The 144,179-nt window shown below is 38.3% G+C and overlaps 1 protein-coding gene across 1 annotated transcript; it reads left to right on the top strand.

The window, feature by feature from the left end:
* Positions 1-90,992: 90,992 nt before the first annotated feature.
* On the top strand, positions 90,993-125,209 carry WDR75 (WD repeat domain 75). Its single transcript, XM_020871076.2, has 21 exons — positions 90,993-91,115; positions 96,255-96,384; positions 97,156-97,221; positions 98,070-98,160; positions 100,295-100,419; positions 104,266-104,336; positions 107,734-107,853; positions 108,294-108,382; positions 112,364-112,522; positions 113,407-113,466; positions 113,557-113,672; positions 114,735-114,910; positions 116,062-116,219; positions 116,692-116,872; positions 117,743-117,837; positions 118,993-119,088; positions 119,679-119,848; positions 120,336-120,395; positions 123,078-123,227; positions 123,576-123,667; positions 123,953-125,209. The coding sequence occupies exons 1-21, from the start codon at positions 91,030-91,032 to the stop codon at positions 124,155-124,157; spliced, it is 2,496 nt and encodes an 831-aa protein (XP_020726735.2). The 5' UTR covers positions 90,993-91,029; the 3' UTR covers positions 124,158-125,209.
* The last annotated feature ends 18,970 nt before the right edge of the window (positions 125,210-144,179 follow it).

Raw genomic sequence — 144,179 nt, 5'->3', positions numbered from 1 at the left:
CTCTATATAGTAGCTTACATCTGCTGACCCCAACCTCCCACTCCATCCCCCCCAACCCCCTCCCTCTTGGCAACCACAAGGCTGTTCTCTATGCCTTGAGTCTGATTCTGTTTCATATATAGGTTCCTTTGTGTCATATTTTAGATTCCACATAAGTGATATCATATTGTATTTGTCTTTCCTTTTCTAATTTACTTCAGTTAGTATGATAATCTCTAGTTGCATCAATGTTGTTACAAATGACATTACTTTGTTCTTTTTTATGGCTGAGTAGTATTCCATTGTATATATGTACTACATCTTTTTTATCCATTCATCTGTTAATAGACATGGAAACATTGTTTCCTTGTCTTGACTAGCACTGGTGTGAACGCAGCAGTGCTATATCTTTCTGAATTACAGTTTTGTCTGGATATATGCCCAGGAGTAGATTACTGGATCATATGGTAATTCTATTTTTAGTTTTCTGAGGAACCTCCATACTGCTTCCCACACTAGTTGCACCAACTTACATTCCCACCAATAGTATAGGAGGGTTCCTTTTTCTTCACACCCTCTCCAGCATTCGTTATTTGTAGACTTTTTCATCATGGCCATTCTGATTGGAGTGAATCGATACCTCATTGTAGTCCTGATTTTCATTTTTCTGATAATTAGCAGTGGTGAGCATTTTTTTCACGTACCTGTTGGCCATCTGTATGTCTTCTTTGGAGAAATGTCTATTTAGGTCTTCTGCCCATTTTTCTGTTGGGCTGTTTGGTTTTTGTTGTTGAGTTGTATGAGCTGTTTGTGTATACTGGACATTAAGCTCTGTTGATCATATTGTTTGCAGATATTTTCTCCCATTCTGTAGGTTGTCTTTTTGTCTTGTCATGATTTCCTTTGCTGGCAAAAGCTCATGAATTTGATTAGGTCCTCTTACCCTGATTCTCGACATGGTCATTGGTCACTCCTCTCTGCTCTCAGGCGGCTCTTCATCCCCCTCCACCCTGAAATCTCCCTTCAAAGCTTTGGTTCTGGGCATTTCCCAGAGCTTAGTGACTAGACCTCCCTTGATGGCATTTTATTTGTAGATGATTCATAAAACTGTATCTCCAACATTTGCCTACCTTTCATCATTTGCCTCTTGTCTTCCCTTTCCCTTTTCATTCTCAACACGTTCCAACCACATTTTCTGACTGTCTACAGAAAACTCCCAACAGTTGCTATTTAAACACTGAACTTGATCTTTCCCAGTCTCTCTTCCTCTCATGTTTTATGTATGTGCATGCATTGTCTTCAAGATGAAATGCCAAATTCCTCAAAGTTAGGAAGATTTTTACAATTATCTTAGTACATACCCCCTACTTCTGTCCTTCCTCCAGCCAAGAACAGTGTTCTAACCAGGTTGTTAGTCAATAAATTCTTATGTAATATTATATTTTTGTGAATAAACTACTACTCATACAACCACCAGATTTAATTCATAATTATACATATAGTATGTATAATAGGATACATGAATTATATCTATTAATTATTAATATATTTTTTAATCTATTCCACAGTGGATTATTATTATACAGTGGATCTGAAACAGCCTGTTAGAATCATTGTTTACATTTTCCTCCTCATTTAGCTTTTTGAGGCTAGTACCTGTGTGCTATTTGTTTCCATATTGCTAGAGACTGATTCCCACTAGGAACTTATTTGTCAAAAGAATAAATATTTTTTTAAAAAGAAAATACATGAAATATTTTCCAAAAAGGATTTTAACATTTAGTGGATTAATCCTTTTCTAACAAACTCATGACTTGCTATTCACAAGGAATAAAGTGAATCAGAGCAGGGAATAAATAGAGGCCACAAATTCAGATATGCAATTAATGCAAATGTATTTCCCATTACTCCAATGAATTGTTATTGTGAGTCTGAATGTAAGGCTGAAGCTTCCCCTTGAGTCTTTTTGAAGCCTCCCCCAATTCTGCAGCATTTTGTTGAGGTTTAAAGAAGAGTAAAGGATTTTGTAAGGTAAAGAATTGGGGAAGATGGGAAACTAACACAGCCCTAACGCCACTTCTCATATAAAGGTTACAACAGAGAAGTTCCTCAGGCCATGGAATTATGGTCTTTCTGATGCATCTTCCTTTCCATTCTTAGAGCATAGGAATGTGTCCACAAAGTTTCCCACTCCCCATCTGCTAAAAGCCTCATGTTGCTGTTTCCTTGATAGCATCTTACCAAATCCTATCCTCTCAAGGACATTGCCAGAAAGCAGAATTGAACAGTCAGATCTGTAGGATGCCATGAATCTCCCAGGTTTTCTCTTCCTAGCCTAATCTATTTTCTTCTAGTCTCAAAGCAATTCTCCCTTCAGAAATCCAACCAAGACACTTTCCTTTGTATTCACATTCCCTTTGTACCAATTTCACAAAACCTTCCTCCATTATGAGGTTTAGATTTCCAAAACAAAAGACAAGTTGTGTGGTTCCAACCAGTCATATCCCTTCCCTTAGACAATGATCCCAGAACCAAACACTTACTTGACTAGGAAAAGAAAAAGGGAAAAACACAATGCAAAGTTTAAAACTAGGTTACTATATCAGTATATTATCCCATTCTGTTTTTTCCCAGATTCCCATTATTTATCTTCTCTTTCCCTTTTTCATTCTCATTGCATTCCCACTTCATATCACCCTTTTCTGGGTGCTTACCTCACACTTGGATTATGTTAATATTCTCCTTGCGTCTCCAGTTCATCCCAGCTTCCACCATTTCTGTCCTCTACAAAACTGATTATCATGCCTCTGTATAATCTTCTGCTCTCTGTGACAGAAAGCATAAATTCTCCTGCCAACTTGAAATACTTGCATGTTAAGTTATTAATATTTCAACCTAACTTATTTTCACCTGATTTGGAGCAATCAATCTCTTTTCCGACAAGACCAATCTTTTCATTACTCCCTCCATGCTTACAGTACATGTTCCTGCTTCTGTGCTTTAACTCACATCGTTTGTCTCATCTTAAAGGCCCTAACTGTTTTCTCCTCTCACATATATTTCAGCCAACATTTAGGACCAACTCTAAATTCACTACCACAACCCAGTCTCTCTCATGCACAGTAATTTCACCCATAGGGCATGACTTGCCTAATTTAAAATTTAATTATTTATTATGTATTTTTGCACTGCACTTTAATTATTCCACATTTTTTGTTTTTTGCACACTCCACTAATTACATGCTCCCTGTCAACAGGGAGCATATATTCTCATTTCCTTCATTATACCCAAAGCAGAGTCTGACATGCAATAAATTCTAAATCAATATTTGTGTGCTGGAAATATCATTTTAATTATTTACCAGTGTGGTTCCTCTCAACCTCTGCCTACGCCTCCTTCCTCCAACATGCACACAAACAACACTTCCTTCTAACTGATCTCCTTCCTCAAATTAGGAGGTGGCAAAGGAATTCTATAATTCTTAAAGTAGAGTTGTTCCAGCAGAAATGCAGAAAAAATAATACTAAATGATGGAACCAATTCTCAGCTCTTGACTTTCAAAATAAAGTTTTATAGCCCACATAGAGACAGCAAAAAGTCATAAAGTCTATAATACAGAGCACAAAATGCACGCTTTAAACAACTGAAGGATGATGAAGAAAGAAATTAGCTCTCCAATCTAGGAAGAAACTTTTAAAAAGAATAATAGCATAAGATGCGTATGTGAGTCTCTTAGAAGGGACTCTGCCCTCACTTGTTTCCATTCCAAGAAGGTGTAAATAGAATCTCTAGTAAATTTATGTACTGAAAGCTTATTCTTTGTTTCCCATCTCATGCCTTGAGAAGAAGCAAGCTAACAGGCTCCAAATATTCACTGGCATAAGGTTATAGAAATGACTTCATGCATACTTGGATGACTTAAGGGGTTCAAGAAGTATGGAGAGCCTTGAATTAAATGGGTGAATAACCTTTTTCACTTTTTGAAAGAGGCCAAGCAAAGAGAAAGTAAGTCCACCAAGTGTACTGCAAAATGACTAGATTAAACTTTCTGCCCCTAGATAGAGCAGAAGTTGAAAAATGAAGCTTAGGTTGAGTTACAAAAAAATAAAGAGAGCTACTTTACACATTCAAAGTTTTTACCTAAGAAATATCACACCCAGTACCATATTTATGATTAAGTGATTAACTCATTGATCAATTCATGATGAAATAAAAGTTTGAGCTAGATTTTGTTGAAAACAAAGTTGAAAACACAATTTCTAAAAGGTCTTAGGTCCATTTTAATAAATCTATTAAAATATCCATAAAATTTAAATAATAATATAATCTCATAAATAAGAACAACACCCTCAGAAAAGTACAAATGGCTTCCCTGGTGGTTCAGACAATAAAGAATACACCGGCAATCTGGGAGACTCCGGTTCGATCCCTGGGTTGGGAAGATCCCCTGAAGTAGGGCATGGCAGCCCACTCCAGTATTCTTGCCTGGAGAATCCCCATGAACAGAGGAGCCTGGAAGGCTACAGTCTGTAGGGACGCAAGAGTCAGACACGACTGAGCAACTAAGCACATGTTTATACCAATAAATGTAACATTTGAATGAGAAAATGAAAATACAAGTCATCACATAGTATTATATAAATATTGTGACAGAATAAGAATATACTGGACCATACTTTTAAGGCTTTTGTCTGTTTTCACTTTTACATGGGCTAGGATACATAGAATGAGAAGTCCATGATTTTTAATACTACAGAATAATTTATGCTCAAGTCTTTTACAAATCTATCAACTGCCACCATTCACAAAGCTTGAAAAGCAAGAATTTTATCTATGGAATCTTTAGGTAATTATAGAATGAGTTTATAAAGTCACCAGGCTATTATTAAAGAAGAGTGTAGAGTGTTAGAATGTTTCAAACCAGTAGGAAAAAAAGTATCCAACTTATGTCTTAAATAAATAGACCATTTTTCCCTTTACTCACAGTTTGTCTCCTAATTTTACCAACAGCATTCTGTCAACCCCATACACTAGAACCACGATGATGGAAAATATTGGTCATTTGTCTCCTTCTTACACTTGATGAGTTACTAACCCAGAGCACAGCTGGATGATGATTAACTATTTGTCTTAGTGCAAAATACTCCAGTTGTGTCCTCACTGTCAGAATTTTTTTCATTTTGATTTATAACTTTCTTGGCAAGCATATTATTAACTTTACATCTCTGTAGTTAACTGCCAAATGTGAACAATAAGTTATTCAACATGTTAGCTTCCCTATTCTGAATAAGCCCGGGTTCTACTTGGTAAGAAAACATTCAGCAGAAACTACTAAGTAAGAAAATACTCCATATTTTAAAATTAGGAATCCAAACTCACAGGTCAATAATTAAATATTATTAATGTAAGCCTGGTTTAAGTACATTTTGACTTCAAACATTTTTGAACTTGTGTTCAATCTCACTGAATAATGTTTAGATCACGTTTTTAAGTATCAATTTTAAGTCATTAAGAAGGGAAAACAAAAATCAATTTCTTATACCATGTATCATCTTTGAGGAAATAGGTCTTCAAAAGAATACTCTGAAGCAGATGGAAACAAATTCATTTCTTTTAACACTGATTTCTAAATGGTAGCTGAAAGACCCTGTAGAAGCCTGAACAGAGGCAGATGCCTTGCTAGAAAACACTGACCACCTCTGATGTGCCTTTCTTTACTCTCCTGGCCACTAGATCCATGTTGAGGGCTGTGTTACCATACCTGACTTGGGAACTGTTGTCTCTACTAAGGGGAAGGAAACTTTTCCACCAAAGCTGCTATCAGTCAGTCAGTTCAGTCGCTCAGTCGTGTCTGACTCTTTGTGACCCCATGAATTGCAGCACGCCAGGCCTCCCTGTCCATCACCAACTCCCAGAGTTTACTCAAACCCATGTCCATCAAGTCGGTGGTGCCATCCATCCAACCATCTCATCCTCTGTCATCCCCTTCTCCTGCCCCCAATCCCTCTCAGCATCAGGGTCTTTTCCAATGAGTCAACTCTTCACATGAGGAGGCCAAAGTACTGGAATTTCAGCTTCAGCATCAGTCCATCCAATGAACACTCAGGACTGATCTCCTTTAGGATGGACTGATTGGATCTCCTTGCAGTCCAAGGGACTCTCAAGAGTCTTCTCCAACACCACAGTTCAAAAGCACCAATTTTTTGGCGCTCAGCTTTCTTCACACCCATACATGACCCCTGGAAAAACCATAGCCTTGACTAGATGGACCTTTGTTGGCAAAGGAATGTCTCTGCTTCTTAATATGCTATCTAGGTTGGTCATAACTTTCCTTCCAAGGAGTAAGCATCTTTTAATTCCATGGCTGTACGGCCATGCTAATATGAACTGGTAAGAAGCAGGACAGCATGCCTTGAAAGTCCTGAACCAGAAGAGGATCTGAACTTAAAGCTGGATTTGTTTGTTTTTGGCTGAGCCTGTGAGCCATGCAGGATCTTAGTTTCCCAGCTAGGGATTGAACCCACACTGCCTGCAATGGAAGCACAGAGTCTGAACCACTGGACCACCAGGGAAATCCCAGGAAGAATTTGTTGATATGGGGGCATGCTCTGTGACTCAGGATTTAATGCTCTGGCATGTTCTGATATGATGCTGGGATGAATCTTGGAAGCTTGAAATATATATATATAATGATGGCTTTCCATTAAATCTGAGATGCCAGAACTGATAGGCTGCTGAAGGAAAGAAGAAAATGAACCAGAGAAATGAACACGGCAAAATGAGTCTATTACATAATATGTGAGAACCCACCAGCTGACTTTTCCTAGAAGGGGCCAGAGAAGATATCATTAACTGTGGTGATAAGGAATGCAGTAGAAACAGAAATGCCACCATTAATGAGAAGCTTAGTAGTGGCTGGCTTCTGCAGGCTGAGGCTGATGGCAGGACATGCTGCTATGGAATCTGGCTCCCCAGGATCAGCAAAGAAGATGGGATTCCAGAGTAGTAGAGGCAGCTGGTAGCACTTAATCATCAGAGAAAAGATGCATGTAATAACTGTAACTGACAGCATAGCTGAAATGGTGGCATCCAGGGCATCCTGTCCCACAGTGAACTATCATGATGATGAATAGTCCACAGTTCTAAAGAGCAAGACAAATAGTAAATAGGGAGTTTCTTTACATGATTGATACATGCATATTTACATATACACACAGTATAAATAGATTCAAGGAGATAAAAAATGGATGAACAGAAAGATGATATCAGCTGCCCCAATGGAACTAATCAAATGCTGCAATCTCTCACCAACATTCTATACCTGAGCCAGTTCTTAGACAAGAACTCGTCAATTAAAAGAGAAATCAGATCTCTATAAGGAAAAACTCTCAAATACCATAGCAAGTGAAGGTAGCAGTCCCCTCAGTTTTTCCCCGCAGTGGCCTAGGATCATTCATCATTTAGATATACATTCTTCAGATTATTTTCCACTATAGGTTATTATAAGATACTGAATATAGCTCCCTGTGCTGTATAATAAATCCTTGCTGCTTATCTATTTTATGCACAGTAGTTTGTATCTGTTAGTTCCATACTCCTAATTGATCCCTCCCTCCCTTTCCCTTTTGGTAATCACAAGTTTGTTTTCTCTGTCTGTGAATCTATTTCTGTTTCATACATAGATCCATTTGTATTTTTTATATTCATATTTTTATGTTCCACCTATGTGATATCACATAATATTTGCATTTCTTTGCCTGATTTACTCCACTTAATATGACATTCTCTAGGTCCATTCAAGTTGCTGAAGTGTCAATATTTCATTCTTTTCTATGCTTGAGTAATATTCCATTTTATCAAATATATGTATATAATATACACACATGTATAATACATATTATTAAATAATGTAAATATTTTGCATGAATATATATGTATATATTTATAAAATATATATAGTATAAATATATGTGACAAATAATGTATATTTGGATATAATTATAAATATATATTTTATATATGTATAAAATATATATCACATATATTTATACATTACATATATTTGTGTATAATATAAATATATATTTTATCAAATGAAATGGCAACCCCTCCAGAATTCTTGTCTGGAAAGTCCCATGGACAGAGGAGCCTGGCAGACTACAGTCCATGGGGTCACAAGAGTCTGGACACGACCAGTGCCATGTATAAAACGTCTTCTTAAACCGGTCACCTACTGACAGGCACTTGAGTTCTTTCCAGGTCTTGGTTATTGTAAATAGTGCTGCTATGAGTAGTGCTGCTTTTGAGTTAAAGCGTTCATCTTTTCTGGATACACACCCAGGAGTAGGGTGGCTAGATCCTGTGGTAACTCTATTTTCAGTTTTTTTAAGAAACCTCCATACTGTTTTCCATAGTGTCTGTACCAATTTATATTCCCACCAACAGTGTCTGTGTGTTTGGAGGGGCAGGGAACCAGGATCTTTTGAGGTCTACCAAATTCAGAATCTAAACTGACTCTGATAACAGAACTACAATAGATACTCCACCCAAGAAAAATAGAAAATCAAGAACAATACTGAACAATACTGCATTCTAGATAGAAGGGCAGTTTAATGCCAATCTCAAATACCTGAAAAAATGCATTGAAGGTGTTTGCTATTAATAATCAACTTAATTCACCAATTTGGCCATAAAAAACTAAATGGAGCATGGCAGATGACAGTGGATTCTAAAATTTAATTACACATGAATCCCAACTTTAGCTTTTTTGCTAAATGTAGTGTATATGGCAGATCAACACGACTGGCTGTCCTCTGCAGGTTGAGGCTGAAGGCAGGGCATGCTGCTCTGGAGCCTGGCCCCAGTATCAGCAGGGAAGGTGGGATTCCATCTAGTGTGTGATATGGAGCTGCTGGTCTGGTAAACAACTGGTCAGGAAAGAGGCTGAAAAGCAGTTCTCACTTACCAAAGATAAATAACATGATACATTATGGCATTGCCCAGGGCTATGTTGAATCGCCTCTCTTCTGTCACTGTATAGTCTTAATGTATCTTGATTACCTGGACCTTCCATAGGTCCTTTAATGACTTTCTCATTGGTCTAGTATATTGATAACAACATGGCAAATAGAACTGATAAGCAGAAAATGACAAGTACTCTGATGGCAAAGAAAATGGCAAATAAGATATGTGAGCTCCTAAAAATGGGCATTAAGTCCTACAAAGTCCCAATTTATCAGTCAATTGCTTAGAAGTCCAGCAGTACGCTAAAATATCCTTTTCAAGATAAAGAACAGGTTATTGTGCTTTGCACTTCCTACTGCTTAGAAGCATAGCACCTGGAGGGCTTTATGAATAGTGTTTCAATTCACTTATCATGTGACTCAAAAGAGGGCTTTACAGTAGATCGAGGCTGACATACACATAGTCCTGCCACTTGGGCCACACCGCCCATCAGACCCATACATCTAAAGGAATTTATGTTAATCTACATAATCAACATTATGTAGAGTCTCTGGGAACACGCAATGGGAGAGTTGTAGCAAAGAACTCTAGGGTGGTGGATCAAAGTCATGCCATCTACAGTAGAAAACTGTATTCTATTTAGAAATTGGTTCCTAGCATGCTATAGAGTCATGGTGAAAACTAAGCGTAAGACCACCAGATAGCAAGTGACCATTGACCAGAGCGTCCCATAATGAACTGGATTCTGTTAGACCTAAAGATGCCGTAAGGTTCAACTGGCCTGTGTGTGTGCTTAGTCACTCAGTCATATTCAACTCTTGTGACCCCACGGACTGTAGCCCGCCAGGCTCCCCTGTCCATGGGGATTCTCCAGGCAAAAATACTGGAGTGGGTTGCCATGCCTTTCTCCAGGGGATCTTCCCAACCCAGGGATCAAACCCAGGTCTCCCACATTGCAGGCAGAGTCTTTAACATCTGAGCCACCAGGAAAGCCCTCAACTGGCCTAGCAAGGAAATGTCTTTCAAGATAAGCTTCATACACTAGGACAGAACGAAGAAAATTTAGAAGACACAGTAAGCTTCATGATTAGGTTTATTATGTACCAATAACTCATCCTTTTCTTACACCTATGGGCTCATGGAACAGTATTTTACAGCCAGCTAACAAAGGGAAAAAAACCAGAACTGGTTCACAGATGTCTACTAGGTATGTTGAGGCAAGATTAAAAATAGACTGTGGCTGTACCAACTCAAGGGTGGAACCCAACTCAAGGGTGGCCCTGAAAGACAGTAATGAGAAGAAATTCTCTCAATGAGCAAAACTTGGGTCAGTGTATCTGGTCATCCAGTTCATCTGAAAACAACAACTGGCCAAAGATAAGGACATACATGGACACATGGACAATGAAAAGGTGGTTTTACTGATTGGTCAGAGGCCAGGAAAGAGCAAGACTGGAAGATCAGAGATAAGAAACAAAGTCTTAGAAAAAGTGTTTAGATGAGCCTGTAGCAGTGGATACAAAGGTTGCTGCTGCTGCTGCTGCTAAGTCACTTCAGTTGTGTCTGACTCTGTGTGACCCCATAGACGGCAGCCCACCAGGCTCCCCTGCCCCTGGGATTCTCCAGGCAAGAACACTGGAGTGGGTTGCCATTTCCTTCTCCAATGCATGAAAGTGAAAAGTGAAAGTGAAGTCGCTCAGTCATGTCCAACTCTTTGCGATCCCATGGACTGTAGCTTACCAGGCTCCTCATGGGATTTTCCAGGCAAGGGTACTGGAGTAGGTTGCCATTTCATTCTCCTGGACAAAGGTTGAGCATCCTTGAAACACACTAAATGCCCTTTATAGAGCATCAACTGCAAAAGACATCCTAAATAACAGGTACACAGGATTACTTATCCAGTGGCTGTCTGCCAACCTCTGCACTTTGGCACACAAGTACTTCTTCAATGGGCCCAAGAATGAAGTAGTGGTGGTAGAAGAGATGAACCTATACCATGGAGTCCCGTGTGTATACACACACACACACACACACACACACACACACACACATCACATCACATGCTCTTTATCCATTCATCTATCGATGGACATAATTTAGGTTGTTTCCATGTCTTGGCTATTAACTAGTGCTGCAATGAACATTGGGGTGCAAGTATCTTTTCAAATTATGGGTTTCCAGATATATGCCCAAGAATGGAATGAAGAATCATATGGTAACTCTATTTTTAGTTTTTTAAGGAACCTGCATACAGTTCTCCATAGTGACTAACCAATTTACATTACTACCAACTCTTTAGGAGGGTTCCTTCTTCTTCACACCCTCTCCAGCATTTATTATTTATAGACTTTTTGATAATGGCCATTCTGACAGAGTGAGGTGATACCTCATTGTAGCTTTGGTTTGCATTTCTCTAATAATTAGCAATGGTGAGCACTTTTTCATGTTTTTGTTGGCCATCTGTATTTCTTGGGAGAAATGTCTATTTAAATCTTCTGTCCATTTCTTGATAGGGTTGTTTGTTTTCTGATGTTGAGCCGTATGAGTTGTTTGTATAATTTGGAAATTAATCCCTGTTGGTCACATCATTTGCAAATATTTTCTCCCATTTCGTAGTCTGGCTTCTTTTGTTTATGGTTTCCTTTTCTGTGCAAAAGCTTTTAAGTTTAATTGAGTCCCATTTGTTTGTTCTTGTTTTTATTTCTATCACTCTTGGAAGTAGATCCAAAAAGATAACAGCTGCAATTTATGTCAAGCAGTGTTCTGTCAATACTTTCCTCTAAGAGTTGTATAGTATCCAGTCTTACATTTAGGTGTTCAATTCATTTTATTTTTATGTATGGTGTTAAAAAATGTTCTAATTTCATTTTTTTAACGTAGCTGTCCAGTTTTCCCAGCACCACTTACTGAAGTGACTGTCTTTTCTCCATTGTAAATTCTTGCCTCATTTATCATAGATTGATTGGCCATAAGTGCCTGGGTTTATTTCTGGGCTCTCTCTCCTGTTCCATTGATCTATATGTCTGCTTTTTGTGCCAATACCACATTTTTTTTATTACTATAGGTTTGTAGTATAGTCTGAAGTCAGAAGACCTGATTCCTCCAGTTTTGTTCTTCTTTCTCAAGATTGCTTTGGCTATTGAGGGTCTTTTGTGTCTCCAAACAAATTTTAAAACCCTTTGTTCCAGTTCTGTGAAAAATCCCAATGGTACTATGATAGTGATTACACTGAATCTGTAGGTTGCCTTGGTTAGTATAGTCATTTTGGCAATACTGATTCTTCCTATCAAAGAATATGGTATATTTTTCTATCTGTTTGCAACATCTTTAATTTTTTTCTGTAAGTGTCATATAGTTTCTGGAGTATAGGTCTTTTGCCTCCTTAGGTAGGCTTACTCCTAGCTATTGCGTTCTTTTTGATATGATTGTAAATGGGATTGTTGCCTTAATATCTCTTTCTGATATTTCATTGTTAGTATATAGAAATGCAACAAACTTCTATATATCAATGTTGTTAAAGAACTGATATTTTAAGGTGAATTATTTCATGGTTCTACTTCAAGTTTATGTATGTCCAGTTTTTTAAACTACTTAATATTATTTAAATTTGCATACTTTATATATAAAACATTGAAAATGAATAAAAGTCTTTTTCTTGCTGTTCTGTCGCTATGCTATGTCCGACTCTTGGTGACCCCATGGACTATGGCATGCAAGGCTCCTCTGTCCTCCACTATCTCCTGGAGTTTGCTCAGATTCCGTTGAGTATGAATAAAAGTCTATCTTTCACTATTTGCTAATACATCTGAAAAAGGTCTGTAATTATATATAAGAAATTATAAATGACAATATTTATGTAAGTAAATTAGCAGGAGAATTTTCACTTTTAATTTTAAGTCCTTCTGAAAAGTCTGAGAGTTTACAAAGACCATGAATTACTCATAAAATCATCAAATAAGCACATACAGATTTTCCCAAAAAATGCACTCATTATAAAGTGGAAATTTTCCCTTTTTTCTTCTGATGAAGCATTTTTGCATAAGCTTGTATATTTTAAAATTACATTTCAAAAGATAAGGTTTGTTGACTTGTTTAGCCATTACTTCATCTTTAGTTTGTAGATTTTTATAATATGTATACAAATACATTTTTTAATGCTTCTCATGAAATTACACCTCTCACATTTGATGTTAGGACTGTTTCAGAGGGTGAATTTTGCAAGCCAGTCAGTTAATATCAAAGGCAATGACTTCATATTTTGGGAAAGTTGACATATGTTTTAAAAGTTTTTCACATACTACATTTGGCACTTCAGAAGGCCCTATATTGTTCTGGATCATTTCGTGGCAAAATTAATTTCTGTATTACTTCACTTTTTCCTCCAAAGGATGCCATTTTTTTTTCTATTCCAGTTAAGTAGATATTAATATCTCAACAGGGAGAATATGACTTTTTAAATAATAGCTTTTTTACTCCCAAACATTGCATTATTGGTTACCGTTACTATTTACTAACCAGAAAATGTTCTTTTAGTTCAGTTCAACAAACATTTATTGATCATTTTGTATACCACCAACTGGATAAAGCTCAAGACTAACAAAGAAAGCTATGTTCTCTGCTGTTTGAAATATTCATCAACTAAAAGAGATATCTAAAGAGAATTTCAATACAATCATTGAGGACTAAGGACCCACAACAGACACGAACTTCTCTCATTTCTACTTTTCAAAATAGGTATATACTCTTTAGTCTAAATTTATCAATTTAAATTTAATTCTAATTCAATTATACATTCCTACTTGGTAAAAATCCCTTTAGACCTTTCTTTGTTTTTTTTTTTTTTTCCATTTATTTTTATTAGTTGGAGGCTAATTACTTTACAACATTGCAGTGGTTTTTGTCATACATTGAAATGAATTAGCCATGGATTTACATGTATTCCCCATCCCGGTCCCCCCTCCCACCTCCCTCTCCACCCCATCCCTCTGGGTCTTCCCAGTGCACCAGGCCCGAGCACTTGTCTCATGCACCCAACCTGGGCTGGTGATCTGTTTCACCCTAGATAATAAACATGTTTCAATGCTGTTCTCTTGAAACATCCCACCCTCGCCTTCTCCCAGAGTCCACAAGTCTGTTCTATACATCTGAGTCTCTTTTTCTGTTTTGCATATAGGGTTATCATTACCATCTTTCTAAATTCCATATATATGTGTTAGTATACTGTATTGTTCTCTATCTTTCTGGCTTACTTCAGTCTGTATAATGGGCTCCAGTTTCATCCATCTCATTAGAACTGATTCAAATGAATTCTTTTTAATGGCTGAGTAATATTCCATGGTGTATATGTACCACAGCTTCCTCATCCATTCTAGACCTTTCTTTGTACTAGACTTTCCAAATAGATATGAATAATCTGACTCAAAATAATATTCCTTGTGAATGACAGCAATGAGGAAAGTCTGGGAAGAAATATGGCAGGGACATAAGAGTTTTAGTTTCATGTGAAACAAAATTTGATATGAGAAGCTTAAATTCAGAGAACAAGAAAGGAAATAGCTGCTACAGAAAAAAAGAGGAAAGGAAAGAAGTGAGGTAAAGAATATGAAAACTAAATCAGTTCTGTAACTCCTGTACACTGCACATGGAAGTATCTCCAACTCAGGAAATGCCTTTAATCTCCCACATGACTAAGGTCTTGGCATGGCTTTCAGATCCTATTTTGAACTTTTTTTAAAGCAATGGGACAATATGTCATTGATTTTGGCTGTGAAAACACACAAGTGAAAAGAACTCATCCTTGAAATTGATTTTTTCTTTTTTCAAGAAAATGTCCCATGAAGAAATAGAAAGTAACCTGCACAAACCCTGTCTGAGAAAAAAGCCATAAAAGAAGTATCAGTTCAAAAGACAATAATAAATTAGAGGAGAATACTATAAAGAAAGCATAATATGAAAAGTGAAATGACAATCGCATAGTGCATGAGTGATGAGGTAGGGCTGAACACAAAATTCACTAAATATTGAATTATTCAAATATCATTTTCATATATTTTTTCTTACCTAGGGAAATCTCAAAGTTTGCATATCTTTATTGAGGAGGAAATATTCAGATTCCTATGGTTGTTGAAGTCCAATTTTACTGTTTTTTAGTTTTACAATCGCTCTTAGGAAGAAATTGATCACGACCTCAAAATAATCTTTAATAAATTTTACCTATCATGTTTAAATAAATGACTAATAGAGAATCAATTTTATGGAATAACTCGAGAGCTGTATTTATAGAAAACATTACTGTTAAAAGATGCTTTGCTTCAAAATAATTATCAAAGATCCACTTTTTTCTTAGTATTATATGATACATTCTCCCTTGAAAGTGTGCATTCACAATGAAGGAAACTATAAGCAAGGTGAAAAAACAGCCTTCAGAATGGGAGAAAATAGTAGTAAACAAAGCAACTGACAAAGAATTAATCTCGAAAATATACAAGCAACTCCTGTAGCTCAATTCCAGGAAAATAAACAACCCAATCAAAAAATGGGCAAAAGAACTAAACAGACATTTCACTAAAGAAGATATACAAATAGCTAACAAACACATGAAAAGATGCTCAACATCACTTATTATCAGAGAAATGCAAATCAAAACCACAATGAGGTACCATTTCACACCAGTCAGAATGGCTGCTGTCCAAAAGTCTACAAGCAATAAATGCTGGAGAGGGTGTGGAGAAAAGGGAACCCTCTTTCACTGTTGGTGGGAATGCAAACTAGTACAGCCACTATGGAGGACAGTATGGAGATTCCTTAAAAAACTGGAAATAGAACTGCCATATGACCCAGCAATCCCACTCCTGGGCATACACACCAAGGAAACCAGATCTGAAAGAGACACATGTGCCCCAATGTTCATCGCAGCACCGTTTATAATAGGCAGGACATGGAAGCAACCTAGATGCCCATCAGCAGACGAATGGATGAGAAAGCTGTGGTACATATACACAATGGAATATTACTCAGCTATTAAAAAGAATACATTTGAATCAGTTCTAATGAGGTGGATGAAATTAAGTGAAGTAAGTGAAGTAAGCCAGAAAAGAAAACACCAATACAGTATACTAATGCATATATATGGAATTTATAAAGATGGTAATGATAACCCTATATGCGAGACAGCAAAAGAGACAGATGTATAGAACAGTATTTTGGACTCTGTGGGAGAGGGTGAGGGTAGGAAGATTTTGGAGAATGGCATTGGAACATGTATATTATCATGTGTGAAACAGATCGCCAGTCCAGGTTTGATGCATGAGACAGGGTGCTCAGGGCTGGTGCACTGGGATGACCCAGAGGGATGGGATGGGGAGGGAGGTGCGAGGGGGATTTGGGATGAGGGACACATGTACACCCGTGGCTGATTCATGTCAATGTATGGCAAAAACCACCACAATATTGTAAAGTAATTAGTCTCCAATTAAAATGCTGCCAAGGAGTAAGTGTCTTTTAATTTCATGGCTCCAATCACTATCTGCAGTGATTTTGGAGACCCCCAAAATAAAGTCTGTCACTGTTTCCACTGATTCCCCATCTATTTGCCATGAAGTGATGGGACTGGATGCCATGATCTTAGCTTTCTAAATGTTGAGTTTTAAGCCAACTTTTTCACTCTCCTCTTTCACTTTCATCAAGAGGCTCTTTAGTTCTTTTTCACTTTCTGCCATAAGGGTAGTGTCATCTGCATATCTGAGGTTATTGATATTTTTCCTGGCAATCTTGATTCCAGCTTGTACTTCATCCAGCCCAGCGTTTCTCATGATGTACTCTGCATACAAGTTAAATAAGCAGGGTGACAATATACAGTCTTGACGTACTCCTTTTCCTATTGGGAACTAGTCTGTTGTTCCATGTCCAGTTCTAACTGTTGCTTCCTGACCTGCATATAGGTTTATCAAGAGGCAGGTCAGGTGGTCTAGTACTCCCATCTCTTTATGAATTTTCCATAGTTTGTGGTGATCCACACAGTGAAAGCCTTTGATATAGTCAATAAAGCAGAAATAGATGTCTTTCTGGAACTCTCTTGCTTTTTCAATGATCCAGCAGAAGTTGGCAATTTGATCTCTGGTTCCTCTGCTCTTTTCTAAAACCAGCTTGAACATCTGGAAGTTCACGGTTCATGTATTGTTGAAGCCTGGCTTGGAGAATTTTGAGCATTACTTTACTATCACGTGAGGTGAGTGCAATTGTGCCGTAGTTTGAACACTCTTACAGTCCATGGAATTCTCTAGGCCAGAATACTGGAGTGGGTAGCCTTTACCATCTCCAGGGGATCCTCCCAACCCAGGATTGAACCCAGGTCTCCCACACTGAAGTCAGATTCTTTACCAGCTGAGCCACAGGGGGAGCCCACGGATACATACAACTTTTCGACTCAGAGTTTTTATTTTCTTCAGATGAATACCTGGAAGTGAAATTGCTGGATCATATGGCAGTTCTACTTTAACTTTCTAGAGGAAACACCACAATGTTTCACATAGAGATTGTACCAATTTACAGTCTCACTAACAGTGCATGGAGTGTTCCCTTTTCTCTGTATCCTTGCCAAAACGTATTTGTTGACTTTCTGATGATAGCAATTCAAAAAGAGGTGAGATCTCATTGTGGTTTTGATTTGCATTTTCCTGATGATAAATGATATAGAGGATATTTTTATGTGTCTGTTGGCCACCTATATTATCTTGTTTGGTTTTCTTCTAAGAGTTTTCAGGTCTTGCATTCAATTCTTTATTCTAGTTTGAGTTTATCTTTGTATGTGGTGTAGAAAGTACTTCAGATAGATTCTTTTACATGTAGTTGTGCAGTTTTCCCAGCACCATTTATTAAAAAGGCTGTCTTTTCCTTGCTATATATTCTTGCCTTCTTTCTTTCAGATTAATTAACCATACTAGTGTGGCCTTATTTCTCAGTTCTCTATTCTGTTCCACTGATTTATTAGTCAATTTTGGTGTCAGTGCCATACGCTTTCATTACTATAGTTTAATGTATGGCTTGAAATCAGAAAGTGTAATACCTCTAGCTTTGTTCTTTTTTCTCAAGATTGCTTTAGGTATTTGTGTTCTTCATACACTCCATGGGGTCACAAAGAATCAGAGAAGACTTACTGACTAAACAACAACAGGTATTTCCATACAGACTTTAAAATTATTTGTTCTAGTTCTGTGAAAAATGCTATTTTATTTTGATGGGATTTACATTGAATCTGAAGACTGTCTTAGGTAGTAGGGTCCTTTTAACAATATTAATTCTCCCCATTTATGAGTACAATATAAATTGTTTTTCCATGTGTTTCTTATACTCTTCAGTTTCTTTCATCAGTGTCTCATAGTTTTCTGAATCTTTTACGTCATAGGTTAGATTTATTCCTGATTTATTCAGAAATAAGAACAAGAATAGTATCTTATTCTTTTTGATGCAATTATAAATGGAATTGTTCCCTTAATTTCTCTTTCTGTTAGTTTGTTGTTAGTGTATAGATTCGCAACATATTTCTATATATTAATTTTGTACCCTACAGCTTTACCCAGCCTCCTGAGAAACATGTATGTAGGTCAAGAAGCAACAGAACCAGACGTGGAACAACAGACTGGTTCAAAATTGGGAAAGGAGTATGATAAGGCTGGATATTTTCATCTTGCTTATTTAACTTATATGCAGAGAACATTATATGACCTGCTGGGCTGGATAAATCACAAGTTGGAATCAATATTGCTGGAAGAAATATCAACAACCTCAAATATGCAGATGAAACCACTCTAATGGCAGAAAGTGAAGAGGAACTAAAGAGCCTCTTGATAAGGGTGAAAAAGGAGAGTGAAAAAGATGGATTGAAACTCAACATTCAAAAAACTAAGATTTTGGCACTCAGTCCCATTACTTCATGGCAAAGAGAAGGGGAAAAGTTGCAAGCAATGACAGATTTTTTTTTCCCTTGGGCTCCAAAATCACTTCAAATGATGACTGCAGTCATGAAATTAAAAGATGCTTGCTCCTTAAGAGGAAAGTTATGACAAACCTAAACAGCATATAAAAAACAGAGACATCATCTTGCTGACAAAGGTCTGAATAGTCAAAGCTATGAGTTTTCCAGTAGTCATGAATAGATGTGAGAGCTGAACTGTAAAGAAGGCTGAGTGCCAAAGAATTGATACTTTCGATTGTGGTGTTGGAGAAGACTCTTGAGAGTTCCTTGGACTGCAAGGAGATCAAACTAGTCAATTCTAAAGGAAATCAACCCTGAATATTCATTGGAAGGATTGATTCTGAACCTGAAGCCCCAGTACTTTGGCCACGTGATGTGAAGAGTCGGCTCACTAGAAAAGACCGTGATGCTGGGAAAGATTGAAAGCAGGAAGAGAAGGGGCCGCAGAGGATGAAATGGTTAGATAGCATCACCAACTCAACAGACATGAATTTAAGCAAACTGTGGGATACAGTGGAGGACAGAAGAGTCTGACATGCTGCAGTCGGTGGGGTCACAAAGAGTCAGACATGACCTAGTGACTGAACAACAACAACTTTACCAAATTCATTGGCACATTTTAGTAGTTTGTTGCTAGCATTATTAGGATATTCTATATATAGTGTCATGTCATCAGCAAACAAAGACAGTTTTACTTCTTCCTTTCCAATTTAGATTCCTCTTAATTTTTTTCTTCTTTTCTGATTGCTGTGGTTAGGACTTCAAATAATATGTTGATTAAAAGTGGTTAGAATGAGCATCCTTTTCTTATTCCTGATCTTAGAGGAAAAGCTTTCAGCTTTTGATCATTGAGTGTGATGTCAGTTATAGATTTGTCATATATGGCCTGATTAAATTGAGGTATGTTCTCTCTATACCAACTACATTGAGAGTTTTTGTCATAAATGAATGATAAATTGTGTCAAAAGCTTCTTATTCTTCTATTGAGATAATCATAATTTTTATCTTCAAGTTGTTAATGGGGTGTATCACATTGATTTGTAGATCTTGAACCATTTTGCATCCCTGGGATAAATCCCATTGGATTGTGGTGTATGATCATTTTAACATATATTATTATTGAATTTGCTAATATTTTGTTGAAGATTATTGTATCTATGTTCATCAGGGATATTGGTCTGTAATTTTTTGTGTGGTGTCCTTGTCTAGTTTTGGTATCATAGAGATGCTGGCCTCATATAATGAGATCAGAAGCATTCCTTCTTCTTCAGTTTTTTTGAATAGTTTAAGAAGAATAGGTATTAACTTTTATTTAAAGGTTTTGTATGACCCACCTATGAAACCATCTAGTCCTGGAATCATGCTTGTTTGGAGTTTTTGTATTGCTTACACAATTTCACTACTGGTAATCAGTATGTTCATATTTTCTACTTTTTCTTGATTCAATTTTGGGAGATTGTACATCTCTAGGAATTTATCCATTTCTTCTAAGTTATCCAATTTTTTGGCATATACTTGTTCATAGTACTCTCATGATCCTTTGTACTTCTGTGGTATCCATTATAACTTCTTTTTCATTTCTGAGTTAATTTGGGGGGAACTTTCTTTACTTGCTTGCTGAGTCTGGCTAAAGGCTTATCAGTTTTATCTTTTCAAAGCTTTTAGTTACATAGCTTTTAGCTACGTTGATCTTTTCTATTATTTTTTAGTCTCTAATTCATTAATTTCTACTCTCAAGTTTAGTATTTCATTATTTCTACTAACTTTCAGGTTTGTTTGTTCTTTTATAGTCCCTTCAGGTACAGGGTTAGATTGTTTTTAGATTGTTTTGAGATATTTCTTACATCTCCAGATTTTTGAAAGTCATCCCTAGTAACTGAAGGTCTTTCAATGCCCTTACTCCTTTCCTTTACAGTTCCTACCTACTTGCCAAGACCCAGGCCAAAATTATCTCCTCTAAACGCTTCTCTGAACTTGAGTTGCCAATTATTCTCCTGTGTTCTTAGAGCACTTTCTACACAGTTATGTTGTGCTCACTGCTTCATGACACTATTACTAATCTGCCATAAACTACACATATGATCCTCACAGGCAGGAAACACTGATATTCTCATGTGTGTGGCCCATTTCTTGAATAGTACCTATACAAAGTAGAGACTCGAAAAAATATATTCTGAATGAATAAATGCACATTTGAACAAATCATCAACTGTATAAAATGAATTCAGGTTACAATCAAGAGCCTTTTGTAGGTTCACACCAGTCTCACTGCTCCACTACCCAATTCTTTCTTTTTTTTTTTTTTTTTCCATTTATTTTTATTAGTTGGAGGCTAATTACTTTACAACATTGCAGTGGTTTTTGTCATACACTGAAATGAATTAGCCATGGATTTACATGTATTCCCCATCCTGGTCCCCCCTCCCACCTCCCTCTCCACCCGATCCCTCTGGGTCTTCCCAGTGCACCAGGCACGAGCACTTGTCTCATGCATCCAACCTGGGCTGGTGATCTGTTTCACCCTAGATAATATACATGTTTCGATGCTGTTCTCTTGAAACATCCCACCCTCGCCTTCTTCCACAGAGTCCACAAGTCTGTTCTATACATCTGAGTCTCTTTTTCTGTTTTGCATATAGGGTTATCGTTACCATCTTTCTAAATTCCATATATATGTGTTAGTATACTGTAATGGTCTTTATCTTTCTGGCTACTTCGCTCTGTAAAATGGGCTCCAGTTTCATCCATCTCATTAGAATTTATTCAAATGAATTCTTTTTAATGGCTGAGTAATATTCCATGGTGTACATGTACCACAGCTTCTTTATCCATTCATCTGCTGATGGGCATCTAGGTTGCTTCCATGTCCTGGCTATTATAAACAGTGCTGCGATGAACATTGGGGTGCACGTGTCTCTTTCAGATCTGGTTTCCTCAGTGTGTATGCCCAGAAGTGGGATTGCTGGGTCATATGGCAGTTCTATTTCCAGCTTTTCAAGAAATCTCCACACTGTTTTCCATAGTGGCTGTACTAATTTGCATTCCCACCAACAGTGTAAGAGGGTTCCCTTTTCTCCACACCCTCTCCAGCATTTATTGCTTGTAGACTTTTGGATAGCAGCCATCCTGACTGGCGTATAATGGTACCTCATTGTGGTTTTGATTTGCATTTCTCTGATAATGAGTGATGTTGAGCATCTTTTCATGTGTTTTTTTGCCATCTGTATGTTACCCAATTCTTAACTGTGTTATTTTACAAGGGCTCACTCAAAAGTGGCAATCCTGCAGCTTCTGTATTTCTCTGTCATAGCCTCTCCACCCTCTCCTCATCCCTGGAAATGGCAAATACCATAGGGAGAAATTTTTTTTTTATTTCAAAGACTCATACATCATTACAGAATAAACACAATAGTTACAAGATCTTTTTCCCCATTGTGAATCATTTATTCAATAATTTTTATTGAGTACATGAGCTAGATTATTCTGAGGATTGAAATATGTTTATATATCACAACTGACTCACTGTTTAAGGATATAAGAGGCACCCACCAGCTAATCAAATCCCTTTTGAGAGTTATCTGAGTTAAATCTGAAGAGAAATGATTTATATTCTCTTTTAAAATGTTATCATTTTTGCTATTTTTCTCTCTCTTCCTTGAAGAATATATTTTCCCTGGTCACTGTGATAAGGGAAATCTTCCCCTCCTTGACTTCTACATGGCCAGTTTCAGAAGAAATTTCTTTTTTAATGCACATCCATTTATATCCTACTGTTTACATAAAATATTTGAAGCAGTTTATAACAAAACACATAAAATAAAATTAGAAACAAAAAAGAGCTGCCATGGAACAGATAAATAGGATATGAATAAGAACAATGTAGATGCTGTTATTTCAATTAAATTCTAATTTTGGGCTGCCTGAAAGCTAAGGTACAAAGGAAAGATAAAATGAGTAATCTATTTTCATTATTTACAAAGGAAAAGAAACTAACATGATAGATACTAAGAGTAAGCAATGGTTTTTCTGGCACTGAATTCCCAAAGTTCTCATGTGAAATTTGATATATGCAATATATATATATGAAATTTCATATGCTCAAAATTCTCCAAGCCAGGCTTCAGCAATACGTGAACCGTGAGCTTCCAGATGTTCAAGCTGGTTTTAGGAAAGGCAGAGGAACCAGAGATCATACTGCCAACATCCTCTGGATCATCGAAAAAGCAAGAGTTTCAGAAAAACATTTATTTCTGCTTTATTTACTATGCCAAAGACTTTGAGTGAGTGGATCATGATAAACTGTGGAAAATTCTGAAGGAGATGGGAACACCAGATCACCTGACCTGCCTTTTGAGAAACCTGTATGAAGGTCAGGAAGCAACAGTTAAAACTGGACATGGAACAACAGACTGATTCCAAATAGGAAAAGGAGTATGACAAGGCTGTATATTGTCACCATGCTTATTTAACTTATATGCAGAGTACATCATGAGAAACACTGGGCTGGATGAAGCATAAGCTGGAATCAAGATTGCTGGGGCAAATATCAATAACCTCAGATATGGAGATAACACCACCCTTATGGAAGAAAGTGAAGAAGAACTAAAGAGCCTTTTGATGAAAGTGAAAGAGGAGAGAGAAAAAGTTGGCTTAAAGCTCAACATTCAGAAAACTAAGATCATGGCATCCAGTCCCATCACTTCATGGCAAATAGATGGGGACAGTGGAAACAGTGGCTGACTTTATTTTGGGGGGCTCCAAAATCACCACTGATGGTGATTGCAGCCATGAAAAGGAAAGATATGACCCACCTAGACAGCGTATTAAAAAGAAGAGACATTACTTTGTCAACAAAGGTCCATCTGGTCAAGGCTATGGTTTTTCCAGTAGTCATGTATGGATGTGAGAGTTGGAGTATAAAGAAAGCTGAGCAATGAAGAATTGATGCGTTTGTACTGTGGTGTTGGAGAAGACTCTTGAGAGTCCCTTAGACTGCAAGGAGATCCAACCAGTCCATCCTAAAGGAAATCAGTTCTGAATATTCATTGGAAGGACTGATGTTGAAGCTGAAACTCCAATACTTTGGCCACCTGATGCGAAGAGCTGACTCATTAGAAAAGACTCTGATGCTAGGAAAGATTCAGGGCAGGAGGAGAAGGGGACGACAGAGGATGAGATGGTTGGATGGCATCACCAACTCAATGGACATGGGTTTGGGTAGGCTCCGGGAATTGTTGATGGACAAGGAGGCCTGGCATGCTGTGGTTCATGGGATTGCAAAGAGTTGGACATGACTGAGCAACTGAACTGAACTGAATATGCAATATGAAATATTGATTGTTATATTTAAAATGGATAACCAACAAAAACCTATTGTATAGCACATGGAACTATGCTCAATGTTATGTGCCAGCCAGGATGGTTGAAGGGTTTGGGGAGAACTGATACATGTATATGTATGGTTGAGTCCCTTCACTGTTCACTTGAAACTATCACAACATTGTTAATCTGCTATACTCCAATACAAAATGATTCCAATGTTTAAAAATTTAATTTAATTTAAAAAGAAAGTGATCTTTACCCTCAACAAGTATGTACATAATATTTGCTAGAAAAAATATACCACTGTTATTTATTTTATTATACTTTACAGGTATATTATTAAACCAAAACTCAGTGAAGATGATTGTACAACAGGCTAAGCTATTATGATACAAAATATAATCTTCCTGTGACTCACTTTCTCCAAAGACATTTGTCACAGTATCTATGAAAGTGGTTCTTAATTCCATTTAAGCTTTGAATACTTTCATGAGCCTGCTGAATACTATACTATTCTCAGCACAGAAATGCACATGCACACCCACCTGCCTTTGTATACGATTTCAAGAAGCTCATTGGCTCCTTGAAATACAACCATAGATGTCAAAGACAAATGTAAAGATGGATTAGACAGCCTTTAAATAATTTCTCGACATATATCAGACATGACTTTTGATTAAAGATGAGAAGTAAGTGATTCAAGCCCGCAGCTTCACTGAAATTCCTAAAATATTTAATCTGAATGACTCTGAAAACCCTCAGGGCAAGATTCCTTCCTCTGATGATAATAACTTTCCTTATAATAACAGTATATTTCTCTGCCGAGGCAACATCACTTTTGTTTCTGCAGGTATTTTTTATGGCTGGATGAAAGGGGATCTTTAGCCTCTGGTAACTGAACTGATTGTAAAGTTGACTTTTATTATTAAAGGCTAAAGGGGACGACAGAGGATGAGATGGTTGGATGGCATCATCGACTCAATGGACATGAGTTTGAGTAAGCTCCAGGAGTTGGTGATGGACAGGGAAGCCTGGCGTGCTGCAGTCCATGGGGTTGCAAAAATCGGGTACAACTGAGCAACTGAACTGAACTGAACAGAGAGGCAGGGTACAGAGGTACCTAAGGCAAAACAAGTATGTCTTCAAAGAGATATTTGAGATTTACTGCAGCTGAAGAAATGGTAGGTGATACTGAATGCTTTTTATGTCCTTGATACTTCACAGACATTATTTCATTTAATTAATAAAACAAATTAGGCAGTGTCATATAAAAATCAAGAAACCAAGGTTCTGAGATGTTAGATAACTTATTCAAGTTTTCAAAGTAAGTGACAAAATCAATATTCAATCTAAGGTTGTTATTTCTAAGCTTATATATGGTATGCTACAAAGCATACCATATTGATAACCCTCCTTACTCTGCTTTGCACACTAAGATTGGAAGGAGTTGGGAAACCCTACATTCTAACTCTCCCCAGAAAGGTAAATAAGATCAAGTTTTTGGTTAAAATTACATCTTTGGCATTATGCTAGGAATCTTCCCTTAACGGAATCTCTCATCTACTTCCTCAGTAGTTATGTAGTTATTTATTTAACCTGATTTGTTCAGTATGCACTAGTTCTTCTTGGATTTTAGAATATAAGACTCTTGTTAAAAGGAACCATAACAAATGGTGAAAGAAATAGTCTCAGTATTTAAAAGTAGTGATTATCATTATTGCAAGGAATTTGGCCTCTGGGTTTTCAGAATTGCTCACATGAAATGTTCTAGGAATGTCAATGATAAATGGAATAGATATGGGATCCAGGGGAAGTAAATGAGCTGTTCCAGAAGCTACTAGGGCTTAAGAGCATTGAGTCTCCCTTATTTGGAATGTAGACTGTGCTTAAGTTAAAAATTGTCACACAAAACTTTTCCTCCTTACCTTTACATTAGCCAAAAAATAAAAATATTAGACTATTTTAAGCTACAAAATTTTAAAAATAAACTCAGAAAAAATAACATTAAAAATTATAAAAATTTAAGGCAAATTATTCAGTGTTATAACCAGTGGGGTGAGAATAATCCTGGCACAGAGTTTTGCAAAGTACCTTGATCATATAGTGCATTAAAATCTAGGCGTATGTTTACTAGTTCTTTCATATGCTTCCTGATTCAGAGAATCAAGAAAGCTGTTAGAAAGTTCTGGTTACCAAAGGGGAAAGGGGTGGAGAATAGATAAATTAAGAGTTTGGGATTAGCAGATATAAACTATTAGATATAAAATAGATAAACTACAAAGCCCTACTGTATAGCACAGGGAACTATATTCAATATCCTGTAATAAACTACAATGGAAAAGGATATAAAAAAGAATATATATATACACACACACATATATATATATGCATATATATATATCTGAACCACTTTGCTGTAACCAGAAACTCATACAAGATTGTCAATCAACTGTACTTCAATTAAAAAAAAAATTGTTGTTAGAATGCCAAAAAAAAAAAAAGATTTAAAGCAAATCAGAACTGAAATCTAACAGCATGAAATAATCAACACACCAGGAAAAAAATCATGTAAAAAATAAGAGAAATTTGCCCCCATTTTGGCGTTACTTTTTAAATGAAAATTATAGTGGTATATTCCATATTAAAAAGCAGAGACATTACATTGCCAACAAAGGTCCATCTAGTCAAAGCTATGGTTTTTGCAGTAGTCATGTATGGATGTGACAGTTGGACCATAAAGAAAGCTGAGCATGGAAGAATTGATGCTTTTGACCTGTAGTGTTGGAGAAGACTCTTCAGAGTCCCTTGAACTCAAGGAGATTCAACCAGTCCATCCTGAAAGAAATCAGTCCTGAATGTTCATTGGAAGGACTGATGTTGAAGCTGAAACTCCAATACTTTGACCATCTGATGTGAAGAACTGACTGGAAAAGACCCTGATGCTGGGAAGGATTGAAGGCAGGAGGAGAAGGGAATGACAGAGGATGAGATGGTTGGATGGCATCACTGCCTCAATGGACATGAGTTTGAGTAAAATCTAGGAGTTGGTGATGGACAGAGAGGCCTGGCATGCTGCAGTCCATGGGGCTGCAAATATCTGGACACGACTGAGTGACTGAAATAAACTGAACCGATATTCCATTTTAAAAACTAGAGTTAATTTTTAAAATAATAAAAGCACAAGTAAATAGTTAATATAGATCCTGATATAATTATATATATGTATATTTATGACATCTGATGACTTTTCCATATTAAATATGGAAATTCATTTCTGAATAAATCCACCCTTCCAGGCAGAAAATAAAAGGAGTTCCCTCTTGGATATTTTTGGATTGCTTAAATGTTTATAAATAGTATTATCAACTCTGTGAATAATAATAATTCTATAATATTTTACTTAAAATCACAAAAACATTATAAAAGAAGATGGAACAGTAATTTTAAAATAATAGATAGTTGAGGTATCTCACACATTCTTCTATATATAGAAAAGATTGCACAGTAATTTCAGAAGAGAAGATTGAATGAGAAAATTTGAAAACTGCATTCTTTCAACCACTTGAATAAATTTGTAAGATGACATATCTTTCCTACTTCAAAGAGTCTAAATAAATTTCAAAGTTGAAATTAAAACTAGAAAAGTACTATGATTTTCATTTTCAGTAAAACTGATTTGAAAAATATGCTCTTATTATGTGTATTACTGGATAATCAAATTAGACTATAATAAAAATTATTTACTTTCAGATTTATTTTCAGAAACCGATGAAATTTAGTGAAGTGAAAATGATATTATGCAATAATTTTCTGCTAATGTTCAGTATTTTTTTCACACTGATTATACATAATCTGAATAAGTAACCATTCAACAATTAACATTCTGAGTAGTTTAAACTTTTCCTTTCAATAATTAAGGAGACAATTATTTACATGCCTAATGATTTCAGGCAACAATAAATAGAAGGTGGAATAAAACTGAGTGTCTTTGGGTTGAAGTCAAAGAATTTCCTTTTAACAGTCATAAATAAGTGAAATGATAACCAATGTTTACCCAAGTAGTTAAAGATCAAGATATCAAAATCTTGTCTTAATCATACAGTTAATTACATTCATGAATTTTTTCTAATTTCCACTTACAGGTGGCTATATATAACATTAAGAAAAATTTTGATTCAAGTATAATTATCCTCTATGTAGCCATCTAACCAAATTCATTTATTTTAATTTGTAATTTTTATTATTAATAGGATGAGTACGTCATGGTTTTCTGTATTCGTTTTCTAAAACTACCAAAACAAAATATGACAGAACCTGTGGTTTAAACTCCAAAAATTAATTTTCTCACAGTTCTGGAGCCTAGAGTCCAAGACCAAGGTGTCAGAAGTGTTGGTTTCTTCTAAGACTTCTCTCCTTGGCTTAGAGAAGACAGCCAAACTTTCGTGCTGTGTCTTAGCATAGTCATCTGTGCTGTCTATGTCCTAAAATACTCTTCTTATAAAGATGCCCATCATATTGGATTAGGGTCTCACTCTTAAATGACATTATTTTCACCTTATTTACCTCTTTAAAGTCTCTATCTCCAAAGAGGTCACATTGGGGGTTAGGACTTCAACATATAAATTTGGAGGGGGCATAATTCAGTCACCAGAAATTTCTAAGGATATTAAAGATATTATGGACAAAAAAAGAAAGAGAAAAAAAATTTTATGTTTTTGTTTCCAGTATTTCAGTTGTTATTTCTTTCTTTTCCTATTGCATTTTAGAGAATCTCCAAAATAATCTTTAACACTAATAAAATACTGGTCATCTCTGCTCTTTTCCTAGTTGTGACAGAAATATCTATGTTTCATCATTTAGAATAACATTTGCTATTTATTTAAAAAATTAAGAAATCAGTTAAGGTAGGACTCCAAATGGGCAGGTCCCCCCTTCCAGTGTGTTTTGTATTAAGTACAGCCTTTAATGATTTCTCCACCCTTTTTTTAATATTTATAGGAAAATTTATAGATTATTTATAAAAGGAACATAACTGGGGATTACAACTCAGGAATTCTCTGGTTTTGTACATTAAGAGATCTGTAAGTTTTATCGGTTCTCAACAACCTTTATTTTCAGAACAGTCTCTGGTTTTGAGAAACAAAATCATCTGTAGTTTTGTGTATTTATCCACTTTCTCACATTCTCTTTCCTATGAATCTCATGGTAGGTCCTGTCACCCCAACACTGTGTAACAGTATGCTACCTATTTTTCAAACTAAAAAAATAGCTTTGAACCTAGTAGGGAAGTAAGCAGGCTTTCTTCCTCTGGTTTCTTTTGAAGTGTTCTGGGATGTCAGAAAGATTTATTGGATCAAGTAGGATGGAGACAGCAACAGAGAGGAGGGAAATACTTAACTTGGGAGCTGGGGATCTGCAATCACAAACCCTGTAATAAGCCTCCCATGCCTGGTGGGATGATGCTGGAAAGAAAGGTCCTGACCACATAGTGCCCTGGTTTCCCCAGGATTAAGACTGCTGGGAGAACACGAACAATGAGACTGCCATTGAAAGCACTAGCCTTGAATCCTACCGATGATTCAAAAATTCAGGCTTATTTGTATTTTCTCAGGAGTGGGATTCTGTGTCATGATAGAAATCTATCTCCTTATTCCTTTTAAGTGTTTCTTTAGGCCTGGGAAGTTTCTTCACTATGTTAATAGCTGTCCTGTGTCCCCTTCCCAGCGAATAATTTTTGTCACTGGTGCGGAGGAAATAAACATTTTCTGTCACAAACGGCAGCACCAGTTTGGATCGATATGTTCTCCAGGACATCAACATATGGCCACAACTGTCACTATCACATCCAACTATAAGTCACCTGAAAAACACTTTATACTTACGAATTGCTAATGACAAGGGACACTGCATAAATTACTATTCACTAGTATACGTGCCTCAAAAGTTATAATAAACAGACTATTAAATACATCTTGAAAGATGTAGAAGCCCCTCTATATTCTAGTATAGTTTACGATAGTGTTGTAAGAAAGAAAACAAAAGCAAAAAATCAAACTCATTGTTCTCATACTGGAACCTCCTAGGTAGAACCTGCTAATGCCAGGTCAGATGGGATGCTCGGTGTGCTGACAAGACGGTGGGGTGGTCCCTGAAGTGAGACTGTTTCAGCTTCCTTCATGGCTCAGATGGGAAAGAATCCACTTGCGGTGCAGGAGACCTGGGTTCCATCCCTGGGTTGGGAAGTTCCCCTAAAGAAGGGCATGGCAAGCCACTCCACTATTCTTGCCTGGAGAATCTCATGGACAGAGGAGCCTGGCGGGCTACAGTCTATGGGGTCGCAAAGAGTCAGACGAGACTGAGCGACTAGCACTTTCACTTCACACTTACTCAGTTCAGTTCATTTCAGTCGCTCAGTCATGTCCTACTCTTGGTGATACCACGGACAGCAGCACACCAGGCTTCCCTGTCCATCACCAACTACCAGAGATTGCTCAAATCCACATCCACTGAGTCGGTGATGCCATCTAACCATCTTATCCTCTGTTGATCCCTTCTCCTCCCGCCCTCAATCTTTCCCAGCATCAGGGTCTTTTCCAATGAGTCAGCTCTTTGCATCAGGTGGCCAAAGTACTGGAGTTTCAGCTTCAGCATCAGTCCTTCCAATGAACACCCAGGACTGATCTCATTTAGGATGGACTGGTTGGATCTCCTTGCAGTCCAAGGGACTCTCAAGAGTCTTCTCCAACACCACAGTTCAAAAGCATCAATTCTTCAGTGCTCAGCTTTCTTCACAGTCCAACTCTCATATCCATACATGACCACTGCAGTGATTTTGCAGCCCAAGATAACAGTCTGCCACTGTTTCCATTGTTTCCCCAACTGTTTGCCACGAAGTGATGGGGCCAGATGCCATGATCATAGTTTTTTGAATGCTGAGTTTTAAGCCAACTTTTTCACTCTTCTCTTTCACTTTCATCAAAAGGCTCTTTAGTTCTTCTTCACTTTCTGCCACAAAGGTGGTGTCATCTGCATATCTGAGGTTATTGATATTTTTCCCGGCATAAACTTTGATTCAACAATGTCACTTCTAGGCCTCTAGCTCACAAAAAGAAATCACTAACAGGTGAAGACTTTTATGCTTAAAGATGTTAATTAGCAAATGTTAAGTAACATAGTTTACAATGAGAAAAAAAAATTTTTTAATTATCCTATAAAGAAGTCCTTTTTAAAAATTTCATCTACTGACTAGATAGATGATGTTTTCAGCATAACACCAGTAATTTTACAGCAAGGTTGGATTGTAACTGATACAGAAATAAAGGAATTTTTTGTTTATTTGTTTTATTTTGCTATGCCGGGTCTTCGTTGCTCTTAGGGCTACTCTCTAGTCACAGTGTGTGGTCTTTTCATTTTGCTGGCTTCTCTTGTTGCGGAGCACAAGCTCTAGGATGCTCGAGTTTCAGTAGTTGCAGCACATGAGCTCAGTAGGTGCAGTTCCTGGACTCTAGAGCACAAGTTTAATAGTTGTGGCACACGGGCTGAGTTACTCCGAAGCAGGTGGGATCTTCCTGGATCAGGGATTGAACCTGTGTCTTCTGCATTGGCAGGTGTATTCTTCACCACTGAGCTACCAGTGAAGCCAGGAAAGGGTTTATTTAAATGTTTACTGATTAAAATCCCAGTGGCCCACTTTTGTAGAACTTGATAAGCTGATTCTAAAATTCACAGGAAAATTGAAATTACATGAATATCCATAAAAAATTGAAAAACAAAGTTTGGGAATTTGATTGAAAGACTTACAGTAATCAAGATAGGTGTTAGCGCTTCTCTAAATTTTTGGTAGAATTCAGCTGTGAAGCCATCTGGTCCTGGGCTTTTGTTTGCTGGAAGATTTCTGATTACAGTTTTGATTTCCATGCTTGTGATGGGTCTGTTAAGATCTTCTATTTCTTCCTGGTTCAGTTTTGGAAAGTTATACTTCTCTAAGAACTTGTCCATTTCTTCCAAGTTGTCCATTTTATTGGCATAGAGCTGCTGGTAGTAGTCTCTTATGATCCTTTGTATTTCAGTGTTGTCTGTTGTGATCTCTCCATTTTCATTTCTAATTTTGTTAATTTGGTTCTTCTCCCCTTGTTTCTTAATGAGTCTTGCTAATGGTTTGTCAATTTTGTTTATTTTTTCAAAAACCCAGCTTTTAGCTTTGTTGATTTTTGCTATGGTCTCTTTTGTTTCTTTTGCATTTATTTCTGCCCTAATTTTTAAGATTTCTTTCCTTCTACTAACCCTGGGGTTCTTCATTTCTTCCTTCTCTAGTTGCTTTAGGTGTAGAGTTAGGTTATTTATTTGACTTTTTTCTTGTTTCTTGAGGTAGGCCTGTAATGCTATGAATCTTCCCCTTAGCACTGCTTTTACAATGTCCCATAGGTTTTGGGTTGTTGTGTTTTCATTTTCATTCATTTCTATGCATATTTTTATTTCTTTTTTGATTTCTTCTATGATTTGTTGGTTATTCAGAAGCGTGTTGTTTAGCCTCCATATGTTTGAATTTTTAATAATTTTTTTCCTGTAATTGAGATCTAATCTTACTGCACTGTGGTCAGAAAAGATGACTGGAATGATTTCAGTTTTTTTGAATTTACCAAGACTAGATTTATGGCCCAGGATGTGATCTATTCTGGAGAAGGTTCTGTGTGCACTTGAGAAAAAGGTGAAGTTGATTGTTTTGGGGTGAAACGTCCTACAGATGTCAATTAGGTCTAGCTGGTCCATTGTGTCCTTTAAAGTTTGTGTTTCCTTGTTAATTTTCTGTTTAGTTGATCTATCCATAGTTGTGAGTGGGGTATTGAAGTCTCCCACTATTATTGTGTTACTATTAATTTCCTCTTTCATACTTCTTAGCGTTTGCCTTACATATTGCGGTGCTCCTATGTTGGCTGCATATATATTTATAATTGTTATATCTTCTTCTTGGATTGATCCTTTGATCATTATGTAGTGTCCTTCTTTGTCTCTTTTCACAGCCTTTATTTGAAAGTATATTTTATCTGATATGAGTATTGCGACTCCTGCTTTCTTTTGGTCTCTGTTTGCATGAAATATTTTTTTCCAGCCCTTCACTTTTAGTCTGTATGTGTCCCTTGCTTTGAGGGGTCTTGTTTTTGTATCCATTCAGCCAGACTTTGTCTTTTGGTTGGGGCATTCAACCCATTTACATTTAAGGTAATTATTGATAGGTATAGTCCCGTTGCCATTTACTTTGTTGTTTGGGATTCACGTTTATACAACCTTTCTCTGTTTCCTGTCTAGAGAAGATACTTTAGCAGTTGTTGAAGAGCTGGTTTGGTGGTGCTGAATTCTCTCAGCTTTTGCTTGTCTGTAAAGCTTTTGAGTTCTCCTTCATATCTGAATGAGATCCTTGCTGGGTAGAGTAATCTAGGTTGTAGGTTATTCTCTTTCATTACTCTAAGTATGTCCTGCCATTCCCTTCTGGTCTGAAGGGTTTCGATTGATAGATCAGCTTTTATCCTTATGGGAATCCCTTTGTGTGTTATTTGTTGTTTCTCCCTTGCTGCTTTTAATATTTGTTCTTTGTGTTTGATCTCTGTTAATTTGATTAATATGTGTCTTGGGGGTGTTTCGCCTTGGGTTTATCCTGTTTGGGACTCTCTGGGTTTCTTGGACTTAGGTGGCTATTTCCTTCCCCATTTTAGGGAAGTTTTCAGCTATTATCTCCTCAAGTATCTTCTCATGGCCTTTCTTTTCGTCTTCTTCTTCTGGGACTCCTATGATTCGAATGTTGGGGCGTTTCACATTGTCCCAGAGGTCCCTGAGGTTGTCCTCGTTTCTTTTGATTCTTTTTTTTTTCCTCTTTGCTTCATTTATTTCCACCATTTTATCTTCTAACTCACTTATCCTATCTTCTGGCTCTGTTATTCTACTCATGGTTCCCTCCAGAGTGTTTTTGATCTCATTTATTTCATTATTAATTTTTAGGGCACACTCTCCCCGGGTGCAGCGAGCCTTTTCCCTCCGCAGCCCCAGCACGCGCCGGTGGGGTGCCAGCGGCTTGTGTTTGTTCTCAGGAGCTGGCCTCTAGCCGGACCCTCCCGGCAGCGGTGGATGTCGACCATCCAGAATCTCAGGAAGTCTTTAGATAAAAACCGGGGGCCTGTTTGCAGTGTGGGAGGGGGTGGTTTCTCTGGGGCTGAGTTTGCCCGTTTCCCCTCCCCCCTGCCTCCTACCTCCAGCAGGGATGGGCCGGCTCTTCTCTGGAGTTTCTCAGTCCCTTTGTTTTGCGAACGGCCGGCAGTGTGTTCAGGCCGGTTAATTTTCTCCCTTGCTATCCCACAGTTTAAAAGAGCTCCCTCCGATTGCTCTCAGGGCGTTTGGGCCCGTTCCTTACGCTAAGCAATGCCGCCCACTCCTCTCCGTTCCGCCCCCCCTTGGTGGCAGGTGCGGGTGTCTGGGGTACTTTTCTGCTGGGAGTTGCTTTCAGGTACGTAATCTGTGGGCCTTATTTAATTTTTCCTCCCAGTTAGGTTGCCCTCCGAGATTCGAAAACTTCCCCCAGTCCCGCCAGTGCGAGGGTTTCCTGGTGATTGGAAACTTCCTCTATTAAGACTCCCTTCCCGGGACAGGACTCCATCCCTAGCTCTTTTGTCTCCCTTTTTATCTTTTATATTTTGTCCTGCCTCCCTTTGAAGACAATGGGTTGCTTTTCTGGGAGCCTGATGTCTTCTGCTAGCGGTCAGAAGTTGTTTTGTGAAATTTGCTCAGCGTTCAATTGTTCTTTCGATGAATTTGTAGGGGAGAAAGTGGTCTCCCCGTCCTATTCCTCCGCCATCTTGGTGGTTAATTTTAAACAGACTTAAAGAAACTTTCTTGTATGAAGGAAATATTTTATCTTTTAATTGCAGTGACCAAAATACTTGAAAGTATACATTTTATTTATTTTTTGCACATTATTTTATTTATATCCCCACTATTTTATATGTACATTTATGAACTTCCCAAAAGCAGTATTCTTTTTGCAATCTTGGAAATTTGAAATACTCTAGGTTACTCCTGAAGATTCAAATTGTCAGATTCCTCACCAAGGACATCCATAGGTCATCTTTGTGCTCCCAGAAAGTAAGTAAACCACAGGCAGCAGTCTATGCTTCAGGTGTCATTCTTTCACCTGTAGAGCTGGTGATGCTTATTTGATCTCTGTGAAGTTCTTCAGCACAACACAATAATCAAGATCTAAACCTTAAGTGGCACTTTATTTCTGCCGTTGACTGGCTTTCACACCATGACAAAGTAGGCATACATGCAGTGAGGCCTTTATACAGTAAGGCTTTTCCCTTTCACCCACATGAAAACCCTACTTCTATTAAAAATTCCCTAACATACAATCCATGGCAAATAAACTCAGAAGCCCTCACCCCCATCGCCTCAACTCCCAGTGTGTGAACACAGACCTGGGGCCACTTCTGGACCTCCTGGGGTCTCACCAACAACATGGTGGAGGCCAGGCCAAACCACTGCCCTCAACTTGTTCAGGGCCCAGCAGCCTCCGAAAGTATATGTTTTAAATGGGTGTATTTATTATATGGAAATTATTTCTCAGCATGGTTAATTAAATAAAAGGCAAGAAATATGTTGATTTTTTTAAAAAGTGTTATAGGGAAACTATTAGAAAATGCAAAACAAAAAAAGCAAGAATTCAGTAATCAAGCTGCTGAAGCATCCAAGCTCAAAGTGGGTGAAATAAGCCCTTTGTGGGACATATGGAATCTATGATTACGTCGTCCAACAGAATTGTCTGTGATAACGTAAACGTCTTCTATCTGGACTATCTGACATAATAGCTATAAGCTACTTTTGACTATTGGTACTTAACTGTTATTAGTACACCTGAAAACCTTAATTTTTAATTTTAATTAATTTCTATTTCAATAGTTACACGTGGTCGTTTGCCACCATACAGGAAATCATAGTTTTTCATATGCAATTACTAAAGCTATTTCCAGTTTTCTCAGGAAGAGAAATTAAAGAAAAATAGTAAAACCCACTATGTGTGTTACTTATATTTAGTTGTATACAATAACATAACATACTCTCTAAAGCCTTCATTTTTTTAATTTAAAATCATTTATTATTTTTATTTTAGAACAAGAATATAATATGACATCCTTTGAAAGCAAGAATATATGCTAAATGCTCTGTCAACATTCTTGCATCTCCTTGCATCTTCTCCCTTCCAAAACTGTCATGCTGGAGGGGTCAGAAAATGTGGTTGGTGAGACAGAAAGATGGAGTAAAACAAGGAAAAAGCAAGGAGCAGACCATGACCCCTGTCTTCTCCTCAAATACCTGTCTGAGTATTACTAAAGCTTGAAGAGGTGAAGAGACACAAATACAAAATAAGACTGAATTTTTTTTCTTTTTAAAAAAAATTTTTTTTAATTTATTCATTTGTTAATTGAAGGATAAAATCTTTACAGAATTTTGTTGTTTTCTGTCAAACCTCAACATGAATCAGCCATAGGTATACATATATCCTCTCCCTTTTGAATCTAACTAGTACAAGAGACTGGGCATTTTAACAACTAAACTACAACTCTGATATTTAACTTCAAATAACCAGAACATATTTAAAGGGAAAATAAATTATGAAAATTAAGTCCCTTTGCAATTACATGTGTGAAGGGATTTAAAGAGAAACTATAGAAAAATGAACTACATGCATCACCCACTACAATATTTTTTTGCAGCAAATAAAAATGTGTGTCCAGCATCACTGAGAATTGAATTGTTTCCAGGAAATTGAAACTATAATGAGGGCCTAATCAAAAGCTGCTGCATCAGTGTGAAAAAGAAAAGTTCTGAGCATAAACCTGAAAAACTTTAAGGAGGACAGAGCTGACTTTTAGAAAAGAAATACAAGACCAGGAGAATCAAATGTTTTCAACATATGGTAAATACATTTGATCCTGCAAAGGGCCTCAAACAAAACAGACAACAGGCAATGTTAAGATCCCTAAAAGGAGTTTTAATCTGTTCCAAGACGCTGTGCTTCAGAGCAGGGAAATCATATAAATAAAGAGGCATTTAGGAAAGTGTGTTCCTGTTCCAACCCAGGTGACAGAGTAGGGAAGGAAAGATTATTGGTGACAGGAAAACCTCTAAGGAAGCTGCTAGAAGAGTTTGACAAATAATGCAAATATGCTAAAACCTTAGTATTTAAAGTTAGAAGGAACCCCAGAGGGTTTCTCGGCCAATATTTTCCTTTTGAAGTCAAGCAAGGAAAATAGGTTTATAAAATGTAACAGACGTTAAAACTCAGATGTGCAGCAAAAACTTAAGTTCCTTATTTTGTCCAAAAGCAATCTGTCCTGCTTCCTTTTTCTGCACGTAATACCTAGTGGGTTTCTGATCCAATCAGGTCATTTAACATTCCCTTCAAGTAATGCTCAATCTCCATATGGATGAAAATTCTGTCTCACAAGAGCCTCTTATCTTACTCAACCCTCAGTGAAGTCACATCATTTTAGGTATTATAGCCTCCTGGTTTGGGGATGAAGTGGCCACCAGCCTCATCAGTCCTTGCGCTGGCTCTCTTGGCATCTGAACTGAGGTCTTCTGTCCTCTGGGTGATGGTTTGCTGCCCTGGCCTCCGTTGCTATAAACTGCAGCCAGAAAATTTATGGTCTGTGTCTTTGGTTTGGATTTTGTTCCCAGAAGAAACAAGCTTCATCCTCTTTCCAATTCTGCTTTCCCGTGATTTTCATTGACTTCACATTTGCAGTTTGCCCTACGGCCTGCATACAGTCCCCTGGCCTGAGGGCCTTTTCTCAGCCCCTGCTGTGGGCTCAATCACCTCACCTCACTGTCTCTCATGTTACTGTCCAACCTACTCCCTTCTCCATGTTGATCAGGATCCGTCTGCTCAGCCTCCTCCTTCAGTCCCAGTCAGGACAGCAAGGAAGAGTCCCAGGCCACTGATATCCTAGTTGCCCAAACAACCCAGGCTAAAGCCGTGCAAGGGGAAATCAGGCCACGTGTTTATCTGGCTCCATATTCTCCCTGTTATCCCTCTGTCTACCAAAGCTCAAGGCCAAAAAGGGTTAGTTCTTCTTCTATTTTCCTAACTTCATTCCTCTCTTCTTTCTGACTTGAGTATCTCTGTTAACATTTAGAGGAGATTAGAGGAACCGTCTCTAAATAGTATGACAAGAAATACACACACCTAAGAACTCCAGGCTAATCTTAAAATAATAAATGGACTTGAAGGGTTAGGGATTCCTAACTCTTCAAAAGCATGACTTTCAAATCTATTATCTTGAAAATTCATCAAGTGTCCACCTGCTATTAGTAAAGTGTTAATCATCAGAGAAATGAAAATTAAAGCCACAATGAGATATCACCTCACACCTATAAGAATGGCTATCATCTAAAAGAACACAAATAACAAATGTTGGTAAGGATGTGAAGAAGAGGGAATCCCACTACACTGTTGGTGGGAATGTAAATTGGTGCAGCCACTATGGAGAACAATAAAAAAGAGTTAAAATAGAACTAAAAATAAAAATAGTTAAAAATAGAACTATCACATGACCCAGCAATTCCACACCTGTGTATATAGCCAAAAAGAAAAATGAAAACACTAATTCGAAAAGATACATGCACCACAATGTTCACAGCAGCATTATTTACAATTGCCAAGATACGGAAGCAACTTAAGAGTCCATCAACAGATGAATGATAGAGAAGGTATGATGATGGAATACTACTCAGCCATAAAAAGAATGAAATTTTGCTCTTTGCAACAAAATGGATGGACTTGGAATGTATAAGTCTGAGTGAAATAAGTCAGGCAGAGAAAGACAAACACTCTATGAAGTCACTTATGTGGAATCTAAAAAAAATTAGTGAATATAACAAAAAAGAAACAGGCTCACAGATGTAAAGAACAAACTAATAGTTAACAGTGGGGAGAGAAGAGGGAAAAGATGTAGGATAGGGGTAGAGGATTAGGAGGTACAAACTATTATGAATAAATAAGTAAGCTACAAAGATGCATGTACAACACGGGGAATTCAGTCAGTATTTATAACTATAAATGGAATGGACTTCCCTGGTGGCTTAGACAGTGAAGGATCTGCCTGCAGTGTGGGAGACCTGGGTTCCATCCCTAGGTCAGAAAGATCCCCTGCAGAAGGGAATGGCAAACCACTCCAGTATTCTTGCCTGGAGAATTCAATGAACAGAGCCTGGCAAGCTACAGTTCATGGAGCACAAAGAGTTGGACGTGACTGGGCAACTAACACTTTCACTTTATAAATGGAATGTGTTGTATGTATGTTCAGTTGCTAAGTCATGTCTGAGTCTTGAATACAACCTTTTAAATTGTAATCACTATGATGTACACCTGTAATGTATGTAATATTGTACATCAACTACACTTCAATTTAAAAAATGAAAAAAAAGATAATATTCAAAAAAGAAACAATGAAAGTCACTAGACCAGCTATATTCAAAGGAAAGGGAAACAGACCCCACCCAGTAGTGAGTGAAACTACAAAATATTGTGGTCAAATTTTTCAAGCTACTATGGTACAATAAGAGCTGAATTAATCCATTAAACGTTTTCCCCAAAGTCCCACTCAACATCATCTATTTGCACATCATTGTCTATACATAACTACAATGGAGGCAAGGAAAAGAAACCTTTCCATTGGGCCCATGATTATCCAAAATAAAACCAGGATGTTGATAGGAAAAGTAGAAAGGGAAAAGGGATTGGAGAGGAAAGCAATCAGCATTCTCTGGCACATTGATCATTTCCCAAGGTTATGTGTGGCTTTCTGAGTCTGTGTTCTTAACCCTTAAATAAATATGACCCAAAAGTAATATCTGCTTTCATTGTATGTTGTGGCATCGTGCTCGTGTCATCATCACTTCAGTCATGTCCAACTCTTTGCGATCTTATGGACTGCAACCCTCCAGGCTTCTCTGTCCATGGGATTCTCCAGGCAAGAACACTGGAGTGAATTGCCATGTCCCCCTTCAGGGGATCTTCCCAACCCAGGGATTGAACCCACATCTCGTGTGTCTCCTGCACTGCCGAGCCACTGGGGAAGCCTTGGATGTGGCATAACATATGTCTAATAAATTTAAGCCTATCTTTTTTCAAATTAACTTACTGAACTCTGGTATGACCAGAATCTGAAACCTACTGACATGAGATGCCAGAGATCATCCCAAATAGGAGATTACAATTGATGAACAAGAAGGTGAATAAATGGTAGGATGTACAGTAACGCAGTAACTACACATGTACACGGAGAGCATCGAGAGCTCAGACAAGGAGCAAAATCAATCTCCAACCATCTTCCTGGTAGAGACACTTTTTAATGTAATAAAAAACACTTCATTCTTAAAATATTTGTTTATGTACTTATTTATTTGGCTGCATCAAGCCTTAGTTGTGGCACATAGGATCTTCATTGTAGCATGTGGGACATTCATCTGAAACTAAAATAATGTTACATGTTGATTATTCAGTTCAATTCAGTCACTCAGTCATGTCCGACTCTTTGAGACCCCATGGACTACAGCATGCCAGGCCTCCCTGTCCATCATCAATTCCCAGAGTTTACTCAAACTCATGTCCATCGAGGCAGTGATACCATCCAACCATCTCATCCTCTGTGGTCCCCTTCTCCTCTTGCCTTCAATCTTTCCCAGCATCAGGGTCTTTTCCAATGAGTCAGTTCCTCACATCAGGTGGTCAAAGTAATGGAGTTTCAGCTTCAACATCAGTCCTTCCAATGAATATTTAGGACTGATTTCTTTTAGGATGGACTGGTTGGATCTCCTTGCAGTCCAAGGGACTCTCAAGAGTCTTCTCCAACACCACAGTTCAGATGAGATCAGGCGCGTTTAGGGTGATATGGCCATAGACAACACCACAGTTCAAAAGCATCAATTCTTTGGCACTCAGCTTTCTTTATAGTCCATACTCTCACATCCATACATGTTGATTATACTTCAATTAAAAAAAAAAAAAACAGCATTTAAACAACTTAAAAAACAGCATTCATCCTGCGCCAGCTCCTGTTCTAGACAGTGAGGACACAGCAATAAAGATGGCTCTCCTAGGAGATAATACCATAAAGTAAATACTGCTCTATGAAAATAGAGTGACCTGGCAGGAAGTGCTACAGGAGGTTCAGGAAGTGGGTGAGTGGTCAAGATAGACCTCTTTACCATGATGACTTTTGGTGAAAACTATATAATGGAGAGAAGCCAGGTATGCAAAGGTCTGCCTTCCAGGCAGGGGTAACAGTCCTAAGGTGGGAACCAGCTACAAACAGAAAGAGGGACAATGCGACCAGTGTGCAGTGCAAGCGGAAAAGAGCCATGGAAGATGAGCTTGGATATGTTTGGGTAAGGATCAGACTAAATATGTGTTTGTAGGTCATGATAAATGGTTGAACTTCGTACTAACTACAATGAAAATTAGAAGAATTCAAAACATAAGTGTGACATTATATCATTTATGTTTTTTAAAAGTCACTGTTTTCTACAGGATAGATGTATGAATACCAGGGGGGAAGGGAGTTTGGGAGATTGATTGGGAGACTGGAACTGACATATATACACTACTATGCATAAAAAAGATAGCTAATACTATTTTATATTAAATAGCTAACTAATGAGAACTGACTGTATAGCATGGAAACTCTACTCAACGCTGTGTGGTAACCTAAATGGGAAGGAAATCCAAGGAAGAGGGGATATATGTACATGACAGATTTACTTTGCTGTACAACAGAAACTACTAGAACATTGTGAAGCTACTCCAATTAAAAATAATAAAAAAATAAAAGTCACTGTTCTGTAAACAATAGATTATAGGTATAGAAGGTTAAAGGAGGAAGAACACTAAATTAAGAGCTAGGAACCTAGTACATTCACAAACTGAAAGGCTCCCTTCATTTTTGTATCATTAAGTAAGAGTAATGCTAAACAGAGAGTAGCAGTCTCTTCAGTCTCTCTAGTATATACATCCTACTTTCCATTCTTCTCTCATTCATTCATCCTACAGACATTTTAAAGGACATTTCATGTTCTAGGCACTGGTACTAATCAACAGAGTATAAGATTATCCCCAGTGCCTTAGGCAATCTGATCCCAGGAAATATGAATGGAAGAATTACTGAAAAATACCTAATATCCTATCTTAAGCTATATGGAATAGCTGTGATCAAATATTTTAAATCACATATCTTCTGGCTCTAATATTCTATGACCCTATGATCAGTCCAGTTCAGGTCAGTTGCTCAGTCCTGTCTGACTCTTTGCGGCCCTATGCACTGCAGCACGCCAGATCTCCCTGTACATCACCAACTCCCAGAGCTTACTCAAACTCATGTCCATTGAGTCAGTGATGCCATCCAACCTGTCGTCCCCTTCTCCTCTTGCCTTTAATCTTTTCCAGCATCAGGATCTTTTCAAATGAGTCAGCTCTTTGCATCAGGTGGCCAAAGTATTGGAGTTTCAGCTTCAACATCAGTCCTTCCAATGAATATTCAGGACTGATTTCCTTTAGGATGGACTGGTTGGATCTCTGTGCAGTCCAAGGGACTCTCAAGAGTCTTCTCCAACAACACAATTCAAAAGCATCAATTCTTCAGCTCTCAGCTTTCTTTATAGTTCAACTCTCACATCCATTCTTGACTACTGGGAAAACCATAGCCTTGACTAGATGGACCTTTGTTGGCAAAGTAATGTCTCTGCTTTTTAATACGCTGTCTAGGTTGGTCATAAATTTTATTCCAAGGAGCAAGTGTCTTTTAATTTCATGGTTGAAGTCACCATCTGCAGTGATTTTGGAAACCCCAAAATAAAGTCAGCCACTGTTTCCACTGTTTGCCCATCTATTTGCCATGAAGTGAGGGGACTGAAGGCCATGATCTTTGTTTTCTTAATGGTGAGCTTTAAGCCAACTTTTTCACTCTCCTCTTTCACTTTCTTCAAGAGGCTCTTTAGTTCTTCTTCACTTTCTGCCATAAGGGTGGTGTCATCTATATATCTGGGGTTATTGATATTTCTCCCAGCAATCTTGATTACAGCTTATGCTTCATCCAGCCCAATGTTTCTCATGATGTACTCTGCATATAAGTTAAATAAGCAGGGTGACAATATACAGCCTTGACGTACTCCTTTTCCTATTTGGAACCAGTCTGTTGTTCCATGTTCAATTCTAATCATTGCTTCCTGACCTGCATACAGATTTCTCAAAAGGCAGGTCAGGTGGTCTGGTATTTCCATCTCTTGAGAATTTTCCACAGTTTACTGTGATCCACACAGTCAAAGGTTTTGTCATAGTCAATAAAGCAGAAACAGATGTTTTTCTGGAACTCTTGTGCTTTTTCAATGATCCAATGGAGGTTGGCAATTTGATCTCTTGTTCCTCTGCCTTTTCTAAAACCAGCTTGAACATGTGGAAGTTCACAGTTCACGTATTGTTGAAGCCTGGCTTGAAGAATTTTGAGGATTACTTTACTAGCGCGTGAGATGAGTACAATTGTGTGGTAGTTTGAGCATTCTTTGGCATTGCCTTTCTTAGGGATTGGAATGAAAGCTGACCTTTTCAGCCCTGTGGTCACTGCTGCATGTTCTAAATTTACTGGCATATTGAGTGCAGCACTTTCACAGCATCATCTTTCAGGATTTGAAATCGCTCAACTGGAATTCCATTGCCTCCACTAGCTTTGTTCATAGTGATGCTTCCTAAGGTCCATTTGACTTCACATTCCAGGATGTCTGGCTCTAGGTGAGTGATCACATCATCGTGACTGTCTTGGTTGTGAAGATCTTTTTTGTATAGTTCTGTGTATTCTTCCCACCTCTTCTTAATATCTTCTGCTTCTGTTAGGACCATACCATTTCTGTCCTTTATTGAGCTCATCTTTGCAGAAATGTTCCCTTGGTATGTCTAATTTTCTTGAAGAGATCTCTAGTCTTTCCCATTCTATTGTTTTCCTCTATTTCTTCGCACTGATCACTGAGGAAGGCTTTCTTATCTCTCCTTGCTACTCTTTGGAACTCTGCATTCAAATGGGTATATCTTTCCTTTTCTCCTTTGCTTTTGGCTTCTCTTCTTTTCACAGCTATTTGTTAGGCCTCCTCAGACAGCCATTTTGCTTTTTTGTAGTTCTTTTTCTTGGGGACGGCCTTGCTCCCTGTCTCCTGTACAATGTCACGAACCTCCGTCCATAGTTCATCAGGCACTCTGTCTATCAGATCTAGTCCCCTAAATCTATGATAGTTTTTATGGTATTTCAAAAGAGTTTTTAATAAATTATTTTTCGGAAGTAACATGCCATGAGAAATATGGAAACTCAAATATGGAAACATTTTATTCATCGTACTATAAAAATAAACTTTTTAATGAAATCATTATGGACAAATTGGCAAAGATTCTAGGAATGTTTTCCAAGATTTCTTAGCTTCTCCCTCAGAGAATTTATCTGACCTGGTGTCTTTACAATGCCCAAATCCTTACTGTCATTCCAATATTTATAAAACTCTATAAATTTTAGGTTGGAAAAACACAATTTGGCTTTACAACCAAGTACAGTCTGCTCAAAATTTGTAAAGGGGCTGTGACATTATTGCTTACTCCTCAGGGGAAGAAAATACAATCAGCTAGTGCTCCTAATCCTTACACCTCAAACACATATGTACTGTGATCATTAACTGAATCATTAATGAAAACAACTGCTATTCCAATCTAAAGTGAAGATCACTGCAATGGGAAATTTTAACTTCTAATGATCTGCCAACATTAATGAGTTTTAGTAATTCTAAATATATCTGAAAAATAAATAAATAAATATATCTGAAAACTGAAAAGAAGATATTATTGCATTAAGAAGCTAGATTTCATCAACACATTTTGTCTCTCATTAAATTTCATGAAACCTGGAAATACTGTGAAATATTTTGAATTGTGAAAACACCTTCCTCAGTGGAGGCAAACTGGTCTATCTATTCTAATGAACAAGATGACAGAGCCGTGGAACAGATGTGAACTATTATGAACCTCCTGGTTCTCCGAAGCATGCCACAAATCTGTAAATTCCAGCCCAAAACACTGCCTAAATAAAGCATAATGTTGTAAAATGTGTCCCCAGAGGATCATTCTGTGCTTAACTACAGGTTCACCACCTTAGCAACCCCAGGCCTAGGAACTCACCAACACAGACGGCAATAGCACATACCCAGATGACTGGGTCCTTCAAGCTAAAATATGTATGGTCAGGGCAGAATGTAACTATGTGGCATGACTCAAGAATCACCAAAATGGTTTGCAGAAGGACAAAAACAGATCTAGTAAATAAAATATTTATTTTTAATTAAAATGCCAAGATGATTGAAACTACCAAATTTGAGCACAATTTCTGCCAGACCAAAGAGTAAAGGTAAACTGGACTGTCCGTGTGTCCTAATGGAGAAAAGACCCCAAAAGAAGGGAACAGAAGACAAGTTAGAATTAACTTGAATAAAGTCAAATCTTACTGCTGCTGCCTAGTGAAGCAGGGCCATGGGGTTGGAATAGAGGAAGGGGTGAAATAAGGTTATGAGGTAAGGGCTACAGACAGAAAAATCAGGCATAAAAATTGGGGATAATAAGGCATCCAAATACCTACTGTTGGCTGCCTTGCTCTCAAAGGGCAGAAGAGCATGTGGTATGGACTATGCTCACCTATATCCAAGATTGTTTAATGATCTAAATAACCAGTTTCCAACTGCAGTCTTTTCTTTACAGTCTAAATGAATACAAAAAAAAAAAAAATAAAAAACCAAAAGACTAGGTATTCAGTACTTGGAAGCCATTTCCTGGATTTATTTAGCAAATTGAGCCATTTATAACAAATTAATAAAGCACTGGTAATTGATTTTTGGAATTCATTAAAACTGAACTATTGCCATGCTCTGAAACCATCACCTGGGGGTAAGATACTCACTGTATTAATAAAAGCCAATTTCTTAAAGTAATAAAGTTTTCCTTTTGGTCAAGTCTGTTTAGTTTAAATGTGAGTTTATTAAAGTTGGCTTAAAAGGTAAGTCATTAGGAAAATTGGTGGTTGCTATTTTCAAAGATTTTTTTTTTTAACTACTTTGGAAGTAACAAATGCTCTAAGACTCAAATTTGGTTGGATCTTTTAAGAGAGATTGAGGTTTCGATCTGAAATGGAGGTAGGATGGTAGGCCACTTCCTGTGTTCTATATACAACATCTGACAGACATGCTCTCCAGGACGTTTAGTTTGGAGCTGAAAAAGTTCCTAGGCTGCCTGACAGTGAGAAGTATGGGGAACATCCCTGACTGTGGCTGTCATCCCACTGATGATGGCAAACTTAAAATGAGAACCTGTTTCTCTCATTTCATAAAAGTAACAAATTGGGCAGCTCCTTAGACAAAGGCTCATTGTTTGGGGTCAGAAAAAGCAGAAGTAGAGTGACTGGGGTGATATAGCTTGTTGTTGATGCTATTACTAATAGGTCACTAAGATTTCCATTTAAACAGATATGTTTTCCTCACATTTATTGTACATCTCAGTGTTACTAAGTTTGACATCATGTTGAAATGGTGTCCCCATTAGGTAACTAGTCTATGTAAGTTATTAATGCTCAGCTGAGATATTAGCTTAATCTTTATTAAAAATTTCCTTGTCATGTCAGTACATTATAATATTCCTTTATTCTCATTTTAAAAATAAAATAATTTGAGAAAACTTAATATTGGAAAGTACAGAACCAGTTGTACTTTTATGTTATAAAAATGTTTAACCTGTTAAAGAAAAACAGGTTATAAGATGTCTTAAAAGTTAGGCACTGAGCTTGATTCAGCCACTCAAAATTCCACATAAACCTGGAAAGAAAAATTTGCAAATGTGAAAAACCAGTGCAGTACCAAGACAGTTTGTTTACAATTCTGTTGAGAGATCTTTGGATTCCAACAGAACTAGAAATTTGTGTTAAAAACTCAGGAAATACTTCCTCAAACATGTCATACTGACTTTGACCGTATCCTCAACAGTCCAGGTATTGTCCTCCTGTGCTCTTGGTTGTCTCAAACTTCAACATTCATATCAAATGATTCTCTCTCCCTCTTCTTTAATTCTTAAAAAACAAAATCAGGGTTTACATTTTCCTACCTCTAATGGTAAATCCTGTGTCTTCCTTGACCCTTCAACTTCACAGGACCAGTATGCTTCCACATCTCCTGATCTAAAGAAGCAAACCATCCTAGTTTACCACCAGGAGTGTAGTCCCCCTCCCTCCCACCTCTTCCAGACTGTAAACACCTTGGGCCAAGCCTTGCAGCAGGGTTGGGGGAAGGAAGGGGTAAGACAGAGTGAGAACTCACTGCAGTGTTAGTAGGCGTCATCAGCAACAATAAATCTCACTTTTCATGTGGCCCAACCTGCTGGGAATCATTTGAAGCAGCAACTATTTTCTAGCCCTGCTCAGAAGCTTGTTTAGCATCCTCTCTTTGTATTTATTCTGATCATAAATTACTTGCTCACCTGAACAGCTTAAGTACCTACCTTGAGAGTACTGTCATCAAGCAAGGGGAATTAATTTAAGACAGGCCATATCTATCTATTAAAAAAAAGAAGAAGTAGGGTACTGTATACTAGTTACATCTGGGTTGCCCTTGTAGTCTTATGACTCCTGTTTGCTACATAGAACTCTACCACGAATGAAAATTTTAATTGTAAGAATAAATAGACTAAAACAAGTCAAATTTGCTCCCAATTAGCAATGTCAATTTAGCACCATATGTGTGTCCCTGGAACTCACAGTCACCCACATTTGGGACGCATTTTTGAAATCTTCCAAATTTTTTTACAGAAAAATACAAAAAGAAGTTGGTTCCAGCTTGGACTCCACACCCTGTGTATAAAGGTACGATGATTTTCCAGTCTTGGGTCTGGCAACATTGATGTTTATTCATAACATTAATTGTAAATTGAAATAAAACTAATAACAAAATAGGATTAGACAATGTCCTATTTTATAGTAAATGAAAATTTTCATATTTTAAAGGTTTTACACAGTCCCATTAATTCATTTTTAAACTCTTTTTATCAGCTTAAACACTGGCTAGAACTACAGAGGCCTATCTTTCTAGTCTAACTATCTTCTTAAATTTTACAAGACTTTCATTTCTACCCAAAAAGGGAATGTGAGTCATTGTCAAAGCAGTATCTGTATAATGTCTGATGGTTGATGGGATGGGTTCATGGCTTAAGGAATGTTGTTAATAGCAGGGAGATTTGAAGTTGAATTCCCCTGGACAACAGTGATGCAAACAAACTCCTAATCTACCAAAAAACATTAGTCATAAAGTGATAAGTGGTTCTTTTAATAACTAGTTCTTACCCCTCCATTCTTATAATTTCTCTTTGGTCTGCCATTCCTAGAATGCCAAAAGAAATGAACTTTTGTGCAAAAATTCCCTCAATATTTCTCAGTTACAGTGGCAAGAAATATTATTTGACTCTTCAAGACACCTTCACCACACACTAGCTCCACACTGCCTGCCTGTTGTTCATGCATGAAAAGACATTCTGTCCACTTAATTTTCACTCCTTCTCAGCCATATTTTTCACATTTCCCCATGCTGAGTAGGCAAGTTCCCTCTGCTGAACTATATTAATCAGAAACTATGTTGGGCCTCCTCTTGGGCACACCTCCCAATCATAAGCAACCAATAAGCAATTCTTAACAATGCAAAGACTGATAAGCAATCAATCCTTATAATTGCTACTAGTCATCACTGTGCTTTTTTTCCCCAAAGGTTTATCCCTCTTGCAGAAAAGTTAAGTTGTTCTTGGACAATGTCAACCTTAAAGCAGCTGCAGAAGGTGATTCTCTAAGAGAGATATTTATGTAATAAGACTAAGGAATATCAAGAAGCTTCTAAAGAAAAAATTCCTTTAAGATTCTTCATACAAATGTTCTCCTTTAAAATACAAATAATCATGGAAGGGTTATGATGATGAGATGATCATGCCCCCACCCCAAACTTTATTAATTTATGTTGAAACTCCTAATCCCCAACGTGATATTATTTGGAGATGGAGCCATTAGGAAGTAATAGGTCATGAGTGTGAAACCCACATGATGGGATTGGGGCCCTCATAATGAGAGACAGGAGAACCTGGATCTCCTCTCTGGTCTCTGCCATATGAAAACACAATGAGAAGGTGGTTGTCCGCAAACCAGGAAGAGGACCTTCCCCCAAGAATCCAACCATGCTGGCACACAGATCTCAAATTTCAGCCTCCGAAGCTGTGAGATATACAGGTTTGCTGTTTAAGCCACCTAGTCTAAGGTGTTCTTTTACAACATACCAAACTCAGCAAACTAATCACATGACAAAGTCAGAGACTCGTAAAACATTTTCCTCTTTTACAGACTTATAAAGGCACAAAGATTGAGGGGCAAGGTGGTAGGGGGTGTTTTTTCCACACTTTTCATGACTCTATGAACAAGGATAATTTTTACATAATGAATTAGAATGAAATGAATTTATAAAGAAAAGAATAATGTAGATATAAGCTGAAAAGCAATGAAAGAATTTTCATCAATTAATAGTTTCCATTTTACATTACAATTTGTAGACCAAACTTTAGTGTCTTCTCTTCTATTTTCCAAAACCACTTCTAGGTGAATACCTGTTCTTCATCACACACACAATAAAAGTATCAGTAAGCTCCAAAAGTTCTCCTTTGGTTTTTATCTTAGAGATGCCAGGTGCAACTTGGAACTTACTGTCACTATTAAATTATTTGTTTTAATTAACAGTTTTAGGAAAATAATAGCTGGTAGTACATATCTCTAAGTAAAAGTTGAGCAAAGGTAGTATAGAATGCCATTCTTAAGAGGTTAGTGGTTAATTTTACAATTTTGCATAAAAAGTGGTAGCTACATGTTTTTGTTGCTGTTTTGTTGGTATTTAGAATATACTAATAACAAAGAATATATATAAAACATCTACTAGATGGAATTAGGATATTTGAGTGAGAAATATATTCAAATATCTCTTTTTGATATTTTGTCCTACTATAGGACACTTTATTACCATTTGGTCCCACCTTTCTGGTATCAGCTTTGTGTGTGTTAGTAGCTCAGGCATGTCCGACTCTTTTCTACCCAATGGACTGTAGCTTGCCAGGCTCTTCTGTCCATGGAATTCTTCAGGCAAGAATACTGAAGTGGGTTGCCATTCCCTTCTCCAGAGGATCTTCCCCAACCCAGGGATAGAACCCGGGTCCCTGGCATTGCAGGTAGATTCTTCACCATCTGAGCCATCAGGGAAGTTTTATTAAACTCTTTAAAATTTAAGAAATTTATAGATATGTTCTTAATGGTAAATGTTGTTGCTGTTGTTTAGTCACTAAATCGTGTCTGACTCTTTTGCAACCCATGAACTATAGCCTGCCAAGCTGCTCTGTCCATGGGATTTCCCAGGCAAGAAAATTGGAGTGTGTTGCCATTTCCTTCTCCAGGGGATCTTCCTGACCCAGAGATTGAGCCTGTGTCTTCTGCATTGGCAGGAGGGTTCTTTACCACTGAGCCACGAGGAAAGCCCAACAGGAAGTATACCAGATGAAGAGGCTAGTGTGTGATCTCAGGTTATTTAAACCTCTCCCATTCTCAGTCTGTGCCTTTCTAAAATTTTCTTTCTTTGGTTGAGTACCCCACTAGGGTACATGCAGTAAATTTGGAAACCACTAGTATAGTAGAAAGAAATGGGCTTTCCACGCCCCCCTTTCTCCACAACTATGTCTCATAGATACAAGTTCCATAATTAGCTTATAATTTCATAAGCAAGATGGAAAGCAAGCTAGTAGCTACAATAATTTGGGTGAAAGAACTCTTTGGAATAAAATAAATATCCCCAAATCGTGTATGTGCTTGTTATAAAACTTTTGTAATACTTTTTGTTGTTGTTCAGTTGCCTTAGTCATGTCCAATTCTTTGTGACCCCATGGACTGCAGCACATCAGGCTTCCTGTCCTTCACCATTTCCCAGAGCTTGCTCAAATTCATGTCCATTGACTTGGTGATGCCATCGAACCATCTCATCCTCTGTCATCCCCTTCTCCTCCTGCCTTCAATCTTTCCCAGCATCAGGGTCTTTTCCAATGAGTCAGTTCCTTGCATCAGGTGGCCAAAGTAATGGAGCTTCAGCTGCAGCATCAGTCCTTCCAATGAATATTCAGGACTGATTTCCTTTAGGATGCACTGGCTTGATCTCCTTGCAGTCCAAGGGACTCTCAAGAGTTTTCTCCAACAACACAGTTCAAAAGCATCGGTTTTTGGCACTCAGTCTTTTTATGGTCCAACTCTCATATCCATACATGACTACTGGAAAAATCACAGCTTTGACTAGATGGACCTTTGTCAGCAAAGTAATATCTCTCATTTTTAATATGCTACCTAGGCTGGTCATAGCTTTTCTTCCAAGGAGCAAGTGTCTTTTAATTTCATGGCTGCAGTAAACATCTGCAGTGATTTTAGAGCCTAAAACAACAAAGTCTGTCACTGTTTCCAGTGTTTTTCCATCTATTAGCCATGAAGTGATGGGACTAGATGCCATCATGTTAGTTTTTTGAATGCTCAATTTTAAGCCAACTTTTTCACTCTCCTCTTTCATTTTCATCAAAAGGCTCTTTAGTTCCTCTTTGCTTTCTGCCATAAGGGTGGTGTTATCTGCATATCTGCATAAATTTTTTTAACACTTTAAGCATATTAAAATGTTTTGCATTTTTCAGATGTTTTCAGATATATATCATTTTAGTAATTAATCACACTTTTTGCTATAATAAAATTAAAACAATCTAATTCACTAATAGAGGTATAGTAGATATAAAAATTCATCTAATTATCTTCCATATAAGATATAATCACCATCTTGATCTCATGTAGAATAGAACCACAGTGGTGGGCAATAATGAAAGGCACTCCAGTTAAAGATTAACACAATCAATTAACCACATTATCCTAATTTGTCCAAGTTTACGTATCAGTCTGAGCTGTTCTGACATAATGAAATGTTTGAGAAAATACTGTAAATTATAAAACATACATGGCAAGCTTCTGTATTTGTAAAATATCAATAATATATAAAATATATACATATAGAGTATCTAAAGAGATTTGTACATGTGTGCTCAGTCGTGTCTGATTCTTGGCAACCCTATGGACTGTAGCCCACCAGGCTCCGCTGTCCATGCGATTTTCCAGGCAAGAATACCAGAGAGGGTTGCCATTTTCTCTCCAGAGTTTCTTCCCAACCCAGAGATCGAACCTGTGTCTCCTGTATTGGCAGGCAGATTCTTTACCACTGAGCCACCTGAGAAGCCCTACAGAGATACAGTATTTGTACTAACAGTGTTTTTCAGATGGATTATAGTCACTTGCAATTTTTGTTAAACGTCTGGTTTTTCATTTACATGTATGTACTGCCTTTTTTATCCAAAAGAAATTCTAAAAAGAAATGTAGAACTTGGGTGTTCTGCTTTTTACAAACAATTTTATTTTAAGCCAAATTGCTTGCTTTTCTTTTTTATGTTTTGTGCCTAAGAACACAGGTGATTCACACTAATTTCATTATCAAATATTTACTTCCTTCCAATTTTTTTCCTATTAACAGAGCCTAAGCAAAGGCTCTGGAGACAGACCATCTGGATACAAATATTGGTTCTGCCATTTGCTAAGTATGCAATTTTGGATGAATTATTTAATATCTGTGTCTCTCAGTTTTCTTGCCTACAAAGTGATAATAACGGTATCTACTTTATAGGTTAACTGTAAGAAATAAATCAGATAATCCAGCAAAATAAATCTGCTGGCATACAGGAGATTTCTCTATAAGTATTAGCCATTTTTATCAATATATTTATTACTAACTAGAAAATATTCAAATTAATTGAATAGAAAAGAATAAAAAGAAACACAAAACCCAAAAAAAAAATGACATAGGATATTCATTTGCAATTAAATTACCCTTTAACAAAGTTTAGTGTCACAGAACTAAAGATTATTGCCCTCTATAGAACATTCTACATATTGGCCAGTGGGGAGGCAATAGGCAGGAAATAGACACCCCAAAAAAACCTGGTTAAAGTATAAAGCAGAGACATGTAACATACTACTGTGCTAAATTAAAACACACAAATTCTTGCACATGATTTCATGCTCACAGTGCATATAAAACGATCTGGGTATCTATAAGCATGAACCTAATGTAGAACTATAGTGCATTTGAGTCAAAAATCTCTGCTGTCCCAAGGTTTTTTTGATAACTTCTAAAACTACTACCAAAACTTAGTCAACACTTATGACCCTTTAGGAAATATTTTTTGGACTAATAAATTAGTTGCATCATTTGAAATTCTTAATTTATTTTCAAAGCAATGAATATGAGTAGCTTAGTTCTTTCTAAAGCATTTGCAACCACGTCATACAATGATTAAGGGAAAATGTGTGGATAACTTATTTCAGCTAAGATCAAAGTGTATTCACAAACAGTAATTAATTTTCATATTTCTAAGTGCTAATGCTATATCTTTTAAAAAATGAATTACTAATTAAAGAAAAAAGTTCAATGTAACAAATAAAATCTGTTAACAATAATGTGTTGGAAATTGCCAATTTTAACTTCAATCTCTTTGTAATTTTTAAGCTATACTTCTAAAAACACAGAATTAGTGCTTTTTAAGATATATTTCTCCTAAAATACTGTACTTTTTGGTAATAATATATTTCACAAATAAAATGAAGACATGTGCACTGTTGAAATAATTTTATCTCAGACACTACTAATAGCTGACTATGTTCAGAAATATCTAAGACCATCAAAAAAGCACATATTGATAAAAATCTTAAAAATTAGCTTTAGTGCCTATTTCCTGCCACAAATTACAATGTTATCCTTGCATTCTTCCTTAATCTAAAATCAAGTTCACTCCCCTCCTTAAGCATCACAAGAAAATGTACTCCTTGAGATATTGGAAGAAAATTTCAGTACAGAAAAATTTCCATAATTAAACATGATTGACCCAACTCTGACCTTTAGCCATGTGACTAGGAACACTGCTTGAAAATTGGTTTATACTGGATTGCTTATATATTAAAAATCACTTGTGCATGATGTTATTCAAATACAAGTTGCCAAGAAAAAGCTATTAATTTGTTAACACAGTTTCTAAGGTGTGGGAAATTCATCAATGATGATGTAAGATCTCAATATTATTCAGACAAAGAGCTCATAGACAAATCATCACAAAAGCAAGAAAGATGGAGCTATAATTTATAGGGGTTAAAGAAACTGGATAACTTCCTGCAAACCCAAAGAGAAAAGAATTATAATTGGTTTGCCTGCTTCAACCCAAATGTCTATTGAACAGGTCTTAACTTGTATTGTCTGTGCTGGCCAAGTTCTTCCCCAGAAGAAAATACATTTGAGAGTTTATTAATAGCTATACTATAGGAAGATGCTTTAAGGTTACACTAAATTGTCAAGAAAATGACTATATTTTTCAATCATTTTTAGGTTATTTTGCTTCAGGTAAGCTTTCAAATGAGCCTGGTGGGCTGTAGTGCATGGGGTCGAAAATTCGGACACAACTGAGCATGCAGCATTCAAACTCCATCTCTGCAAAAGGTTCTTTATAAAGGTTTATTTTGTTAAAAGGGCAAATAATTGTAGGAAATGCATGATGAGAAGAAACTGAAAAGTTTTTAAATCTTTTGCCTTGTGCCTGAAAAGTGTAAGAATAAGGAGGTGAAGTGGAATATTTATATCACTCAAAACATAGCTACAACTGTTTTGTATCATTATGTACTAAAAGCCAATTCAAATACCTAAAAAGAGGTTCACCATGTATTGAATGGGATAGTCACCCTCTCCAAAACTTCGTTTTCTAAGATATTATATTGCTTGGTATTGGTTTAATGGACCATGATCTAACATTTTAATTGAAGGAGGTAAGATTTTTTCTGCTTCTGAAAAGTCTAAAATCCTCCATCAACTCAGCAGCTGTGTATGATTAAGAATGCAAATAGGCTCAAGAGACTGAATCCACTTCCAGGTCCTCTGCTTATGAATCACCTACCCAGAGACATAATTTTAACGGAAACAGAATTTCTTTCTAAAGCAACAAATAAATTATCTTGCAGGAATACTGCAGCAAGGCAACACTTTTTTTTTTTTTTTTTTTTGGCAACACTTTTTTACTGGCACTATTGCACTGAACAAAGACAGGCTCCATTTTCTTTGCTTTAAGACATATAGTCAGGAAATGAGTTCTGTTTTTCATTTTCTGGAGGAAAAAAAATATTAGAGTTACCTTTCTAGTAATAGCAACATAAACTCCAAATCCTGTTATGGCAGATTAAAGATCTTTCACTAAGGATGGACACAGCATTTTGGATGGAGAAAGTAGAGTATGTTAAGACTGTTCAAGACTGGTTCTGTTTCCATGGCCACCGTGTGCTCAATTTGCTGATCTAGGTGAAATCCACTCTAATGCCTGGGATTGTAAAAAATGTGCTTATTATCTAGTCAATTATTTAGCACAAGGGATTGATTTCAAGTGAGGACGCCAACGTTCTTTCTGACTGAAGGATAAAGGTGAGTGAATACAAATCTGAGTAAAAGTAATACTAATACTTATTTGAAATAAGAGGCAACAGCTAAAGCTGACAGTCAAGGAAAATTAACTCAGTCTCACAGACATTCACATGTTGCCCATTGTATTACAAACTGGAGTGTGCATGTACATGTGCGCAGCTTTGCTTTTGGCCTCTCAATGGTGTGATGTCAAAACAAAGTACAAAGCACTATTATGTAAATAGACTTGACATATTTTATTCAACTTTGACTCAGAAAAACATGTGTGACTCTCAAAACATCAAGTTGTATACCTTAAATACATATACTTTGTCTATTATACCTTTATGAAGCTGTTCTTAAAAAATTCTGCGGCTATCAATTCTTAATATTGGTCTGATATAAAGGATATAAAGCCTAAGAAGGAAAGCAACCCAGAGTACAAAATTCAGTGACCACAGTGACTCTTAATAGTCATTCTTTAAATTGGAATATAATATAAATGTATCAAATCACACTGCGCATTTTAAATGTACACAATGTTACAGGTCAATTACATCTCAAAAAGTAAATAGGAGTTTTTATATCAATAGGCATTGGAATATAATAAAAATTATTCAGATACACTTATTTATCTTTTTATCCCTAGTCTTACTTTGAATCATCTTTCTAAACACTAGATAGAAGCCATACAAGAAACAATCACCATCTCTGCTATTCCTCTGACCTCATGTAGATCTGAAGCACAGTGGAATATAGGGATGAAAGGTACTCCATCTAAATCCAGACATAATCATTTAATCATATTATCCTGAGTTATCCAGGAATATTTGTAAATCTTTCAGATGTTTTGATGTAATGAACTGGATTATTTATTCAACTGGTCTTCTTGACTTTGATTTTAGAAGCCCAAGTTGGAAGCAATCAAAGGAAAATGAAACAACTGAGGGTATCCATGGTCTGAGTACTTCAGAAGCTTAATTTTTTATGACTATAGCCTTTCACTTGAAAAACAGCATGCATCCACTCTTATTTGATGCTGTGTTTATAAGATTTTCACTTCATGGCATTTATTCTTGTTTAGTAAAACTTGTTTCTGAAAGTCACCGGTATTTCTTTGTTTCAACAGAAAATTACACTCACAAAATGACACAAGATAGATTCTGCTCAGAGAATTATAGAAATACCCTTACATTTTATTGATTTTTTTAATACTCCCTCAATGCCAGGACATACGCCCTAGTCAATCAGAAATGCAAGCTTAATTGCTCAGTTAGCACTGTTCATCTTACAATATTGTGCAAGGGGTTAATGAAACAAGGAAATTAGCTTTAGTTTCTCCTTAATACTTTCTCAAGAAGATCTGCAAATGAGATTTACATTCTACTAATTGGCAGGTGAAGTGGGAAAGCTTAACTAACTGGAAAACTTCAGATTAAAACTACAACTTATTTCCTTAAAAACTATTAACTTTACTCTGAAAATAAAATTGTTTTAATATTAAAATTAAAATACTATCTTTATAACACCCCTTTATAAGACTGAATTTGTGACTAAATTATTAGGCAATTATTTTTTCAATTGACTTCCATAAATGAAACTACCGAAGTTTTACCATTTATGGTCTCTCAAACAGACTAGAAAACATAAAGATTGTCATAATAGTTTTCTGTTCACTCCCTAACCACAGTTTGAGGGAAACTTTAAAATGGAAAATAAAAGACTAAAAATCTACTTGTTTTAGAGCTATAATTCAGGCTGAAAAAAGAGTAAGTTCAGGCATTAAATGTAAGAGAGCAATATGAATGATTCCCTCTTAAATTAGAAGTATGTTTTATGCTGTTCCAGTAGAAAAATAATATACATAAAATACTTTCAGGGCAGATTCCAATATCTACATATGTCCCAATAAATAACATCATTTATTTCCATGCAATTATAGACTATAATGGCAAGACCAAAAGATGTATATTTGAGAATAAAACAAATACTAAAACCAAAATTAGGAAAATTTAACTTATTTTTATAGAAATAGTAAAATAGCATTATGTGTCAAAGAAACACAGAGGTCCTGAAATACTGCTCAATGATTCTAAAAGCTAGCTCAACAAAAATAGCACAGAATTTATTTTTTGAATATAAGTTTCTCCACATTCATTTTGAATTTGTTTCTGTGAGGAAAACACTATCCAGAGAATTGTTATTTCTGTTAAATTTAATATACACGAGAGCTATCATTTAGCCATCTAAGTTGGACATTATTAAAGACTAAATTATCAATTACCAACACAAAAATATAATTATACATATGTTTCATAAGAATAGACTTCCCTGGTGGCTCAGATGGTAAAGAATCTGCCTGCACTGCAGGATACTGGGGTTTGATCCCTGGGTCAGGAAGATCCTCTGGAGAAGGGTATGGCAACCACTCCAGTTTTCTTGCCTGGAGAATCCCATGGACAAAGGAGCTTGGCGGGCTACAGTCCATGGGGTCACAAAGGGTCAGACACAAGTGAGCGACTAACACTTTTCTACGTTATAAGTATACAAATGCATTATACACACTTTTCACTAAAGCTTCATTTTTTAATCTAGAAGCTAAACATCTATGGACTTGATTAAATACAATTACAAATTCAACGATGCTTTTTTATGTTTACTTAACAAAGAAAAAATATATGAATATACATGGAATTGCATAAGTTTTTAGTCAATGATGTATTTTACTGGTTCACATAGAAGGTAACTCACTAACTTTAAGAACATCAGCTGTTGTTTCATCCATCTCATTAGAACTGATTCAAATGAATCCTTTTTAATGGCTGAGTAATATTCCATGGTGTATATGTACCACAGCTTCCTTATCCATTCGTCTGCTGATGGGCATCTAAGTTGCTTCCATGTCCTGGCTATTATAATCCTATTAAATATTTACTATGCAAAAAACAGTCATATATTATTATGACCTTAAAATAACATAAATCAAAACTTTTCATAAATGAAAACATATATCAAAACTTTACAATTATAATCTCTAATTTTTTGTTTAAAAAGTGTTTGCATTTATATTTCCAAACCTTTAAGTATAGCTTAAATCAAGTCTCACGCTTCCTTTCAGTTTTCTTTTTTCGTGAGGGAAGGGGTAGCACCAAGTAGCGTGGGCACTTTTGGGCATTTTCTTTCTGCATTTTTGGTTCTATTTTGTTTGTTTGGCCGTACCTTGGAGCTTATAGAGTACCCCAACTAGGGATTGAACCCCAGCATCTGCCAGCGAATGCAAGGACAGAGTCCTAATCACTGGACGCCAGGGAGTCTCCTTTCCTTTCTATTCTTTCTCACCACCTATCCTTCCATGTATCTGAAAGAAAACCAAATGAGTCCTTATGTCCACAAATCCACCATATTAGTGCTCATTCCGTTCTGCTGCCTCAAAAATCTGCTTTACCCTTCACTGCCTAGAGAAATTCCCTTCTATCATTCAACACTTACCTCCAACAACATCTCCTCTATAAAGTCTTCTTTATTTCCCCTAGGTTATGTTGTTGGCTCTTCTGTGTGATCAGAAAATTTTTAATTAATTAATTTAATTAGAGGATAATTACTTTACAATATTGTAATGGTTTTTGCCATACATCAACTTGAATTGGCCACAGGTATACATGTGTCGCCCCTGCCACCCGCCCCATCCTGAACCACCCCCATCTCCCTTCAAACCATATCGCTCTAGGTTGTCCCAGAACACCGGCTTTGGGTCCCTGCTTCATGCATCGAATTTGCACTCATCTAGTTTACATATAGTAATATACATGTTTCAGTGCTATTCTCCAAACCATCCCACTCTTGCCTTCTCCCACAGAGTCCAAAAGTCTGTTCTTTACATCTGTGTCTTCTTTGATGTGCTGCAGGTAGAATCGTTGGCACCATCTTTTTGAATGCCATATATATGTTAATATACAGTATTTGTCTTTCTCTTTCTGACTTATTTCACTCTGTATAACAGGCTCCAGTTTCATCCACCTCATTAGAACTGACTCAAATGCACTTTTTTTAATTGCTGAGTAATATTCCATTGTGTATATATACCATGACTTCCTTATCCATTCATCTGCCGATGGACATCTATGTTGCTTCCATGTCCCAGCTATTGTAAACAGTGCTGCAGTGAACACTGGGGTGCATGTGTCTCAGTTCTGGTTTCCTTGGGGTGTATGCCCAGCAGTGGGATTGCTAGGTCATATGGCAGTTTTATTTCCAGTTTTCTAAGGAATCTCCACACTGTTCTCCTTATTGGCTGTCCAAGTTTGCATTCCCACCAACAGTGTAAGAGGGTTCCCTTTCCTCCACACCATCTCCAGCATTTATTGTTTGTACACTTTTTGATGAATGGCCTTTCTGACTGGTGTGAAATGACATCTTGTTGTGATTTTGATTTGCATTTCTCTAATAATGAGTGATGCTGAGCATCTTTTCATGTATTTATTAGTGATCTGTATGTCTTCTTTGGAGAAATGCCTGTTTAGTTCTTTTGCCCACATTTTGATTGGGGTGTTCATTTTTCTGGTATTGAGCTGCATAAGCTGCTTATATATTTTGGAGATTAATTGTCAGTTGTTTTATTGCTATAATTTTCTCCCATTCTGAGAACTGTCTTCTCACCTTACTTGTAGTTTCCTTTGTTGTGCAAAAGCTTTTAAGTTTATTTAGGCCCCACTTGTTTATTTTTGTCCTTCTTTCCATTACTCGGGGCACCTACCACCGGGTCATAGAGGATCTTGCTTTGATTTATATCAGAGAGTGTTCTGCCTGTGTTTTCCTCTCAGAGTTTTATAGTTTCTGGTTTTACATTTAGGTCTTTAATCCATTTTCAGTTTATCTTTGTGTACGGTGTTAGAAAGTATTCTAGTTTCATTCTCTTACACATAGATGACCACTTTTCCCAGCACCACTAATCTATGCTTCTTTGCTGTTATATTGAATGTTCCTTAAGAAAAGGATCTGTCTCATGCATCCAACCTGGGCTGGTGGTCTGTTTCACCCTTGATAGTATACTTGTTTCAATGCTGTTCTCTCAGAACATCCCACCCTCGCCTTCTCCCACAGAGTCCCAAAGTCTGTTCTGTACATCTGTGTCTCTTTTTCTGTTTTGCATATTGGTGCACTGGGAAGACCCAGAGGGATGGGATGGGGAGGGAGGTGGGAGGGAGGATCGGGATGGGGAACACATGTAAATCCATGGCTGATTCATGTCAATGTATGGCAAAAACCACTACAATATTGTAAAGTAATTAGCCTCCAACTAATAAAAATAAATTTTAAAAAATTAAAAAAAGAAAAAGAAAAGGATCTGTCTTAATCCTGTTTAAGTTCCCCTGGTGCTTCCCTGGTACCTCAATTGGTAAATAATCCATCTGCAATGCAGGAGACAATCCCTGGGTTGGAAAGATCCCATGGAGAAGGAAATGGCAAACCACTCCAGTATTTTTTTTTTTTAGTTTATTTTTTTATTGAAAGAATAATTGCTTTACAGAATTTTATTGTTTCCTGTCAAACCTCAACATGAATCAGCCATAGGTATACATATATTCCCTCCCTTTTGAACCTCCCTCCCATCTCTCTCCCCGTCCACTCCAGTATTCTTGCCTAGAGAATCCCATAGACAGAGGAGCCTGGTGGGTTACAGTCCATGGGGTTGCAAAGAGCCGGACATGACTAAGTGACTAGCGCGCGCGTGCGCGCACACACACACACACAAACCTAAAGTAGGCCCTTAACAATTATCTTTGAAAAGAGAAATGGGAGTGGGAGAAGAAGAAATAATTTTTTTTAAAAAAAGGTAGTTCATAACTAATAACTACCTTTTGGGGGGAAATAATTAGAAGCATCAATTCTGTGTGGCTAGAACTCTATAAGCAATCATCAACATAAACCAGATATTAGAATACTTTTAAATACAGTACTTAAATACCACAGCAATGAAGAGATACATAGGTATTACATAAAAATCTGCCTTTAATACTGCCAACCTTTAGGAAAATAAAATTTCATAATTATTACTAAATGATAATACAGTGAGATTTAGTTTGGGTTTAAGAGAACTTGTATTATTAGTGAATATCTTTCCAAGTAAAGAATAAGCAAAGCTTACAGAAAAGGAAAGGAAATCATATGGTTATCAAGGAAGGAGTTTAAAGCAAAGTCCAACATTTATTTGGTGCAACGGTTTCCCAGGAACAAACTGCTACTCACTAATAGGGTCAAAGGCACTAGATGGCTCTCCAAAATGCCTTTTTCTATTCAAAAGGGATTTCAAAATACAGTGGAGGTGGAATGAGAGATTAGGGAACTGTTCTGTGCACCAAATGCATTCTCAGAGTACTAACATCTGTTTGAGTTTACATACTTTAAGTATGACTTTACACATGGAAATTAAACTTAGGCAACATGCCTAAGAAGCCTGTCTGCAAAAGAACTGCATGTACCATCAACAGCTGGAATTTGTATAGGTCCACGTTCTACAGAATATAATGTCCTGTGAGCCACCAATGACCCCCATCCCAAAACCCAAATGTTAAGTAACAGCTTCTAATGCTCATGAAATTTTAGGGTTGAGAGAGATAAGATGGTGAAGGAAGAGGAATCTGGTTTCAAAACAGTATAGAAGAATTCTAGAACTTAAAGACATCTTTTGTAAATACAAGTACAGATACAAAGATCTTTTTGAATGTTTCTATGCTAAGAAATGCTCATCCCATAACATTCTACTGAGCTTAAATATTGGCTAGATGTTAAAAATATTTTTCTATGTGCTAATAGGGTAATTATAATTTCTGGTAGACAGAAGTAAAATACAAAGTCTGCAAAAATAATGATGTGTCTTTGGTGCCACCACGTGGTATATTTGTATTTTTGCAGTCATTTAAAAAAAATCAATTTTCGTACCTAATTCTGAAGTCATCAAGAGCTCAGATTTCTGCATGCAAATAATACTAAATACTTTAGGAATATAAGGTCAGTTCCAAGACAATTTACATGCTAATAAATCATCAACCAATAAAGGGTAATTAGGAAACCACAATGCAGGAAACAATGCATTATGATATCCAAAAGGACAATATATGGTCTTGACCTCTAAGATCCTACATTTGTTAACACCAAAATACAGACAAATCAAGAATTAACTTGAGACAACTCAAGCTACTATATAATTAAATTGCAATAAGTCATAAAGAAAAGTTTACCTGCTCAGATTAGAAAGTAGGAAGATAAATGAGAATATTCACTGAAGAGAACTGAGAAGGTTTAAAACTCTTGGAAAGGATTTCGGTTTTTAGAATGAAAATAAGAAGGTATTTAAGGTAGAAGCAACATAAGAAAAGGTACAGCTCTAGAATCATGATGGAATGCTAGGAGCACCATACCCACAGTGAAGTTCATAAAAACGAGAAAAATAAAATAGATTTTTAAAAGTTAGGACAATTTGTGTCAGTCTTTCATTGCCGGCTGCGCAGTCCCAGAGTGAGCGGCAGGCTCAAACAAACCCTGTGGGCACCAGGACCCAGGGACCCACAGAGACTGAGACAGAACTGTGTTTGAGCGTCTCCTGTGGAGGTACTGGTCAGCAGTGGACTGCCGCAGGGACAGGGGCTCTGGGTGCAGGAGATGGGTATGGCATAAGCCCTCTTGGAGGAGGAAACCATTAACCCCGCGATAGAGCTGGCAGATCTTACACAAGACTGGGAAATAGACTCTTGGAGAGAACAACAGAAACTTGTGTGTACCTGGACCCAGCAGAAAGGAGCTGTGTCCCCACAGACACTGACCTAGACTTGCCTGTGAGTGTCCCGGAGTCTCCAGTGGAGGCGTGGGTCGGTGGTGGCCTGCTTTAGGGTTGGGGGCACTGACTATAGCAGTACATGCATGGGATCTTTTGAAGGAGGTCTCCATTATCTTCATTACTTCCGCCATAGTTTACCCCAGATAAATAGCTGGTAGGGAACAAAACTCCACCTATCAACAGAAAACTGGATTAAAGATTTACTGAGCATGGCCCTGTATAATTATAAGGGATATGATTTAGGTCAACCTGAATGATCTAGTGGTTTTTCCCACTTTCTTAAATTTAAGTCTGAATTTGGCAATAAGGAGTTGATGATCTGAGCCACAGTCAGCTCCCAGACTTGTTTTTGCTGACTGTATAGAGCTTCTCCATCTTTGGCAGCAAAGAATATAAACAATCTGATTTTGGTGTTGGCCATCTGGTGATGTCCATGTGTAGAGTCTTCTCTTGTAGATCTCTTCAAGAAAATTAGAGATACCAAGGGAATATATCATGCAAAGATGGGTTCAATAAAGGACAGAAATGGTATGGACCTAAAATAAGCAGAAGATATTAGGAAGAGGTGGCATGAATACACAGAAGAACTACACAAAAAAGATCTTCATGACCTAGATAATCACAATGATGTGATCACTCACCTAGAGCCAGACATCCTGGAATCCGAAGTCAAGAGGGCCTTAGGAAGCATCACTATGAACAAAGCTGTGGAGGTGACGGAATTCCAGTTGAGCTATTTCAAATCCTAAAAGATGATGCTGTGATAATGTTACACTCAATATGCCAATAATTTGGAAAACAGCAGTGGACACAGGACTGGAAAAGGTCAGTTTTCATTCCAATCCCAAAGAAAGGCAATGCCAAAAAATGCTGAAACTACCACACAATTGCACTCATCTCACACGCTAGTAAAGTAATGCTCAAAATTCTCCAAGCCAGGCTTCAGCAATATGTGAACCATGAACTTCCAGATATTCAAACTGGTTTTGGAACATGCAGAAGAACCAGAGATCAAATTTCCAACATCCTCTGGATCATCGAAAAAGCAAGAGAGTTCCAGAAAAAATATTTATTTCTGTTTTATTGACTGTGCCAGAGCCTTTACTGTGTGGATCACAATAAACTGGAAAATTCTGAAGGAGAGTTGAATACCAGACCACCTGACCTGCCTCTTGAGAAACCTGTATGAAGGTCAGGAACCAACAATTAGAACTGGAAATGGTACAACAGACAGGTTCCAAATAGGAAAAGGAGTACATCAAGGCTGTATATTGTCACCCTGCTTATTTAACTTTTATGCAGAGTACATCATGAGAAACGCAGGGCTGGAAGAAGCACAAGCTGGAATCAAGATCACTGGGAAAAATATCAATAACCTCAGATATGCAGATGACACCACCCTTATGGCAGAAAGTGAAGAAGAACTAAAGAGCCTATTAATGAAAATGAAAGAGGAGAGAGAAAAAGTTGGCTTAAAGCTCAACATTCAGAAAACTAAGATCATGGCATCCAGTCCCATCACTTCATGGCAAATAATGGGGAAACAGTGGCTGACTTTATTTTGGGGGGGCTTCAAAATCACTGCATATGGTGATTGCAGCCATGAAATTAAAAGACGCTTACTTAATAAAAATAAATGGAAAAAAAAATAAATAAAAGACGCTTACTCCTTGGAAGGAAAGGTATGACCAACCTAGACAGCATATTAAAAATCAGAGACATTACTTTGCCAACAAAGGTCTGTCTAGTCAAGGCTATGGATTTTCCAGTGGTCATGTACGGATGTGAGAGTTGGACTGTAAAGAAAGCTGAGCGCCAAAAAATTGATGCTTTTGAACTGTGGTGTTGGAGAAGACTCGAGAGTCCCTTGGACTGCAAGGAGATCCAAATAGTCCATCCTAAAGGAGATCAGTCCTGGGTGTTCTTTGGAATGACTGATATTGAAACTGAAACTCCAATACTTTGGTCACCTCACGCAAAGAGCTAACTCATTTGAAAAGACCCTGATGCTGGGAGAGATTGAGGGCAGGAGGCGAAGGGGATGACAGATGATGAGATGGCTGGATGGCATCACCGACTTGATGGACATGAGTTTGAGTAAACTCCGGGAGTTTGTGATGGACAGGGAGGCCTGGCATGCTGCGATTCATAGGGTCACAAAGAGTTGGACACAACTGAGTGACTGAACTGAACTGAGCATGGCCCAGCCCATCAGAACAAGATCCAATTTCCACCTCAGTCAGTTTCTCCCATCAGGAGTCTTCCAAAAGTCTACTAACTTTCACCATTAGAGGCCAGACAGACTGAAAACGCAATCACAGGAAACTAACCAATCTAATCACATGGACCACAACTTTGTTTAACTCAATGAAACTATGAGCGATGCCATGTAGGGCCACTCTGGATGGACGAGCCATGGTGGAGAGTTCTGATAAAATGTGGTCCACTGGAGAAGGAACTGGCAAACCACTTCAGTATTCATGCCTTGAAAACTCCACGAACAACATAAAAAGCAAAAAGATAGGACACTGAAAGATGAACTCCCCAGATCAGTAGGTGCCCACTATGCTACTGGAGATCAGTGGAGAAATATCTCCAGAAAGAATGAAGAGATAGAGCCAAAGCAAAAACAATACCCAGTTGTGGATGTGACTGGTTATGGAAGTAAGGTCCAATGCTATAAAGAGCAATGTTGCATAGGAACCTGGAATGTTAAGTCCATGAATCAAGGAAAATTGGAAGTGGTCAAACAAGAGATGGCAAGAGTGAACGTCGACATTTTAGGAATCAGTGAACTAAAATGGACTGGAATGGGTGAATTTAACTGAGATGATCATGACACCTACTACTGTGGGCAAGAATCCCTTAGAAGAAATGGAGCAGCCATCATAGTAAACAAAAAACTCCAAAATGCAGTACTTGGATGCAATCTCAAAAATGACAGAATGATCTCTGTTCATTTCCAAGGCAAACCATTCAATATCACCATAATCCAAGCCTATGCCCCAACCAGTAATGCTGAAGAAGCTGAACGGTTCTATGAAGACCTACAAGACCTTCTAGAACTAACACCCAAAAAAGATGTCCTTTTCATTATAGGGGACTGGAAAGCAAAAGTAGAAGTCAAGAAACAAGCAAATTTGGCCTTGGAGTACAGAATGAAGCAGGGCAAAAGCTAATGGAGTTTTGCCAAGAGGATGCACTGGTCATAACAAACACCTTCTTCCAACAGCACAAGAGAAGACTCTACACATGGACATCACCAGATGGTCAAAACCGAAAAAAGATTGATTATATTTTTTCAGTCAAAGATGGAGAAGCTCTATATAGTCATGAAAAACAAGACTGGGAGCTGACTGTGGCTCAGATCATGAACTCCTTATTGCCAAATTCAGACTTAAATTGAAAAAAGTAGGGAAAACCACTAAACCATTCAGGTATGACCTAAATCAAATCCCTTACGATTATACAGTAGAAGTGAGAAATAGATTTAAGGGACTAGATCTTACAGATAGAGTGGCTGATGAACTATGGACAGAGGTTCATGACATTATACAAGAGACAGGGATCAAGCCCATCCCCAAAAAAAAGAACTGCAAAAAAGCAAAATGGCTGTCTTAGGAGGCCTTACAAACAGCTATGAAAAGAAGAGAAGCAAAAAGCAAAGGAGAAAAGGAAAGATATACCCATTTGAATGCAGAGTTCCAAAGAGAGCAAAGAGAGATAAGAAAGCCTTCCTCTGTGATCAGTGCAAAGAAATAGAAGAAACCAATAGGATGGGAAAGACTGGATATCTCTTCAAAAAAATTTGAGATACCAAGGGAACATTTCATGCAAAGATGGGCTCAATAAAGGACAGAAATGGTATGGACCAAACAGAAGCCGAAGATATTAAGAAGAGGTGGCAAGAATACACAGAAGAACTATAAAAAAAAATCTTCACAACCCAGATAATCACGATGGTGTGATCACTCACCTAGAGCCAGATATCTTGGAATCCGAAGTCAAGAGGGCCTTAGGAAGCACCACTACGAACAAAGCTAGTGGAGGTGATGGAATTCCACTTGAGCTATTTCAAATCCTAAAAGATGATGCTGTGAAAGTGCTGCACTTAATATGCCAGCAAATTTGGAAAACTCAACAGTGGCCACAGGGCTGGAAATGGTCAGTTTTCATCCCAATCCCAAAGAAAGGCAATGCCAAAGGAGGCTCAAACTACCACACAATTGTACTCATCTCACACGCTAGTAAAGTAATGCTCAAAATTCTCCAGGCCAGGCTTCAACAACACGTGAACCATGAATTTCCAGATGTTCAAGCTGGATTTAGAAAAGGCAGAGGAACCAGAGATGAAATTGCCAACATCCATTGGATCATCGAAAAAGCAAGAGAGTTCCAGAAAAACATTTATTTCTGCTTTATTGACTATGCCAAAGCCTTTGTGGATCACCACTGTGTGGATCACCACAAACTGTGGAAAATTCTGAAAGAGATGGGAATACCAGACCACCTGACCTGCCTCTTGAGAAATCTGTATGCATTTAGGAAGCAACAGTTAGAACTGGACATGGAACAACAGACTGGTTCCAAATAGGGAAAGGAGTACATCAAAGCTGTATATTGTCACCCTGCTTATTTAACTTATATGCAGAGTACATCATGAGAAACCCTAGGCTGGAAGAAGCACAAGCTGGAATCAAGACTGCCGGGAGAAATATCAATAACCTCAGATATGCAGATGACACCACCCTTATGGCAGAAAATGAAGAACTAAAGAACCTTGTGATGAAAGGAATGAGGAGAGTGAAAAAGTTGGCTTAAAGATCAACATTCAGAAAACTAAGATCATGGCATCTGGTCCCATCACTTCATGGCAAATAGATGCGGATACAGTGGAACCCAGTGGCTGACTTTATTTTTAGGGGGCTCCAAAATCACTGCAGTTGGTGATTGCAGCCGTGAAATTAAAAGATGCTTACTCCTTGGAAGGAAAGGTATGACCCACCTAGACAGTATATTAAAAAGCAGAGACATTACTTTGCCAACAAAGGTCCATCTAGTCAAGGCTATGGCTTTTCCAGTAGTCACATATGGATGTGAGAGTTGGACTATAAAGAAAGCTGAGCTGAAGAATTGATGCTTTTCAATTGTGTTGTTGGAGAAGACTCTTGAGAGTCCCTTGGACAGCAAGGAGATCCAACCAGTCCATCCTAAAGGAAATCAGTCCTGAATATTCACTGGAAGGATTGATGCTGAAGCTGAAACTCCAATACTTTGGCCCCCTATGCAAAGAACTGACTCATTTGAAAAGATTGAAGGTGGAAGGAGAAGGGGATGACAGAGGATGAGGTGGTTGCATGGCAACACCAACTCAATGTTCATGAGTTTGAGTAAACTCCAGGAGTTGGTGATGGACAGGGAGGCCTGTTGTGTGGCAGTCCACTCAGACACGACTTAGTGACTGAACAGACTGATCTTCGTTGCCACATAAAGAAGTCTAGATTTTACCCATAGAAATCATTGATTCAAAGTATCATGCTTCTTTTTTTTACCACTGTAGAAATAATCCCTCTGCCATATGAATGTCTATGACTTTATGTGAAAATAATTTATTTCCCAAATTGAAAATAATCTAATAATTCAGGCCCTTTAATATTGCACTCTGAATGGGTAATTTGAGATTACAAAGCCCTGAAATCAAAGTCAACCAATAAATCGCTCCAGACAGAAAAAAATTAATTAATACTAAAATGGACAGTGACTGAACCCAATGAGATATGAAACCTTCCTCCTAGTATTTTATGGAGATCTGTTCTGAGTGGATGGGTGAGCGTTGCAGGGAAGAAGAAATTTAGACTCACAGGCCCCTTTGGAAGCAGAGTGTAATGCAGTATATATTGGGGAAGGGCAGAGTCAGGTAAAGGAATGAAGCACTAGGACAATTGCTAGGTGAGACTTAGATGGCCAGGTAAAAGTGAACACACAGCACTAGGTCAGTTTTCTTCAAATGGTTGATGTAAAAATTTTTTTAAATAGAAAATTTATTGTGTTATTTATATGTTACTGGATGCTATAACTGATCTGTTCTTTAAAATGCACTTACAGAGCACCATGAAGAATAAAGATCTCCAGGGGGACATTCAAATAACAGTTTCTAAATCTTCACATGTGAGAAATCATGGGGGAACCCTGGGATCTTGTTTATGCTGTTCATTATGCCTGGAATGTTCTTTACAGAGTCTCTTTACATGGCTTACTTCTATTCATCCTTTAAGAATTATGTGAATCATCACTTCCCTCAGAAATTCAGATCAGGTCTGGGGGCCTTCTGTAAACCCACATCACCATGTATATACGACACGTGCACTTGATTACACCATAACATAATGATCACTTTTGTGTCCATATTCCTCAATATCATATGAGATCCTTAACATAAGTATCATATCTTATTAACTCAGGAACTAGGACACTGAGTCCTAGTCCAGGAACTAGGACACTGTCTTATATTAAATATTCAATGTTGGTTGAATTAGGAAGCAAAGTGTGTTATTTAAAAAATAAAATTATACACCTATCAGAATGGTCAAAATCCAGAACACTGACAACAAAAACTTCTGGCAAGAATATGGAGCAATAGGAACCCTCATACATTGCTGGCGGGGTTGCCAGTTAGTATAGCCCCTTTGGAAATAATTTGGAGGTTCCTTACAAAACTAAACACACTGTTACCAAGCAGCTCAGTAATAGCAATCCTTTGTTTTTACCCAAAGCAGTTGAAAACTTACATCTACATCAAAACCTATACATGGATGTAATAGCAGCTTTATCCATAATTGCTAAAACTTGGATGCAACCAAGATGTCACATCCTCAGCAAGTGAATGAATAAATAAACTATGGTACATTCAGATAATGGAATATTATTATTCAGCACTAAAAAGAAATGTGTTGTCATGATATAAAAAAACATGAAGGAAACATATGAATATTACTAAGTGAAAGAAGTCAATCTGAAAATGCTACATATTGTATGACTTCAACTATATGATATTCTAGAAAAGGCTAGGGATAGAAGCAATAAGAAAATCAGGGGTTTCAGGGGTGGGGTGAGGAAGAAAGATGAACAGGCAGAGCACAAAGGATTTCTTATGGCAGTGAAAATGCTTTGTATGATATTATAATGCTGGGTATGTCATTACAAATTTGTTCAAAACTATAGAACATACAACAGTAAGAGTGAACACTTGGGTAAGCTAGGAACTTGCATGATTATGATGTGGCAATGTAGGTTCATCCATGGTAAAAAAAAAATGTACAACTCTGGTGAGTGATGTTGATAAGAGGGGAGGCTATGCCTACAGAAGCCTCCCCTCTTCTATGCACAGTATATGGAAAATCTCTGTACCTCCCTCTCACTTTTGTTGTAAACCTAAAACTGCTCTAGAAAAATTAATTTTAGGGGGAGGAGCTAAGATGGCAGAGGAATAGGATGGGGAGACCACTTTCTCCCCTACAAATTCATCGAAAGAACAGTTGAATGCTGAGCAAACTCCACAAAACAACTTCTGATCGCTAGTACAGGACATCAGGTGCCCACAAAAGCAGCCCATTGTTTTTGAAAGAAGGTAGGACAAAATATAAAAGATAAAAAGAGACAAAAGAGTTAGGGACGGAGATCCGTCCCAGGAAGAGAGTCTTAATAGAGGAAGTTTCCAAACACCAGGAAACCCTCTCACTGGCGGGTCTGGGGGAAGTTTTTGAATCTTGGAGGGCAACCTAACTGGGAGAAAAAATAAATAAAGCCCACAGATTACATGCCTAAAAGCAACTCCCAGTAGAAAAGTACCCCAGAAGCTCGCATCTGCCACCAGCAAGTTCGGGCTGAACGGAGAGGAGCGGGCGGCATTGCTTAGGAACAAAAGAAAGACTGAGCAATTCCAGAGAAGAGCTAGCCAGCTGCGGACCAGCCCATCTCCCACTGGAGGCAGGAGGCAGCGGGGAGGGGAAAAGGGCAAACTCAGCCCCAGAGACGGCACCCCTACCAAACTGCAAACAGGCTCCCAGTCTCTAACCAAAGATTTCCTGAGATTCTGGATGGTTGACATCCGCCGGGAGGGTCGCGGCTAGAGACCAGCTCCCCGGAACAGACACAAGGTGCACCAGACGAGCGCGCGGAAACTGAAGCTGGGACCACGGAAGGGAGAAGGCACACAGCACCCAGGGAGAGTGTGCCCATCAGGCTCCTGGCTGCCTGAGCTGCTCAGGAAGGGAAGGCACAACACGCAGGCCCAACCGAGTCTGCCCTTCTGTGGAATACCCGAAAACGGGAACCACACGCAACCCAGGGCCCGCTCCCTATAGAGCAGCCTGGAGCCTGAGCAGTGTAGACGGGGAAAGCACACACCCGTGAACGGGGCAAACCCAGTGTGGCCAGAACACTGCTGCTCCCCACACAGGCCAGCGATATTTGTCTACAGCGCCCTTCCCTCCCCACAGCATCATTGAACAAGTGAACCTAAACAAGAGACCACCTCCGCCCGCCTGTGTCAGGGCGGAAATTAGACACTGAAGAGACCGGCAAACAGAAGCCAAATAAACAAAGGGAACCGCTTCAGAAGTGACACGTGCAACAGATTAAAATCCCTGTAGTTAACACCGACTACACCGGAAGGGGCCTATAGATATTTAGAAGTGTAAACTGGGACAAGGAGCTATCTGAAACTGAACCGAACCCAAACTGCCTGCAAAAGCTACAGAGAAATTCCTAGATATATTTTTACTAATTTTTTTTAAATTAAAAAAACTTTTTCTTCTTTTTTCTTTTTTCTTTTTTTATTTTTTTTGAAATTCCCTATTACTCCTCTATTACTCCTTAATTTTCATTTTCTTTTATTTTCTTTTAAATTCTTCTATTGCTCCTTAATTTTCATTTTCATATATTTTTGCTATTTTTAATTAAATGTTTTTCTTTTTTATTTGTTCTTTTATTTTCTTTTAAAGTCCTCTATTACTCCTCTATTACTCTTTAATTTCAATTTTCATTTTCATATATTTTTACTATTTTTTAATGAAAAATTTTTTTTCTTTTTTTAATTTTTTCTTTTATTTTCTTTTAAAGTTCTCTATTACTCCTTTATTAATCCTTAATTTTAATTTTCATTTCACTATAACCTTGCAAAAAAAGACCCTATTTTTAAAGCAAACTTCATATATATTTCTAACATTATTTGTTTTTGTTTTTAATATTGTATTTAAGAGTCCAACCTCTACTCTAGATTTTTAATCTTTGTTTTTCAGTATTTGATATAAATTTTGGACATTTAAGAATCCAATATTCAGTACCAATTTTTACTCAGGAGTGTGTTGATTACTCTCTCCCCCTCTTGACTCTCCGTTTTCTCCCCCAGATCACCTCTATTTCCTCCCTCCCCCTTCTCTTCTCAATCCAATTCTGTAAATCTCTGTAGGTGTTCTGGGCTACGGAGAACACTTAGGGAACAGAGTATTGCATAGATCTGTCTCTCTCCTCTTGAGTCCCCATTTTCTCCTCCTGCTCATCTCTACCTCCTTCTTCCCTGTCCTCTTCTTCATGTAACTCTGTGAACCTCTCTGGGTGTCTCTCACTGGGGAGAATCTTTTCACCATTAACCAAGAAGTTTTATTATCAGTGCTGTATAATTGGAGAAGCCTTGAGGCTACTGGAAGAATTAGACTGAAATCCAGAGGCAAGAGACTTAAACCCAAAAGCTGAGAACACCAGAGAACTCCTGACTACAGGGAACGTTAAGTAATAGACCATCCAAAAGCCTCCATATCTACACTGAAACCAACCACCACTCAAGAGCCAGTAAGTTCCAGAGCAAGACATACCACGCAAATTCTCCTGCAACGCAGGAATATAGCCCTGAGCATCAACATACAGGCTGCCCAAAGTAAAACCAAACACATAGACCCATCTCAAAACTCATTACTGGACACTCTATTGCACTCCAGAGAGAAGAAATCCAGTTCCAAGCGCCAGAACACAGACGCAAGCTTCCCTAACCAGGAAACCTTGACAAGCCAATCATCCAACCCCACCCACTGGGAGAAACCTCCACAATAAAAAGGAACCACAGACCACCAGAATACAGAAAGGCCACTCCAAACACAGCAATCTAACTGAGATGAAAAGGCAGAGAAATACCCAGCAGGTAAAGGAACATGAAAAGTGCCCACCAAGGCAAACAAAAGAGGAGGAGATAGGGAATCTACCTGAAAAAGAATTTAGAATAATGATAATAAAAATGATCCAAAATCTTGAAAACAAAATGGAGCTACAGATAAATATCCTGGAGACAAGGATTAAGAAGATGCAAGAAATGTTTAACAAGGACTTAGAAGAAATAAAAAGGAGTCAATTAAAAATGAATGATGCATTAAATGAGATCAAAAAAACTCTGGAGGGAAGCAACAGTAGAATAATGGACACAGAAGATAGGGTAAGTGAGGTAGAAGATAAAATGGTGGAAATAAATGAAGCAGAGAGGAAAAAAGAAAAAAGAATAAAAAGAAATGAGGACAACCTCAGGGACCTCTGGGTCAATGTGAAATGCCCCAACATTCAAATCATAGGAGTCTTAGAAAAAGAAGACAAAAAGAAAGGCCATGAGAAGTTACTCGAGGAGATAATAGCTGAAAACTTCCCGAAAATGGGGAAGGAAATAGTTACACAAGTCCAAGAAACCCAGAGAGTCCCAAACAGGATAAACTCAAGGTGAAACACCCCAAGACACAAATTAATCAAATTAACAAAGATCAAACACAAAGAACAAATATTAAAAGCAGCAAGAGAGAAACAACAAATAACACACAAAAGGATTCCCATAAGGATAACAGCTGATCTATCAATAGAAACTCTTCAGGCCAGAAGGGAATGGCAGGACATACTTAAAGTAATGAAAGAGAATAACCTACAACCCAGATTACTGTACCCAGCAAGGATCTCATTAAGACATGAAGGAGAATTCAAAAGCTTTACAGACAAGCAAAAGCTGAGAGAATTCAGCACCACCAAACCACCTCTTCAACAAATGCTAAAGTATCTTCTCTAGACAGGAAACAGAGAAAGGTTGTATAAACGCAAACCCAAAACAACAAAGTAAATGGCAACAGGATGATACCTATCAATAATTACCTTAAATGTAAATGGGTTGAATACCCCAAGCAAAAGACAAAGACTGGATGAATGTATACAAAAACAAGACCTATATATGCTGTCTACAAGAGACCCACCTCAAAACAAGGGACACATACAGAGTGAAAGTGAAGGGCTGGAAAAAAATATTTCATGCAAACAGAGACCAAAAGCAAGCAGGAGTTGCAATACTCATATCAGATAAAATATACTTTCAAATAAAGGCTGTGAAAAGAGACAAAAAAGGACACTATATAATGATCAAAGGATCAATCCAAGAAGAAGATATAACAATTATAAATATATATGCACCCAACATAGGAGCACCACAATATGTAAGGCAAATGCTAATGAGTATGACGGGAAATTAACAATAACACAATAATAGTGGGAGACTTTAATACCCCACTCACACCTAGAGATAGATAAAGTAAACAGAAAATTAACAAGGAAACACAAACTTTAAATGACACAATGGACCAGCTAGACCTAATTGATATCTATAGGACATTTCACCCCAAAGCAATCAATTTCACCTTTTTCTCAAGTGCACACGGAATCTTCTCCAGAATAGATCACATCCTGGGCCATAAATCTAGCCTTGGTAAATTCAAAAAAATTGAAATCATTCCAGTCACCTTTTCTGATCACAATGCAGTAAGACTAGATCTCAATTGCAGGGAAAAAAAACTATTAAAGATTCAAACATATGGAGGCTAAATAACATGCTTCTGAATAACCAACAAATCAAAGAAGAAATCAAAAAAGAAATCAAAATATGCATAGAAACAAATGAAAATGAAAACACAACAACCCAAAACCTATGGGACACTGTAAAGGCAGTGCTAAGGGGAAGGCTCATAGCATTACAGGCTTACCTCAAGAAACAAGAAAAAACTCAAATAAATAACCTAGCTCTACACCTAAAGCAACTAGAGAAGGAAGAAATGAAGAACCCCAGGATTAGTAGAAGGAAAGAAATCTTAAAAATTAGGGCAGAAATAAATGCAAAAGAAACTAAAGAGACCATAGCAAAAATCAACAAAGCTAAAAGCTGGTTCTTTGAAAAGATAAACAAAATTGACAAACTGTTAGCAAGACTAATCAAGAAACAAAGGGAGAAGAACCAAATCAACAAAATTAGAAATGAAAATGGAGAGATCACAACAGACAACACTGAAATACAAAGGATCATAAGAGATTACTACCAGCAGCTCTATGCCAATAAAATGGACAACTTGGAAGAAATGGACAAATTCCTAGAAAAGTATAACTTTCCAAAACTGAACCAGGAAGAAATAGAAGATCTTAACAGACCCATCACAAGCAAGGAAATCGAAACTGTAATCAGAAATCTTCCAGCAAACAAAAGCCCAGGACCAGATGGCTTCACAGCTGAATTCTACCAAAAATTTAGAGAAGAGTTAACACCTATCTTATTCAAACTCTTCCAGAAAATTGCAGAAGAAGGTAAACTTCCAAACTCATTCTATGAGGCCACCATCACCCTAATTCCAAAACCAGACAAAGATGCCACAAAAAAAGAAAACTACAGGCCAATATCACTGATGAACATAGATGAAAAATTCCTTAACAAAATTCTAGCAAACAGAATCCAACAGCATATTAAAAAGATCATACATCATGACCAAGTGGGCTTAATCTCAGGGATGCAAGGATTCTTTAATATCTGCAAATCTATCAATGTAATACACCACATTAACAAATTGAAAGATAAAAATCATATGATTATCTCAATAGATGCAGAAAAAGCCTTTGACAAAATTCAACATCCATTTATGATAAAAACTCTCCAGAAAGCAGGATTAAAAGGAACATACCTCAACATAATAAAAGCTATATATCACAAACCCACAACAAACATTATCCTCAATGGTGAAAAATTGAAAGCATTTCCCCTAAAATCAGGAACAAGACAAGGGTGCCCACTCTCACCACTACTATTCAACATAGTTTTGGAAGTCTTGGCCACAGCAATCAGAGCAGAAAAAGAAATAAAAGGAATCCAGATAGGAAAAGAAGTGAAACTCTCACTGTTTGCAGATGACATGATCCTCTACATAGAAAACCATAAGGATTCTACCAGAAAATTACTAGAGCCAATCAATGAATATAATAAAGCTTCAGGATATAAAATTAACACACAGAAATCCCTTGCATTCCTATACACTAACAACGAGAAAACAGAAAGAGATATTAAGGAAACAATACCATTCAGCATCACAACAAAAAGAATAAAATACTTAGTATATCTACCTAAAGAAACATAAGACCTATACAGAGAAAACTATAAAACACTGATGAAAGAAATCAAAGAGGACACAAACAGATGGAGAAATATACCGTGTTCATGGATTGGAAGAATCAATATTGTCAAAATGACTATACTAGCCAAAGCAATCTATAGATTCAATGCAATCCCTATCAAGCTACCAACGGCATTCTTCACAGAACTAGAAGAAATAATTTCACAATTTGTATGGAAATACAAAAAAAAACCTCAAATAATCAAAGCAATCTTGAGAAAGAAGAATGGAACTGGAAGAATCAAACTACCTGACTTCAGACAATACTACAAAGCCACAGTCATCAAGACAGTATGGTACTGGCACAAAGACAGAAATATAGATCAATGGAACAGAATAGAAAGCCCAGAGATAAATCCACATACCTACGGACATCTTATTTTCGACAAAGGAGGCAAGGATATACAATGGAAAAAAAGACATCTTTAACAAGTGGTGCTGGGAAAACTGGTCAACCACTTGTAAAAGAATGAAACTAGAACACTTTCTAACACCATACACAAAAATAAATTCAAAGTGAATTAAAGATCTAAATGTAAGACCAGAAACTATAAAACTCCTAGAGGAGAACATAGGCAAAACACTCTCTGACATAAATCACAGCAAGATCCTCTATGACCCACCTCCCAGAATATTGGAAATAAAAGCAAAAATAAACAAATGGGACCTAATGAAACTTAAAAGCTTTTGCACAACAAAGGAAACTATAAGCAAGGTGAAAAAACAGCCCTCAGAATGGGAGAAATAATAGCAAATGAAGCAACAAAGGATTAATCTCAAAAATATACAAGCAACTCCTGCAGCTCAATCCCAGAAAAATAAATGACCCAATCAAAAAATGGGCCAAAAATCTAAACAGACATTTCTCCAAAGAAAACATACAGATGGCTAACAAACACTTGAAAAGATGCTCAACATCACTCATTATCAGAGAAATGCAAATCAAAACCACAATGAGGTACCATTACATGTCAGTCAGAATGGCTGCTATCCAAACATCTACAAGCAATAAATGCTGGAGAGGGTGTGGAGAAAAGGGAACCCTCTTACACTGTTGGTGGGAATGCAAACTAGTACAGCCACTATGGAGAACAGTGTGGAGATTCCTTAAAAAACTGGAAATAGAACTGCCATATGACCCAGCAATCCCACTCCTGGGCATACACACAAAGGAAACCAGATCTGAAAGAGACACGTATACCTCAGTGTTCATCGCAGCACTGTTTATAATAGTCAGGACATGGAAGCAACCTAGATGCCCATCAGCAGATGAATGGATAAGAAAGCTGTGGTACATATACAGAATGGAATATTACTCAGCCATTAAAAAGAACACATTTGAATCAGTTCTAATGAGATGGATGAAATTGGAGCCCGTTATATAGAGTGAAGTAAGCCAGAAAGATAAACACCAATACAGTATACTAACACATATATATATATGGAATTTAGAAAGATGGTAACGATAACCCTATATGCAAGACAGAAAAAGAGACACAGATGTATAGAACAGACTTTTGGACTCTATAGGAGAAGGTGAGGGTGGGATGATCTGAGAGAACAGCATCAAAACATGTATATTATCAAATGTGAAACAGATTGCCAGTCCAGGTTGGATGCATGAGACAAGTGCTCGGGGCTGGTGCACTGGGATGACCCAGAGGGATGTGATGGGGAGGGAGGTGGGAGGGGGGGTTCAGGATGGGGAACACATGTAAATCCATGGCTGATTCATGTCAATGTATGGCAAAAACCACTACAATGTTGTAATTAGCGTCCAACTAATAAAAACAAATGAAAAAAATGAAAAATTAATTTTAAAAAATTTAAGTCACTAGGAGAGTATACATTAGAACACATTATATACTGGGCTGAAGGAAGCACAAGCTGGAATCAAGATTACCAGAAAAAATATCAATAACCTCAGATATGCAGATGACACCACCCTTATGGCAGAAAGTGAAGACGAACTAAAGGGCTTCTTGATGAAAGTGAAAGCAGAGAGTGAAAAAGTTGGCTTAAAGCTCAACATTCAGAGAACTAAGATCACGGCATCTGGTCCCATCACTTCATGGCAAATGGATGGGGAAACGATGGCTGACTTTATTTTTCTGGGCTCCAAAATCACTGCAGATGGTGATTGCAGCCATGAAATTAAAAGACGCCTACTCCTTGGAAGTAAAATTATGACCAACCTAGAGAGCATATTAAAAAGCAGAGACATTACTTTGTCAACAAAGATTCATCTAGTCAAGGCTATGGCTTTTCCAGTAGTCATGTATGGATGTGAGAGTTGAACTATAAAGAAAACTAAGCACCGAAGGGTTGATGCTTTTGAACTGTGGTGTTTAAGAAGACTCTTGAGAGTCCCTTGGACTGCAAGGAGATCCAACCAGTCCATCCCAAAGGAAATCAGTCCTGAATATTCATTGGAAGGACTGATGCTGAAGCTGAAACTCCAATACTTTGGCCACCTGATGCAAAGAGCTGACTCATTGGAAAAGACCCTGATGCTGGGAAAGATTGAAGGCAGGAGGAGAAGGGGACAACAGAGGATGAGATAGTTGGATGATGTCACTGACTCAATGGACATGGTTTTGGGTGGGCTCCAGGAGTTGGTGATGGACAGGGAGGCCTGGTGTGCTGCGATTCATGGGGTCACAAAGAGTCGAATATGACTGACTGACAGAACTGAACTGAATACACCTATTAGGATGATTTTTAAAAGATTAAATGGATGAACTATTTTATATAATAGACCATCACAATTTCATAGTTGGTTAATATTTTTATTTTCGCTTGTTTTTCAAAATTTAATTGTCAAATTTCTAAACTAAATTAATTCACAAAGGTTGTATGTCTACTCTAAGGTGTAGAAAAACACTGTATCTTTAAAAAAAAAAAAAGGCCTTAGAAATTCATCACTTTGGGTAATGCAGAAATGCAATTTATTTTCAGACAACTCATCTCACATGTTGAATTAAATTTCATGATTGCATGTATCAGTGGATAATTATTTAATATGATTTAATTCAGATTTTTATGAATTATAAATTAATCAACATAATTTAATTCAAAAATGAGAAAACAAAACAGAGTAGACATCAGTTGTATGTAAACAAGGACCTTTCAAAGTTCTGCAGTATGTGGGAAACCAATTTAGAATGCAGATTTAAAAATAATAAATACTGTATTAAAGATGTCAAAAGTGTCCTCCATATTCACATTCATTTCTTAGCAACCAGGTTCTAATCTTGTTAAATTGTGCACCCTAACAGTTGAAGAAACAATTTTAGTACGCATCCCCAAATATATGTATACACATAGGCTAGGGATATGTGCGTGTGTGTGTGTATGTGTCTATAGTAGTGTACTAAATTCTTATAAACACAAAACCAAAATAAACATGAAAAGGAACGAGATCAGAGAAGCTCCAAAAAAAGATTAAAGAAATCAGACCCTCAGCAGAGGCAGTGACTGGTCATTCTGTTGCTGTCGTTGCTGTTGTTTAGCCACAAGGTTATTCTTTAGTGACCCACTAGACTGTAACCTGCCGGGTTCCTCTGTCCATGGGATTTTCCAGGCAAGAATACTGAAGTGGGTTGCCATTTCCTTTTCCAGGGTATCTTCCCAACCCAGGGATCAAACTCACATCTCCTGCATTGCCATGTGAGTTCTTTACTGCTAAGCCGCGATGGAAATCCATGAGTAGCTAATTACATCTTTAATATAGTAAGGAAAATTTAGTAAAAGCTTGTAATGAATAGCTAGAATATTCTTGGGGATATAACTAGCATAATATATTAGTAAGGCCAAGTACTTAAAAGTATAGTGTTTTGTATAAGTTGATTTTTATGTGGGTAGGACTTGAGACTCTTCTTAATGGCTTATTTTGCGCTTGTTGTTTCATCACTAAGTCATGTCTGAATCTTTGTGACCCCATGGACTGCAGTACACCTGGCTTCATGTCCTTCACTATCTCCTGGATTTTGCTCTAACTCATGTCCACTGAGTCGGCGATGCCGTCCAACCATCTCAACATCTGTCACCCGCTTCTCCTCCTGCTTTCAATCTTTCTCAGCACTAGGGTCTTTTCCAATGAGTTGGTTCTTCACACCAGGTGGACAAAGTATTAGAGCTTCAGCTCCAGCATCAGTCCTTCCAATGAATTTTCAGGACTGATTTTCTTTAGGACTTACTGTTTTGATCTCCTTGCAGTCCAAGGGACTCTCAAGAGTCTTTTCCAACACCACAATTCAAAAGCATTAATTCTTTGGTGCTCAGCCTTTTTTATGGTCCAACTCGCATATCCAAACATACTGGAAAAGCCATTGCTTTGACTATATAGACCTTTGTTGGCAAAGAGATGTTTCTGCTTTTAAATACGCTGTCTAGTTCTGCCACAGTTTTTCTTCCAAGGAGCAAGCATCTTTGAATCTTATGGCTGCAGTCACAATCTGCAGTGACTTTGGAGCCCAAGAAAATAAAATCTGCCTTTGTTTCCACTGTTTCCCCATCTATTTGCCATGAAGTGATGGGAGCAGGTGGGATGATATTCAGTTTTTTGAAAATTTAAACCAGCTTTTTCACTCTCCTTTCACCCTCATCAGGAGTCTCCTTAGTTCCTCTTCACTTTCTGCCATTAGAGTGGTATCATCTGCAAATCTGTGCACAGTCATTAAATTATGGAATTTTTTTAGCTTTGTCGACTGAAAAAAACATACACATAACCTAAAAGTTGAGAGCTGTATGTCTATTTGGTGGAAATTGTTAGGACTTCAAGCCTGGGAGACAGCATCTCAAGTAACATAAGAAACTGCTCTGAGGAGGCAGAGGAAAGAGTCAGCTTATATAGAAGTTTGCAACAAAGGGGGCAGATAGTCAGAACACCAGATTATTGTTAATTAAGGAAACTAGATATCTCAAGTTAAGGAATTTAGCGCTCTTCTATGTATCGGAAGATGCAAGCTCTGGGCTTGCATCCTTTCCATATGCATCTCAGCTATCTGAGGCCAGCATCCTGCTTCTTGATCATTCACATCCTTCATTCTACATTTGTTCACCATAGAGAGTGGAGGATGCGGTGGATGGCTGGCACTTGTGCTTTCTCCCCCTTGAGCTCCTCAGTGCTAACCCTGGGGAGTGGCTGATGGATGCTGGATAGCTGGCATTGTTCTTCCTGGGCTCAGAAATTTACATTTGGAAGGTTAGAATCCCCAGTGGCTATGCTATCCTTGTATACTGCTAAAGCAGGAAATATTCCATTTCACAGCTTTATGAAGCTATTCCCTATGGCCTAGCCTCTCAAATTGAAATCTGCGAGTTCAATATGAATTTTTAATTTTTGAGATCTCATTTTAATAATCTGAGAAAATTACCACAAAAAATAACAACAAAAGTTCTCTTTTGCAGTGTTATTTCCCAATTGAATTATATCCTCAATCAGTACAAAATAAAATAATACTCTCCATGTTTCCAGTCTTCACAGACACCCTCCATTCTCCCTTCCTAGCTTACTGTTGACTAGAAACCTTGGTGTTGGTGGTCTAGTCACTGGACCCACAGTACAAGACTGGTCCACAGCATATAAGTGGACCCATAGTTCAACAACAAACCCATGTTGTTCAAGTGTCAATTGTATAAAACTCTTCACATTAAACATAAGAGAATATGTTCATAAACGTGGAATAGATAAAAAGAGTTTTTAAATACAACAACAAAACATGATCCATGAAAGAAGAGAACTGTACTTCATCAAAATTTTAAACTTCAGTTCTGTGAAAGATACTATTAACAGAATGAAAAGACAAGCCACAATCTGGGAGAAAGTATTTACAATTCACATATCTGAGAAAAGAATTGTGTCTAAAATATATTTTAAAAAATTTTAAAACTCCAAAATAAGAAAATAACCAATAAAACAATGGATAAAATATTTGAAGACACTGCACCAAAGAAGATATTAATATATAGATGGGAAATGAACACATGAAAAGATGCCCAACAGCATTAGTCATTAATGAAATGAAAATAATAACAATGAAATCCCACTATAAACTTGTTATAGTGACTTAAATTAAAAATACTGACAACACAATGCTGACAAGGATGTAAAGCAACCAAAACTTCCATAACTAACTGATTAACATGCAAAATGGTACTGAAACTGGAAAAACAGTCTGGCAATTTCTTAAAAACTTAAACATTATTTGACTCAGCAGTCCCACTTATTGGTATTTATTCTAGAGAAATAAGACTTCCCTGGTGGCTCAGATGGTAGGGAAGATATTCTGGGCTGGTAAGATATCCTAGTAAAAGGAATGGTAACCCACTCCTGTATGCTTGACTTTTAAATAAGATTCTGGAGAGAACTAGAAAGAAAAGACGAGCAGTGAAGAGAAGCAAAGACTTGTCAAAGAAGCTCAGTTCTCAACAAAAGAGCCAAACTTCCCTTGTTCTTTTCTGTGAAATGGCTAGGTAAGTACCTGACACTGTGTGCAGGGAGTGCATACCCACCTTCTATCACCCTTAATATTTTATTAGTTCTTTCCAGTCCTCCAAACACTTAAGAAAATTTTGCTTTTATTTTAGTGTTTATAAACCAATCAACAAAGACTGTGGTGTGATATATGAGTGTCAGTATACTAAAAGAAATATTAAGGAGCAAAATTCATTATACTTCAGTTCAGTTCAGTCAGTCAGTCATGTCCGACTATGTGACCCCATGGACTGTAGCATGCCAGGCTTCTCTGTCCATCACCAACTCCCAGAGATTCCTCAAAATCTTGTCCGTTGAGTCAGAAATGCCATCCAACTATCTCATCCTCTGTTGTCCCCTTCTCCTCTTGCCTTCAATTTTCCCCAACATCAGGGTCTTTTCCAATGAGTCGGTTCTTCGCATCAGGTGGCCAAAGTATTGGAGTTTCAGCTTCAGCATCAGTCCTTCCAATGATTATTCAGGACTGATTTCCTAAGGATGGACTGGTTGGAGCTCCTTGCAGTCCAAGGGACTCTCAAGAGTCTTCTTAAACACCACAGTTCAAAAGCATCCATTCTTCAGCACTCAGCTTTCTTTTTAGTCCAAACTCTCACACCCATATATGACTACTGGAAAAACCATAGCTTTGACTAGATGGACCTTTGTTGGCAAAGTAATGTCTCTGCTTTTTAATATGCTTTCTACGTTGATCATAGGTTTTCTTCCAAGCAGCAAGCATCTTTCAATTTCATGGCTGAAGTCACCATCTGCAGTGATTTTGGAGCCCACCCCAAGTAAAGTCTCTGTTTCGATTGCTTTCCCATCTATTTGCCATGCAGTGATGGGACTGGATGCCGTGATCTTAGTTTTCTGAATGTTGAGTTTTAAGCCAATTTTTTTTTCACTCTCCTCTTTCACTTTCATCAAGAGGCTCTTCAGTTCCTCTTCGTTTTCTGCTATAAGGATGGTGTCATCTGCATATCTGAGGTTATTGATATTTCTCCCAGCAATCTTGATTCCAGCTTGTTCTTCATCCAGCCTGGGATTTCACATGATGTACTCTACATATAAGTTAAATAAGCAGGGTGACAATATACAGTCTTGATGTTCTCCTTTCCCAATTTGGAGCCAGTCTGTTGTTTCATGTCTGGTTCTAACTTGCTTCTTTAACTGCATACAGATTTCTCAGGAGACAGGTAAGGTATTGGTATTCCCATCTCTTTCAGAATTTTTCACAGTGTGTTGTGATTCACAGTCAAAGGATTTGGCGTAGTCAAAAAAGCAGAAGTAGATGTTTTTTGGGAACTCTGTAGCTTTTGATGACCCATTGGATGTTGGCAATTTCATCTCTGGTTCCTTTGCCTTTTCTAAACCCAGCTTGAACATCTGGAAGTTCTCCGTTCACATACTGTTAAAGCCTGGCTTGGAGAATTTTGAGCATTACGTTGATAGCATGTGAGATCTCAGTGCAACTGTGTGGTAGTTTGCCTTTCTTTGGGATTGGAATGAAAACTGACCTTTTCTAGTCCTGTGGCCACTGATGAGTTTTCCAAATTTGAGTTTTCATTATACTAAGAAATTCCTTTTTTAAAAATACTTATTTGGCTGTGCCAGGCCTTAGTTGTGGCATGTGGGATCTAGTTCCCTGACTAGGAATCAAACCTGGGCCCCCTGAATTGGGAGCACAGAGTCCTAGCCACCAGGGAAGTTCCTACACTTAGCAAATCTTGAAAAAGTGACTCAACAATACACTTAGTTTTAAACAATGAACTACCCACACTTGCTACCCTGCAATTGGTGCTCATTGATGCAGTATTTATAGGCAACTTGGTTTGCCTTGCACTATTTCATCAGTCCTCTTCCTTCCTGATTTCTTCTTAAGAAATCATACTCTCTTATAATACTCCCTCTTCTTATGGACTTCCCAAAACTTTAGACTAAATAGTTCCCTTTTTTGGCTGTTATTAGTTATTCCTCTTGGTTTTCCCAGTAATACGCATTTCTATTCCACAAAACACTCCTTCAAAATAAAAACAAAAAAGTAAATATCCTTCAACCCCACAATACCTATCCTGCAAATATCTCCTAAAGCAGTACTGTCACAAATTTATGTCAAATGCATGTGTCCTATAGCACTATGTGCCCTTTTAAAAAAAAATGGAAATGACTAAATGTCCCCTTTTGAGGGAATGATTTAATCAAGTATGCTACATTTACTCTGTGAAATATTATGCAGCTATTAAAAGGGGAGATAAAATTTTTATACACTGCAATGAAAGCATATAGACGGGGGGCAGGGGAGACTTCGTGCATTGCAAAGCATTGAAGAATAATGTAAGATATATGTATGCTTATAAAAATATCAGGCAGCATATACACCAAACTTTTCATGGCGGAGATATTAGGGGAAACACACTGACTGAAACCGCCCGCCCTGCCCAGGCACCATAGTAACTACTTCCATGCCTTATTTTATGACAGAAGGTCCTGCTAAGGACCATGGAATTGATAAGCCATCAACTGGAAGAGCTAAGGTAAGGGCAGAAGGAGACGCCATGTGTCCTCTAACCTCCCAGAATTCTTCTCACTGGCATCCATCTTGCTGAGCAATACATGCGCCAACAGGAAGGACCCTGAGCCAGAATGATGGGACAGAGAAAACCATCAGCCATCTGACCGAACAGTCCTCCCAGTTTCCCTTACCTACTGCTCTCCACCTGGGTACCTCTTCCCAATAAAACCTCGTGTGTGTCTCCTCAGACAATTCATTTCTGAGTGTTAGACAAGAGCCCCCATTCGAACCCTGGAAGGGGTCCCCTTTCTGCAACAGAGAATAGGATCAGCAGGGCCATTCTATATCTGCACTGATTTTATACCAAATTTGTGTTACCATTGAATTGTTAAAATGTTACCTTTTAAACTACCTTAACACATATTCATCAGGTCAAGCCTAAACCTCCTCAGAGAAAGCTATTCTTGCTCTTATTTTCTTCAGTATACAATCTGTGATCATTTCGTTTGTTAAACATTTTTGTCTTTCTCCCATAGACAGGGATCACATATGTCTTGAATTGTGTCTCACATATAGAAGGCTCTCAATAATTATTTGCCTCCAGAAAGACTGGGGGTGTGTGGTAATTTTCTACACAATCAAGGCAGTTACTGTTACTGTTCCTGTTATAGTTAAGCTGTCCGTGGCTCTTTACACTTAAGAGAGTTACAGATGAGATTGGTAAATGTTTATTGAATGAATGAAACAATGAATGAATGAATGAAGAGAAGCACCCCCTAATACATAGGGACCACGAATATGTAACATATAAGCTTACAGAGGGAATGAAGATGGAGGCATAAACATTTCAGAGTTCAGGGATTCAGTTGACTAGCTGGGGAAGCTAAAACCACAGAAACATGCGCGAAACAGCATCAACCAGGGGGCAGGCTAAAGCCCTTAGCCAGGGTAGAGCTGAGAAGATCCAACGAACGTGGGAGAGATGGAGTAGAAGCCAGGTGCCCAACGTAAAAAGCCAGTCTCTTGGAGCTATGCAGGTTCTGTAGGAATGTATGCTCAGAGGAACACGACTACGGTATGACTAATGAGAGGTCCTAACAGCTGTGCAAAATATAGAACGCTACCTTTCCACCCAAGAACTCAATTTGCACCACCAAGGAAGCCGTTGGCTCGAAACGCTGGCATCATCTTGCAGCGCCCAAATCAGAGGTAAGAGAAAGGCAAAGACTGGAGGGGTTTGGGAAAAGACTGGAGGTCATTTGACACCTTGGGCCACCTTTCCCTTCAGGCGGAAGAAAGTATAGAGTCGGGTTAACAAGGCAGGAGAGAAATATCTCCGTAATAAACAAGAGTTTAGAGGAATCTAATATATATACTTTGTGTCTATGGCTCTGTTTTGCTTTTACCTTTCACAAGTGTCCTAATGTGACGTTACTCCAGGTGTCTCTTGACTTCCTACTTTTGCATTCCAGTCCCCTATAGTGAAAAGGACATCTTTTTTGGGTGTTAGTTCTAAAAGGTCTTGGAGGTCTTCATAGAACCGTTCAACTTCAGCTTCTTCAGCATTACTGGTTGGGGCATGGACTTGGATTACGGTGATATTGAATGGTTTGCCTTGGAAACGAACAGAGATCATTCTGTCATCTTTGAGACTGCATCCAGGTACTGCATTTGGGACTCTTTTGTTGACCATGATGGCTATGCCATTTCTCTAAGGGATTCCTGCCCACAGTAGTAGATATAATGGTCATCTGAGTTAAATTCACCCATTCCAGTCCATTTTAAAAGTTCGCTGATTCCTAGAATGTTGACATTCACTCTTGCCATCTCCTGTTTGACCACTTCCAATTTGCCTTGATTCACAGACCTAATATTCTAGGTTCCTATGCAATATTGCTCTTTACAGCATCCATCCTTGCTTCTATCACCAGTCACATCCACAGTTGGATATTGTTTTAGCTTTGGCTCCATCCCTTCATTCTTTCTGGAGTTATTTCTCCACTGATCTCCAGTAGCATAGTGGACACATAGCAACCTGGGGAGTCCCTCTTTCAGTGTCCTATCATTTTGCCTTTTCATATCGTTCATGGGTTCTCAAGGCAAGAATACTGAAGTGGTTTGCCATTCCCTTCTCCAGTGGACCACATTCTCCAGTAGACCACCTAGAGTAACAGGCAAATTTGGCCTTGGAGTATGGAATGAAGCAGGGCAAAAGCTAATAGAGTTTTGCCAAGAGAACGCACTGGTCACAGCAAACACCCTCTTCCATCAACACAAGAAAAGACTCTACACATGGACATCACCAGTGTTTGATGGTCAACACCAAAATCATATTGATTATATTCTTTGTAGCCAAAGATGGAGAAGTTCTATACAGTCACCAAAAACAAAAGACCAGGAGTTGACTGTGGCCCAGATCATGAACTCCTTATTTTCAAATACAGACTTAAATTGAAGAAAGTAAGGAAAACCATTAGACCATTCAGGTATGACCTAAATCAAATCCCTTATGATTATACAGTAGAAGTGAGAAATAGATTTTACGGACTAGATCTGATAGACAGCGTGCCTGATGAACTATGGATGGAGATTTGGGACATTGTATAGGAGACAGGGATCAAGACCATCCCCATGGAAAAGAAACGTAAAAAGGCAAAATGGTTGTCTGAGGAGGCCTTACAAATAGCTGTGAAAAGAAGAGAAACTAGAGGCAAAGGAGAAAAGGAAAGATATTCCCATTTGAATGCAGAGTTCCAAAGAATGGCAAAGAGACATAAGAAAGTCTTCCTCAGCTATCAATGCAAAGAAATAGAGGAAAACAACAGAATAGGAAAGACTCGAGATCTCGTCAGGAAAATCAGAGATACCAAAGGAATATTTCATGCAAAGATGGGCTCAGTAAAGGGCAGAAATGGTATGGACCTAACAGAAGCAGAAGATATTAGGAAGAGGTGGCAAGAATACACAGAAGAACTGTACAAAAAAGATCTTCATGACCCAGATAATCACAAAGCTGTGATCACTTACCTAGAGCCAGACACCCTGGAATGTGAAGTCAAGTGGGCCTTAGAAAGGATCACTATGAACAAAGCTAGTGGAGGTGATGGAATTCCACTTGAGCTATTTCAAATCCTGAAAGATGATGCTGTGATAGTGCTACACTCAATATTCCAGCAAATTTGGAAAACTCAGCAGTGGCCACAGGACTGGAAAAAGTCAGTTTTCATTCCAATCCCAAAGAAAGGCAATGCCAAAGAACGCTGAAACTACCACACAATTGCACTCATCTCATATGCTAGTGAAATAATGCTCAAAATTCTCCAGGCCAGGCTTCAGCAATATGTGAACCATGAACTTCCAGATATTCAAAGTGATTTTGGAAAATGCAGAGGAACCAGAGATCAAATTTCCAACATCTGCTGGATCATCAAAAAAGCAACAGAGTTCCAGAAAAACATCTATTTCTGTTTTATTGACTGTGCCAGAGCCTTTACTGTGTGGATCACAATAAACTGTGGAAAATTCTGAAGGAGGTGGGAATACCAGACCACCTGACCTGCCTCTTGAGAAACCTGTATGAAGGTCAGGAAGCAACATTAGAACTGGACACGGAACAACAGACAGGTTCCAAATAAGAAAAGGAGTACATCAAGGCTGTATATTGTCACCCTGCTTATTTAACTTATATGCAGAGTACATCATTAGAAACGCTGGGCTAGAAGCAGCACAAGCTGGAATCAAGATTGCTGGGGAAAAAAATCAATAACCTCAGATATGCAGATGACACCATTCTTATGGCACAAAGTGAAGAGGAAATAAAAAGCCTGTTGATTAAACTGAAAGAGGAGTTAAAAAGTTGGCTTAAAGCTCAACATTCAGAAAACTAAGATCATGGCATCTGGTCCCATCACTTCATGGGAAGTAGATGGGGAAACAGTGGAAGACTTCATTTTGGGAAGGCTCCAAAATCACTGCAGATGGTGACTGCAGCCATGAAATTAAAAGACGCTTACTCCTTGAAAGGAAAGTTATGACCAACCTAGATAGCATATTAAAAAGCAGAGACATTACTTTGCCAACAAAGGTCCATCTAGTCAAGGCTATGGCTTTTTCAGTGGTCATGTGTGGATGTAAGAGTCAGACCGTGAAGAAAGCTGAGTGCTGAAAAATTGATGCTTTTGAACTGTGGTGTTGGAGTAGACTCTTGAGAGTCCCTTGGACTGCAAGGAAATCTAACCAGTCCGGCCTAAAGGAGATCAGTCCTGGGTGTTCATTGGAAGGACTGATGCTAAAGTTGAAACTCCAATACTTTGGCCACCTCATGCAAAGAGCTGGCTCATTGGAAAAGGCCCTGATGCTGGGAGGGATTGGGGGCAGGAGGAGAAGGGGATGACAGAAGATGAGATGGCTGGGTGGCATCACCGACTCGGTGGACATGAATTTGAGTAAACTCCGGGAGTTGGCGATTGACAGGGAGGCCTGACGTGCTGCGTTTCATGGCGTCGCAAAAGACTGAGGGACTGAATTGAACTGAACTGAACAACTGAACTGAACTGAACTGAACTGAACTGAACTGAACTGAAAGTGACGTTGCCCAAACCAAAGATGGCCGCACAGGCGCGGGGTCTTACCATAGATACCTACCATAGAGACTGAGTCCTAGAATGCCCCCGCGTGGAGGCCTGGGCCGGTACATATCCCTACCCACCGGCTTCCGTAGAGGAAGCTCGAAGCGGGGCAGGCGATAGAGCCCTTGCGCGTGCGCCAAGATGGTGGAGGAGGAGGGCGTCCGCGTGGTTCGTTGTGGCGGCAGTGAGTTGAACTTCAGGAGAGCGGTGTTCTCTGCGGATTCTAAGTAAGAGGCCATGGGTAATTGCCGGCCCCGCTGAGGGGCGTGAGCCCACGGGTGGTGGGGGACGAGAACTCCCGGCGCGTCTGGACAGGCCAACCGGCGCTTCTGGCTCGGGGCGGGTGCGCGCGAGGGAGCCGGTGTCCGGGTGCTGCCGGAGGAGTCAGAAACCCCTTAATCCAGAGGCGCCGCCGACTGGGGCGCGCTCACTTCCCGGCTCCCCGGACCTGCAGCTAGGTTGAGGGGGGCCCCGGGCTGACCCTTGCGTCTAGAATCGGCTCGGCATTGGAGAGGCTGGAAGATGGTTCAGGCACGGATGTGTACGCCGCCACTCTTAAAAAACCACGAGTAAACAGCCTTCTTTCGGACCGAATCGTGACTTGGGTTGCTGAACGATTGCAGTTTCCTATTTCTTTGCCCTTCCCTATCACCTGAAAAATGCGTTATGGCAGCCTTTTTGGAGCTCTGCATAAAACCTGATGCTAGATTCTGTGTGAGATAAATATATGCATAAGCCCTGATGCCCTTGCTCAGCAGTTCAGTGTAGCTGGAAGCGTAACTAAGTCCGTTCGTCGATTGTGTGCCCTTCGCGAGGTTCTTAATCTTTGCCTCAGTTGCCTCATCTATAAACGAGAATAATATTTAGTAGTTCATTTCATAGGGTTGTTACGAGGATTAAATGCCTTAATACATATTGTTTAGTCCTTCAGTCGTGTCCGACTCTGCGGCCCCATGGACTGCAGCACACCAAGGCTTCTCTATATTTCACAGTCTGTTTGAATTTGCTCCGATTCCTGTCGTTTGAATCGATGATACCATCCAGCCATCTCATCCACTGTCACCAGCCCCCCTGCCCTCAGTCTTGCCCAGCATTAGGGTCTTTTCATGGCTCTTCACATCAGGTGGCCAAAGTATGTATAGAGCATGTCAAACAGTGCTTGTCGTTGAAGGGCTCAATATATGTTAGCTCTTACCATCATTGCTATATTGTGAACACCATCTAGAAATGACACAATACAAAAAGGTTTCCAAGTCACCAAACACCCTTTCTATCTTGGAAAAGCAGAGGTAGTATCTTACGAAAGTTTGTATTGCCACGATATCTTATCGGTGTATGGCAATAGTTACCGAATGCATGCATGACTTAAAGAAACTTCTATAAATTGCCTTAGAGTTAAAAAAAAAAAAAAGCGTCTTTTGGTCTTTAAAATAAGAAGGGCTTTGTTGATACTCAACTTGCTAATCAGGAGGAAACTGAGGCTTCAAGAGATTGCCAAAGCTCTGCCACTTTGGACTTATATCCAGTTTTTTCCTCCAATGTACTATTTCTACAACTTAGTCATTATATTGGGATCTTATGTTTCTCTCACTTCCTTAGTTGTGCGGTTAATTTTTAAGTGTTTACCAGCTATGTGATTGTAACAAACTGAGATTTCGAAAACTAATATAATTCCAGGATTGATCCTACCTTCCAGAATTTCAAACCTAATGAGAAAGAGAAGCTAACCAGTAACAGATGTTTCATACAGTGGCACTTTGGAAGTCCATAAGAAACAGTGTTTCAGACTGAAAGGATGGAGAAGGTTGATGAGGGAGTGATGTTTAGGCTAGACAGGGATGGAACAAACTCTGGAAGATGATGAACAACAGGGAAGCCTGGCTTGCTGCAGTCCATGGGGTCGCAAAGCAGTCCATGGGGTCGCAAAGAGTTGGACACGAACGACTTGAGCTACTGAACTACAAGGAATGGATGGTATTTTGACTAGAGGATATAGATGGAAGGCGTTCAGGATAGGGGGCACAGTATAAGCATGAGAACTGTGTGCAGTTAGCTAGTAGGAATGGTGTTTGAAGAGAGCTGGGGGATGTGAGTTTTGAACGGAAACATAGAATCAGTTCTAGGTTGTTGTTTGGTCCAAAGAGAGTGTATTTTTTTAGTTCCCCAGATAAAGTATACTCAGACAGGGGGTGGTAACATAAGATTGTGTTTCAGAATATGACTCTGAAAATTGTACAAGGCTGTATAATACATGGTGGAGAGATGATAGAGGGTAGGGAAGCATACTCAAGGTACAGTGCTGGCATAGAAGAGGGAGTTACACAGTGAGAAAGTTTCCCTTCAGCAGTAGGATCTTGCAAAACAAAATATATTGGGGTATATTGGGAGGCGGGGAGATCAAGCAAAGCAGACAACTTAAACTGAACTGGGCGGAGGGTTGTCATGGCCGTGGGGTCAGTATATCTGCAGGATAGGGTGAAGAGTCTAGAAGGTTATAGACCAGGGCTCCGAAGGCTAATGCAGGCATCCAAGCAAGGGATGACTTTGGCCAAAATTAAGGTATTGAAGGTGAAGAGAAAAGGCAGAGATTTGGAGTGCTTTAGCAAATAGGATTAACAAGGAAAAGATGTTGGGTTCATACTGGACCCCTTGAGTTTAAAGTATCTTGAAAATAAATGTGGATGTAGCAGGTGTTTAGGTAGAAATTCAAGATAGGAACTTGGTCAAGATTTAGAGATACTTTTTTTTCATATATATATATATATAAGCTAATAATTTAAAGCCAGTTTTCTAGCAAATTAACAAGGTTATAATGAAATCACTGAGGACTTGAATATTATCTAAAAGCTACTACAAGGAGTTGGCTAAGTTATACAAAGAGGAATAAGGAAATGTTGTATTTTACTTCAAAGAGTTTATCAAAAAAGCTGAAGTAGTAAATGAAACGACAGAATCATGGAATTTTAGCAGCATCGTTTTTCTTTGCCAGCCCTTAAATCATACATTCTTCAGAACCTCATATAAATCCTGTTTCCTGCTTGAAAACATCATTTATTTCTTCAACACTTTATCAACAAAGATGACTTGAGTCCTCTGTGACAGGCACTGTGATGGTGCTTTATGTGCATTCCTATCTGCATGGTTTAGGTATTGTTATCCTCATTTTACAGAAGTATTTATTGAGTGTTAGCTGTCTGTGCAAAGCTTGCACTTGCACACATTGTTTCACTGTACCTTTATAATAATCTTATAACAATCCTTATAATAACCCTGTGAGTAGAGAACAGTGAGGTTTAGAGAGATTAAGTTCTCCAGCATCATTCAGCCCATACATGGATAAAAGCTGACATTCAAATCCATCTGGGTTTGACTTCTTTAAAATGCATTCTTTTCTACCGCACTGTATTTCCATTGTTATTTGTAATAAGTAAACACAGTTTCTCCCCTCAAGGAGCTCATAGTCTGGGAGGGAAGGTCTCATATGCTGTGTGGACAATGCTGGGGTAGAGCTGAGCCCTGCACCCTGTAGAAGCAGGTTAAGACCGGCACTGATCTGGAACAAAATGAGGGAAGGTTTCCGGTAGAAAGGCACCTGAGCTGAATGCTGAAGACACAGAAAATGTTCTCATTCTCCGTGGGTAGCGGAATGTGCAGAAGCACGCAGTGTTTCCTCTAGGAGTTTGTATTCAAATGTCGATAGTTAAACCCATTGTTCTCTGCCGAGGAGCAAGGAGAGAGGAAATGACTTTCCTCTAGAGAAGAGTGTCAAAACCGGCTAGGGTGAGTTTTCTGTCCCCCCTCACCCACCATCATCTCAAGGAAATACTGCCTAAAGGACCCGTTGATGCTGATTTGGGGGGGGAGGGAGGTTAGGCAGGTTGTCGGAATTTTGAACCACTTGGCCTCTGTTCAGGTGAAAAAGTTCTGGGCAGACTGGAGTCAAACTTAGGAATTTGGATCATATCCTCAAAGCAGTGAAAAAACCTTGAAGGATTTTAATTTAGTCTTTATTTAAGGAAGTAATATGGTCAAGTTTGTAAAAATTAGTCTGGGATGAATAAGAAAAGTGAATTGAAGGGCCACACCTGGAGACCAAAGGGAGCCTTAAAAGAGTGGTCTGGGCTGAAGCTGGTGAGAACCTGGGAGCTCATGGGAATGGAGACGAGGAACCAGCAGCGGGGGCGTCCATAGACCTCGGCCGCTTCATCGCTTGCTCTTTGTTGATCTTATTAAACCGGTGAGCACAGCTGTGTCCCCTGGTCACAGCACTTGGAAGAGGCATCTTGATTTCAGAGATGTGTTTGTGAAAGCTCAAGTGTCTTAGAAATGATAGCAGCCCTAGTCAGCATAGGGCTTTACCTATTGATTATTTTGTAATAATTTTTTCACTGGTTCATTTTATCTAAATAGTTTATAAAATCTTTGAAGATTGGGCAAGTTCTGTTTGAATGACTGGATTGAGCATTGGAAAGTAAGGCCTCTGCCCTACAGGAGCTTATGGCTACATAAGGGAGATGGATATTTAGATAAATGAGGAATTTCAACACAATTCAAAAATACTGAGATCAAATGATTTGGGATCACAGAGTAGAGAGAGGTCCAGTCTAAGGATTCTGTGGGTTTTACCTTCTATAGTATATGAGGAAGCACCATGTTAGACATGTACAGTGTCAAATCTAATAGGCACAGAAGAAACATTTTTTTATTTGATAGATACTAGAATATTTGCTATTCTGAGCTTTGTCTTACGGTTATACCTGCTATGAAAAAAGTCAAATATTACCCCAGATTAACCACAGTTAATAATTTAGTAACCTCTGCTATATGGAAGAAAGCCACATATCTAGAAAAACAAAGGCAAAATCAGCATTTTGGCAGTAAGAAAAAGAACTGCCGTAAAGTCTTTATACTTTGCTATATGAGAGACCTCACTGGGTAGAGAGAATCTTTGACTTTGTACTTGTAAACTGGTGTCCGCCATGAATGATGGAGTGTTGGAGGACAAGGAAAGACGGCTGTTACACACCACCACAGAATAGTAACTGATAGTGCCTAACACAGGCTCTGCATCCATTAGTGAGCAGGCAACTTGGTTAGGTTAGCTGTTTTTGCAGGATGATTCCATACAGCCTCCGCCCCTGGCACAGGCCAGAGATGTGATTTTGGCATCATTGATCTACTTTTGAGAGTTAATGAACTAAATGGTCTGAGATGTCTCCATAGGTGTGAGCAAGACAATTTGAGTATACAGTTCTTGCACTTTTATTTTGAATGAAATCTCCATTGCATGTTTTAATTTTTTATGGACAATAGACAGATTATACTGTATGGAGAATGTGAATCTTGTTTTTTTCTCTTATTTCCAGGTATATCTTCTGTGTCTCTGGAGACTATATTAAAGTTTATAGCACAGCTACAGAAGAATGTGTGCATATATTGCAAGGGCACAGAAATCTGGTGACCGGAATCCAGCTCAATCCCAACAACCATCTACAGGTGTTAAACAATTCACAATTGAATATTTTAATATTGGTGTTACTGTTGCCAGAATAATTTAAATTGAATTTGGCTGAGAAGCTTTCTAAGTGATGATCAAGGAAATATCTATTTTGATTTTCTGATTCAGGATATTTTTCACTTATTCTTAATTATTAAAATAGGATCACAGCCTAGAACTACATTGTTTTTGAGATGAGTTCCATGTCTTACTCCACCATCTTTCTTGTAAATCGTTTTCACAATAACAGCACACACAGAAGTTCAGTGTATCCTTAGTAAAACTCAGTCCACTGAAACAAATAAAAACATGTTACTAAGGCATTCTGGTGTTACCAAAGTTTGGCCCACAGACTGTTGGTTACAAGTCTGCAATGAAATAAGTGTAGAAATTGACTGTCTGTTACAACCTACATTCCTTTGATACTCATGCAAGATAAATGTAGTTCTGCTGGTAAAGAACTGGGCTCTGGGATAATAGTCACAAGCTCCCAAGAGTTCTTTATTACTTAGTACCTTATCATCTCCCCCTTGAAGGTAGAGGGTTGACTTTTTTCCTTCTCTTAATTAAAATTTGATAGGTCTCATTTCTGCAAAGAGCTGTGATAAGATTTTTTATTTTGCAAAAACAGTATAAATGACTTCATGTCTTTAAAGCTAATAATGGATTAATGAATAGGCAATGCCTTCTGTATCCGCATTTAAGCTACTTGATAATCTTATTGTAAATTCTTTTTCTTAATCAGTTTTGTACTGTTTTTACCCTTTTAGCTGTATTCTTGTTCCTTTGATGGCACGATTAAACTGTGGGACTATATAGATGGCATTTTGATAAAGGTACGTGGGTTGAGTTTCCATTTTCCTTATGTGAAGAGGAATGACAACATAAGACAGATGTATTTTGTTACTTCTCTAAGGTCTCATCTTTTAGATAGCCTTCCTAAAATGTCATGAAATTCACTCATTATAAAAGATAAATTTGACTATATAAAATTTTAAACTTTTTTAACCAAAAAATGAGCAGTGAAAGAACAGATTTACAAGAGATATTATCAGTGATACACAAAATTACCAAAAACCAGTAAGGAAAAACTAGTGACCCCACAGGAAAAAAAAGTTGGTATAGAGTAGGAATATGTAATACACTAAAAAGAAATAGCCAATAAACATGGAAAGGTTCTTAACCTTGTTAATAGTTAAATGTAAATTAAGAGATAACACAGCATTTTTCCCTGTCAGTTTAGACAAGTTACAAATTGAAACTATATGTGATAAAATATAGAGAAATAGACATTTTTGTGTATAGTCAGTGTATGAAAGTGAAACGAATACTGTTGCTCTAGCAGTCTCACCCTTAGCAATCTCTTGTTGGAATAATGGCAGGTACATACGCTTCTTAAAACATTAAACATTATTCACGGCAGAAAAGAGTTGAATTTAATCTTGAGTTAAAATTGGATATTCATTCAATAGAATACTGTGCACCCATTGAAAAGAACCAGATAGATCTAGAGATATTCACTTAAAAGGTTATTCAGTACATATATACTGGGTGTCTCTCTAGGCCAGGTTTTCTTCTGTAGTTGGCAGTATAACTGAGCAAAATGGATTAAAAAATCCCTCCTGTTCTGAAACTTTTGCATGGGGTGGACAGAATAAATAATATGGTGCTCTTTATCTTTCAGACCTTCAGAGTTGGATGTGAACTTCATGCCCTTTTTACTCTTTCCTGTGCTGAGGATTCTGTCTTTGTTACAATAAATAAAGAAAAACCAGGTATAGTAAATTAATTTATTTTGATTTATATAGCTTTGAGTGGCTTTTTTTTGTTTTTTTTTTTTTTACAGTGTCTCAAATTTAACATTTTCATTTTAGTATGAATTCCACAGTTTTTGGAGCTGATGTTTAAATTGGTGTCATCATTATTGCAGTCATTTGGGGGCGAGTTTGTATTACTTTCTGAAGTATTGATGAGGGAATGATTATTTAAAATATGCTTGTGATAATGGACAACCTAACTAATTTTAAAGCTATTTTGAGCTACAGTGTGTCTTGCTACTGAACAAATGTCATTTTTAAGCATCCCTGTCATTTTACCCATCCTCGAACGCCTGCCATTTGTTGGCCTTGAATCTGGAAGAAATGGTATAGAAAACAAATTATTAGCAACTAAGAGAGTGGCTAAATTATTTTTATATTTTTGTTATCATTGGAACATTATTCACTGAAATTGGCATGTTTCAGAGCATTTTGGGAAATCGAGAATATCTTCAGTGGTTACAAGTAATTATCCTTAGCAGTAAGTTTAATACCCCAACATTGATATAAGAGTATATCCAAAACATTTTCTAATCTCAGACTTTGAGAATCCCAGTGCAACCTGTGTTTGTCCTCCTTAAAATAGAGTTGTATTCAGAATTCAAAGTACAGAGCAGCTTTAAATTTGTTATTGGGTGGTCAGCTAGATTGGCTCACAACTCATTCAATAATGCTTTCCATGGTGGGGGTGGTTTGGAATTTTGGGGGGGATTTTTGGTTGTTTTTGGGGGGTGTTGGTAGTTAGATTTTGGGGGTTTGGGGAGGGAGTTATTGTTTCTTTTGTTGAAACAGTTTGCAGATTGTTAATGTCATGGACTATTAAGTAACTTGAGAATAGTCACAACTGTGAAAGTGAAATCGTTTTTAGCCAGAAGTCATTTGGTATGAACCGCGTTAAGGAGTTTTTATCTATCAAAAATGTGACATGAAAGAATAAAAAGCTATGAGTTTTCTTATGTGACCCATAACCATCTCTAAGGGACATTTCAAAAAATGTTCTGGAAATGGCAATATATTTCTTAAAATGATTGTTGCCTTGTCAGGTGACTGTTTAAAATAGCACCTTGCAGTATCTAGGTTCTGCCTGTACATAAGTATGTGAATTCTTAATGTCTGTTGTTTAGTCACTCAGTCGTGTCCAACTCTTGTGACCTCATGGACTGTAGCCCACCAGGCTCCTCTGTCCATGGGATTCTCCAGGCAAGAATTCTGGAGTGGGCTGCCATTTCCTTCTCCATCTTAATGTCTATCTTAATTCTTAATCTGTATGCTTATTAAAAATTCATGTTTCTAAACTCCGATTCACTGGGTCTGAGATTTGGTCTAGGAATGAGCATTTTTTGTATCTTCCTAGGTGACTTTGCTCATCATTGTGGTTTAGTAGCCACTCCCCATACTCACCACACATGATGCCTTAGTTGAAGTGGTCAGTGTTGGGGAAGACTTAACTTTAGAAAAGAAAATACGTGTTTAGGATTTAGGCATATAAAGTTTGAGATGACTGAAAAGGCTGTAAGAAAGACTGGAAAACAGAAGAAAATAGTAGATCAATGTGTTACAGAATTTTGTATTCATTATAAAGTCTAGGGGGCATCCCTGGTAGAGAATAAGGAAGAAATAGTACAGTGAAATATAACTGTTTCCTGTTAAGGAGAAGCTATTTTAACAGAATGCAAAAAGAAAAGCATGCCAGTTTACAGAAAAGATTTATTCTGTGTATGTGTGGCAAGTGCATAGCATTTCTGAAAGCTCTCAGATGATTTGTTGCTTGTGGCTGCTCATTTCACCAGTATATCATATTTTGTCTCCATTTTAAAGCTCCTCAGCACTTTGGAAAGCAAAATGCACCAGTAAAAGAAATTGTTAACTATTTCTACATATATGATGCTTGTGTGTATACATAAATGAGTTGTGAGATTAGACTTCTGTTAAAACTTATATATTCAAATGAAGAATACAGCTTGTTCAGAGAGCCTAGAATTACGATCATGGCATCAAGTGAACTCTGGAGTTCTGATAGACGGTTTTATATGAACAAACACACATGCTTTCTCTGGAGAAACTTTCTATTAATATAGCTGCCTTTGGCTAGATGTCTTTCAGCTGGCTTCAGTGAAACTACCAAAATCATCAAGTCAGGAAATAGAAGCTAAGGAGCTCTCCTTTGTTTTGGATTACGTAAACCAGTCACCCAAGTGCATTGCCTTTGGAAATGAGGTAAAATTTGCTTTGTTGGTTTTCTTTTGTGTACATAAAATCTCTTTCCTGCAGTCTTTCCTCTGAGTATTTTGTTACAGTCATTTAATATTGCCTTGAGTTACAGTGCCTTTGTTAGTAACTAAAAAAACTGTCTCACGTCTTTAGCATATGTAACTTCCCAAACTGAATAGTTATCTGAGGGCTTTATCTTTTTTTTTCTTCACTTAGCATTGCAGCATGTGTATACTTAAATTTTTATCTAAAACAGTAACTATATGATGTTCATACAATTTATTTAGCTCTCAAATCAAGTACCATAGAAAGCCCCTAGATATCATTGTGATGGCATGTTTCTTTAGTCTTAAGTTTTGTAACATTATTTTGGCTTTGTTCTAAAAAGGATTAATTTCTTAGAGAAAACACTTTTAACACTGTAAACGTCATTACTCTTCAGCATCATAGTCTTCAGTTAAATACACATTAAAAGCACAATGAGATACTATTTCACGTCCACTAGAACAGATAGTGGTGGCTAATATGGGGTAAAGTTAAACATGTGCCTTTACTGTGACCCAGCAGTTCTGCTCATAGGTAGCAACGTGAAAGCATGGCCACAAAATGACACGTATGAGAAAGTGCATCAGTAAGAGAGTAAACGATTTGTAATACATACGTGTATTGTATGTGATACATACGCATTCACTGGGTGCTGCTTTACAATAAAAAGGAACTAATGATACATATAAGAGCATGGGTGAATCTCAGAAAGGGGATATTGAGCTACCATTGGGATGTATTCAGTTCAGTTCAGTCGCTCAGTCGCGTCCAACTCTTTGCGACCCCGTGAATCGCAGCACGCCAGGCCTCCCTGTCCACCACCAACTCCCAGAGTTTACTCAAATTCATGTCCATCGAGTTGGTGATGCCATTCAACCATCTCATTCTCTGCCGCCCCCTTCTCCTCCCGCCGCCAATCCCTCCCAGCCTCAGGGTTTTTTCCAGTGAGTCAGCTCTTCACATGAGGTGGCCAAAGTACTCGAGTTTCAGCATCAGCATCAGTCCTTCCAATGAACACCCAGGACTGATCTCCTTTAGGATGGACTGGTTGGATCTCCTTGCAGTCCAAGGGACTCTCAAGAGTCTACTCCAACACCATAGTTCAAAAGCATCAATTTTTCGGCACTCAGCTCTCTTCACAGTCCAAATCTCACATCCATACATGTCCACTGGAAAAACCATACCCTTGACCAGACAGACCTTTGTTGGCAAAGTAATGTCTCTACTTTTTAATATGCTGTCTAGGTTGGTCATAACTTTCCTTGCGAGGAGTAAGCGTCTTTTAATTTCATGGCTGCAGTCACCATCTGCAGTGATTTTGGAGCCCAAAAAAATAAAGTCTGACACTGTTTCCACTGTTTCCCTATCAATTTGCCATGAAGTGATGGGACCAGATGCCATGATCTTAGTTTTCTGAATGTTGAGCTCTAAGCCAACTTTTTCACTCTCCTCTTTCACGTCCATCAAGAGGCTTTTTAGTTCCTCTTCACTTTCTGCCATAAGGGTGGTGTCATCTGCATATCTGAGGTTACTTCTATTTCTCCTGGCAATCTTGATTCCAGCTTGTGCTTCTTCCAGCCCAGCATTTCTCGTGATGTACTCTGCATATAAGTTAAATAAGCAGGGTGACAATATACAGCCTTGACGTACTCCTTTTCCTATTTGGAACCAGTCTGTTGTTCCATGTCCAGTTCTAACTGTTGCTTCCTGACCTTCATACAGGTTTCTCAAGAGGCAGGTCAGGTGGTCTGGTATTCCCATCTCTTTCAGAATTTTCCACAGTTTATTGGGATGTATTAGATTGGTGCAAAAGTAATTGCGGTTTCAGACCATGAATTTTAAATCATAATGAGGCTGAACCACATCTTTATTAATCAAAATAGGGACCACTGCAATCAGCACATTTTTGCCAACGAGAAATAAGTTTGCTTATTCCTGTATCATAAAAATAAGGATGCGTCAAACTCTTGAAAAGCATTTTCTCCCTCTTCCTGGTTTTGGAGCATTTTCCCTGCAAAAAGTTGTTGAGGTGCCAGAAGAAGTGGTAGTCGGTTGGCAAGACGTCAGGTGAATATAGTGGATGAGGCAAAACTTGATAGCCGTTCATTTTTTGAAGTGTTTGTGTGATACGCAGTCAGGCATTGTCTTGGGGAAGAATTGTGCCCTTTCTGTTGACCAGTGCCGACTGCAGTCATTGCAGTTTTCACTGCATCTCATCAACTTGCTGAGCATACTCCTCAAATGTAATGGTTTCACCGGGATTCAGAAAGCTATAGTGGATCAGACAGGCAGGAGACCACCAAACAGTGGCCACGACCTTTTTTTGATGTGAGTTTGGCTTTGGGAAGTGCTTTGGATCTTCTCAGTCCACCCACAGAGCAGGTCATTGCTGGTTGTCGTATACGATCCACTTTTCCTCGGATGTCACAGATCGAGAAATGGTTCGTTGTTGTTGCATAGAGTAAAAAGTATATATATATATATTTTTTTTTTTTTTCTTTTTGGTCAGCTCTTGAGACTACTACTCGTTGACCTTTTTCACCTTTCCAATTTGCCTCAAATACCGAACGACCGTAGAAAGGTTGGCATTGTGTTCTTTGGCAACGTCTCAGGTAGTTGTAAGAGGATCACCTTTGATAATGGCTCTCAGTTGCTCGTTGTCAACTCCCGGTGGCCAGCTACTTCCCTCCTCTTCCAGGCTCTCATCATCTTGGCAAAACTTCTTTAACAGCCACTGTCCTGTACATTCAGTAGTCGTTCCTGGGCCAGATGCGTTGTTGATGTTATGAGTTGTCTCTGCTGCTTTATGATCCATTTTGAACTCAATCACATAAATTTGTGTTTCGTCTAATACCATTTCTATAGTCTAAAAATAGTATAAACAGAAAGCAGTAAGTCATTAGCAAAAAACATAAAGTGAGAAATATGCATTAAAATGATGTACAGCATAACCACATTTTTTTAAACAATGCTTCCCAATATCAAATGGCAGAGTTCAACAGTGCAAAACCACAGTTACTTTTGCACCAACCTAATATTTATCATTCTGTTCTAGAACAGGCCGAGAGGTAAGCTGTGGTGATAGCTGGCAGGGGTAGGGGCATTGGGGATTGACTGGAATAAAGAACAAATGAGCACTCCTGAGGCAAAGAAAATGTCCTCAACCTTGATTGTGGTGGTAGTTACGTGGTTATATACATTTCAGACATTGCACTTGATTGTTTATAAATTATGCCATAATAGAAAGAGGTTTTAATCATTATACTTAAAGTTCGAGAGTCTAGTTTTAGGATATAAGACCTACATTCATCTTTAATTTTCTGATTATTGTAAAAGTAGGAGTATCCTTTCCATACAATGATCATGCTGGTAAAGAATCCACCTGTAGTGCACGAGACCCCAGTTCAATTCTTGGGTCGGGAAGTTCCCCTGGAGAAGGGATAGACTACCCACTCCAATTTTCTTGGGCTTCCCTGGTGGCTTAGATGGTAAAGAATCTTCCTGCCTTGTGGGAGACCTGGGTTGGAAAGATCCCCTGGAGGAGGGCATGGCAACCCACTCCAGTATTCTTGCCTGGAGAATCGCATGGACAGAGGAGTCTGACGGGCTACAGTCCACAGGGGTCACAAAGAGTCAACTAAGCAACTGCATATCCTTTCCATTGTTAAACGGTAATATATCGTTTCGTATTAATATACCCTTGATCAGCAAAACAGTTCTATTGCTTTGTTAACTATTGTGATGAGAATATTTCTTTTTAAAGGGTGTTGACTTTTTATGAATGTTATCTTCTCTTTGCAATACCAGGGGGAGTATGTTGCTGCAGTACGGGACTTCTACTTGTCTGTTTATTTTTTCAAAAAGAAAACAACAACAAGGTAAGAATTCCTTTTTGATAGCTTTATTTTATTTACTCGAGTTCATTATAATTTTATTTATCTTAGTTTTATTCATCCTGTGACCCAAAAATATTTCTATACCATATTAAAATTATGAAACCACAAGATATAAAGGTAGATTTTTTAATCCACAGTGAGTTAATATTATTACGCACAAAATCCTAGGGAGTTTGTCTCCCTAAAACCCCATCCACACATAGATTTCTGCTGTCAGAATTGGGATGTGGTTTCCAAAGTCTTTTCTAGATGATCCTCATTCATTTTATGGCTATAGGAATGAATACAGGCTTTCAGATATCTGCGCTTAACATGATTCAAATTAGTTCATTGAACCTCCTTGCACTTCAGATTAACGTACATTTTAAATAGGGATGAGCCTAGATGGGTGCCGGTCAGGAGGACCAGGGATCAGACTGGCTGGAGAAGTCCAGCTCCGCAATCCCAAAAAAAAAAAAAAATTAAATAAATAAATAAATAAATAGGGATGATACCATTAAATGGGGATCATGAACTCCTTATTGCAAAATTCAGACTTAAGTTGAAGAAAGTAGGGAAAACCAGTAGACTCTTCAGATACGACCTCAATCAAATACCTTAACAATTATACAGTGGAAGTGGCAAACAAATTCGAGGATTTAGATCTGATAGAGTGCCTGAAGAACTATGGATGGAGGTTCTTGACATTGTACAGGAGGCAGTGATCAAGACATTCTGCAAGAAAAAGAAATGCAAAACGGCAAAATGGCTGTCTGACGAGGCCTTACAAATAGCTGAGAAAAGAAGAGAAACTAGAGGCAAAGGAGAAAAAGAAAGATACACCCATTTGAGTGCAGAGTTCCAAGGAATAGCAAGGAGAGATAAGAAAGCCTTCCTCAGTGATCAGTGCAAAGAAGTAGAGGAAAACAATAGAATGGGAAAGACTAGAGATCTCGTCAAGAAAATTAGAGATATCAAGGGAACATTTCATGCAAAGATGGGCACAATAAAGGACAGAAAGGGTATGGACCTAACAGAAGCAGAAGATATTAAGAAGAGGTGGCAAGAATACACAGAAGAACTACACAAAAAAGATCTTCATGACCCAGATAACCATGATGGTGTGATCACTCACCTAGAGCCAGACATCCTAGAATGCGAGGTCAAGTGGGCCTTAGGAAGCATCACTAAGAACAAAGCTAGTGGAGGTGATGGAATTCCAGTTGAGCTATTTCAGATTCTAAAAGATGGTGCTGTGAAAGTGCTACACTCAATATGCCAGCAAATTTGGAAAATTCAGCAGTGGCCACGGGACTGGGAAAGGTTAGTTTTCATTCCAGTCCCAAACAAGGGCAATGCCAAAGAATGCTGAAACTACTGCACAGTTGAACTCATCTCACATGCTAGCAAAGTGATGCTCAAAATACTCCAGGCGAGGCTTCAACAGAATGTGAACCGTGAACATCCATATTTTCAAGCTGGATTTAGAAAAGGCAAGAGGAGCCAGAGATCAAATTGCCAACATCCGTTGGATCATCAAAAAAGCAAGAGAGAAACATCTGCTTCTGCTTTATTGACTATGCCAAAGCCTTTGACTGTGTGGATTACAACAAGCTGTGGAAAATTCTTCAAAAGATGGGAATACCAGACCACCTTACCTGCCTCCTGAGAAACCTGTGTGTGGGTCAAGAAGCAACAGTTAGAATTGGACATAGAACAACAAACTGGTTCCAAATCAGGAAAGGAGTACATCAAAGCTATATATTGTCACCCTGCTTATTTAACTTACATGCAGAGTATATCATGTGAAATGCTGAGCTAGATGAAGCACAAGCTGGAATCAAGATTACTGGGAGAACTATCAATAACCTCAAGTAGGCAGATGACACCACCATTATGGCAGAAAGCAAAGAAAAACTAAAGAGCCTCTTGATGAAAGTGAAAGAGGAGAATGAAAAAGTTGGCTTAAAGTTCAACGTTCAGAAAACCAAGATCATGGGATCTAGTCTCATCACTTCATGGCAGATAGATGGGGAAACAGTGACAGACTTTATTTTTAGGGGCTCCAAAATCACTGCAGATGGTGGCTGCAGCCATGAAATTCAAAGACACTTGCTCCTTGGATGAAAAGCTGTGACCAATCTAGACGGCATATTAAAAAGCAGAGACATACTTTGCCGACAAAGGTCCATCTAGTCAAAGCTGTGGTTTTTCTAGTAGTCTTGTATGGATGTGATAGTTGGACTATAAAGAAAGCTGAGCACAGAAGAATTGATGCTTTTGGACTGTGGTGTTGGAGAAGACTCTCAAGAGACCCTTGGACTGCAAGGAGATCAAATCAGTCAATCCTAAAGGAAGTCAGTCCTGAGTATTCACTGGAAGGACTGATGTTGAAGCTGAAACTCCAATACTTTGGCCACCTGATGTGAGGAAATCACTCATTGGAAAAGACCCTGATGCTGGGAAAGATTGAATGCGGGAGGAGAAGGGGACGACAAAGGATGAGATGGTTAGATGTCATCACCAACTCAATGGACATGAGTTGAGTAAGCTCCAAGAGTTGATGATGGACAGAGAATCCTGGCGTGCTGCAGTCCATGGGGTCGCAGAGTCGGACACAACTGAGCAACTGAACTGAATAGAGTGTAAGGATGAATGAGATAATATATTTAAAGAGGCTGGTGCTAAGCATGGGACTTCCCAGGTGGCACATTGGTAAAGACTCTGTCCACCAATGCAGAAGATACTAGAGATGTGGGTTTGATCCTTGGATTGGGAAGTTTCCCTGGAGAAGGAAATGGCAACCCACTCCAGTATTCTTGTCTGGAAAATCCCATGGACAGAGGAGCCTGGTGGGCTACAATCTGGAGTCAGACAGGACTGCGCACACCACACAGCAACAGTGCTAAGCATGAGTCACACTTGAAATGACGCTGTCCTCTCTGACCCTGCCTTAAGATTAACATTTGTTTTCCCTTGCAGTATAATAAGGATCCTGACATCTTTGAACGGATTACCCAGTTGTCTCAGATATAATTTCTTAGGGTTATCCATCTGTAATACTAAAAACTTAGCTTAAACATGAAATTTTAACAAACTTTGGCCAGGTAGAAAACCACGAAAAGGACTTGTCTATTCTTTACTTCACTCTCAGTGCCCTCCATAGATTAGTTATTATGGTAGAATGTTATTCACATGAAGTTTATATTGTGTAATAATAAATGTTTATAAAACACAATTCATGATTCCTGGTCACAGTTTTTCTAAAAAATCGTACATTTATATTCAGTGCATACTGAGAGCTCACCAGTTTGGCTTGATAAGGATGGGCCTCCTTTTTACCTAACTATATCACATCCACCAAGTCTTTAATAATCAAGGTAAAATTTTTTTCTTCTAGGTTTACCTTATCATCATCAAGAAATAAGAAACACGCTAGGAACAACTTTACCTGTGTAGCCTGTCACCCAAAGGAAGATTGCATAGCAACTGGTCACAAGGACGGCAAAATTCGTCTTTGGTCAGTTTACTCTTGAAGAGCTTGACGGTCATTTATTTCTTCTGGATTAGTCCTGCAGAACAGGGGTATACCTGGGTACAGTGGAAAGGACAGAACCGAAAAGCAGCAGCTGATAGTAGAGATGAGGTTTTGCTGGCGTCCTCCCTTTTTTATATTCCTGTACTCTTCATTGCACAGACTTACGATTTTAAGATTTCCACCCTTGGCCCTAGGAGTAAAAAAAAGTGCATTTTATTTATAAGAGAGCCTTTTGTCAGCCTTTGAGTAAAATGGAAAGAGTAACAACAGTGAATATTGAACTCGTAGGATGCTATGATGGCCTGTTGTTTGCAGAAGTAACTGGTTCAGAAATAGAAAGTGTTCTTTTTGCATGTTAAAACCAGTGAGCTTGATAAACATACTCCTCTGACCAAATTAAGAATTTTGGTTTTCTCCAACAGGAGGAATTTTGATGATGAAAAGAAATACACATATACATGTTTACATTGGCATCATGATTTGGTTATGGATTTGGCTTTTTCAGTGACAGGTAAGTACAGATTTAACAATTAAAATGAAGTTTTGAAATGTGTCAACCAAGTATTTAAATTCACTGTCTTTATAGTCTGAAAGATTTAGAATTGCCTAGGCCAAATGAATTTTAAGCACTTACATATTACCTGTGTTTTAGGCACAGTTAGCACAATGCTTATTGCACAATACCATTTGCTTAAGGTTTCAAAGCCCTTCAGAGTATCAAAGTGTACACCTGTGATAAAGCTACCTGTTAATACACCTACTTAAATTATATTACTCTTTTGTTTTAATGCATGTGCACATTGTCAGGTGCTTGTTGTCCATGAGTATAACTAAAGTTTATCAAGGGCAAGTGACTGCTGGTGCTTCACACCCATTATGTCATTTAATCGTTGACTCCAAAAATAATAGGCACCTTTGTTCTCATTGTACAGATGCCGTAAATGAGCTTTATAGTTGAGAACTAACTTGCTTAAGAGGTCACATGGCTAGTAAGTTCGATTTGGACCTAGATCTAGTTCAAAAGTTTCTTTTTTTACCTATAAGATCACCACATTCACTGTTTGAGGTTAATTCAGTCCTTCGTTCCATTTAAGCTGCATGAGAGTGGCTTATTAATGAGTAAAAATACCCCTTTGGGAATAGGATGACCTTCAACAGAAATTTGGGATACATTTTGTCTTTGATTACTTTAGCATCCCTACACCTGTGTGCTGAACATCTTGTCGTTATATTTTGACTGGTTCCGAACAATGCAGGGAGGGGTGCTAGATGCTCCAGAAGTTGATGTATCTGGAGAAAGTGGATTTTCTTCCTGCAAGTCTTCCTAGAGGTGGCCAGGACAAGTCTTAGTACTGCGTGCTCTGGATTCCTACAGGGTTGCTTGGGTTTAACTCACTGGAGCCTTGGGAAGTAGAAGGTATCCTCAGCCCACTTGTGCTTTTGATTTTGGGGGTTGGGGAGTGGTATGTGGAAGGGTGGGACCCAGCCTAATACTTACCTAGAGTAGTACAGCAGGAGTCCAGCTGTGACATACGGGAACTAAGAACAAAAGGAGAATGAAGAGGGTGTTAACCCTGTGGCTGAATCACATAGGCTGTCTTGTCTTTAACCCCACCCCCACCCCAGCCCCCAGAGTACCAGTGAGGGTGTTTGTGGCATTTTGTTATATGTGCGTCTGTTAAATGTTCCAGGCAGGGTCTTTATTCTTTCCTGACCCAAGGTGGTTTCTTTTGCCCTTCCTGTGCAGTGTGTTTTTCTCCACTGTGGTCCCTGCTCAAATCGGGACCAAGATCAACTGATAAATATTGTCCTTGTGACTTTTCTCTTTTTTTGTCCTTATCCATCCTGCCCACCTCCTATCAGGTTAGTTATTAGTCATAGCTTTCTTGATGGCCTTACTTATCCTTAAGCCCTGGAACATTCAGGATCAGCCTTTTCAGGTGGGGTTTAGGGAGAAGGCATAGTTAGATTAGTTGGCACTCAAAGAAAACGAATTCCAAGTGCCTCTCCTGTGAAACAGGGCTTTCATACCGGAGGTACTGCAGATCACCTTGGCTGATAGAGAGTTGAATTCTTGATGTCATTTTTTTAAATCACATGAATGTTTGTAAACAAGAAGTAATATAGTACATGGTCGTCAGTGAAATGTTAGAATTGACCCTGAATATCTATAAGAGTTAATTGAAGAAAGAAATTAGTTTTTAGAACTAATTTTAGAACTAAAAACTGCAAACAGTTTTTAGAACTGTTTATATAAGTTAGGGAAAAATATTAACTATAAAAACTGTTTTGGCCCCGCTTTGAACCCAGTCATGTTTTCTGTGAGCATCTAATTTTTGTTGTTTTTTAAATTATGAAAATAAGATAACACATTTACAGGAGACCTGGAAAATACAAAGTTACCTGTAGTTTCACCATATATATTACAATCGTCGGTTTTAAGTTGATAAATTAAGATTTTTAGTTAAAGTTTCAATATCAAACTCTCAGAAATTATTAGAATGAATGTACAGAGGAGTACAAGAATATAGTAGACCTGAAAAGCACTATGAACCAATTTGATGTAATTAAGATTAATACAATTTTCACACAACAGTAGGATACAGATTTTATTCAAGTTCCCATAGACTAGAAACTAGGAGATATATCCAGACATAAGACCAGGTGCAGAAATTTTTAGTCATAAAGTATTGATATTACACAGTCTGTTCTCTTTTTACTGTGGAATTATGTTAGAGATCAATATCAAGAGATATTTGAAAATAACCCACATGTTTTCTTCAAGTGCAGTGTGACCTTACCAAGAGAGATCTTTGACTTGGCCATTGAAAGCCTCAGTAAAGTTAGAGGGCTGAAAAAACTCGGAGGGTGATTGCAGAGAATCTTTTAAATGAGAAATGAATAGCAAAGCTGCTTTAAAAAAATCCCATATATTTGGAAATTAAATGTTCACTTTTGAATGAGGGGTATATATCTAAGATGCCATAACAAGGAAAATTACAAAATACTTGTAATAGAATAAAAGTGAAAAGAGAATTCACCAGAATTTTTTGTATGCAGCTGATACTGCTCATTGCAATTAAATACAATGTAGAGTCCTGAATAAGGTATGAAAACAAATAATGGACACTAGGGTAAAACTTTGTGAGATGTGAACAAAATCTGTACTTCAGTTAATAATACTTTATCACATGTTAATTTCTTTTTTTTAATTTTTACAATGTTGTGTTGGTTTCTGCCATACAACAGTGCAAATCAGGTGCAATTACACATACATCCCTCCCTCCCCTAGCCTCCCTCCCCGCCCCCATCCCCTCCCTCTAGGTCATCACAGAGCGCCACGCTGGGCTCCCTGTGCTACTCACAGCTTTTCACCGCTATCCGTCTCACACCCGATAGTGTGTATATGCTGATGCTGCTTTCTCCATTCACCCCCCTCTCTCCCTCCCCCACTGTGTCCACATCCGTATCTACATCTGCATCTCCTTTCCTTCCCTGCAAGTAAGCTCATCAATATCACTTTTTCTAGATTCCAAAAATATATGTGTTAATATACAAAATTTGTTTTTCTCTTTCTGACTTCCTTAACTATAACGGATTCTAGGTTCATCCACCCTGTTAGCATCTGATTTGTTACTTCATTCTGATCCTTAAGTTTTTCTTATTTCAGTGCTCTAGGACCTCAGCTTAATGTTGAATAAAAGTGGTATGGTGTTCCCAACACAGGAGGAAGGTTTTCAATATTTCACCACTAAATTACTTGTAGATTTTCTATAGGTGTTTTAGTGAAATTTTAAAGGTCTCGCTACTTGGTTACTGAGTTTTTATTATGGGTCTAAAATAATATCATTTACGTTTTGTGCATCTATAATAAAATACCGATGGTTTATTTTTCCTTTATTCTCTAAGTAGAGTTCATTACCTTGGTTTATTTTTCAGATGTTAAAATAACCTCACATTGCTGCAATAAACTTTTACCCTGCAGTGATGTTCTGTCTTTTTAGTGTATCATTGGATTCAGCTTGCTGTTCCATTTGGTAGTTTTTTCCTGTTAAGAAATTGGCTTGCACTTCTCTTAATAGTGTACTAGTTTTGGTGCTGAAGTATGCTGGTCTTCAAAACAAACTGGGAAGTGTTATTTCTTTTTTGTTACCTGGAAGAGAGTAAAACTGGTTTATTTCTTCCTTAAATGTTTGGAAAAGTTCATTAGTGAAGCCATTTGGGCCTGGAGGATGTTTGTATTACCCAGATTTTCTGGTTATTGGCAGAATTGGTCAGCAACAAAGTAGTCACATATTACCAAAAAGAAAAAAAATCCCTGGATCAGTGATCTTTAAATCTTTTGTCTTGCAAGTTTATTAAAAGATATAAAGACACTTGTTTGCATATTTTTAAAAATAGTTTATTTCTCTAACATAGGAAAAATCACAACATTGATTATATCTTTCCTATATTTTCTCTGTCTTTTTCATTTCTTTGGGTGGATGAGAAGGCAGCAGCCTGCTGAGTGGGGGCCGTGAGTCTGTCCTTGTGGAGTGGCGTGAGGCAGCAGAGAAGAATAAGGAGTTCCTGCCCCGCTTAGGAGCCACCATTGAACATATCTCAGTGTCACCAGCCGGGGATTTGTTCTGTACTTCACATTCTGATAACAGTAAGTCTGAATGTGTTGTTGTGAGGAAATAGGATTTTGTGTAATGTCATAAATTAGCTAGCGTCTGTAGGGAGTGGAAAATAGCAAACTAAGAGGAGCATAGGATTTAACCAGCACTTTTTTCTCATCCATTTCTCATCTTTTCTCCACCCTTTTCTTGCCCTTAGATGCTACCAGAATCCTACATTTTCAAAGTTGTTTTTATGAGAGTGTAGGGCTAAGTGTATTTGGTTATTGTTGTGCCACTTACATTTAAAGGTCTTTTTCATGTGGAATGATTGGGGGAATAAAAGAAGGGTTTTGAAATGGGTGTTTGTGTTTTTACAATAGAATGGCATTTTCGTAAGAATGCTATGAGATTTTCCTTTGGTATAACCATTATCTCAGTGTGAGAGCTATTATCTCAGTGTGGGATTTTGACAGAAATGGAGACAGTCTTGTGAGTCCTCCAAAGCATTTAGTCATCCTGTTGTAACTCAGCTGAGATGTGAATCCCATAGCCCACTGCCTTGTTTGCCTTCAACAGAGAGCATGGCTGAGCAACCCATTAGTGCAGTGATTCATTTCAAAGTAAACTGGAACCATCTCTTTTGGGGCAAATAAGTTTCTGAATTAACATTTTCAATGTAGTCATAGTCACAGCAGAAAACTTAGAGGTTCCAACAGGGACTGAAAGGTGGGATGAAAAGCCCTCATCCCACCCCTAGTTTTTCTGTTAAATAACAAACTATAGTCCTAACGCTCCAATCACACCCCAAGAACATAGCTCATTTGTCTTTTGTATTCTGGTGTATATCAGAAAAATATAAATTTACCGTTTCTCTTTTTTCTTTTTGCCTTGAAATTTGACTCATTTATGTTTAACTGTTTGTTTTTACCCACAGAGATAACAATCATTCACCGAAACCTTGAGGCATCTGCAGTAATTCAAGGCCTAGTGAAAGGTACTGCAGACTTCTGGCTGTGGAATGGTGTGCATTTTTTAAAGTGAATGTTTTTCTGATTTCAGCTACTGTTCATCACTTCTTTTGCAGACAGAAGTATCTTGACCGGTTTGATGATTGACCCAAGAACTAAAGCTTTGGTTTTGAATGGGAAACCTGGCCACCTGCAGTTTTATTCTCTCCAAAGTGATAAACAGTTATACAATGTAAGATTTTGATGCATTAACTGATCTTAAAACTAGGGAAAGTTTTTATAGCACCCACTGGGGTCAAGTAACTTTTGTGACTTCTTAAGATGCTGTGCCTGTGTTATTTAAACATTGTATTATCAGTTGTTTACAGCATGATCCTAATGAGGCCACGGTTGCAGGTGAAGTCTGCCTGTGAAAGCCAGTCAGCGCTGTTGTGTAGGCTCTTATTTTATTGTTTCAGACAACACTAATTAACTGTTAGACACATCTCTACCTTTGAGTCACAGGGGTGGGATATGTGAGTATGTGGACTGACAACACAGACATGTCTGTGTTTTGTGGCGAAACAGTGTCGTATGTGCATACTGAAGGTAAATTCAGTGTAGATTAAAGAGGAACACTTTCTGTAATCCTAATAAATGCAGTCCAGACTTTCCACTTTTTCTTTTGTGCCCCACAGTACCCTTTATAGATTTCTATTACAGCCTCTCAAACGCTTTGTCTCTTTCCCTCCAACACCTTTTAACCTCTCAAAGAAAGAAAGCTTACTGATCTTTGTACATTCCTAATACAATGACTGGAAATAGTAAACACTTAATACATTTTTAGTAAGTAGATGTAGATGAGGAAATAGAATAAAGGAAACAATTATAAATGCTCATCTGTTTACAGTATTGTTCTTTTTTCACTCCTTAAAAATTATAGGTTTTATTTTTGCTCTCTTTGTTTCTAGTGATGTGAAATCTAGTCTTGAGATTTTATATAAAACTATTTGAAACAAAAGAAAAACATTACTGTAGTCTAAGATTTTGTTCTAAGATCTATAAATGGAGCACAATCATTACTAAAATTCAAGATCATTGAAAAATTATCACCACTGAATTTGTTATATAATATGCTTCATTTTTTATTGGCATTTTTGATCACCATAAGTAATGGTTAGTTCATTTTTGTCTAAAAGCCTGTTACTGTAGATTCCAGAAGGTATCTATGATGTGGTTAATTAATATTCCTTGATTGCTTTAACATTTACATATTTACATTAATAAAAATTTTTTACTTTTTTTAACCCACCAGTTAGATATTATACAGCAAGAATATATCAATGATTCTGGTCTGATCCAAATTGAGCTAACAAAGGCTGCATTTGGCTGCTATGGTAATTGGCTTGCAACGGTGGAGCAACGTCAAGAAAAGGAAACTGAACTTGAATTGCAAATGAAACTGTGGATGTATAATAAGAAAACACAAGGGTAATATTACCTATATAGCTGTTTAATTTCAGAACAGAAAATTATTTGACTTTCCAGGTTGTGGTTTTGATTATTGGTCTTTTTGATACACTTATATTAAGAGAAAGGAAGGAAGTGTTACTCCTCTAATACAGCCTTTCAGCTTTTTGCTCTGAGAAAGCAGTGGTGTCCTCCACGGCATGAGTCACTTCATTGCGTGCAGGAGGAGACATGGAGAAGTGACAGCCCCCAGGACACACCTGATTCAGGCAGATCCAGGACTGAAACGCAGCTGTCTGTTCTTGGCTCTCTTACTGATGTTATACTACCTTCTTTGGGAAAAATGACAGTGGTAGGTGGTGGAAGTGTGGTGTGCTGCAGTTTCAACAAGATAAGGAACCCACTAGTTTCTCGAAGTATGGCTGTAATAGCTATTTATCAGGTCCTTGCTTATCAAGAACCAGGCTCAGTGCTCTGTCAGTGATCTTGTGAATCTTCACAGGAGAGGCCTGTTGATGCATTTTACAGGTGAGGAAACAGTCCCTCCATACCACTCTCATAACCTGGACTTTTTAAAAATCTGTCAGCCAGACAGGACCACTGCCCTGATACTCCAGAAAACAGTTCTAGCATGAGCTCCTTTCATTCACACCAGTGTTCTGTTGAGGCAGAAACAAACTTTGGGAGGTAGTTTGGGTGACTTATTAAATACCAGCCAGGGCAGTTTGAAATAGGTAGTGTCATTTCTGTACCTTCTTGCCACAAGGAGGTGCTTTATAGCCGTTTCCTTTTTTGCTTTTTTTTTTTTTTTTCAAAATAGTGAGCACATGTGTTCTACAGTTTTCCTGTACTTCAGTGTAGTAACCTTTCAGGTATCATGTTTTGACAGACCCCTATTTTACACTCATTCTGTACCAGTAAGTTGACACTACGTAATCATCTGTGTTAATGTAAGTTACACGAGGCCAGAGGTAATGTGCTGGGACTCTCTGCGTCTTTTGACTGTTAGTGACAGAGCACTCAATTGTTGGTCATTCTGAGTGGTAATATATAAGTTGCCTATTCTTAAAGATTCTGTTGGAAAATGTGCAACATGTAAGGAATTCTTAATACTCAATGACAGTTTATCGTATTGTCCTGATATAAAAATAAATTGGTTTCCTTCCTACTAGGTTTGTTCTTAATACAAAGGTTAACATGCCACATGAGGACCACATCACAGCTCTCTGTTTCTGTAATGCAGAAAAATCTGAAAATTCCACGTTGGTTACAGCAAGTAAAGATGGTCACTTCAAAGTGTGGATATTAACAGATGATTCTGATATATACAGTAAGTTGCTTAAATATAGTATATGCATATGTAGTTAACAAGTTTAAGAATTGATATGTTTAACTCTCATGAGAATTATATCCATTCTGGGAGGATTTTTTCAGCTATAATTCTGTAGACCATTGCCTAATTTCAAATGATTTGAGAAATGACATTTTTACATTCCTTCTTTCCCAAATCTTTACTTACTTTATGACATTCTTGATTAATTGTGTGCTAATTCTCCATTCTATGAGGGGAGAGTTTAAAAAAAAAAGTTACTCCCTTTTGCAGTTACACCCTTTACTGTTCCACTAGAGGAAGGCCAAGGTCTCTTGGAAGGAATGCAAATTTCATATCAGTCAATAATTTGTAACTAAATTTGGGGGAGGAAAGTGTTTTGTTGTTTCCTTGTTTTTTAACATGTGTCTAATAAATTCCCTAAAATACTGTCTAGCATTATACTGTCTCTATGCTCTACACATTTCCGCAGAGAAGGCTGTCGGCTGGACCTGTGACTTTGTGGGCAGCTATCATAAATACCAAGCAACTCACTGTTGTTTCTCTGAAGATGGCTCCTTATTAGCAGTTAGTTTTGAAGAAATAGTTACAATATGGGATTCAGAGACTTGGGAACTTAAATGTACATTTTGTCAACGAGCTGGGAAAATAAGGTAGGTAAATAATTGGGAGAGTATAAACTGGATTTTTTTTTAATTCAAACAAGTCTTTCTACATAAATGTTAATAATAATTTATGCTTTCTCCAAAAGTATCCTTTGTGCCAGTAGCTCACCAAAATACTGGGAGGCTAAGAAATGCTGTTAATGAACCGTGTGCATTAGTTTTCTTGGTTGTACTACACAATAGTAGATGCCATGCATCATGAGCCTCAGTAGATCCAGACAATTTCTCTCATCTTCATAAAGGCAATATTATGCTCAAACTTCATTATTTGTAATAATAGCAAGGGAATTGACAATAATATCTTCCATTTTATTTCAGGTCACTTGAGCATTTGAGGACAGAATGCCTAATTGTTTCTAATTTCTAATATATGTAATTCTGAATTTACTTTATAAAACTTCACAATTCATATTGCAAACCTGCCTCTTGAGGCACAAAAAAAAGCATAAAAGGTTTTAAGTAACTTGGTATGTTTCACATACATGTTCTCTATATGTGCCAATTACTATACTCTACAACATATTAGAAAAGAATTGGTCATCAAATCTGTTTTCCTAAAGAAACAAAATAGCTGAATAAACCTTTCCTTTTGTGCTCCTTACCCCCTTTTTCTGCAGGATAATTATGAACAAAAACATATGTGTGTATCTAAAAGTCTGCATCTGCAACTGAGTGTGGTAGAACTAACTTGTTACCTTCCTTGTTTTAATATAAAGCAAGAAGTCAGCAGTCCTTTGTAACTGAGTATAGCAGAACTAACTTGTTACCTTCCTTGTTTTAATTTAGGGCGGGAAGTCTGCAGTCCTTTGTGACTGAGTGTGGTAGAACTAAATTGTTAACTTCCTTGTTTTAATCTAGGCACCTTTGCTTTGGGAGATTGACTTGTTCCAAGTATCTTCTTGGTGTTTCTGAAAATGGCATTCTGTGCTGTTGGAATCTGCTCAGTTGTGCATGTAAGATATTTTTTTGCTATAAAGTGGTATCAGAACACACAGGAAAATTTGGAGTGCTATGCCTGTAGTAACAGACTTTGATTACAGTTGACTCTTGAGTGATGCTGGAGTTAGGGTCATTGACCCTCTGCACAATCAAAAATTCATGTATAACTTAGAGATAACCCTCTGTGGATTCAACCAGCCTTGGATTGAACAGTGCTGTCGCATTTATTTGCTGTGTTAAAAGTCTACATATGTGTGCCCGCTCAGTTCAAATTCGTGTTATTCAAGGGTCAACTGTATTTATAAAGGGCTTCCCAGGTGGCACTAGTGGTGAAGAATCCACCTGCCAGCTCAGGAGACGCAAGAGACTCAGCTCTGTTCACTGGAAGGTTTATTCCCTGAAGTAGGAAATGGCACCCTGCTCCGGTGTTCTTGCCTGGAAAAGTCCGTGGACAGAGGAACCTGGCAGGTTTACAGTCCATGGGGCCACAAGGAGTGGACACGACTGAGCACACACATGTGTAGACCTGCTCAGTTCAGATCCATGTTGTTCAAAGTCAGCTGTGTTTATAAATTGCCTAATTTTCAACAAATCAACTTCCATTGTCCTTGCTTTTTCCCTACTGTCTTCAGTGTGTGCGACTGCTGCCCTCCATATTCTCCATCCTCAACAATTTGTGGAAAGTTTCTCTAATTCATAATGCATATTAACCTGCAGTGCCCCTGTCAGCATTAAATTTGAATGGAACCTATTAACAGTCCTCCTAACAAACATGGACTCTGGCATCTTACTTATTCAAGTATGTTTAGAAAGCATGGTGGTTGCTTAGTAATGAATGTTTATAACTTTTTTTATATTCTCTACAATGATTCTGGTTAACATTTTGCCCACATTTAGCAGTAGTGCAAAAGCATCAGACCATGGTTGCACTGAAATAATAACCATTTCATTGTATGTGGAAGAAAGACTCTGTTTTTTTGCTTCCTGCCCTTCGTCTCAATGCAGATTTCCACAGATAATTTCAGTGTGTTGACTGTGTATTAATCTGGAAGCATAAAATCCCTCTTCCTGAGAATAATAAAATTGATTGTCCCAATAAATATTGAGTACCTACTTTAAGAAAGCTTTTGGTAAATCTCTTCTTAGAAGTGAATCCCTTTTTCCCCCAGTGGAATGGAGTACAAAATTAAATGTGAGAGTTATGGAACCTGATCCCAATTCAGAGAATATTGCTGCAGTCGCTCAGTCTTCTGTGGGTTCAGACTGTAAGTACACACATTCTTTGACAGAAGAAATCTGTTACCTAAATTTTCTTTTTAACATCTTTCATGTAATGTGAGCTAAACTTAACTGCAGATCAGAATATACTTGCCTGACCCCTGCTCTTCCTTGAGTTCCAGCTTGAGGACGTCCCTCATTTTTCAGCATGTCATCTCCTGCTCGGTCTTCAAAATCCAAGAGAGATTTCACCTCTGAAGGATTTTGAAACCACCCCCCACCCCGCAAGGAGCTTTAATCATTCCTTCTCTGTGGCCTTAAAGCTTCACAGATCTCTGTTCTAGAGCTTAAGACAAAAAGTACTTCTGTAGGGTTTTGGTGTCTATTTTCTGCGGTTGGCCCTGCTCTCAGAAATAGGAATTTTTCTCTCTCTTTTTCATCTCCAAAGCCCTCGTTCCTAACCTGCTTGACACCTAGTAGGCATCACGTAGATACTTGTTGATTCAAAGCCTAAAATAATCATGACCTGGGTCATTTACTCCATGGGGTAAGTCCCAGGGTGAGTGTGGTCCTCCAGTCTGAGACTGGAACTAACCTTTGCAGGCAAAATGTTATTGTCTGTTTTTTTTTCCTCTAGTGTTTGTATTTAAACCTAGCGAGCCAAGGCCATTGTATATTCAAAAGAATATCTGCAGAGAGGAAGTCTTGTGGGGAGTGTTTGTTCCCCGAGATGTTCCTGAATCATTCACCTCAGAAGATTACCAGTGGCTGAACAGATCCCAGTTTTACTTCCTAACAAAATCACAGGTAACCATCCACCTCAGAAAAGGTGGTCATTTAGTGTGTGTGAAATAGTTTTATTAAGGATTACCCCTTCTCTCCCTACCCACCTCAACCCACTGCCAAATCATCTAATATGCTCAGTACAGTCGTATTACTGGTGGGACTATATTAGCCCCCACCTTTAAGGCTATTTCTTGTATTCATTCATTCCGTGACAGTAAAAAAAGATATGATCTAAAAGATAACTAGAGTATTTTGAATTGTATTTGTTAGAATGGCCTTTTTTTAACTTTTTCATTTGATTTACCATAAAGAAATCAGTGGCTTAAATTAGATCCATCAGTATATGATCTTTCAGAACAATCTTAACAACCATCACAGCAGTTACTAAATACATTTTCTGTGAGTATATATATATATATATATATATCAGCAGGAAAAGTTGACATCTTTTTCTAACTTTAATATCTACAATTTGTATTTTGCATCATGAATTGACTTCTCTTTTCAGAGTTTATTGACGTTCAGTACACAGTCTCCAGAAGAGAAACTCACACCCACAAGCAAACAGGTACGTTCTGCTCACTTGTAGCTCAGATCATGCACATTGCCTCCCTGCAAAGTTAAGGTTATCTTTCAGAACTCAGCTATGACAAAAATGTTTTACCTGCCCTGAAGTGGAGTTTTAAATTATATAATTAGAAACTACTTGCTTCATTTGATGTCATAGTGGTTTTTGAAAATGTAGCTTTAATTTGTAATATCAGTAATATATGCTTGTGATCCAAAGAATCAAATAGTTTTATGAGACTTCTGTGAGAAAACTTGAACTTCACCACCAAGTGCCATTATCCACAAAGATACTCACTCTCAACTTTTGAGTTGAAGTTTTTATTTACCTCCCTGTCTCTAAGAAACATGTTTATATTGCTAATTCTGGATTTTCAGATCTAGGCATTAGATTTGGTATTTTCTAATTGTGATCTATTGAAGTTGAAATTTCTTTCACACCCCTCCCCCCAAATACACAACATACACCCACATACATTCTGTCCCTAATCTTTCCAGTGTAGGTAAATCTTAAATTTATCTTAGATTGCTGTTCATCCTTAAAGATGTTAACACAATTCATAACTGGGCCATGCAGCAACAAACAGGTTGCTTTTCCTTTTGTGACCAGCTGCTTTTGCTTTTATCTGGAGTTAATGATTGCTTATCTTTTCATTTGCTCGGTTTCCTGTTCTCATCTAGTGAAAGTGAGAGTGTTAGTCGCTCAGTCACGTCCAATTCTTTGCAACCCCATGGACCGTAGCCCACCAGGCTCCTCCGTCCATGGAATTTTCCAGGCAGGTGTACTGGAGTGGGCAGCCATTCCCTTCTCCAGGGCTCTTCCCAACCCAGGGATCAAACCTGGGTCTCCTGCATTGCGGGCACTTAAGTCACCACCAAACTCTATCCTAGTTGTGTAAGTCCTCTTTCATGGTTTTCATATTAGGTATTCTGAGTCCTGAAGAAATATTTTCACGAGCCTCTGGCCTGCTTTATTCTGCACTGACTGCCCTGTTATAAACCTGAAACCTGCTGCCCAGCAGCCGTCTTAGGATCTGCATTTGCTGCCGTTCTGGGGTTCAGTCACCTCTGCCGTAGTAGATCCTGTGGTTTATCTCTTGCTCTGGTTACTCCTTTGCTTTGGTAAACAGCTCCCTGTGGTGCATGGGAAGTAAATTTAAGACATTGCAAGTTTGGACTTGTTTTTATTCCTCCCATTTGATTGGTTGGTTACGTAGAATTCTAGGTTGAAAATCATTTTGTCTTAGAACTTTGAAGATACTGTTACACTTTATCTGTAACCTGACGTAGTTTTCTCTGAAAATTCATTGAATTCATTTAGCATTTTTTTATTGATCAGTACTGTGTGCTCTTGACATTTGGGGTATCAGTGAATGGAAGGGTCAAGTCTCTAAATTTGTAGTGTTACAGTCTAATAGGAAGATACAGATACGAAACATGAAGTAAAATACATAGTATTTTAGAAAGTGATTCTTTTTTTCCCCTGTTTTTTATAGTATGAGAGATTGCTTCTTGTTTTTCATCTGATCTCATATATATATATGTTCGGGGCTTTTTTTTCCTCTCTCTTGTATGGTTTATTTCCATTAGGTTTTTCTTTTCAGTCTGTTTTGGAGATTTTCATCAGAGTCTGATGATTCTTGGCTGTCTGCTTTTAATTAAAAGTGAGCAAGATCACCATTTGAAAGTTCGCCTGGATGGAACTTGACCTCTGGTCTCTACTAGCTGACTGAGCTTTTAGGAGAAAATCTCTGAAGTCATTATTTTTAGAACTTTTTCTCTTAGACTGGTCATTATTACCCAGAAAAACTTCTTCCAAGTTCTTGCCTGAAAGATGTCACCTGACTGCCAGCACTGTGGGAAGCACCCTCTATGGACCACAGCTGCCTTCAGCTGTGCACCCCTCACCCCTCCACACACCAAGCTGTCCAGTCTAAAGACACACTCTGCTTTGCTCTTCAAGGAACATACTGCCAGCCTTCTGCTGAGGCTGAGGAGGAGATATGGAAATCTGAGAGCTCTCAAAATGGACTTTAACCAGGCTAACTGGTTTTCTTTCTTTCTTTCTTTCTTTCTTTTTTAAGCCTTTTTCAGAGGTACTATTAGTACCAGTTCTTGAGCATTGTGAGATTCTACAGCATGCGTTTGGAGAAGGAAATGGCAACCCACTCCAGTACTCTTGCCTGGAGAATCCATGGACAGAGGAGCTTGGCAGGCTACAGTCCATGGGGTCACAAGAGTTGGACACGACTTGGTGACTAACCCAGCACCACCATAGCTTAAATTGAGGTGCTCTTACGTAGCTTCCTCCACCACCAGCTTAGAGTCCTGTTCTCTTGGGTCCGCTGGGTTAGCTGCCATCTTCAGCCTGCTTCCCTCTCCCCCCTTCACCCAGCTTCTTTATCACTGTAGATTCCTGCCCCTTTGAAAACCCCTGCTGTTTTTGTAGGACTGGGGGAAGAAGTGGTAGATGGACATTTTGTTCTGTCATCTAAGTGTCCACTGTCGGCTTTTCTCGGAGTCAGTGAACTAGTCTCAGTTGCTTTACTTGTGAAGTGAAAAATTCATACAAGATAATACCTACAGTTCCTCTCATCCCTGTTATTTATTACTGTAGTACTTGGATCAGAGGCAGTTCCTCCTTTTTTATTGAAACTATTTCCCTGTTCTTTAACCCTTACAGTTATTAGCAGAAGAAAGTCTTCCAACAACCCCATTTTATTTCTTACTGGGAAAGCACAGGCAGCAACAGCAGAATGAAAAGTTAAATGAAGCTCTGGAGAATGAGCTGGTACAGCTGCCCTTAACAGAAAACATACCTGCAATTAGTGAGGTAAGTAATTATTAGTTACATAAGTTTATTATAACACTGAAACTAGTAGTATAAATTAATTGTTTATACCTATGTGACATGGGTTAAATGCAGTAACGCACTTTAAGGTTGGGATTTTTGTATAATCTGTAACAAATAATTTTTGGATTTTGGGTTTTTTTGGATTTGTATATTGTGCAACTTTAATTCTCAAACTAAATGGCATAAAATGAGGATTTCTGCCGGGGTTGGAGAAGGGGTTGTTTGCATAAAAGTAGGGGTTCTCTGGTTTTTCATCACAGCCTGGTGTTGACAGAAGCCTTGGCGTTTCCTCTTTAAATGAAGCCGTGTTTTTCTGCTTTACTCCAGCTTCTCCGCACTCCAGCCCATGTGCTGCCGTCCGCGTCCTTCCTCTGCTCCCTGTTTGTGAACTCACTGCTGCTGTCTAAGGAGACTAAGAGGTAAGGCAGCTCATTAGATGTGTTCAGATACTCTGTTTTGAGAAAGGATGATTTGTGATAGCATTGATCAGAATATTCTTTCCCTGTGTTTCTCTTTCAGCTTTAACCTGTATTTACAGGGTATTAGAATTACTAAGTCAAATAAATAAAATAAAAGTGTATCACTAACAAGAATTTTCATTAATTTTGCTCATATGATTTTTTTCATAAGTATCTTAAATTAGAAAGTTATTGTTTAGAACTATTTTTCAATAGTAATTGCATTTTATTCTGTTATTGTTAAAGTGCTGAAGAAAATCCTGATGATGTCGACATGGAAGAAGAAAAAGAAAGTGATGATTCAGATGAAGAAAGTAATTTCACTGAAAAGATCCAGGATATAAATAACACAGATTTGGAAGAAGACGTTATACATCAGTTGTCAAAATCAGAAGAAAAGGAACTGAAAAAATTTAGGAAAGTAGACTACAGCTGGATAGCTGCTCTCTGAACCTTGGGGAGTGGGGGAGGGTTTTGCTGTTTGTGGCTGTGTTTTGATTTGTTTCCGTTGTATGTCAGTACTCCACAAATCTATTTAAATGTTACTTCTGTTCTTGAGATGTTAAATACTAACACGCTTTACTTTTAAGTAACTGGTAACACGAAGTGGTGTTTACATCATGTTTTACAGTTGCCGTGTACATCATCTCATTTCACCTATCAGCCTTAAAGGAGAGCTGGAAGTTGAACTTGTACGGCATAGGTCCCTTTATCTGCAATTTGGATATATAAAAAGTTTTTTAAGGTTTTGTAGATAGTGTTTTAATTTCAGAATTTATTTGGTGGCCAAGTATGACTTGAACTGATGTGAGGTTCTCTACAGTCTTGATTCATCACTCTTGTATATTTCTCATAGAGAAATTTAGGGAAATGATTTGATTATGGTAGTATTTCATAGACTTCACTGAGGATGTTATGTAATACAAGCTGCCTAAAATCTGAAAAATTCTAAATGCACATCATCTGACTCCATACCTTTCAGAGAAGGTGTCTGCTAGTAAATATGGTTTTCATGACAGCCTTAGAGCCAATAAGAAGAGCTAGTGTTACTCTGTTACTGTGTCTACTGAGTCACGTAATAATCACTTTGGAGTTTTCCAATTCAATGATACTCTTCTGTAAAATCTATATTAAAAAGTTAATGCAAAAACAAGTGTACACATCATAAGCACACATCTCAGGGAAGGAATGTTCACAAATTGCTGTAAGTGGCTATTTTTTAATATTTTTATTTCTTTAGATTCTGTTTCTACTATTTTGGGAGTTTACATTTTTATATTGGTACTCATTGAAGGTACCCTTTTAAATTTTTATAATACACTTAAACATCTATATGGTTTATAGACTTACAGAGTGTCTTCTACTGACTATCTACTGTGGTGGTTAAAACAGCACATGTAACGTCCCTTCATGTCTCTTTATGGCCTCTCCAGTTATTTGGTCATTTTGTTGGTTTTCATGGATGTTAAACACTGTTGAATAAATTAGTACATAGCAGAACAATTATGGATCTTTTTTTCTCTTGTCACACAGTGTCCCTTGCTCAGTTCTTTTCAGATAGGCTTGTGGAAAAATGATTACAGATTTGATCCCTGCACTTATCATCTTGTAATTTTGTTGAAAGTTCTATTTTGAGGTTCAGTTCAACTTTTTGAGGGTATAGCTTGTGATCTTAAAATTGCCTTTGTATTTTCTTAATTTTTTCTCTCACTTAATTCATTAGCTTCATTGAATACATCACTTCTTCCAGTCAGAAGATGGCAGAACTGAGGTCTCTGGCCAAGGAGCTACTAGGAAAGAACATAGGAAATGGAGTATCCTTGAACATTTTGCTCTTAGCCATTCACTCCCTTGGATCCTCTGCTCTATTTTCTCTTCTGATCTCTGTTCCAACTGAATGTGGCTTTCAAGATTCAGGTGAATGTTTATTTTATTTTTAAAAATTAGCATTGTAAGTCTTTTTTATGCTTTAACTTATTACATTCTTTTTTTTCCTTTTTAATATTTTTTATTGAAGGATAATTACTTTATAGAATTTTGTTTTCTGTCAAACCTCAACATGAATCAGCCATAGGTATACATATATCCCCTCCCTTTTGAACCTCCGTCCCATCTCCCTCCCATCCCACCCCTCTAGATTGATACAGAGCCCCTGTTTGAGTTTCCTGAGCGGTACAGCAAATTCCCATTGGCTATCTATTTTACATACTGTAATGTAAGTTTCCATGTTACTCTTGCCACACATCTCACCCTCTCCCCGTGTCCATAAGTCTATCCTCTGTGTCTGTTTCTCTGTTGCTGCCCTGTAAATAAATTCTTCAGTGCCATTCTAGATTACATATATATGCATTACAATACTATTTCTTTCTGACTCACTTCACTCTGTATAATAGGTTCTAGGTTCATCCACCTCATCAGAACTGACTCAAATGTGTTCCTTTTTATGGGAGTAATATTCCATTGTGTGTATGTACCACAGCTTCTTTATCCATTCATCTGTCAGTGGACATCTAGGTTGCTTCCATGTTCTAGGTCTTGTAAACAGTGCTGCAGTGAACAATGTGATACATGAGTCTTTTTCAGTTTTGGTTTCCTCAGGGTATATGCCTAGGAGTGGGATTGCTGGGTCATTTGGCGCTTTTATTCGTGGTTTTTTAAGGAATCTCCATACCATTTTCCATGGTGGCTGTATCAGTTTACATTCCCACCAACAGTGCAAGGGCGTTCCCTTCTCTCCACACCCTCTCCAGCACTTACTGTTTGTAGACTTTTTGATGAGGGCCATTCTGAACGGTGTGAGGTGATAGCTCACTGTGGTTTTGTATTCCTCTAACAATGAGTGGTGTTAGCATCTTTCATGTGTTTGTTAGTCATCTGTATGTCTTTGGAGAATCTGTTTAGATCTTTTTCCCACTTTTTGATTGGGTTGTTTGTTTTTCTGGCATTGAATTGTATGAGCTGCTTGTATATTTTTAAAATTAATCCTTTGTCAGTTGTTTCATTTGCTATCATTTCCTCCCATTCTGAGGGTTGTCTTTTCACCTTGCTTATGGTTTCCTTCGCTGTGCGAAAGCTTTTAAGTTTAATCAAGTCCCACTTGTTTACTTTTGTTTTTATTTCCGTTACTCTAGGAGGTAGGCCAAAGAGGATCCTGCTGTGATTTATGTTGGAGAGTGTTCTGCCTATGTTTTCCTCCAAGAGTTTTATAGTTTCTGGTCTCACATTTAGGTCTTTAATCCATTTTGAGTTTATCTTCGTGTATGGTGTTAGGAAGTGTTCTAATTTCATTCTTTTACAAGTGCATGTGTGCGTGCTAAGTCGCTTCAGTCGTGTCTGACTCTCTGCGACCCCATGGACTGTAGCCCACCAGGCTCCTCTGTCCATGGGATTCTCCAGCAAAAATACTGGAGTGGGTTGCTATGCCCTTCTCCAGTCTTTTACATGTAGCTGTCCAGTTTTCCCAGCACCATTTATTGAAGAGGCTGTCTTTGCCCCATTGTATATTCTTGCCTCCTTTCTCAAAAATAAAAGTACCCATAGGTGCATGGGTTTATTTCTGTGATTTCTGTCTTGTTCCATTGGTCTATATTTCTGTTTTGTGGCAGTACCATACTGTCTTGATGATGACTGTAGCTTTGTAGTATAATCAGAAGTCAGGAAGGTTGATTCTTCCAGCACCATTCTTCTTTCTCAAGGCTGCTTTGGCTTGGTCTTTTGTGTTTCCATATGAATTGTGAAATGTTTTGTTCTAGTTCTGTGAAAAATGCCATTAGTAATTTGATAGGGATCACATTGAATCTGTAGATTGCATTTGATAGTATAGTCATTTTCACAATATTGATTCTTCCTACCCAGGAACATGGAATATCTCTCCATCTGTTTATGTCATCTTTGATTTCTTTCATTTGTGTCTTATACTTTTCTGTGTACAGTTCTATTGTCTCTTTACTTAAGTTTATTCCTAAATATGTAATTCTTTTTGTTCCCGTGGTGAATGGGATTGATTCCTTAATTTCTCTTTCTGATTTTTCATAGTATATAAAAATGCAAGTGATTTCTGTGTATTGATTTTGTATCCTGCAGCTTTGCTAAATTCACTGATTAGCTCTAGTAATTTTCTGCTACTATCTGTAGGGTTTTTTTTATGTACAGTGTCATGTCATCTGCAAACAGTGAGAGCTTTACTTCTTTTCTGATCTGGATTCCTTTTATTTCTTTTTCTTCTCTAATTGCTGTAGCTAGGACTTCCAGAACTATGTTGAATAATAGTGGTGAAAGTGGACACCCTTGTCTTGTTCCTGATCTTAGGGAGAGTGCTTTCAGTTTTTCGCCATTGAGAATAATGTTTGGTGTAGGCTTATCATCTATGGCCTTTACTATGTTGAGGTAGGTTGCTTCTATGCATGTTTTTTGAAGAGTTTTAATCAAATGGGTGCTGAATTTTGTCAAAGACTTTCTGCATCTATAGAGATGATCATACGGTTTTTATCTTTCAGTTTGTTAATAATGGTTATCACATCGACTGATTTCTGTATTTTGAAGAATCCTTGCATTCCTGGAGTAAAACCCAACTTGATCATGGGGTATGAGCTTTTTGATGTGTTGCTGAATTCTGTTTGCTAAAATTTTGTTGAGGATTTTTGCATGTATGTTCATCAGTGATATTGGCCTGTAATTTTCTTTTTTCGTGTTATCTTTGTCTGGTTTAGGTATCAGGGTGATAGTGGCCTCATAGAGTGAATTTGGAAGTGTTCCTTCCTCTGAAATTTTTTGAAAGCATTTTAGAAGGATAGGCATTAGCTCTTCTCTAAATGTTTGCTAGAATTCTCCTGTGACGCCATCTGGTTGTGGGCTTTTGTTTTTTGCAAGATTTTTTATCACAGCTTCAATTTCAGTGCTTGTAATTGGGTTGTTCATGATTTCTATTTCTTCTTGGTTCAGTCTTGGAAGATTGAACTTCTCTAAGAATCTGTCCATTTTTTCCAGGTTATCTATTTTATTACCATGTAGTTGTTCAAAATAGTCTCTTAAAATCCTTTGTATTTCTGCACTGTCCGTTGTAACCTCTCCTTTTTCATTTCTAATTTTATTGATTTGATTCTCCTCTCTTTTTTTCTTCATTAGTCTGGCTAAAGGTTTATCAATTCTTTTTATCTTCTCAAAGAACCAGCTTTTAGTTTTATTTATCTTTACTATTATTTTATTTCTTTTTCAGATACTTCTCGGATCTTTATGATTTCTTTCTTTCTACTAATTTTGGGGTTTTTTTTTTTGGTTCTTCTTTTTCCAGTTGTTTCAGGTATGAAGTTAGTTTGTCTATTTAATGTTTTTCCTTGTTTCTTAGGTGGGAGTGTATTGGTATAAACTTCCCTCATAGACCTGCTTTTGCTGCATCCCATAGGTTTTGAGTTGTCGTGTTTTCATTGTCATTTTTCTAGATTTTTTTATTTCCCTTTTGATTTCTTCAGTAACCTGTTGGTTACTTATAAGCGTATTGTTTAATCTCCATGTGTTTGTGTTTCTTAGTTTTTTTCTTGTTGTGGTCAGAGAAGATGCTTGACACAATTTCAATTTTCTTAAATTTACTGAGGTTTGATTTGTGACCTAAGATGTGGTCTATCATGAAAAATGTTCCATGTGCACTTGAGAAGAAGATGTATCCTGCATTTGGATGGAATGTCCTGAAGATACCAATGAGATCCATCTCATCTAATGTATCATTTAAGACTTATGGTTATTAATTAATTTTCTTGTTTTGATGAACTGTCCATTGGTGTGAGTGGGGTGTTAAAGTGTCTTATTATTATTGTGTTACTGTCAGTTTTTCCTTTTATGTCTGTTAGTGTTTGTCTTATGTATTGAGGTGCTAGTATGTTGGGTCCATAGATATTTACAACTGTTATGTCTTCCCCTTGGAATGATCCCTTGATCATTATGTACTGTCCTTCATTATCTCTAATAATCTTTATTTTAAGGTCTAGTTTGTCTGATATGAGGATTGCTGAATTTGGCAATAAGGAGTTCATATCTGAGCCACAGTCAGCTCCTGGTCTTGTTTTTGCTGACTATAGAGCTTCTCCATCTTTTGCTGCAAAGAATATAATTAGTCTGATTTCGGTATTGACCATCTGGTGATGTCTATATGTTTTTGTGTTGTTGGAAGAGGGTGTTTGCTATGACCAGTGTGTTCTCTTGGCAAAACTCTATAGCCTTTGCCCTGCTTCATTCTGTACTCCAAGGCCAAATTTGCCTGTTACTCTTGGTATTTCTTGACTTCCTACTTTTGCATTCCAGTCCCCTATAATGAAAAGGATGTCTTTTTTGGGTGTTAGGTCTCGAAGCACTTGTAGGTCTTCAGAGAACCATTCAACTTCAGCTTCTCTAGCACTACTGGTCGGGCCATAGACTTGGATTGCTGTGATATTGAATGGTTTGCCTTGGAAGTGAACAGAGATCATCCTGTTATTGCCAAATTCAGACTTACACTGAAGAAAGTAGGGGAATCCACTAAACCTAAATCAGATATGACCTAATCAGATCCCTTACGATTATACAGTGGAAGTGACGTATAGATTCAAGGGATTAGATCTGATAGACAGAGTGCCTGAAGAACTATGGACAGAGGTTCATGACATTATACAGGAGGCAGAGATCAAGACCATTCCCAGGAGAAAGAAATGCAAAAGAGTAAAAGGGTTATCTGAGGAGGCCTTACAACTAGATGTGAATAGAAGAAAAGTGAAAGGCAAAGGAGAAAAGGAAAGATATTCCCATTTGAATGCAGAGTTCCAAAGAATAATAAGGAGAGATAAGAAAGCCTTCCTCAGTGATCAGTGCAAAGAAATTGAGGAAAACAATAGAATGGGAAAGACTAGAAATCTCTTCAAGAAAATTAGAGATACCAAGGGAACATTTCATGCAAAGATGGGCACAATAAAGGACAGAAATGGTATGGACCTAACAGAAGCAGAAAATATTAAGAAGAGGTGGCAAGAATACACAGAAGAACTATACAAAAAAGATCTTCATGACCCAGATAACCATGATGGTGTGATCATTCACCTAGAGCCAGACATCCTGGAATGTGAAGTCAAGTGGGCCTTAGGAAGCATCACTAGGAACAAAACTAGTGGAGGTGATGAAATTCCAGCAGAGCTATTTCAAGTCCTAAAAGATGATGCTATGAAAGTACTGCACTCAATAAGCCAGCAAATTTTTAAAACTTGGCAGTGACCACAGGACTGGGAGAAGTCAGTTTTCATCCCAATCCAAAGAAAGGCAATGCCAAACAATGCTCAAACTACTGCACAACTGCACTCATCTCACACGCTAGTAAAATAATGCTCAAAATTCTCCCAGCCAGGCTTCAACAGTATGTGAACCATGAACTTCAGATGTTCAAGCTGGATTTAGAAAAGGCAGAGGAACCAGAGATCAAATTGCCAACATCCACTGGATCATCAAAAAAGAGAGTTCCAGAAAAATATCTACTTCTGTTTTATTGACTATGCCAAAGCCTTTGATTATGTGGACCACAACAAGCTCTGGAAAATTCTGAAAGAGATGGGAATACCAGACCACCTTACCTGCCTCTTGAGAAAGCTATATGCAGGTCCAGAAGCAACAGTTAGAACTGGACATGGAACAACAGACTGGTTCCAATTACTGAAAGGAGTACATCAAGGCTGTATATTGTTACCCTGCTTATTTAACTTATATGCAGAGTACATCATGAGAAATGCTGGGCTGGAAGAAGCATAAGCTGGAATCAAGATTGCGGGGAGAAATATCAATAACCTTAGATATGCAGATGACACCACCCTTATGCAGAAAGCGAAGAACTAAAGAGCCTCTTGATGAAAGAGGAGAGTGAAAAAGTTGGCTTAAAGCTCAACATTGAGAAAACTAAGATCATGGCATCCGGTACCATCACTTCATGGCACATATATGGGGAAACAGTGACAGACTTTATTTTCTTGGGCTCCAAAATCACTGCAGATGCTGATTGCAGCCATGAAATAAAAAGATGCTTACTCCGTGGAAGAAAACTTATGACCAAACTAGACAGCACATTAAAAAGCAGAGACATTACTTTGCCAACAAAGATCCATCTAGTCAAAGCTATGGTTTTTCCAGTGGTCATGTATGGATGTGAGAGTTGGACTGTAAAGAAAGCTGAGCACCAAAGAATTGATGATTTTGAACTGTGGTGTTGGAAAATTCTTGAGAGTCCCTTGGACTGCAAGGAGATCCAGCCAGTCCATCCTAAAGGAAATCAGTCCTGAATATTCATTGGAAGGACTGATGTTGAAGCTGAAACTCCAATACTTTGTCCGCCTGATGCAAAGAACTGACTCATTAGAAAAGACCCTGATACTGGGAAAGATTGAAGACAGGAGGAGAAGGGGCAACAGAGGATAAGATGGTTGGATGGCGTTGCTGACTCGTTGGACATGAGTTTGAGTAAACTCTCGGAGTCGGCGATGGACAGGGAGGCCTGGTGTTCTGCGGCCCATGGGGTCGCAGAATCAGACACAACTGAGCAACTGAACTGAACTGAGAATTACTACTCAAGTTTACTTATGCTTTCCATTTGCATGGAATATATTTTTCCATTCTCTCACTTTCATTCTATATGTGTCTTTAAGTCTGAAGTGGTTTTCTTGTAGACAGTGTATATATGGGTCTTGTTTTTGTATACATTCAGCTAGTCTGTGTCTTGTCGTTGCAGCATTTAATCCATTTACATTTAAAGTGATTATTGATGTATATCTTCCTACTGCCATTTTCTTAATTGTTGGGTGTTCATTTTGTAGATCTTGTATTTCTTGACCATATAAGTCCCTTTAACATTTGTTGTAAAGCTTATTTGGTGGTACTGAATTCTCTTTACTTTCCCTTGTCTAAAAGCTTTTTATTTTTCCATCAATTTTGAATGAGGTCCTTGCCAGGTAGAGTAATCTTTGTTGTAGATTTTTCCTTTTCAGTACTTTAAGTATATCCTGCCATTTGCTTCTGGTCTGCAGTTTCTGCTGAAAGAACAGCTGTTAAGCATATATGGTTTCCCTTGTGTGTTACTTGTTGCTTCTCCCTTGTTGCTTTCAATATTCTTTCTTTGTGTTTAGTCTTTGTTAGTTTGATTAGTATGTGTCTTGGCATGTTTCTCCTTGGGTTTATCCTGTATGAGACTCTTTGTGCCTCTTTGAGTTGATTGACTATTTCCTTTTCTATGTGGGGGAAATTTTCAACTATAATCTCTTCAAAAATTTTCTCATACCCTTTCTTTTTCTCTCTTTCTTCTGGGACCCCTATAATTCAAATGTTGGTGCATTTGATATTATCCCAGAGGTCTCTGAGGCTATCCTCAGTTCTTTTCATTCTTTTTACTTTTATTCTGTTCTTCAGAAGTTATTTCCACCACTCTTATCTTCCAGTTCACGGATTCACTCTTCTGCTTCAGATATTCTGCTATTGATCCTTTCTAGAGTATTTTTAATTTCTGTAATTGTGTTTTTCTCTGTATGTTTGTTCTTTAATTCTCCTAGGTCATTGTTAATTGATTGTTGCATTTTCTCCATGTTGTTTTCAAGGTTTGTGATCATCTTTACTATCGTTATCTGAATTCTTTTTCAGGTAGTTTACCTGTTTCCTCTTCATTTATTTGGACTTTCATGTTTCTACTTCTTTGTTCTTTCATTTCTTTAGTGTTTTTCTGCTTTTCATTATTTTTTTAACTGATTGTTTTTGAGGTCTCCTTTTCCCAGGCTTCAAGGTTGAATTCTTTCTTCCTTTTGGTTTCTGCCCTTCTAAGGTTCGTGAAGTGGTTTGTGTAAGCTTCCTATAGGGTGAGATTTGTGAGTTTTTGTTTGTTTGTTTTTCCTCTGATGGGCAGGTCTGAGTGAGGTGGTAATCCTACCTGTTGATGATTTGGTTTGTATTTTTGCTTTGTTTGTTGTTTAGATGAGGCGTGCTGCACAGGTGCTAATGGTGGTTGGGTGATGCAGGTCTTGTATTCAGTGGTTTCCTCTGTGTGAGCTCTCACTGTCTGACACTCCCCGGGTTAGTTCTCTGTAGTCTGGGGTCTGGGAGTCAGTGCTCCCACTCCAAAGGCTCAGGGCTTGATCTCTGGTGAGGAATGAAGATTCTACAAGTGGTTTGTTACGGCATTAAGTGAGATTAAAACAAATACCCAAAAATGAGAAACCAAAGATGAACCCCAGACAAATGGCAATTACAAAATCAGGCAAACAATAATTAAAATAACAGCATATTCATGTACACCCATGAGCAAAGTCAAAACAGTCCAACAAAAAGTACAGTAGATTGACCCAGCGAACAAAGGAAATCAAAAATTATATTTACCAGTTAAGACCAGAACTAACTAAAGCGCAAACTGGAAAACAAAACTAAAGCAAGGTGCCAAGTGGGGAATAAAGCAATGAAAACAAAACTTACAAATAATGTTGAGAGGAAAGGAAAGACATGCAAAGTTAAATAGAGGTAGATGAAGATTTATATACATTAAAGTTAAACTGCAAGGGGGAAAGAACAGTAAGAAAAGCAAAGGAATAATGGTAGAAAAAATATAATAGATTTAAGAAAATTAAAAGTTAAACAAAAGAACTCCACAGAACTGCAAAAGTCCAACGTAGAGGCAGAGGTTTATAACAACAATAAAAAGAGACTGAATATACACCTATACATATACACCCATAAACAAAACAGTCCAACAAAAAGTACGATAGATTGACCTGGCGAACAAAGAAAACCAAAAGTTATATCCACCAGAACAAAACTAACTAAAGCACAAACTGGAAAACAAAACTAAAGCAAGGTGCCAATTGGGGAATAAAGCAATGAAAATAAAACTGTTAAGTATGCTGAGAGGAAAGAAAAGAATACATATGCAAAGTTAAAGAGGTACATAAAGATTTATATACATTAAAGATAACTGCAAGGGGAAAAGAACAGTAAGAAAAGGTAAAGGAATAAATGTAGAAAAAAATAATAATAAGTTTAAAAAATTAAAAGAAGAAAAAAAGGGAAACCACAGAACTGCAAAAGCCCAGCATAGAGGCAGAGGTTTATAACAATAAAAAATGTGACTGAGCAAAAAAAAAAAAAAGTCAAAAGCTTAATTAGATTTCATAGTGCCAATAAAACCAACAACTATAACAGAGCAGGGGAGAAAAGAAAAAATCCAGAAGAATCTACAGAACAAGTCAAAACATAAGAATAGTAAATGTTTTTCTCGAGTCACTGCTGTCATAGTCCTTTCCCTCGCTGGGAGTCACAGTCCACCTCACCTACCTAGGATGCCCTCTGACACTGTGCTGGTCTCTGGACCTTCTGTGGGGGCAGCTCAGATTCTAATCTGGGCCTACTCCTGTGTGTTCTTGCCTCCAGTGTCCACAGCTATCAGAACCAGTGCGTTTTCTTTTGTGGGAGCTCTCAGTGGCCTTTTATATATTCTATAGACACAGAGTCTGCCCAGTTGATTGAGTGGATTTAATCTGTCACTTGTACAGCTGGTGGGAAGGCTTTGGTCTTCTTCCTCAGTCACACTGCCCCTGGGTTTCAACTGTGGTTTTATTTCCACCTCTACATGTGGGTTCTCCGCTGGGGTTTGCTCCTGGGGCTGCCCTGGAGGACTTGGTTTGCCCCTGTGAGGGCCAGGTGTGGAGGTGGTGCAGCTGCTTGGGTGGCAGGGGTTCTGGCAGCACCAGGTACTCAGGGGAGTCGGCGGCTTGGGAGCAGGAAATATAGTGCTCTAGAAGGGTATGACAACTAGGATTGTCCAGTGCATTCCAGTATTCCTGCCTGGAGTACACCCGTGACAGAGAAGCCTGGCAGGCCACAGTCTACAGCGTCAAAGAGTCAGACACGACCGAAGTGATCCTGTGTGCATAGATGCAAGACTTTTTTTTTTTTTGCCTGTGGCCTCTCTGCCCCAGTGAGAGTTGAGTGTGAAGGTGGCTCAGCTGCTTGGTTTGTGGGGACCCTGTTGGCGCCAAGTGTGCAGGGACACGGGCTGCCTCCGCTGCAGGACTTATGGGCCCTATCAGTTTTTTTTTTTTCAAGCCTCTTGTAGCTGGCAATCAGAAGGCCGCCTTGGCCCAGTCTTTCTCCGTAGCTCTGCCTGTTCAGGCACTTAGAGGGCTCCCTTGTCTGGGATCCTTCTGTGTTGTTTGGTGCGTCAGAACATAGAGGGGCGCCCCTGGGTGGGGTCCTCTGTAGATCGGCATGTTGGGCACTTAAAGGGGCACCTTGGCTGGGGTCCTGCTCTGTAGTTCAGTGCTCAGGCGTTTGATGGGCCAGCCTCTCTATTGTTCAGCTGCTGATGCTGGCGTGTGGGGGGAGAGAGGCTATGGTGATGGCTCCACCTCCTACGCGTGACTCAGCAGTATCGCCTTGCTTCCATGGCTGCCTGGCTTTCCTCCACAGGCATTTCCCACCACAATCTCCTCCCTCTCACCCCCTCCATCCGTCTCTCCACAGTCAACAGCAGCCCTTGCCCTGGGATTGCTCCACAATCCCCAAACACCAGTTCCCAGCTGCTGCGGCTTCCAGGGGACCGGCGTCACTGTCCGGGGTTGGAATGGCTGCGGCAAGGACTGTGTTCTCATTCCATTTAGGCTGCCAAAGAGCAGCTGTTTCACTCTCAGCCTTAAATGTTTCCCCTCTGACTCAGAGAATTGCCCCCAGTGTGGGGATCAGAGCCCTGCTCTAGTTTCCCCACCCACCGAGGGCAGGTCCAGTCCTACTGACACTCCTGTTTCTCCCCCTAGCTCTTTAGTATTACCGAGTTTTACATTGTTTTCCTCTGGTCAGGTACAGGTACTCCTGCCCGCTTTCAGCTGGTGTTCTGCATGCACTTCTGTGCCTGAAGGTGTGTTCCTGATGTATCCGTGGAGAGAGATGTACTCCACATCACCTACTCCTCCACCATCTTATTCTCTATAAGTAGATTTTTATGTCTGTATCAGTATCCAGGTAAGGCCTACACACTTCATTTAAACAGCTAGGCTGAGATATAAGTAACTCACAAACTGTACAATTTGCTCAATTAAAGTGCATAGTTCAGCCATTTTTAGTATATTCAAAGTCATGTACCATCACCACAGTCAATTTTAGAACATTTTCATCACCCCCCAAACTCAACTCATTACCAGTCTCTCCCCATTACTCCAAGCCTATGCCACCCCATGCCATATGCAGCCACTATGGCAGTATAGGCAGCAGTTTCTGTCTATAAATTTGCCTACTCTGGATATTTCATAAAAATATTTGTGTAATATGTGGGCTTTGTTAGTACTTTCTTTCACTTAGCATTCATCATGAGGCATATATCAGTACTTTCATTTCCTTTTATTTTCATTTCACCTGGTTACATACCTAGGAGCAAAATTACTGAGTCAATTGGTAACTAACTTTCTAAAGAATCGCAAAGGTATTTAATAAGCCAGCTGCACCATTTCCATTACGTAACACTGTTTGCATTGTGTAGGACATAAATTGTTCCACACCCTGATCCTTAAATTTAGGCCCCTTTGCGAGGTTAGCTAGTCTCTGAGGCCAGTGTTTGAGATTCCTGGGAGGACTCCTTAGCTGTCTCTTCTGGTTCTTTTTGGTAAACTAACTGGTTTATGGATTATCTAGCTGCTCTGCTAGAGCTACTAGCCTTTTAGTTGCTTACCACCAAAATCTCCGTTATTTTCAAGAACACCTTAGGCTTGAACTTCACTCTATTTAAAATAATGTCAGAACTCTATCCATAACAGCTCTCTCTTGTCCCTGGGCAAAACCTCTCAGCCACCCCCTCAGGATGCCAGAATGACACCTCTGCTTTACAAACAGTGAAGACAGTAACCTCTCGTCTTTGTCTCTCCTGATGGGGAACCTCTGCCGTAACTAGCTGGGGCAAGGCCAGCGAGGTGACCAGTATTCTCAGCCCGGAGAGTAGAGCTGACCTAGTTACCAGTTAATTATTTTAGCATATTTAAACACTCACATGGCACCTCCAGGTTTAAGAAATGCTTATTTTTTTTACAGTTGTGTTTGAAAGGTTTCATACTTTCAAATCAAATTATTTAAATTTAAAGCTTTTTAAAATGATTATTAAATAATCTGAATAATTGCTTTGTAAGTGTGGAGTTTTCCAAGGAGTTGATCTCTCACAATAAAACATGACAACCTTGTTATTCTAATACAACCTTGTTATTCTCCAGTACCAGAAATAAATTAAAAATTTCCCAAAGATTGCTATACAGATAAAAGGGTAATAGCCACTCTTCCTTAAAATCTGGATTTCTGTCCAGCAAATCTGCAGTGCCATCCCTTGGTTTCCTTTCCACCATAGTGAGCAAACCCATAAGGATTATTCACCTTCCAGCCTCCCTCACGTATCTAGTTAATCTGTCAAAGCACGAATCCATTACTTGATGCTGTCATTAGTGCATCCTGTACTTCAGAAAGTAGACAGTTTCAGCCTCACTGGGTGGACCACATGTTAACCACCTACCATGTCTGCGTATTCCATACACATCACATTTGGACTCCACCAACTCCATGTCAGATATTTACTCCAGTTTGACAAATGAGGAAAACTGGCTCCATAGAGAGCAAGTAACTGGTCACTGGGTTTTCAGGAAGTGGGGCTAAAATAGGAGCCCCTCATCCATCAAATACCAAATCCTATGTATAGAACAGCACATTGTCTCCCAGATGCTTTAAGCAACTAATTAGCATTATAAAGGTATCTATAATGGGGAAGGAGTTGTAATAAAAATTTTTTTAGATGAATAGCTCAGGTTTAGGGCCAGTCCCAGCTGCAGACAAGAGCTCTCTGGCTCTGAGACCAGGTTGTAGTCCTTTAATCTGTCTGACCTTCAGCTCCCTCCATCTGTAAAATGAAGCGTGCCCTCCCTCTGGCTAGTACTATTATGTTCTAAACATAAGAAAAGTAGAATTGGATATTGTATAAGATTATGCAATTAAGTCATGGGGGAGGTCATGTATTAGGCACTTGGTGGTGTCCAACTCCTTGTGACCCCATGGACTGTAGTTAACCAGGCTCCTCTGTCCATGGAATTCTTCAGGCAAGAATGCTGGAGGGAGTTGCCATTCCCTTCTCCAGGGGATCTTCCTGACCCAGGGATCAAAGCTGGGTCTCCTGCATTGTAGGCAGATTCTTTACTGTCTGAGCCACCAAGGAAGCCCCCTTATGCACTTGATTATATGCCAAATTTTAATGAAAAATCTAGACTAATTAGCTGCATATTAATTAGATACGGCTCACTGCTCCTATGCCGAAGCAATTCCTCTTTATTTTTGTTCCCTTTTCACAGACTAGCACTCAGTATAGAAATTATAGAATGTAATATGTATAATGTGTCTTAAATAATTTCAGGTCTTGCAGCATGACTATAATGGAGCCTTTAAAAGAAACGTATTAATTACTTTTAACCAAATGGTTATGTTTAACTTGAGTCTTGCACATGGCACTGATTTTTCTGTGAGGCCACTTTATCTGAACTGCAGGAAACTGCTTTCTCTGTCAGCTTGAGTGCTGCTTGATAGCCATTGAAAATGGCAAGATTATCCTACAACATCAAAGTCAAGATTCTGTATCGCCACGCAGGCCTAAATGAAATGGTAAAAGATAAGCCCCAGGAAGGCTATGTGATCCCAGGAAGATTACTTTCCATTGAGATTAAAGAGAAATGGGGCTGGGATTTGATAGCATACTATGCAGGGAGAATGTGAACGAAACGCAAGCCAGCAGAGGGATGCAGACCTAGTCAGTGACTCAATTGTTTAAATTGCATAATTAGGCAAAATGACCCCTTCTAGCTGCAACACTCTGACCACAGAACTAAGATGTCAGACAGGTGTATTATAGCCCCCACCTCCACCTCACGCCCAAAACACCAAGGATCTGGTCTTACAAATACTAATTTGTGACGCCTGTTATGTAAACAGGTAAGCATGACATGCCTCTGGCTTGGGAGCTTCTTTGGAGGGAGCTTCTTTGGAGATCAAAGCACTTAGTTCACAAAACGAAAGCACCAGACGTGAAAGCGCATGAGTCCCTCCCACCGCGGGGCTGAGAGTCGGTAAGCCTTTTGCTCAGTGGTCGCCTCCTTTAACAGAAGGGTGAATCTAAGTGCTCTGAAAATAAGCACTTTAAATGCAAACATTGATCTTATATTCTAGCCAACCTTGTTCCCTCAAAAATGCCTGTCTGCAGTTGTAAAATTTGAGCCCCTTAGCCCAACTTCATTTGGTGAGCAGTGTTTCATGCTGGAAAGACCACTGCCTTAGGAGTCAGAAGACCCCCATGCCAGCTTGACCTCTTACTAGGTTTCTGCTTGGATTAAGTTTATTTGAGGTCTTAATTTTTTTTTTTAATCTCTAAAATAAGAGAACTGTGTTTCCCTAGATGGTCCTCTGAGGCCCATTCTTGTCTCTCAAGTTGTAACTTTCCAAAATGCCCAGAATTCTATTGGCCCTGCTCATACAAGTATGTGGGGCTTAGCTGCTTCGTTACAGCTTCCACTGGTGGTGGGGAGAAGAGGAAACAGTAGCCTAAACAGATTCCATTTCTGAGTAAGAGAGAACTGCACCTCTAAGCAGTAAGAGAAACTTCTTAGTTTCAAGATGCCCTTGGCCTAAACCTACAGACTCCACCCCAGACACCAGATTAGAATCAGCTCCCAGCAATTTTCCAGGAAACTGTAAACAAAAGTCAAAAAAAAAAAAAAAAGATAAATGGCATGAAGGAACAGCAGGCCATGTGACCCACAAGAGGCACTCACATTTGTTGAATGAAACCATGAGGAAGGTAAGAGAAGATAGGCTTACACTTATGGTTTTTACTTATATTCAAAGTCAACATGAAAATAAAGAGCCAGAGATGCCCTATTTAATCAAATCTATTTCCCAGGCTCCAAGTGCTCCCAGAAACCACTGAGGACCTCTATATTTTGCAACACAAGTAGCCCGGACCATGAATTTTAGTCAGGTGGTGGAGTTAGCAGAAGAACATGGGATGTTCCAGTCTTAGAATACAGAACTTCCCAGGATGTCTGAGCCCCGAGCACCGGGATGGGAGGAGGTCAGCTTGATTTGTTCCACATTGACCTTTAACAAGGATGCTGTTTCATCCTGTGTAGGAGCACATCTTTGAGTTTCTTACCCTCACCCTCATGGCTTTTATCTTGCTTTTTCTGGTCTGCTTGGGATCTTGCCCAGCAATCATCACCTCCAGCTCTTCTAAAATTTTCACTGTCCTCTTTCCACTTGGCATAAGAACATGCTTACACTTGATACTGTCAACTTTTAAAATATAATCACATAGCTTACACTGTGTCACATTACGAATGTCAATGTTGGCATTTTCTGTCATCCCAGTTGCATTTGCTTCCTTTTTTCTTGCTTTGGTTGTTGTTAAATCATATGTTTTCTGTAAGCTGTTTTAAATCTTTAGACTTGCATCTAAGGACATGGCAAATATTCATATGTTCAAACAGGTATCATAGCCAATTTGTCATCCTGCATCTAGCAAAGTAAGTTCCAAATGGAAGTTTGAGAATTCAATAAGCATATGAGTATCTTAATGTATCAGGTAACATAAAATTAGAACAATAAATAAAGATGATATTTTTGTTTTAAGATTGTCCCTCATTCTACAAAAATCGTTGTAGTTTTCAAGATCTCAATTAATCTGAACTCTCTGATAACACAATCTTTCTAGTGACCAATGCTAAAAACAATCCCCTTTCTCAGGCAAACAGGAAGGTCGTGTATTAATATGTATGGTTGAAAACTACTCTCAACAAGCAAAGGACAGTGAGTGTGACTAAGGTTTGGGACTACCCTAGTCTCCTCTCTGAGGCTTTAGACATCTCACAGTGTCATGTGGTTACTAACATTCAGCAATACGTGAACTGTGAACTTCCAGATGTTCAAACTGGCTTTAGAAAAGGCAGAGGAACCAGGGATCAAATCGTCAACATCCGCTGGATCATTAAAAAAGCAAGAGAGTTCCAGAAAAACATCTATTTCTGCTTTCTTGACTATGCCAAAACCTTTGACTGTGTAGATCACAAGAAACTGTGGAAAATTCTGAAAGAGGTGGGAGTACCAGACCACCTGACCTGCTTCTTGAGAAACCTGTATGCAGGTCAGGAAACAATAGTTAGAACTGGACATGGAACAATAGACTGCTTCCAAATAGGAAAAGGAGTATGTCAAGGCTGTATATCATCACCCTGTTTATTTAACTTATATGCAGAGTACATCATGAGAAACGCTGGGCTGGAGGAAGCACAAGCTGGAATCAAGATTGCCAGGAGAAATATCAATAACCTCAGATATGCAGATGACACCATCCTTATGGCAGAAAGTGAAGAAGAACTAAAGAGCCTCTTGATGAAAGTGAAAGAGGAGAGTAAAAAAAAATTGGCTTAAATCTCGACATCTTAAACCAAGATCATGGCATCCAGCTCCATCACTTCATGGCAAATATATGGTGAAACTGTGAAAACAGTGGCTGACTTTATACTTTTGGGCTCCAAAATCACTGCAGATGGTGACTTCAGCCATGAAATTAAAAGACACTTGATCCTTGGAAGAAAACTTATGACCAACCTAGACAGCATATTTAAAAGCAGAGACATTACTTTGTCAACAAAGGTCTGTCTAGTCAAGACTATGGTTTTTCCAGTAGTCATGTATGGATGTGAGAGCTGAACTTTATTTTATTTTTTTTTTAATTTTTTTTTTATTAGTTGGAGGCTAATTACTTTACATCATTACAGTAGTTTTTGTTATACATTGAAATTAATTAGCCATGGATTTACATGTATTCCCCATCCCAGTCCCCCCTCCCACCTCCCTCTCCACCCGATCCCTCTGGGTCTTCCCAGTGCACCAGGCCCGAGCACTTGTCTCATGTACCCAACCTGGGCTGGTGATCTGTTTCACCCTAGATAATATACATGTTTCAATGCTGTTCTCTTGAAACATCCCACCCTCGCCTTCTCCCAGAGTCCACAAGTCTGTTCTATACATCTGAGTCTCTTTTTCTGTTTTGCATATAGGGTTATCGTTACCATCTTTCTAAAGTCCATATATATGTGTTAGTATACTGTAATGGTCTTTATCTTTCTGGCTTACTTCGCTCTGTATAATGGGCTCCAGTTTCATCCATCTCATTAGAACTGATTCAAATGAATTCTTTTTAATGGCTGAGTAATATTCCATGGTGTATATGTACCACAGCTTCCTCATCCATTCGTCTGCTGATGGGCATCTGGGTTGCTTCCATGTCCTGGCTATTATAAACAGTGCTGCGATGAACATTGGGGTGCACATGTCTCTTTCAGATCTGGTTTCCTTGGTGTGTATGCCCAGAAGTGGGATTGCTGGGTCATATGGCAGTTCTATTTCCAGCTTTTTAAGAAATCTCCACACTGTTTTCCATAGTGGCTGTACTAATTTGCATTCCCACCAACAGTGTAAGAGGGTTCCCTTTTCTCCACACCTTCTCCAGCATTTATTGCTTGTAGACTTTTGGATAGCAGCCATCCTGACTGGCGTGTAATGGTACCTCATTGTGGTTTTGATTTGCATTTCTCTGATAATGAGTGATGTTGAGCATCTTTTCATGTGTTTGTTAGCCATCTGTATGTCTTCCTTGGAGAAATGTCTGTTGAGTTCTTTGGCCCATTTTTTGATTGGGTCATTTATTTTTCTGGAGTTGAGCTGGAGGAGTTGCTTGTATATTTTTGAGATTAATCCTTTGTCTGTTGCTTCATTTGCTATTATTTTCTCCCAATCTGAGGGCTGTCTTTTCACCTTGCTTATAGTTTCCTTTGTTGTGCAAAAGCTTTTAAGTTTCATTAGGTCCCATTTGTTTATTTTTGTTTTTATTTCTGAAATTCTGGGATGTGGGTCATAGAGGATCCTGCTGTGATTTATGTCGGAGAGTGTTTTGCCTATGTTCTCCTCTAGGAGTTTGATAGTTTCTGGTCTTACATTTAGATCTTTAATCCATTTTGAGTTTATTTTTGTGTATGGTGTTAGAAAGTGTTCTAGTTTAATTCTTTTACAGGTGGTTGACCAGTTTTCCCAGCACCACTTGTTAAAGAGGTTATCTTTTTTCCATTGTATATCCTTGCCTCCTTTGTCAAAGATAAGGTGACCATAGGTTCGTGGATTTATCTCTGGGCTTTCTATTCTGTTCCATTGATGTATATTTCTGTCTTTGTGCCAGTACAAAGACACATTTGTGTCAAAGTACAAAGACACAAAGTACAAAGTCAAAGTACAAAGACATTCATTTGTGCCAGTACTGTCTTGATGACTGTGGCTTTGTAGTAGAGTCTGAAGTCAGGCAAATTGATTCCTCCAGTTCCATTCTTCTTTCTCAGGATTACTTTGGCTATTCGAGGTTTTTTGTATTTCCATA

Source organism: Odocoileus virginianus, chromosome 13, assembly GCF_023699985.2.
Source record: "Odocoileus virginianus isolate 20LAN1187 ecotype Illinois chromosome 13, Ovbor_1.2, whole genome shotgun sequence".
NCBI lineage: Eukaryota > Metazoa > Chordata > Mammalia > Artiodactyla > Cervidae > Odocoileus > Odocoileus virginianus.
Note: the sequence above shows the minus strand (reverse complement) of the source record. Positions and strands in the feature narration are given on the sequence as shown.

What these genes read in the sequence shown, in the direction of transcription:
- WDR75 (XM_020871076.2), top strand. Translation starts at nt 91,030, where the DNA reads ATGGTGGAGGAGGAGGGCGTCCGCGTGGTTCGTTGTGGCGGCAGTGAG. An exon ending in GCATTGCCTTTGGAAATGAG is followed by an intron (nt 100,420 to 104,265) that starts GTAAAATTTGCT and finishes TTGCAATACCAG; the next exon opens with GGGGAGTATGTTGCTGCAGT. An exon ending in ACATACCTGCAATTAGTGAG is followed by an intron (nt 123,228 to 123,575) that starts GTAAGTAATTAT and finishes GCTTTACTCCAG; the next exon opens with CTTCTCCGCACTCCAGCCCA.